Source organism: Eurytemora carolleeae, unplaced genomic scaffold (genome assembly GCF_000591075.1).
Source record: "Eurytemora carolleeae unplaced genomic scaffold, Eaff_2.0 scaffold706, whole genome shotgun sequence".
Taxonomy (NCBI): Eukaryota; Metazoa; Arthropoda; class Copepoda; order Calanoida; family Temoridae; genus Eurytemora; species Eurytemora carolleeae.
The window spans coordinates 1-103796 of record NW_019396771.1 but is presented as its reverse complement, the minus strand read 5'-3'; the positions used below and the strand labels follow the sequence as shown (position 1 = coordinate 103796).

General features: G+C 32.3%; 8 protein-coding genes across 18 annotated transcripts in view; 3 read left to right on the top strand and 5 right to left on the bottom strand.

The window, feature by feature from the left end:
- The window catches only part of LOC111708482 (C-terminal-binding protein), a 14727-nt gene extending 1074 nt beyond the window's left edge, over window positions 1-13653 (top strand). The window contains exons 2-17 of one of the 4 annotated variants that reach the window (XM_023481871.1): window positions 4082-4131; window positions 4201-4262; window positions 4455-4612; window positions 4954-5007; window positions 5743-5817; window positions 6246-6302; window positions 6677-6884; window positions 9686-9810; window positions 10171-10270; window positions 10430-10561; window positions 10665-10700; window positions 11136-11203; window positions 11913-11969; window positions 12484-12555; window positions 12621-12764; window positions 12993-13653. In XM_023481871.1, coding sequence (XP_023337639.1) covers window positions 4097-4131; window positions 4201-4262; window positions 4455-4612; window positions 4954-5007; window positions 5743-5817; window positions 6246-6302; window positions 6677-6884; window positions 9686-9810; window positions 10171-10270; window positions 10430-10561; window positions 10665-10700; window positions 11136-11203; window positions 11913-11969; window positions 12484-12555; window positions 12621-12764; window positions 12993-13046 — 1437 coding nt within the window. In that variant the 5' untranslated portion in view covers window positions 4082-4096 and the 3' untranslated portion in view covers window positions 13047-13653. Of the gene's footprint in view, window positions 1-4081; window positions 4132-4200; window positions 4263-4454; window positions 4613-4953; window positions 5008-5742; window positions 5818-6245; window positions 6303-6676; window positions 6885-9685; window positions 9811-10170; window positions 10271-10429; window positions 10562-10664; window positions 10701-11135; window positions 11204-11912; window positions 11970-12483; window positions 12556-12620; window positions 12765-12952 lie in introns of all 4 variants that reach the window. The other 3 variants (XM_023481870.1, XM_023481874.1, XM_023481873.1) reach the window with 3 other exon arrangements.
- Window positions 13654-26963: 13310 nt separating this feature from the next.
- Window positions 26964-35061, bottom strand: LOC111708483 (zinc finger protein 853). 4 transcript variants are annotated; one of them, XM_023481875.1, is made up of 7 exons: window positions 34906-35061; window positions 32586-32660; window positions 30495-30566; window positions 30213-30389; window positions 29123-29191; window positions 27483-27814; window positions 26964-27061 (listed from the first exon to the last, which is right to left on the bottom strand). In XM_023481875.1, exons 1-7 carry the CDS (start codon window positions 34960-34962, stop codon window positions 26998-27000), a joined length of 846 nt encoding a protein of 281 aa, XP_023337643.1. In that variant the 5' UTR covers window positions 34963-35061; the 3' UTR covers window positions 26964-26997. The 4 variants fall into 4 exon arrangements, with proteins under 4 accessions (XP_023337643.1, XP_023337644.1, XP_023337646.1 ...); XM_023481876.1 differs by lacking the exon at window positions 32586-32660 and having other exon boundaries at window positions 34906-35060; XM_023481878.1 differs by lacking the exon at window positions 34906-35061 and having other exon boundaries at window positions 32564-32588.
- A 3465-nt stretch (window positions 35062-38526) lies between these two features.
- LOC111708492 (uncharacterized) lies at window positions 38527-52845 on the bottom strand. Of its 3 annotated transcripts, XR_002766677.1 has the most exons (11): window positions 52543-52845; window positions 51806-51888; window positions 51664-51725; window positions 43891-43953; window positions 43704-43764; window positions 43296-43623; window positions 42367-42404; window positions 41686-41748; window positions 40421-41161; window positions 39785-39826; window positions 38527-39137 (listed from the first exon to the last, which is right to left on the bottom strand). XR_002766677.1 is itself a non-coding variant. In XM_023481891.1 (9 exons), the coding sequence occupies exons 1-9, from the start codon at window positions 52609-52611 to the stop codon at window positions 41011-41013; spliced, it is 918 nt and encodes a 305-aa protein (XP_023337659.1). In that variant the 5' UTR covers window positions 52612-52845; the 3' UTR covers window positions 39664-41010. The 3 variants fall into 3 exon arrangements, 1 of the variants encoding a protein (XP_023337659.1); XR_002766678.1 differs by lacking the exon at window positions 38527-39137 and having other exon boundaries at window positions 39664-39826; XM_023481891.1 differs by lacking the exon at window positions 38527-39137 and having other exon boundaries at window positions 39664-41161.
- LOC111708491 (uncharacterized) lies at window positions 43958-48493 on the top strand. The gene is made up of 4 exons (XM_023481890.1): window positions 43958-45620; window positions 45866-45979; window positions 46130-46245; window positions 46317-48493. Exon 4 carries the CDS (start codon window positions 46618-46620, stop codon window positions 48427-48429), a length of 1812 nt encoding a protein of 603 aa, XP_023337658.1. The 5' UTR covers window positions 43958-45620; window positions 45866-45979; window positions 46130-46245; window positions 46317-46617; the 3' UTR covers window positions 48430-48493.
- A 9148-nt stretch (window positions 52846-61993) lies between the features above and the next one.
- On the bottom strand, window positions 61994-66890 carry LOC111708490 (uncharacterized). Its single transcript, XM_023481889.1, has 7 exons — window positions 66803-66890; window positions 66268-66303; window positions 65748-65861; window positions 64834-64919; window positions 63488-63547; window positions 63156-63222; window positions 61994-62779 (listed from the first exon to the last, which is right to left on the bottom strand). Exons 1-7 carry the CDS (start codon window positions 66827-66829, stop codon window positions 62120-62122), a joined length of 1050 nt encoding a protein of 349 aa, XP_023337657.1. The 5' UTR covers window positions 66830-66890; the 3' UTR covers window positions 61994-62119.
- A 1875-nt stretch (window positions 66891-68765) lies between these two features.
- LOC111708488 (peroxidase) lies at window positions 68766-76581 on the top strand. Of its 2 annotated transcripts, none has more exons than XM_023481884.1 (17): window positions 68766-68912; window positions 70752-70853; window positions 71266-71346; window positions 71992-72049; window positions 72931-73001; window positions 73057-73118; window positions 73276-73474; window positions 73594-73990; window positions 74052-74090; window positions 74156-74310; window positions 74362-74567; window positions 74654-74795; window positions 74848-75526; window positions 75604-75665; window positions 75770-75862; window positions 76111-76185; window positions 76432-76581. In XM_023481884.1, exons 2-17 carry the CDS (start codon window positions 70753-70755, stop codon window positions 76490-76492), a joined length of 2481 nt encoding a protein of 826 aa, XP_023337652.1. In that variant the 5' UTR covers window positions 68766-68912; window position 70752; the 3' UTR covers window positions 76493-76581. The 2 variants fall into 2 exon arrangements, with proteins under 2 accessions (XP_023337652.1, XP_023337651.1); XM_023481883.1 differs by lacking the exon at window positions 68766-68912 and adding an exon at window positions 68978-69417.
- Window positions 76582-76699: 118 nt separating this feature from the next.
- Window positions 76700-95273, bottom strand: LOC111708487 (telomere-associated protein RIF1; the record flags this gene model as incomplete). The annotated part of the gene is given in 25 exon segments (XM_023481882.1): window positions 76700-76925; window positions 77473-77540; window positions 77877-78371; window positions 78821-78940; window positions 79869-79943; window positions 80314-80463; window positions 81858-81952; window positions 82656-82762; window positions 83098-83176; window positions 84109-84241; window positions 84538-84625; window positions 84955-85265; window positions 86446-86596; window positions 86802-87278; window positions 87796-87884; window positions 89143-89237; window positions 89410-89551; window positions 89843-89932; window positions 90308-90410; window positions 90867-90933; window positions 91150-91253; window positions 91663-91749; window positions 91871-92047; window positions 94282-94370; window positions 95193-95273. Coding segments are annotated over 24 exon segments (3582 nt in total). The 3' UTR covers window positions 76700-76714.
- Window positions 95274-95326: 53 nt separating this feature from the next.
- On the bottom strand, window positions 95327-102427 carry LOC111708489 (uncharacterized). Of its 2 annotated transcripts, none has more exons than XM_023481888.1 (8): window positions 102333-102421; window positions 100735-100869; window positions 99679-99790; window positions 99258-99329; window positions 98656-98764; window positions 98324-98441; window positions 96023-96104; window positions 95327-95419 (listed from the first exon to the last, which is right to left on the bottom strand). In XM_023481888.1, the coding sequence occupies exons 3-8, from the start codon at window positions 99688-99690 to the stop codon at window positions 95342-95344; spliced, it is 471 nt and encodes a 156-aa protein (XP_023337656.1). In that variant the 5' UTR covers window positions 99691-99790; window positions 100735-100869; window positions 102333-102421; the 3' UTR covers window positions 95327-95341. The 2 variants fall into 2 exon arrangements, with proteins under 2 accessions (XP_023337656.1, XP_023337655.1); XM_023481887.1 differs by having other exon boundaries at window positions 95344-95492; window positions 102333-102427.
- Between the last annotated feature and the right edge of the window lie 1369 nt (window positions 102428-103796).

Here is a 103796-nt window from a genome sequence, read left to right as displayed (position 1 = left end):
TAAAGTTTAAAAACTGAAATATTTATTTGTATATATATATATATATATATATATATATATATATGTATCATCTAAAATGTGATGGTCAGAGGGCGATGTGATCGCTTTGCTCTGAATGTCAATAAAAAAAGGGCTGTCTGCAAGCCCGGGTAAACGTTGGAAGTTGACCTGCGCTCGGTCAGCCATTCTTGGAATAAAGATTTCTATCAAGCGGCTTTAGATGGAATTATTACCAAAGGTTCATTTCTGCAGTAGACTGTCATTTTTGACATTATAAATATTAAATTATAATTTTGGTTTTGAAAAAAAAAGATAAAATATCTAAAAATATCCATCCCTGGATTGGTTTCATATAAAAAGTCAGAAGAACTTTGAAACTTTGAGAACTCTCATTAAAAAGTTTTAGAAAGTTTAATTTACTTCTTCAAAGTTTAAATTAATTTCAAATTACCAATGCAACATTTTTTCTCCCAACTTGGGTCAAACAAAAGATTTATAGTATAGTATAGTATTGCCTTAATGCAGGAAACCTTTTTCAAGTTTAGTGCTTTTAAGAATTAAAAAAAAAAATTAATTAATATAACCTAGTAAGTTTTGTTTCATGTATTTCCCCAAAAGTCTTCATTTTACAATTAAAAACTCTTGAAATGGTATAAATGGAAATTATGATAACATTGAATATATTTCTGACATTTTAATTTTTATAAACTAAGAATTTCCAAAGACATGTGCCGATCAGATATCGGTATTTAATCGAAAAATAAGATTTTTTTGCGTCTTTTTTGTTGAACACCTTATACTTGGTGGTATAAACTTGTTAACATTATTCCGTGCTTGTTTTCCTGTAACTAAACATGGAGAAAACTTTTCACAGAGCGGTTGTACTTTGTAACTCTTGTTGTTGTGGCGTACGGCCATAAAATACCCCTACACTTCGGCTAAAATTAATCAAATTCTTTGCTTTTGTCAGCTGTCAAAAAAAAAACTAAAATCTTTCTAATGTCATTGGGGAAGAGACTTATTTGCATAAAACAAACAGGAAAGGAGGACGGGGGGGGGGGGTGTTCCCTTATCTTCTAATACATATTACCGTATTACGGCGTTTACCTGACAATTATTAAATATGAACGTGTGGGGGAAAATAAATCTAAATATAGGTATCTTGTAAANGGGGGGGGGGGGTTTTCCCTTATCTTCTAATACATATTACCGTATTACGGCGTTTACCTGACAATTATTAAATATGAACGTGTGGGGGAAAATAAATCTAAATATAGGTATCTTGTAAAAATGTACTAGTAGGGGTAAGATATTGAATTAGGATTTATGTTGATTAAAATTTTAATTATTATTTAGATTAAAATAAAAAAATCAGCTGAGTTTTGTTTTCCAGTGGGTAGGGTAGCACAGTAGCTTAGAATTATTTTTTTTATATGGTGGGATGTTTAACTTATTTAAATTAATATCTTCTTATTTTTATTGATTTATAAACCTTTTATAGAGCTTACCATATTTAGTCATTATATATTTCTAAGTCTGCTTAAACCATTTTTTTTACATTTTCTTTAGTAAAGTCAGGTATGTCCTTTTAGCTAAAAGTTACACCGCTGTGCTTTGGTCCCTTTTACCTTAATTTGATCTGTGCCTTGGTCCCTATTTGCTTAAATTTAAACCACTATGCTTTGCGTGTCTATGGCATAATTTTAAACCGCTTTGATTCGGGTTACCTGTTTTCCTTGATTTAAACCGTGGTGCGTTGGTCCTTTTTTTACTTTATTTTAAACTGTGCTTGGGACTTTGTTCCCTATTTACTTAAATGAAAACTGGTATGCTTTAATGCCTTTTACTTGAATTTTAACCACTGTGATTTGGGTACCTTTCCCCGTTGATTTAAACCACTGTGCGTTGAGTTGTTGACCAGTAGTAGATGTGATGAAGAGACTGAGTTTAAGGTTTAGATATTTAAATAATGAGGGGGTGAGGGGAGGGGTCGAAAGAGAGGATGAGGTGGTATCCCCCCCCCCCTCTTATCTACAGGAAACCCGACGTATAACTTCTCAGATGGATAATTTCGATATATTTTGTCTGTTTTCAAGCATTAAATGGAGGGGAGGGATTACCCTAACATCGTCTAAGGTACGACTAAATCTCATAGAATAATCGATCCCGTTTTCTCCATTCAAGCAACTCCCAAAACCAGTTTTTTTCTCTCTTCTGTGTGCGCTTTCTTGTATCATAATTTCGCGCTTTCGAGTTGGCAAACTAGTGCGCCCGGGTTACGTGCACACATCACGAGATCTGTCAGCTTCGCGCGCACAAGAGCTAGAGGGAACTGATAATATTGTGCGAAATTCCCCCACCCTCCCAACCCTTCACCCTCAAACACTTGATATCGGTGTAAGCAATTACTTAAATATATAAGAAATGGAAAGACATGATTTTTAACGAAGATAATGAAAGGTTAAGTCAGAATAGTTCAGTTTACAGGTGTCTGGGAAATATTTTGTAGTAAAATTGATTTTGCTATAGAATTTTGTCTGAAATGATCTTTTTCTCCCAAAAAAATTTTAATTTAAAAAATGCTTAGCATTACAAAGACTTTTAGGGCGATTCGCGCTCATCTATTTCAATTATGAACTTGTTCTCATTGTAACATTGAAAAACAAAGAAAAAAAATTCGCGGATTTTTCAAATATATATGAAAGTTGTATATATTTGTTTGTATTCCCAAACTTAGGAAAGATTTAAAAGAATTATAGCGAAATCTCGCACAAGTTTTGATCGAGCAAAACCCTGAAGGATAAATGCATTCCAGCCAAAAATGAAAAATGGATTTTAATTTTTAAGGAAAAATAATTTGTTTTCGGAAGTATAGTTTTTATAGTTTTTTTATCACACTTTTGCGCTAAAACTCGACTTTTAGTTTAGAAAATGCGTGAATTTAGCTTTGTATAAATTAAGGATTAAAAATTAGTATCCCTGTAGTCGTGGATGTATTCACCCCTGTATTACAAGTTAAAACTACTTTGTTCAAAACTTTCAGAAAACTTTCTTCAAATAAATTTGTTCTAAAACTTTTCTCAGGCTTTTACATTTTATATTAAACTTTGTATTTTCGGGGTGGAATTTTCTCCCATTCTGTAGATTTTAGAATTTTACATTTTATATTAAACTTTGTATTTTCGGGGTGGAATTTTCTCCCATTCTGTAGATTTTAGAATTTTACATTTTATATTAAACTTTGTATTTTCGGGGTGGAATTTTCTCCCATTCTGTAGATTTTAGAATTTTAAAATTGTAATTTTGACCTTAGGTAGATTTTAGATCTTTTTTGATGATTAAAAACAATGCTTTATGCGTTTTATGCGTTTTATGCGAAGTTCCGTAGATTTAATATTTTCTCATCAAAGTATTGCTTTTATACTGCGCACAGTATTTCATAGTTATCAAATTTTATTAAATGATAGAACGAAACAAAAATCTGAAGTACGGAGATTTACGCCCTAGACCAAAAATAGGAAAATATTTTGAAATTGCCATTAAATAATAAGAGATTAGGCATTTTTGTTAAGCTGTTATACCACTGACGAGGCCTACTTTTACTCATGTAGGGATTGATGAACTTGCTTTTTAAAAAATCAAAAGGAAAAAATTTTATTAAAATTTCTCGACTTGTTTTTAATTTAAAACATTCTTTTCGAAAATGATTTTTCTGGCGCTGGTCTGTTGGAATGCATTTCTTTTTGCATCTATGCATTTATTTTAAATGCATATGCTTTAAAACTGCAATTTCTTTAGAAGTGCTCACGGTTCAATTGCTCCATGATAGCTTGAGAGCTAACCCCGTTTTATTTTTTACTTTTTTCTAAAATCGTTCATTTCCCATCCTTGAAATCCTTCGGCGATCGACGAAAAATAAATTTAACCATCGCCCACTTAATTGCTTTTCCTTGTAGGTTTATTATTAATATTTTTTCAAATGATTTTTATTCAGTATTTTCCTGTAAAATTTTTCTCTTTTAAATATGTTTTGACTTTGAACGTTTTTTAGACATTTTTCACAATTTCTTTACTTTTTTAGGTTTGCAAACAGTTGATGTTTCAACCAGTCAATTCTCCTTTCTCCTCCAGGTTTTAGTTTTCATTGATCGCCTAATTTTTATTTCGTTTTTGTGAAAATTTTATAATGCTTTTTTTTAGTCTTATGGATAAGCGCAAAGTCAGCATGATGCAACCAGGGAAAAGAACCAGAATGGATTCAGGTAATATTTTTTGAAAATTTTGTAATTAAGGGGGGGGGGTAGCTTTATCACATATATTCATTATTTTATCCTGTGTACGTGAGTTTACAGATTTCTCTCTTATTTCTCATTAAGCTAAATTTAGACTTTTTGAAAATCATTTATCCGATAATAAATTCCGAAGAAAAGCTCATTATTTTATTTTTTCTAAAGGATCTATCAGAGGACCTATCCCTAACGGACCAATGCATTCCCGACCCTTGGTCGCCCTACTTGATGGTCGTGACTGTTCTGTCGAGATGCCCATACTCAAGGATGTCGCTACTGTCGCCTTCTGTGACGCTCAGACAACAACAGAAATCCACGAAAAGGTAATATTAGAGATTCGGAAAAACGTGACAAATTATTATTTTATTTGGTAATTGGAACCAATAATTCTATGTTTTCTATTAAAAAAAAACCCGCCGACTTAATAAGTTTGTAGAATTTTTGCACCAGTTTTTAACATTATATTAATCTTTATGAATTTATATGAATATTTTTGTAAGAAATAACAATAATGATAATGAAATTAATGCTGCAACGTAATGTAAGGGTCTAAGAACACTTAATTCCAAGTGGAGGCGTTTAACTTAAACCTATTAGGGCTGAATATTCGATAAAAAAAAAGAAACCAAAAAATAAAAAGAAATGCATGTTTAATAATATCTAGGTTTTGAATGAAGCAGTTGGGGCGCTAATGTGGCACACAATACAGCTAAACAAGGTACTTCATATAAAAACAATTAAATAATTTTAAAAAATTATTACTCGTCCTTCATATATTTTTGTAAAATAACTTTTTTGTATTAAAGGGAGTGTTCGCGAAAAATGAAAGGGGGTATAGGCTTAATTCGATAAAAAACCGCTTTTGATCGCTACTAATCTTACTTCTATCTGTTGCGTCTATAAGGAGAAACTTGTTAAAGACGTCTCATACCGAATAACTTACCGTCCATGCAAATTCAGAAAATTGCAACATACGACTTAGACCGTAAAAAAATCAATCTAATTTCAAACAAATCATTCAGAAATTATAATTTGATTATTTCTCTTGGCGCTTGCACAACTATCTAAGAATGCCGCGGACCACTCACATTTTTCGAAATCCGTTGAAACGTTTTCTAAAAAAATAAAATATTATAATTTATAAACAATATAGAAATGTGGCGAAAGATAATCGATGACTATAGTTTGTAATATCTGAATGATTTGTTTGAAATTATATGGATTTTTTACGGTCTAAGTCGTATGTTGCAATTTTCTGAATTTGTATGGGCGCTAAGTTATTCGGTGTGAGACGTCTTTAACAAGTTTCTCCTTATAGACGCAACAGATAGAAGTAAGATTAGGTGCAATCAAAAGCGCTTTTTTATCGCATTAAGCCTATACCCCCTTTCATTTTTCGCGAACACTCCCTTTAAATATTAACTTTAAAGTTAACCCAATCAATAAATCCTAGGAGGATTTGGAGAAATTCCGAGCACTACGGATTGTTGTCCGAATTGGAAGTGGGTTCGACAATATTGATGTTAAGGTAGGATTATTGTTAAATAATCGGGGCTTGGACTTTATTTATGTGTTAATGAATTGTTTCTAACGTTTTACTGTATTTTGTAAAAGTTTGCATCATTGCATATTATGAATGTATGATATTCAATTGAAGTTTTATTCATTTTTCATTTAAAATTGCAAAGAAAAAAAATTTAAAATTTTGACCGATTGTTTAAAATAATAATAAATATAATTATTATTGATTATCGAATGATGGGTTGTCTTTTACAAATAATAATAATAGTCAGAACTAAATGTATTTAATTGAATTAATGAGAGATTTTATGATATTTAAGAACTTTTTTATGTTTGCGTATTTGGTTTATTAAAAAATATTTTGGATGAATTTACGAAGGTTCGATTCATTGGTTGGTTGATTGATTGATTGATTGATTGATTGATTATATCTAGTCTGCCGGTGAGATGGGTATTGCTGTGTGTAATGTACCAGGATATGGTGTAGAGGAGGTGAGTCAAACACGATTTCTTTAAATTAAAATTATTTTACATATTTTCATTTCTCGCTGATGGAGGAAGAGGGGGGCTACTTGATCCCCTTTTGTGCAACCTCAAAATCAGCAATTGAAGGATACTTCAGCTACATTGAACCAACATTAAGATTTCTGAACTGAGCACCTTGATTCCAGTCATTATCATATATATTTATACAAAAAAAAGGTTTGAAAAAAAAATCAAAAACTATAAGAAAAGTTATCTTTTTTGTATTGATGTGACATCTTTTTGTATTTGTATGACATGCTTGAAGGGGGCTATGAAGTTTTACGAACGATCAGGGGCCAGAGAGAATCCAGCAAATTACTAGAACTATTTGTTTTTTCTAGGTTGCAGACACAACCTTGTGTCTGATCCTGAACTTATATCGTCGGACCTACTGGCTCGCTAACATGGTGAAAGAAGGGAAGAAGATAACTGGACCAGAGCAACTAAAAGACGCGGCATTTGGGTGCGCGAGGATTCGCGGAGATACGCTCGGAATAGTTGGACTAGGTCAGTTTACTTTAAACCAAACACTCGGAATAGTTGGACTAGGTCAGTTTACTTTAAACCAAACAGTTTTCACTGAACAAGCTGTCTGCGCAATTTAAGTGACTCTCTTGTTAAAGACGAAATGAAATCCTCTTTTTTTATATAAAAATAGATTTTTCTATTTGTGGTTTCTTGTTAACTTACGGATATGCACAGAGGATTTAAAACGTATATTACAGAAATCAACACTTCTTTACGTGGAAAATCGGCGATAGTTTTTTCCTTGGTAGCCAGTAAAGGGCGTAAATGGCACCGATATGAAAAGGGTCACTTGAAATTACGCCTACAATCGCTTTGAAAAGCGCTATTTTTAAAGTCATTTATCATAGAATTGAAATAGTTCTTAAACTGGTCGATTTTAAATGATAAAACTACCGCTGTCAGTTTTGCCTCAGCCCCCCCCTCTTCTCGTATTTTTTTAGCTGGTTTTCAGCCATCTTACTTTCGAGGAAATTCAGAGTTTATCGATTTTTGGATGAATTCTAATTTTAATAATGTTAAAATGATTTCTAACGAAATCAAGAGAAAGGAAAAAAGATATAAGAGAACATTTTCTTTGTAATCTCAATTTTTCAAGATTTTTCTTAAATTCAAAGATTTAATTAAAATTGAAACTAAAAATCTTAAATTTTAAGTTAACCGATCTTGATATATATGTAATTAAGTTAACTTGGCTATTTGTTGTCTAGTATCTACCAAATTAGTTTAATATTGAATTGAATTATGTAAAGTAGCTAATCCCTATCCCAACCATATTTATATTTATTTATTATTGCAAAACTAAAAAGAGATCGCACCATGAACTTATTTTTCTTATTGTCTTCAATACTCGTTTAAATAATTTGGAACTTCAGGAGGAATTTATTCAAAATGAATTTTAAAGTCAAATTTTAAATAAAATCTAAATATCCTCAAGTGTGTAGACTGGCTCATTGGCTGAATGTGTCTCCCAAACTTAAAGATGGCATATTGTTAATTATTGATATCCAAATCCTTTGAAGGGTTTATTTATATCGGAATAGTACTATTATCTGACAAGTGACCACAAAACTCAAACAATTATGAAGATGTAGCTTAAAGACAAAACAAGAACGTTTTTTGTTGTTTTGGTAAAGTGAATATAAACTGAAGAAAAAATAGATTTTTTGTTATATGGGTAAATTAAATCATTAATGTTTTAGAAACGAAAGAAGAAGAAAATTTGTATTGTTATTTTGATAAATTAAATCAATTAAATCAAATGTTTTAGAAACGAAAGAAAATGATTTTTGTTATTTTGGTAAGTTGAATCATAAATTGAAACTGAAAAAAAATGAATTTTGGAATAGCCACGCATAGCACACTCCCCTTGCTGGCCCCCCTTCTAGTAGATGTCATGTTAGAATTGAATATCTGTGTTTAAAGTTAGTTTGGTCTGAGTTAGATTGGGTTCTTGATTACTTGAGGAGTTCTTACTTCTTATATAATATATAATATATCATGAATTCAATCTCAACACAAATACACGGAACTAGGTATCCGGGGAGCTTCACGCCACTCTTCCCTCTAATAATTTTAGCTTCTTTATTTTACTTTAACTTCAGTGATTTTGTCTTCATGCATATTCAAATTTAAATCAGTAATTTTTCTTTTTTAAATGGTAAATATCCTAAGAAGAACTTAACTAATTTCGACCCGCCTTAAACAAGAGGGTCGGGTCCGCTAACCTATCTAACAGATATACAGACACACAGTTAGGCAAGCCAAATTACTGTTTATTTAGATATCATGATATTTTTAGTATTTGAATATCAATGGGGATGATCCTAGTTTTTCAAAGCTTTGAAGGGAAACTGAAAATGGGACTTAAAATTACAAACTTTTGGTTCCTTTGGGTTTTGAGACACTCTTAAAAAATATGATTAAAATTTTTTCCTTGTGAATTTACTGGTGTCCTTTTTTTCATTCTTCCTATATGTTTTATTCATCTTATCTTCATTTCCTTGAGTAACTAATTTTTACTAATTAACAAAATCATCTTTCCTTATTACTTTCTTTCTATTTAGTTTCCTTTTTATGTTCTAGTAACTAATCTAACTTCGTATCTGACTCATATCAAAGTTGGGAGAGGGTTAAGCTTGACGGTTTCTAGTTCCTTTACTGATTTGTCATATTCATTCATTTTATCATTATTTACGTGGATTTTTGTCGGTTTAAAGTGACTGTGTAATTTCAATTGAGCCTCCAATTAAAGAGGACAATGCCCGATTCACAACAGTATCCCCTTTATCTGATTTATAATAATGAGATATTGTCGTTTTTCTAGGTTCACAAGTGTTTAATTCTGATTATTCCTTCATGTATTTCTGTAGTAGAAATTTAGTCACTTAAGCCACAAATAAAAATAATCAGTTCTGCAAATTATTAAGAATGGTATGTAATTCATAGTTCATCAATCAGACAAAGCTGTTAAGGGATCAGTTGTAAATTGGACACTCCCTTTAATATTGAAATATATTTAAATATATTGCGGTTTTCTGACGTATTTATAAAGGATACTCTAAACTCTGATGACGTCAATAGAGAAGTCAGTTACTTAAATCATATCTAATGTATACACAATCAGTAGAATTACATTTTAAGTTTACTTTTGTAAATTCGTACATTGCAATGAATTCATTCATTCCTCTATTGCATTAACCTATTACCTATTACCNCACATTTCGACGTCAAAAAAAGTATTATAAAATGTCAACATTATATATCACTATTTTTATATCTATTTTTGTCTTTTTTTATATTGATTTTAACAAGTTGATATTCAGGACGGATTGGTTCAGCTGTGGCGCTTCGTGCCAAGGCCTTCGGGTTCAACGTAATTTTCTACGACCCCTACCTCTCCGACGGTATCGAGAAGTCCCTGGGCCTTGAACGAGTTTACACACTACAGGTAAACATTTTTCTCGCGGCTAACAAATGATTAAAGGGACTGTGACGTAATTTCACTTGACCCTACATTTAAAGAGGGATATTCCTGATGTAGATTTTAGTCTTTTTCTGTCTTAAAGTTAAAGCTGGTGTAAGCAGGGAACTGACAGCAGCGGTATAACTTTTCAATGATTTCAATGGGAATGATTCCCTGGGGAAAATTGTAAATTGTCTCTTCATCCTAATCAATACTAACCTTAAAATTCGTTGATTTTCTCCAATTCGCACAAACCTAACATGGGGGGGGATTATTTTCAAAGAGGAAGGGGGGGGGGATTTTTTATGAAAATACATATTTCTGACCTACTTAACTATTTCTTAGGATTTGTTGTTTAAAAGTGATTGTGTATCTCTGCACTGCTCCTTGAACGAACATAATCATCATCTTATTAACGAGTATACAATCAAACAAATGAGACCAGGTATAGAGTTCAACCCAGGGGTATATATTAACAAGAAATAAATCCGATTTTTTTTTGTACCGAGAGGGGGGGGAGAATAAGACTTGAATGTAAAATGTTTCATTTAATTAACGAAAATTCAACAAAATTTGAAAATTGTAAAAATAAACTTTTTTTCAGGAGCTTTCCTCGTAAATACTGCTCGCGGAGGTTTAGTGGAAGAGTCTGCGCTTGGTTCCGCGCTGAAGGACAACAGAATTCGCGCAGCAGCTATTGATGTGCACGAACATGAGCCTTACAACATATTCTCAGGTAAGCGCGATCAAAATGGAAAGTTAAAAAGCTTAATCAACGAATAATCTTTTCATCAAAATTTAGCTTTATTTGCTTGACATTAATGGAAATATATTTTTAGGAGCTTCACCACTGAAAGATGCTCCCAATCTTATTGGTAAGTTTCATCATCAATGAATTACTTGAATTACGATTTTCACTCAGCACAATTGACAGTAGATTCAAGAAGAAAGTTCGTTACATTGAATTATAACTGTTTGTCGTTTTGGTTCGTTTTTTTAAACCATAAGTTTGCTCTTAAACATCTTTGCAATATTTTTTTTTAAAAAAATTGTTTAATAACGATCATTAAACCACGTTCTTTTTTGGTTTGTTTTTGTATATTTTCGACAGATTTGGCATAAAAGATAATGTTTCCTTAATTATGGACGACTATATTTTTTTACTCAAACAATTTGGGATTTTAGACTTGACGGTTTTTTATTCCACTAAACGGGAATATAAAAGATCTTTATGAAACTTGATGAAAAAATGGGCCAAAAAACAAAATATATTTTTTTTTTCAAAAAGTCATTGATTGTTTGATTTTTAGTGACCCCTCATGCCGCATTCTACAGTGAAGCGGCGGCCATAGAACTACGGGAGATGGCGGCAAGCGAGGTATTATTATTTTCTTAAATATTTCTTATTTTTTGTTCAAAATTATCATGGATCGTTTAAATCTTGATTGACTGGTTTTTACTTTGGGTGCATATTTTTTTTAATCACCCCCCCCCCCTTTTTTAAAGGTGTTATTCGCTGAAGTGGAAAAGTGAAATAGACGAAAATAAATTTACAAGAGTGGTTGAGCAAAAGATGCAAAAGATTGAAAATTACTTCGTTTTCAAACCTGATGAGAGATCAGAGAATTTATCGATCTCGAGACAATTTTTGAAGAAATTTTTTTTTTTTTTAAATCTAGATATTTATTTACGTATCATTATAGTTTATTGTTAATATGAATTTAACACAAAACTTTCTTACGACATTTTCTATGTAAATACAATTATAAATCTATAAGTTCGAGATTTAATTTTAACAGATACATTTATTTTCGTTTTTTCATGTCTGGATTGCTGGTAAGTTTATATTTAAGTATTGGTAAAGCAGCAGTTCGAGAGAAAAAACTACATTATATATTAAGGGTAGCGTTCTTTTGTAAAATCTGACTGTGAGATACTACATACACAGTGTGTGCTATCTCTTATTAGAAAAATTGAAAATCGTTGCTGGTTACCATGAGTTACGTTGTAAAGTTTGTGGTGTTTAAGTGCAGGATAGATGTAAAGTAGAAATATTATATTTTACATTAAAATTGTTTTGTTTTCAGGTCCGGCGCGCTATCGTTGGTCGAATCCCTGATACCCTCCGTAACTGTATTAACAAGGTGAATTATGTTATTTTACGAAAACAATTTTATTATATTCAAATGCGGAACTATAAATTGGACTTATAAACCAAAAAAAAATATCATCTTTTTTCTTTTCTGTTCGCAAATGGTTTTCTTCTTGATACTGCTATAAGTTATAACCCGTCCAAGCTTCATTCTCTCGCAATTATGTCTTAAATGTATCCTAAAGTTGTTGTAGACAAAACAATTCAAAAGAACTCATTGCAATTTTAGAGGATTTTTACTTTAAGGAGGGGAATATCAAAAGGAAAATATCGTCGTTTTCTGGCCCATAAAATGTTTGATTTTGATAATTTCCTCCATTATTTCTAAAGCAGACATGCATAAGTCACTTAATAGAGAATTCACAATAATAATATTCAAAGCTTTTAAGTGTACCATTGTGAATTAAGCATACCAGTTACCACTCTTTAAATGAAAGGTCATCTGATTATAACAACAGATTCACTAATTTTTACCTTTACAGTCCCTTTTAGAATAAATATTTTAGGAATACTTCACGACCACAAGTACACTACCTGAGGGTATGAATGGATCAGGATACTACACAAGCCTACCGCCGGTACAGTACAATTTTTAAAATAACAATTACAGAAAGGAATATTTCATTAAAATTTTATTTTTTAGGTTCAACAAGCACATTCCACTACACCTCATGACACCCCTCATAGTGTTAGTGTGACAGGTGCCCCTCCAGGCCCTCTTCCACCAGTATCTATGCCCCCTGGCCTACCTATTGTTAGAACTGATCTCCAGGCCGGATTACAGAAGGTAATTTTTCCAGCGCCATTTTTTCCCCTGTTTCCCGCCATTTTTATTTTTGTCAAATTTTCCCGCCATTGTGTTTGAATTGACAATAAGTCAGGTGTCTTTTCATTTAAAACGAAATCACTGAAATCACTTTTTGCGAAAATGTTTTGACCTTGACTATTATTTTAATCCTCTCCTCTACTCCCTAGTCTGTTGATATGAGAGTTTTTGAAGAGAGAAATGTTACAGGAGGTAACTCAGCATGATCAGACACTCAAATCCGACCCTCATCATCCAGATTAGAAGACCCCGACACTCAAATCCGACCCTCATTAACCCGTCTAGAAGATTCAACACAACTCTCTACACCCCGATTCGGAGATTTGACACTCTCATCGGAAAAGTTTCTGTAAAGGACTAATCAAATATAAGTGTCGGTCGCTTGTTTGTTACAAAATATAGGTGTGCACGTGCATTAGCTTAAACTGATGTACATGTTTCACTTACATACGTGCATGTACAACAATGGACATGATGTGTGATTGTGCGTTGTACATAAATTAGTCCTTTTTGTGACTTTCTAAGTACAAATATTCTATTGAGAAAAAAAAGCTTATTTATCAAATAGTATATTCTCATTTTTTGAAACTAAATATTTGAAAAATTTGTTCCTCTGAAAAGTTGAGCTGAAAGTCCCAGACACTGTTAAAAGCTTTGATTCGATACAGGTTTTAAAACCCCCCCCAATCAGGCCTGTAAATGGCCATTTATAGAGTAGTGCGGAGAAAACAGCTTTTTGTAAGAACCAAAGTTTCTCTGCATCCTTTCTAAAGCCAAATAAGTGGTATTTTTATCTTATTTCGACACCTCCCCCCTCATGTTAATTTTGAGATCAATTAAATGTTTTAAAACAATTTCTGTCTTTAAAAAAACTTTTTTTTATACTTAATTCCTGGAGAGAGAATAATTAAGTATAAAGTTTGTGTATATTTTTGTACCTTTTTGGTTCATGTACTATTGTACTGTCCTCAATAAATGTATTAAACTGTTTAAAACCTTTTTTATTTATCACAGATTTCTTCCCAATTGAACTTATTTTGTGGGCAAAATTTATCGAAATGAACCAATAGAATGAGATTACTTTTGAAATTACATTTCCCCCAACTCACGCTTCGCCCAAACTACACTCAAGAGTTTCACCCCCCCCCCCCCAAAAAAAAAAAAAATGTCTTGCCAATTTTATTTTGAAATTATAAAATTCCATAATCTTTAAAGGGACTGTAAACGTAAATCCGAGTGACAGTGATATGCCAAAGGGGGGGGGGGGTCTACAAATTTTCACGCCTAGCAAAGATAAAAATGTAATTTAAAATTGAGTATTTTACATTAATATTATTATCAACTATATTTAGGGTTAACAAAGGTTCGACAATTAACCTGGTGAAAGTTTTAGCGACCCCCTCCAAACTTTTTGTGAATTTCAAATTTGCAATGAAACCAGAGGCAGCTTGAAATGAGAAAGTAGAATGTTCTTCTCCCCCCCCCCCTGGAAAATTTGGGGGTACATCACTCGCCTTTTTCAGTTTTCATTTAAATTAAATTTTTAATACATTTTTTAAGGGAATTAAAAAAAATTTCCCCTCCAGTGACGATGTTAGGATTTTGACTTAAAATCAACAAAATCAAACAATATCGGGGNAAATTTATTTGCGGGAAATTTTACAATCCCCCCCCCCTTCCCATATCGTAAGCCGCCCATGAATGGAGCTCCCTTAAAACTTTAAAACTGATAATCCTAATCCATGACTTGTGTATAAAAAAGTTTGTTGAAAGCTAAAATATAACTTTGTTTTGTATTATTTCAAACTTATGGCAGGAAGATGCATAAAAACTTTAATGCAGAGAAGTTTTCCTTCTATATTCCTGAAATGAAATTATTTTTATGTTTTAAGCACGAGCACGACTGAGCCGAATAAGTGTTAAGGGTAGTTGATGACATTTCTCTGATGAGAATTAAAGGGATTGTAAGCGTAGTTTCAAGTAGCCCTTCTTGCTAAGAGGTCAGTGTCCGATTATAAACGGTACCCTTTATAGCTGTGTCTGATCAAGTATGAATTGGATAGCAATCTTAATAATTTCCTAAACGGATTATTGTCAAATATAAGTTGACTTGCGCATTTCTAGTGCAGGAAAGCATATGGGAATTGTCGAAATAAATCCATTTTAACCCTAGAAAAACGACGATATCTTCCGCAATATTGATCAGACAAAGGTACCATTGTGAATCGGGGATTCACTCTGTAAATGGAATGTCACTCGAATTTACGTTTACAGTCCCTTTAAAGATTATTGAATTTTATAATTTCAAAATAAAATTGTTAAGAATTTTTTTTGGGGGGGGGTGAAACTCTTCAGTAAGAGTAGTTTGGGCTCATTGGAATTTAACACTTCTAAATCCAGAAAAAAAAACACTATCTTCTACATTCTTGATCAATTTAGGAATTTAAGGGTACCGTTGTTAATTGGACACGCCCCTTGAAAAGTAAGTGTCATACTGGACCGAAGGTGTCACAGGAGTTACAGTGTACTAAAGAAACTAACTCATGATTAAAAAGTATTGCAAAAAAAATCAGCTACAGTGGTAGGCGATTTTATCAATATAATGAAGACGACCTTATATTTTAATTTTGATTTATATCAAGCTTTTGAACAGCATGGATACATCAAAAACATGGAAATAGAGAAAAGTTGTCAATCAAAAAAAGCGTCTTTAATTGCTTGTAAACTTGTAATTCGAAGAAAGCTTGTTAACGACTAAAACATAATCGCCTACCACCGTAGGTAACTATGAAAATAGTTTTTTGTATTGCGAATTCTTTATTCGATTCATTAAACATTTTCTAGCTGGGATTTAGCTGCGATTTCCCAGCCGAGGAAGTCCCAGCTAGAAAATGTCTAACGAATCATTTAAATAATGCATACGCATATAAAACTAGTAAAACCATAGAATGTCGATTTGAATATATTTTTTTGCTTCACAGTTTGAGTTGAAGCGAAAATTAAGACCAAAAATCATCATCATTGAAATGCTGAGACCCTCTTTCTTCGGAGATCCCCATATCCATCTCAACGGAGACCCCTAGGATATCATTAGAGACCTCAATCTTTTCAAATATTATGCATCCGTGCAAAGATGGCAATTGGCCCGATTTCCAAGAAAATCCTTTAAAGCAATTTTCTTTGGGGCGACCATGCTTTTCTTTGGAAAGTCCAAGCTTTTCATCAGAGACCCCATCCCATGAGAAGTTTGGAATCTCCAATGATGATGATTTCTTCCTAGACTCTAATTAGTGAGCCCCTGAACAAATAGGGAGGCTTTCGAAATGTCATTAACAAATTTAAAAATGAGGAGGAGGATAAGCATGATATGAGAATTGTTGGACATGTATAAAAGTTACTGAAACTGAACTTGTTAACAAATAAGTTTTATGGTTCAAATTCACTACTTATAGACCTTCTATCAATTTTGCACATGACCATTAATTTTAAGTTATTTTGTATTATTTTAGGTTTAGGTTGGGTTAAGACAATTTCTGGGCCGAGCGCTGTGGCTAGGACAGGCTATGGGGCCGAGCGCTGCGGCCAGGACGGGCCTTCAATTTCAACAATTTTCAACATAATTCGTATAAATTTAGGGTTAGGTTAGGTTAAGACACTTTTTGGGGCTAGGGGGCCAAGCGTTGCGTTTAGAGGGCCAAGCGCCGCGGCTAGGACAGGCTAGGGGGTCGAGTGCCGCGGCTAGGAAATTACCAAATTTTGTTTTCTCTGCCCTGTTCTCTGGAAAAAGGATTTATGGAGTTTTGTAACTTTATAATTGGGTTTAATTGAATTGAAATTTAGTAAACAGTCTCTTAAAATCTAATATTTTTTGTTGTTATAATGAATGATACGAATTTAAATTAATATCGTATTACTTCCCAATCAAAAGAGGAGCGTGGAGGTTTATCTGATTTCTCCGGAATATTTCCTTCATGTTTCCACAGAAAATGGTCTACAATATTGATTAGAAACAGGGGTGAGCCTTGGAGCGACCGCTCACCCCTGGAAAATTGCTTACCCCTGAAACTAAACTACTCACCCCTGAAACTAAATTGCTTAACCCTGAAACTAAATTGCTCACCCCTGAAACTAAATTGTTCCTCTGAAACTAAATTGCTCACTCCTGAAACTAAATTGCTCACCCCTGAAACTAAATTGCTCACCCCTGAAACTAAATTGCTCACCCCTGAAACTAAATTGTTCCTCTGAAACTAAATTGCTCACTCTTGAAACTAAATTGCTCACTCCTGAAACTAAATTGCTCACTCCTGAAACTAAATTGCTCACCCCCTGAAACTAAATTGCTCACCCCTGGAACTAAATTGCTCACTCCTGAAACTAAATTGCTCACTCCTGAAACTAAATTGCTCACCCCTGAAACTAAATTGCTCACCCCTGGAACTAAATTGCTCACCCCTGAAACTAAATTGTTCCTCTGAAACTAAATTGCTCACTCCTGAAACTAAATTGCTCACCCCTGAAACTAAATTGCTCACCCCTGAAACTAAATTGCTCACCCCTGAAACTAAATTGCTCACTCCTGAAACTAAATTGCTCACCCATGAAACTAAATTGCTCACCCCTGGAACTAAATTGCTCACTCCTGAAACTAAATTGCTCACCCCTGAAACTAAATTGCATCCCCGGAGGTGATGCATTAAGGATGACCTAAGGAAAATAGAGTGAAAATTATGAGTTTCCAAAATCCAAATTCTTTTTGGTTAAAATAAAAGACTAAAGAGAGTTATAATATAGTTATATGTTTGGTTTGAATTTCGCGCTAAATCGGCATAGTGCGACTTTATGTGAGTGTAAGTCCACAGCAAAAAAATAGTAGAAAGGGGTGATACAGAAAACTGTTAAATTTAGAGGGGGAACATGATATAAATATTACTAATATGAGGTCAAAATCAAGGTGTTGACTTTAAAAGTCACTATAATAAAACAAAGAGATCTGAAATGGATATTTCTTAACATTTATTTAAAAAAACGATATTGTTTTGAAATATTTGCATATGACAGGGTTAAAATTGGTTGGTTTAGAAATTAACAAAGGAATTAATGATGAATATTTGTGGGCACTTCATGGGAGTGTTGTAGAGCTTCATGTTGGTGGAGCAGATCAACAGGAACTGGAACAACAGGGCTTATCAAACATAGTAGGTAGAGATCGCGGCTTTATCATGCTGGCTTTGAGCGATTATGTTGTCTCTGGAATGCATGATGAACTGGGAACCCTCGGGTATAAGCACGCCTGCTGCTAGCTGAGTATCTGTGGAAAAGGATTCATACGTCTTCAAAACAAGCAACGGGCAACGGCATCGGAGTCGGTAAAATCGTCTTCCTTATATTTCGAATTTGTGTAAACACAAGGATAATATTCTCTATAGTGTTCTCTTGGTCCCCCCTTGTCCCTGAACAAGAAAAACAAAAAAAATTTGCGCTACGCGCATTTACAGTTTCGCTCACCCCTAAGAATTTCTATATCTGCCCCTGATTAGAAAGAATACAATAGGCAATATAGCGTATACAGGATTTAATGTAGAAGGGGCCGGGAGCACAAAGAAACAATAAAAACATAATTATGGAAGACAAATTAAAAAATTAATAAGTTCAGTTCTCTATGGATGATGGATGTAATGATCTCCTGAAACGTATTTTTGATGCTTAAAAAACTAAATTTCCCCACATTGCACTATATTGGTATATCGAAGTAGTAAAGCAACACTACAGCATTAATTAGAGATGTTTGGAAACATTAAGCTTGGTAGATGTGAAAGATGTGAAAAGAAAAAAATATTAAAACAAATTCCCAAGAACTGAAGTAATGATTTCTCCCTATATTTATTTTATCAATAAGAAGGCAAAAGTTGTTTTGAATCTAAAGTTAAAGGGGGTGTTCGGAAAAAAATAAAAGGTATGTTAGAATGAAACCTGATAAAATATGGATTCGATCTCTATCGGCCTTTAAAGTATACATCATATCTTTAAAAAAATTTTAAAGTTTTAAATTTTATTGAATTATTTACACTTCTCAACCATTTTCTGGTTGCATAGACGTAACAGATAGTTTAGTCAAATTAGTAGTGATAGAATTTGATAAGAAATTCAGTCTAAACCGCTTTTCATTATTTTGGGAACACTCCCTTTAAAAAAAATCAAATCCAATAAAAAACATAGTGAACCCAAATTGTAACTAATTTTTACTTTTATTAGCCCTTTTAAGAATCAGTGGGTTTCAATAGCTCAGTTTATTTAAAATGTTGCATTAGCTATTTTTTGTGTTTGATATGTTGCGTATTTAGATGCTGTAGATTTTAATATGTTTTATGTTTGAAATAGTTTGTATTATACATTTTGACGTTTGATATGTTTATTAGAAAGTTGATGATATATTAGTTTTATCGGGATATTTTTTGTGATGATGTGCTCCATTTTGGTGTTCAAACGATTTGCCCGATTTTTGTTTTGGGCCCCTAATTTGCGGAAGAGAAAAATGTTGCATAACATGTTTGTACTTTGTTAGCTTGGTTAGCTTTTCAACTTTTTTAAGACTTTTGTATGCTATAAGAGGTTCTACAAAAAATCAGATAAGTTTAAGAAGTTTAAGAAGTTTAAGAAGTTTAAGAAGTTTATTTAGAAGTTTTATTAGTTTATTTAGAAGTTTTTTTATAACTTTATTTTGAAGTTTATTCTAATCATTTGCATTTCTTATGCAATGCCAAATTTGAACCTGAGAGAAAATATCTGCAAAACATGAACGCAATTATATTTTCTCTTAAAATAGAAATATTGCAAAGTTTGATCAAAGCAAACTTTTACAGAATACAGTTTTGAAATGCTGAAATTTCACGGTATTATGTGAGGTGCCTTTTAGAAGTCCAAAAGACTCAAAAATGAACCAAACTAAGTACACTCACCTCAATATGTGTATGTATGAGAATAAAAATATAAAAACACTTTGTAAGTCATGTATATTGTAACCATACACCAAGCTCTGAACCCAAATCCAACATTTTTCACGGGGATTTAATTTCGCGAATTGATATATTTCATTCACTTTTCGCTAACCTACAACTTAAAAAAAATTATATTACATTTTTTTATCCATGAGAAAAAATTAAAAGGTTAATTTTTACAGTGAAAATGTATATCAATGAAAGTAAATTCGCAAAATTAAGTGTCTCTGAAATATCTTGTTCCGTGTTCCTATTCTTTAGAATTTGTTGAGAGTCTGAGCAGCTTCATTTTGCTTTCTCTCATACTCTCTATCTCCTCCTTCTCCTCCTCCAACTCCTCCTCCTCCAACTCCTCCTCCTCCAATTTCTCCTCCTCCAACCTTGGATAAAAATTATTTCTCTGTAATGCCGTTATAACATTCAAAATTAGTTGTGCATCCCATTTGCAGACTCGAGAAACTAAAAAACTAGACAAACTAGACAAACTGGACAAACTAGAAAAACTAGAAAAACTAGAAAAACTAGACAAACTAGACACACTAGACAAACTAGACAAACTAGACAAACTAGACAAACTAGGCAAATCAGACAAACTAGAGAAATTGTTTTGAATGCATAAATGTCCCTAAAGAAACTTTATGTTGTAGTTGTGCATCCCAATATTGGTAAAAGTTATTGAAAAAAAGTCTGATATTGGCCTAAGTCTGAGTTATTATAGGCGTAGGTATGGGTTTGTAAAAACCTAGGGTTTCCAGCGAACGAAACGTTTTGTGAAAAAATGCGAAAATTTTCGGTCGCATTTCGTAAACTTTTTTGCGAAATTTCGCATTTTTTCGCGAAAATAAATAAAGCGAAAGCAAAGCGAAACATTCAATAAATTCGAATCTGTCCGGACACAATTCTCAATATCTCCGTTAATTTTACAGAATTGTATAAATGTTAGACCACATTTTGGAAATCCCGAGACAAGTCAGTTTTTGTTTTAGATATTTTAACTGGAATACTTTTCAAATTGTGGATGTTCAATTATGCCGCGTGGAGCAAAGACGATAAAGAATCACTTTAATTCCTAGTTATATTGGGTCATTATTGTATTAATATAGTCGCCAACCATTTTACTAGCTTAGAAACCTGTAGCTTTGTCTGTATACTTTTCTATAAAATTCAACCCACTCAACTTGGAATTTTTTTACACAATTATTTGTAAATGTTGTCGTCATCATAAATTTAAATATCTCAGTTCAACCTATATTTGATAATTAACAAATAATATCGACGAATAACGGTCTTTTTTACCGAATTACTGTTAATCTGAAGCTTATGAATCTATATATTTCTGCACTTAAGACTCGATTAAAAGTCAAGGGCAACTTATAGTTGGTTCCACAATCCTAAAATAAGAGTATTAAGGGTTTATTTTCATATTATTATCTCAACAGGTTGTTGTAAAGAACTAACTGACCCACGGTAAACCTATCTTAGGTCTCTTAGGTAAATAAATTAAGTGAGATCAAATTACAATCAAACTCAGAACTGTTTTTAGAATTAGCTTCAGGATGTTTATTTTTTTCATGTGGATTTTAAGCACAATATTTGGTTTCTACAAATTATAAACATAAATTCTAAATGTTGATGCAAACAAACCAAAAATCCTAAGTTTGGGAGATTTCTGTGAAAGACGACTTAAATATCGTTTTCTCTTTGAACAAAATCTATTCGTTTTAGGATACAAAATATTATAATGATAATGATATTATATATATGGTTAAATTTAACCACTTGGTAATGATATTATACAGAGCGTCCCATATCATATTAGATTATCTCCAATCTTTAACACCAAAATAAACCCTTAATACTCGAAAAACTAATAATTTTCAACAAGAAAATTCTTATATAAGCCTTATGTTATTTTTCAAAATGATTCATTCTAATGAAATTTTCTAATTAGTCCCGAAAATCGTAATTTAGACCCGTTCTCGGTCTAATATGATGTGGGACACCCTGTATATATGGTTAAATTTAACCACTTGGTTCCAAAAATATGTCGTCTTCATTCGTTTTATCATGGTTAGAATCCGATTTAACCATGATTAAAAGGTCATCAGGTTTCGGTCTTAGGACTCGATCAAGATCATCAGGGGGCATCTTTGGTTCCAAAAGTAAGAGTATCAAATGTTTATTTTCACAAATCATAATTTCATATTAAAACATTGATCCTTTCAGGTTTTATCTAGAGGCCGAAACTTAAGACATTTAATCATGGTTAAATCAGATTCTAACCATAGTAATCTGATCGACGACGACAGATTTTAGTAACAACTATCTTTTTTAACTACGGCAGAAATTGAACCTTGGTAGAAGATCTCTTAAATGTCGGCTTCAGGGGTTGAAGAAGTTTGGGAAATTTTTGTTGAAGACGACTTTACTATCGTCTTCTCTTTACAAAGAATCTATTCATAACTCTTGTTTTGGGATACAAGGCTACCCACGTAGAATGAGACTTTAACGATTTTGATTCAGTTTTAATCAAAATGTATACGATTAAAAACTTTACAAAAGATAGTAAATACAGTAAGAATCAGATAACTATGTATTAGGAAGACGACATTAACACGATACTAATTTGTATTTAAAGGTCGTCGATAATCTTTGCGGCACGGCATTGATTCTTCAATTAACTTTTACATCTATTATTCTTGAAACAATATACCAAAAAGTAACCTAGTTCTGACAATTCCAAAAAGCCATTTTTGGGGCTTTGAATATTACCGGAGATATAAGAAATTACTTTCCGATTTCAATAATTATTAAACAAAACAAAACTTGTCAAAATCTAAACGAAAGGCACAATAAACCGGGCCACATTTTTGCCATGTCAAGACTAGGGTTTTTTTTTATTGATTATTACTTTAAGAATTTAACTTTCAAAATCGGTGTCCGAATTATATCAATTAGACGACCTTCAAGTCTTCTGTCAATAGTCATGTTTCGGTGGACACCCTGTAGTGTTACTAGCAAATTATCAAATCAGTTATCAAGTTTAATAGGTCTAATTACATTGCAGAAATGTTCTTTGAACCCTCAAGCACGACTGTGCGGAATTTATGCAGACTGTAGACTGTTTCCATTTATTCATAATGTCCTGCAATTGTAAACTTGTTTCTATCTGGGTCAAATCATTAAATAAGCTGCTTTCAAGGACTATCTTCAAGGAAGAAGATTTAATTCAACCTTGAGATTGTCATATTAAAATAGTGCAAGGTCGTCTTTGCAGTGTCATACTTTGTTTATAACCCTGTAAATAAAACATTGTTTCTCTCTTTTTCTTAAAATTTGGACTTGCTTTTAAATACAACATCTACAAAATATGATTGTGATTTTGACATTTGTAATAGAAGTCGTCAAATCCCCGAATTGTTAATCAAAGTTCGCAATTTTATCATGTCGTCACAAAATTACATTGTGAGACGTCGCTTTGCACTGCAGGACCAATCAATTTAAGTTTTAAGTCCTTTAAATAAGTTTTTACTTATCCAGTTTTATTGAATACGCCCTTATATATATTTTCTGAACTAAAATAATTTGTAACATTTCTCTCATTTTATAATTAAACAATTAAATTTAAAAAATAAAACTTCCAAGTGAAAAATAAGTAGAACAGTTGTTAAAATACGCAATTGTACAAATTCAAAGATTAGAATAACGTCAGTATAACACTCGATGTTTTTTCTTTTTGTTTAAATATTTTTCAGACAGTGGTAGGCGATTATATCAATACAATGAAGATTTTATTTAAGATTTAATTGTTAACAAGCTTTTTTCGAATTACAAGATTGCAAGTAATCAAAGAGAAGCTTTTCTAATTGAAAGCTTCTCTTGACTTCTATGTTTATGTACATCTTTGCTGTTTAAGAGCTTTATATTATGATATATAAAGATTTAAGTCGAAAGTCTTCTTTATTGTTTTGATATAATCGCCTACCACTATAGAACTTACACTGTATTCTTCTAAACATGAAAACTTATTTTCGGTTAAATCCTTATATAGCGGAATAGTGGCAAGGCCCTAACTATCAAATCCAACTATAAGGTCACGTGATAAGTTCTATATATATCTATCATAGGCCCCAATAAACAATATCCATATACATATATTAAATAATAAGCCGCGAAACCTATTACAGACAATCACACATTTTGTTCACATTTAACTGCTATGCAAATACAATCTGCTCATATTAACTATATTGTGGATTAGGTAAGATTGGGATTGTACAGGGTGTCCCACGAAACATGACATTTAATAAATCGTTATTTTTAGTCAAAAAATCTTTTGCTTCATTATCTTTTACTTTGAAATCAAGTTTAATATAACATGACTTTCATTTAATATTTTTATTGATCTTTGGTATCAAACAACTTGACAAATTATGGAAAAAGACATTCTAAACTATTCACCAACTGTCATGTTTCGTGGGACACCCTGTATTCGGGCCGAGAGAGAGGCCATTAAGTTGGGCCGAGCGCTGCGGCTAGGATAGGCTAGGGGGCCGAGCGCTGCGGCTATATTAAATTCACTTTGTTGTTAAATTTTGCTAAAATTTTTAGGATCATTACTTCAGGATTAGTCTTTGTTCCCCAAATACAATCTGCATGCATTTTTTTGCATGCATCTTTTTGCATGCATATGTGTTATATGCATATGTATGTATGCATATATAGCTGGTCAAATGGCTGGACCGAATGGGGGGGAAACCCATGTGTGCTCGGGGAGGAACATTGGCAAAATAAATTAGACCTTTTTTGTAAATCAAAAACTTTTTGTTTTAAAATCTAAATTTTTTCTTTAATTTTTTTTTATTCCACGGGCAACGCCAGGATCTTCAGCTAGTAATATATATATATATATGCACATTAGTATATATATATTTTTATGTCTGCTTATAGTTGACCAAACGTCTAGACCGACTGGGCTGACATTTTTTTAGGAAAACCATTCCAGGTGGAACGTTGGGGACTCCAGCTAGCATGTAATAAAGTAACAATAAAAGATAATAAAATCTTTATTTTCAGTAAATAAATGATTTCTTAAAAATTTTCCTAAATAATTGATAATGTTTAGTATCCTGAATATAGGATAATGTTTAGTGTCCTGAATATAGGATAATGTTTAGTATCCTGAATATAGGATAAAGTTGTGCTTATGGTAGCGATGTACATCACTTTAAATAAATATTATTTCATGAATATTTTTGATTTCCATTGCTTCACGGTTAATAGTATTTAATCAGTAAAAAAAATTTGTTGGAAGAATTTTCATGATCAATGATTAATTTGTGTACAATATATTTTAAATAAAAATGTTTTAATCAGATAATGGAAGCTCCAAAAATGTTAGCTGTACGATATGCGGCCACGCTTTGTAGGAAAATTGTTGAAAAATGTTATGCCAAGAAAGCTTTCAAAAAGTTGAAGATTTAATGATTAAAATTGGAAAGGAAAGTAAGTTTGAGGTAAAAAGTTTACAATTAATGTCATGTAATATATTCATAATTAAAAAATATTATCTAAAAATGAATTTTTTCAGTTAAATACATTTATATAAATAAATATTTACAGTGGTCGTCAAAAATATACAGAGATAACACTCAAGAATGATCGTCGTCTTCACTTTTTCTTTTTTTCTTTTACTCTTTTATTTTGTAGGACTGTTATACAGGGTGTCCTACATCGTTAATGACTTTTTAAATTACGATTTTCGGGACTAATCAGAAAATTTAAGAAGAGTGAATCATTTTGAAAAATTGTTTAAAGATTTGCAGAAAAACAAGGTTTTTCGAGTTTTATGCATTTTCATTCATTTACAAACATTTACATTGTCCAGTGTCCGAATTTAATGAATTTGAGCCGCGTCTCAAATCCGCCAAATACCGGGTTCAATTGAGCGCCGGCTTAAATCTTGAAACTTTAAATACAAATTTAAGCCGCGGTTCAAATTCAATCAATTCGGCATCAGAGCATATTTGCAAACAACTACTTATAACTTTTTCCAAGCTAAAAGAATAAGCAAAGACAATTTAATCGTTTCGTTTTGTTATTTAAACTTTTGAATTATTTTGAAGACCACTGTATGGTATTTTATGTACATTTTTTACATTGAGCTTTGAAATAAAAGAGACGTTTATAAATCTTTAAAAATAGATTAATTTTAGCTTATGCAACACTCAGACTTATTAATTTAAATAAAAATATTTAAAATTACAATTAAAATAGATATTGCTTTCCTTCATGCACTGTACACAAATCAGTGTTAAATAGTTAAATAATGCCCCAAAATGCGTATACTGGACAGCCGCCATAAAAGGAGTTTTATTAATCATCGAAATGTATTTAATAATTTGTGTTTTTGTGTGTGATAATTTTACTCCGAATAAAACTGTTGCCATGGAAACCTATCTTTATCTAAAAACTCCAGGTCATCATGTTAAAATGTACACGGTAAAAAAATATCTGGTTTTGCTAATTTTGCACAAAGTTACAGAGTACACTCTAGCTACGTATGTACAACAGTATGCATAATTATGTACTGTGAACGTACATGTAAGAATATTTTTGAAAATAAGTAAGGAAACGGAAAAATTCAAAAATATTATTTAAAACATTTGATTTTTCTTATTTCTCCTGTATCGATGGTTCTTGGTTCTCATATATATATTTACTTTTAAGTACAGTAAGTACAGTACGGTAAGTACAGTACAGTACAGTAAGTACAGTACAGTAAGTACAGTACAGTAAGTACAGTACAGTACAGTACAGTACAGTACAGTACAGTACAGTACACTACAGTACAGTACAGTACAGTGCAGTACACTACACTACAGTACAGTACAGTACATTACAGTACAGTACAGTACAGTACAGTACAGTACAGTACAGTGCAGTACAGTACAGTACAGTACAGTACAGTACAGTACAGTACAGTACAATACAGTACAGTACAGTATAGTACAGTACAGTACAGTTCAGTACAGTTCAGTACAGTACAGTACAGTACTGTACAGTACAGTATAGTATAGTACAGTATAGTATAGTACAGTATAGTATAGTACAGCACAGTATAGTACAGTTCCATACAGTTCAGTACAGTTCAGTATAGTACAATTCAAATATAAATTGAATATCTCTAGTACTAACTAGGTCCACATGTAGCATTTCTGCATCGGTATCAAATCAGGACGCTTCAAAATACCACTTCTTCTAAAATAAAATTTCATTTCAAAAATACAAATTTTTGATTATTAACTTTCATAATAAAAATACATGTATTCAAAATAAATATAATTTTCAAAATCCTTAAAAATTCAATTTTAAAATCTAAAAGAAACTTTCAACGTAATTTTTATGTGATCCTTTTATTTGAAAACTTGGAAGCCTGATTCCCAAGAAAACGATTCCTAATCCTTGTTTTTCTATCTGAAAATTTATTATTTCCAATTATAGTTTTCTGTGAAGGATTTATATAGCACAGACACCGAAGGATGTTGTGAGAATTCTAATCTTCTCGGTTGACAGAAAGACGACGTTTTTTTACTTTTAATTTAACTGTTAATGGACAACTTTTGGAATAAGCTAAACAACGCATGTAACTAAATATATTTTTTTAAGTTTAAAGACATACCCAACGGCTGCAGGCATACAACAACCAGCTGTCAGAGGCTTAGCTTTCTCTTGCAGCTCCACAGTCAGTTGTTGCTCTATTATCAGCTGTTGTTGATGCGCATACTGCTGTTCTAACAGCTGTTGATAATACTGCTCCTGTTGCGTAAACTGCTCAGCTGTTATTTGCTGCTGCTGAAGAAATGCCAGGAAATATTTTTGCTGCTCCTCATGCTGTTGCTGGAGCTGCTGTTGTTGAATCTGCTGCTCCAGAAGCTGTTGTGAATTGCTGTTAGGAACAGCTGTGTGTGCTGCCATACTTGATAAATAAACTGGGTCACTTCGTTTAGTGTCCTAAATAATTGATAATGTTTAGTATCCTGAATATAGGATAATGTTTAGTGTCCTGAATATAGGATAATGTTTAGTATCCTGAATATAGGATAATGATAATGTTTAGTATTCTGAATATAATAAGATGATAAATTCTTTAAATAATAAGATTTTTAGATTAATAAATAGAACAAAGATTGAGAGTGTGGTCTCCAGAAAATATGAGAAGGAAAACTATATTTGTAAGTGTATACACGAAAAAAGAATAACGTTTAGCAAGAAAAATAGGTTAAATATTAACGGGGGTAAAAGAAAATTTTAACTAAGAAAAGACAGGAAAAGAGGATAAATTGTACAAGGAAAAGGAGTAAATTGTACAGGGGAAAAGAGGATAAATTGTACAAGGAAAAGGAGTAAATTGTACAGGGGAAAGGAGGAAATTGTTCAAGGGAAAGGAGTAAATTGTACAGGGGAAAGGAGTAAATTGTACAGAGCAAAGGAGTAAATTGTACAAGGGAAAGCAGTAAATTGTACAGAGGAAAGGAGTAAATTGTACAAGGGAAAGGAGACAGGGGAAAGGAGTAAATTGTACAGGGGAAAGAAGTAAATTGTACAGAGGAAAGGAGTAAATTGTACATGGGAAAGGAGTAAATTGTACAAGGGAAAGGAGTAAATTGTACAGAGGAAAGGAGTAAATTGTACAAGGGAAAGTAGTAAATTGTACAGGGGAAAGGAGTAAATTGTACAGAGGAAAGTAGTAAATTGTACAGAGGAAAGGAGTAAATTGTACAAGTGAAAGGAGTAAATTGTACAGGGGAAAGGAGTAAATTGTACAGAGCAAAGGAGTAAATTGTACAAGGGAAAGTAGTAAATTGTACAGAGGAAAGGAGTAGATTGTACAGGGGAAAGTAGTAAATTGTACAGGGGAAAGGAGTAAATTGTACAAGGGAAAGGAGTAAATTGTACAAGGGAAAGTAGTAAATTGTACAGGGGAAAGGAGTATATTGTACAGAGGAAAGGAGTAAATTGTACAGGGGAAAGTAGTAAATTGTACAAGTAAAAGGAGTAAATTGTACAAGTGAAAGGAGTAAATTGTACAGAGGAAAGGAGTAAATTGTACAAAGGAAAGTAGTAAATTGTACAAGGGAAAGTAGTAAATTGTACAAGTGAAAGGAGTAAATTGTACAAGTGAAAGGAGTAAATTGTACAAGGAAAAGGAGTAACTTGTACAAGGGAAAGGAGTAAATTTTACCAGGAAAAGGAAAATTAAGATTGAGGTTTATACTAAATTAAATAAATTTTGTTACATTTATCAAACTATCAACGTACCTGGGAAAATGGGTTTTCTACTTCAGTTCTCTCTTGAATATACTGTGTGTAAGCTTGGTTCACGGGAGCCTAAACGAAATTTAAAAAATAATATTATTATTTTCAATGTTATCTCAGAAAACATATTTTTAATATGTTTTGTAAGAACATGTGTTCATACTATTTAAAGAAAAAAGATAACAACATGAAATTAATAATGCAAAATTTACATTCCTTTATAAAAAGCGGGTTTTTTGGTATGCAACAATTTTCATTTAATCCCGCCGGGATATTTTCATTAAAAGATACTTTGAAAATCTACAAAGGCAAAAAAATCCGCAAAATCCGCAAGCCCTCGGGTTTATCATTGAATCCCCTCTTTAAAAAGGAATGTCATTTACTCTCAGACAAATTAGAATCAATGGAAATTTACGCCCTCGGGTTTATCAATGAATCCCTCGGGGGTTTAAATTTCCATTGATTCTAATTTGTCTGAGAGTAAATGATACATTTTCAAAAAATCCGTTATCTTTATATATAAATTAGTAATCACTGTTTGACTGTATGTCTGATCAGAACTCTGTCACCCCTTGACCGATTTGCCTCAAATTTTGATTGGCCGGAACTTGGTAGAACCACTTGAATGTTTTTAGCTTGGTTTGGAAATTCTAAATTGAATACGTTGACTTTAGATCACTTTATATCTTAATATGGAGAGAACATTGTTGAAAGGCTTCTCAGATTCAAAACTTGATTGAAGCCAAAAAAAGTGGATTTAGGGGAAACGTTGTCCATATTTTTAGAGCAAATGCTTTACGCTGTAAAAGGGGGGGGGGTATGGAAAGGAACTGAGTTTTTGCCACAAACTCAAATTTCCTCATCTCAATATTTATAAAACCTGATGGTGGAAATCTTTTTTTTCAAACTTAGATTATTTGATCTTACCGAATTCATAGTTCGGAGGTCACCGGCATTGGGTTTTAAAGATAAAGGGATTAGAAAATCAAAGTTTGTGGCAAGCACTCATTTCCTTTGAAGGGAGCATGGAAAATGTGCATATTTGCCACCCCCCCCCTCTTGATAAATAACTGTTAAATGTTAAATCATTTACCTCCATCTCATCATCATCCATCATCATATCTGTCATAGCACCAGCCAGCTGGTCAAGCTGGAGCTGAAGCTGCTGCCCATTGATTTTATAGCCTCCGCCACCACCAACCATTCGTCCGCCTTGAACACGTAGTGGGGCGGAGGTAAACAGATTGTTGTCTGTAGAAATAGATACACCCTGGACAATAAGTAATAATTAGTAAATTTGTACCTGTACCTGTACCTGTACCTGTACCTGTACCTGTACCTGTACCTGTACCTGTACCTGTACCTGTACCTGTACCTGTAAGTCCATCCTACTCAAGCTATCCATCATATTGAATTCTCTGTCCCGCATACACTGCATCTCGTAAGCCTGAATAAATTACACGTGTTACAGCTTACTTAGCTTACACATGTTTTTATATTTGTTCTAAGCAAGCTCAGTTTTATGAAAATAATAATAATAATAATAATTATAATAATGATAATAATAATAATAATAATAATAATAATAATAATAATTATACTGTAATTTTTCTGATCGAATTTAAGTTTTTTTACCACAATTTGAATTAAAATTCGAATATTTTTTAATTTCTTTTTAATCTACAGCAATTTAGTCTTTGCCAGAAATTCAGATTTTTAAATCCCTATATCTTTGCAGTTTATGGTGTAAAGCTTTGATATTTCAAACTTAGATTATTTGATCTAATAGATATTATAGTTTGAAAAATCTAAGGTCTACGATATTGTGTTGAAAAGATTTAGAAATTAAAAAATCAGAGTTTGTTTCTAAGAAAGATAATACAAAGAGATAGCAGAGGTTTATTATTTCCCCCCCCCCCCTCACTAGACTTCAGCATGGTCATGATTGTGGTCCATCTTTTATCCAATTTTGCCAATTAAGATAAAAAATCCAAAAATTTTCTAATAATTTCTAATACTATTACTATTTTCACGTTTTTGACTTTAAAAAAGTTAGTCATTCTTAATTTATCCTGCCAGGAACGATAATTTACTACTTAGGACTACACACTACACAGATCTACGATTAATGGACTAATTAGTGGACCAATATGACTAGTGGATGAATTACAAAAAAACTGCTGCAGGCTGTAGTGGACTTTATATAAATAGTGAATATGACTATAAGCCAGGGACAGACACTAAGAAATAAATGAAAAGACACTAGAACAAATTTTTTTTGGTGGCGCTTCGCGCACATGTTAATAATTTGCTCATGTCGTTCATTTTAAAGCTGTTTAAAGAAGTAAAATTTTTTAAACACAAGAACAAGCTATAATTATTAAGAATTTGGTATAATAACGAGCACAGAGCCAACCCTTCAACGATTAAAAAATGCTATTTTTTTACTTTAAATTCTGAAAACACCGCTTTTTTAGAAAAAATTTTCGCCAACCTCAAGATCAAATTTCGTCCCCCCCCCCCTCACTAAAGTACTAGTTGCGCCACTGATTATGAACACAATTGACATAAAAAGAAATATTCTGTCATTTCTCTGCACTTTCTTGTTTTTTTACATAAATGCTGCAAATAATTTAAAGAAATATAACTGGAAAGATTTTATATTTGAAACCGGTTTTCAGCAATGCTTTTATCTGAACAAAACAGAATAAACTATTAGCTAATGTAAAAATGTGCAATGTTTTAAACAAAAACATTGCAAATCTAGATTTATAAACTTAAATATATTTAATTAACAATCGTCGATTTCCCCATTCGCAATTAGCCAATTTTTGACATATTTTCATGTTTTTTAATTTTCTTAATTCAAACAATAAAAAAATTACACTATTAACTTGCTATATATGGTTGACTGAAGAAAAAAAAAATTTGCATTCAATTAGTTTTTTACTTTGTGGCCCAATCCCATCTTCTCTCATTAAGTATAGTTTAAAGACCTGTATCCCAGACCTTCGGCTGTCTATTTAATTCTCTGTTTTTCTGCTTATTTCTCTGCGATCTGTTAGTTTCCCTGTTTATTTCTCTTTTTGTCTGCTTATTTCTCTATTTGCCTGTCTATTTGTCTGTTTGTTGATTTCACTTTTTGTCTGTTTATTTCACTGTTAGTCTGTTTTTTTCTCTGTTAGTCAGTCTGATAAAATATAGGAAGAGCTTTGAAGGTCAATGCTAAAATACTGTTATAATGAATATCAAGACGTAGATATATAGATAGATAGATTGATAGATAGATAGATAGATAGATAGATAGAGAGATTGATAGTTATATAGATACATATAGATAGATAGATAAATAAATCTACACTTGCAGTTCTTCTGATATAATATTGTTTGTTTTTTTATTTCCTTTTCTCTTTTTTATGCTAATTTTAATAACTTTATTCTTACTTTTATTCTTATGAACCTAAACCTTTATATTTTCTGTGAAATACCACAAATTACTCCCCCTCCCCCTCTCCTCTCCGTTAGCCTCCCTAGCTACAGCCTGCAAAATATCTAAGTCAGCAATAGTGCGTAAAAGAGGCCTGGGTGTACTCTTTGCGTTATATAATGCGTAAATGCCTAAACACGCAATAAATGAGGCTGGATTGTGTAATTTTAGAGATAAATTATATTTCAAAGATTCAGATTTACACAAAATAAATTTTTTGATTCAGTTTGGAAAAAAAACTGAGAAATGAATTTAACACAATTTTTTATATAAAGTATTTTTTGTCTCCAATATTTTGGGTTGAAAACAAACTTTTTAATGCTTAGTAGGTTTCTCTTATTTGAACTTTAAATCAATGGTAAACAAGTTTTGAAGTACAAAAAACTGTGTAATGTTTTATCAGGTTCCCTGAATACAATCTTGTTAAAAATATTAAAATACTCTTTCCTAGATAAGAAAATATTGATAAGAACATTTCAAACACTTCACATATTTAAAAAAACATATTTCATTTTTACTGCTCAAGTTTTTTTAAGATGCCATGTGATTTTGAAAGCTTTATTTATTCTATATTCCCTTTTCTGCTTTTAACATTATCCCATTGTCTTCGTTTTTTGAAAATCCCAATCCATCCCCCCTCTCTTCTTCTTGTTTCACAAAAATGTTGGCATCTTAAGTTATTTATGTGCCCCCCCCGCTCTCCATCTTTAAAGATCTGACATTTATCTTGAGGAAAACTAGCTGTTTCTAGGAATAATTATTATTTAGTTCTTGAATGTTTCTGGTTGAGAAGTTTCTTTGTTTGACTAAAATATGCTTATAGTTGGTTTCATGCTTAAAGGGTTAGGTACAGTTGGGGAGGGGGGGGCTGGATGAAGAGGGGCGTAGGCCAAGGGAGGGAGAGATGAATGCATTATAAAAAATAATTTTTTGGTTTTTTTTTAAGAAATAAAAAGTAGGATTCAATGGCGGGATTTTTCTTTTGAATGAGTTTGAACTTCGGGGAAAGGTTATTTTCAGTCGATATTATTTTTTAAGAATAAGGTTGTTCCTTGGAGCGAGGTTACTCAGTCCAGGTTGTTTATAATACTTTGAGGCTGATGGAGGTCAGCACTAGGATCAGCCTCCGTCCTCTACTCTAGTTTTCAGGGTCAAGGACACATAAACAGAGGACACATTAGGATGGACGGGGAAAGGTGGAGGAAGGAGATAGAGGGGTAAAAAGATAATTAGTGTCGAGTGGGGAGGATGGAAGAACGGGGGGTAAGAGGGTGTAATAAAGTGACGGAATGACACAAACTTTGTTCTTTTGACATCTTCATTCTGGCAGGGACATACATAAAGGTAAGGACCCCCCGGGGGGGGGGTATGGTAGCTGAGCCCCCTTTAGATATTAGATTTAATTCCCATGTATTTACAATGTGTTTAACAAGTCCGCCTTCTCATGTGTAAACTATATCTACAAAGGATTAGACTTCAGAGACTTCAGTCAGTTTTCTTGCATTCAGGGTTCCTTGTAGGCCAAACCTGGCATATTTCTGTGTTTTATCATAACCATAAATATACTCAATTAAATGCAGAAAACATACAAATAAATAATAATAATAAAAAGTTATAACATTGCTAATTATTTATTGCTAAATAATTGTAAAAAAATATTTTAACATAGTAATTATTTCTTTCTAAATAATAATTATAAACATTTTTTTACATGCTTATTATTTGTTTAAAACGAATTTAACACTATAAAATAAGTCAAACATTTTATTATTTATATTGGCAAATTATTACAAGATTTTTTTTGATTTTCTTTAAACACTTGACTTTGAAGGTTTTTACGTTAGATATACATACACATAAATATATAGTTTCTAATAATTCATTATCTAATAATTCTGATAACAATTTTTGCAATTAAAACCGTACATAAATATTTCCATGGAAAATATGCAGCATTTTTTTATCATAAAAATTTAACAATATTTTTTTGTTTTTAAACATTTTTCTCATGAACAAAAGTGTACAAAAATTATAATAAAATTAGTTAGTAAAAATATCAAAATAAAACTTTTTAATTAAAAAATTGAAAACTGCGTTTTTGTTTATCAACATTTTATTTACTTTACAAAATGTATAATAATTAATCACAGTTGTCATAAAATAAGAAAAATATTTAAAGAAAACTTATTAACATTTTGAAAAATGTAATATCAATTTTCTTAGATGCTTAAACGTTTTTTTTCATTTTATAAAAATAATTTTGTCACTAAGTACAGAGTTTATTTTTTCATGTCATCACCTTGTTTAGAAGTGATCCCTGTACCCTATCCCTAGAAGCTACCCTATCCCTGTCCATCAACAATTGTGTCACACAAAGTACAGAGTACACAGTAACCTTGAATCCTAGAACAGTTCTAGTTCACTATTTTGACGTTACTGCGACTCACCCAGAAATCCTCGAATCTTTGTTGAACCAGCTGACAGACTGGCACTTTGTGACGTAATAGACAATCAGCTGAGCAGATAAACAACTGAGNTATGTCCTAAAACTTATGAAAGTTTCAATGAATCATTCCTATTTCAAAGAACCAAAAGGTATTTTCAAAACCCTCAATGGATTTTCAATGGGCGATAATTCTGCAGCGCGTGGGAGCGAAATAATTTTAAGAATTCACGAACTTGATTTTTTTAGAAACATAAATCACAAAAAACTGGAAAACACTCTCACAAGATACCTAAGATTCAGGGATGACGTTTCAGTGCATGTAGTGGGGGAAATAGATAAAATGCTGGAAGTGATGAAAATGATCACAAATGGATATCCAAAATGTATCCAGTTTAATGTTGAAACAAAACTCATATATGGGAAATTCTTAAATATAAAAATATTCAACATGCCCGGTGAAAACAAACCAACAACGACAGTTTTAAGAAAACCAAACTCAAAATTTGACATTATATGCAACATATGTCTTGTTTTATTATATAGATTATAAAAATAAGATAGATAATACAAAAAAAAAAAAATAAAGATAATAGTATCTTGGAAAGTGGAAACCCTAATAGGTAGTAGGTGCTGAAATCAGAAATACCTAGTATTCTAATTTTACCTTAAATTACATTTAAATTAAATGATAAGCAAGTCACCCAATCTTTAAAATTTAGTTTCCTTTTGAATTATTTGTAATTAAAACAAATATATTTTTTGGCAGCAGGAGCATTTGTTCTTTACTTTTACTTAATTCTATATCCTGCTTTTATAAGTACTTTTTTTCTCTTTCTATCTATTATACTTTTTTCCTTTTTTTTCTTTGTTTTCATTCGCCATTTATTTTCCTTTTCTTTATTTTCTGTATGGTATGGTATGGTATGGTAATGGCGCAAATTGAATAATTTTTTTATTTCACACAGTATTGCTAATTACAGAGAGGCAAAATATTCAATGGAGTCCACAACTATAGGGCGTTAAAATGAGTGTTCGCGAAAAATTAAAGGGGGTATGGGCAAATATCGAATTGAATTTGATATTGATGCTGCTAATTGTACTTTTATCTGTTGCCTCTATAAGAAGAAAATAGTTAAAAACGCCTTAAACTCAAGAACCATGTAAAATCACAGAGTTGCATTATTGCATTCAGATATCAAATAATTCCATTCAATTGAAAACTAATCAGTCAGATATTACAACCTATAAATGTCGAATTCAATTCAAATAAATTTATACAAATAATTTATATTTTATATTTTATTTTATATTTTACTTTAGAAAATATTCATTCCTGAAATTTCGAAGATTTTTGATAACGAAGATGACATTTCATATTTTCCAAAAATGTTCGAAAATCCAGCGCCAGCCCATTGAAAACAAGTTTTAACAAATGTTAATTTAAAAACAAATTGTATGGACAGTGGACAGTGGTGCAACTAGCCACCTCGTAGAAAAATTTATCAAAAAAGCGAGGTTTTCAGGATTTCAAGCATTTATTAATTGTTGAAGGGTTGGCTTATATACTTTCAACAGATTTACAATGAATGACATGAGTAAATTAATTAAACATGTGCGCGAAGCGGCAAAATATTTCTGTTCTTTTAGTGTCTTTTTTAGAATTAAAAATGACTGCCTTTCTTTAATTAGAAAACGAGAAAAAATTAGGAAATTCGATTAGTAATGACGGGCGAAGAATTAAAGAAAAATACTTGCATTTTTTTTAATTGACAAAATTGAGGGGGGGGGGGGGGGAGCAAGAGGGGGATGAAAAACTCAAAGGGGGGGGCAAAACTTGGTAAGCCCCCCCTTCCCTAGTCGCGCCACTTTTCATGGAAATATCACATCACATCACTCTAAAAGATGCATGATCCAAGCCGTTTCAACATGTACTGTAATGCACTTACTTGTACGGTCCAGTCTGGACTACATAGTAAAAAGTCGATCCAGCATGCTTTATGCAACCATTGTAGCCCGGCCCGGCAAGACCACAGTGAAATAAATACAACTCTATTTGAAGGGGAAATGACAAACATATCTCTTGTTAATTGCTGTTAAAAAAACATTTCTTCAAATTCTAAGCATGCATTATTTTATATTTGAGGAAGATAATTTTGTTCTACCTTAAGACACATTAATATTCATTTTAAATATTTTAAAATTTTTGGTAACAAGTTAATGTTAACTAATATATAATATTCGAAAAGTTTGCGGACCATCTTTATTTTTAAGCCCTTGAGAGTAGGACTGGGGGAGTCCTTCCTAGTAAAGGATTGTTCTTTCACAGAAACAAGAATAATTATCAAGAAAAAGAACGCAGACATAAAAAGCTTTCTTAAAAATATTGAAACTATCTAAAAATTAAAAATGTGGATGGACGAGTAATTGGTTGAAAAGAAAGTGTTCATGTTAAAAGCGTTCTAAATCTAAATGGTCTAATATTAAATTATTTGATTGAAAATGAGGAATAAACGATTTTCAATAAAAAGGAATATGTCCAGCTTATTTTCCGAATAACTTTTCTTAGCTCAGAACAAAATTTGTATTTTACCATCAATTTTAAAGAACATTTGACGATTATAAGGAGTCAAAATAGACCAAAAAAATAACTACATTTTCAACAATCATTTATGTAGTAAGTTGTGTAAGATAAAAAACCTTAATCTTAATATAATTCCAAGGATAAAATTAATTATCCAATTTGTGCTCTTTTACTCTACATTAAATAGTTTTCAAATTATCAAATTGTATGTCTTTTGATATATATATTTAATATTGATACTACAAATGCAATTAATTACATGGTTACAATAATTTTTTGATATTCTTAAACGAATAAATAATTCTTTAATATTTACACATAAATATAAATTTTTAATTAAAAAAAAATCAAATTTTCAGATAGAATGTTCCTTTACACCGTCTTAACGTGAATTGATAACAATAAATATATTTTTCTGCAGGTCATCGTCAAAGGTTATTGCTGCAGATTTATCTAGGCTTGTTAAAACAAAATAATAGTTTGAATTGGTAAACTTTAGGTCACTTATCTTATCAGAATGAAACATTCTTTATGATGTAAATGTATGATTTGAGTGTTTATCAAGTTTATTTCAGTCTAATTGCTTAGTGTTATAATTAATTAACTTTTTTGGTCAGAGAAATGAAAAAATCTGTCTTTAAAAAATGTCAAAAAAAAGTAGAATTGTCTTTGAAAATTTTAAATCCCCAAGAGCTTTACTTATTTTCCTCGGTTTTTAATTGTATTGTACATTTTATTGTAGTGTATAATTAAACTGTTCAGGTTTACATGTGAATAAAATTAAACTATTCAGGTTTACATGTGAATAAAATTAAAAATAAATTTTCCAATTGAAACTTATGTAAGCATATAAATAATAAAATCAATGATGAATTTGAGGATACAAAGATATAAAAATAAATCCAAAAAATGTGGAAGAGTATACTTATGCAAAAATAGGCATGAAGCTTCAACTTTAAAAGATTTGAACAGAATTGGTGAACTTAAGGCATAGCTTTTGCATTAAGGTGTTCAAGTTTTTTCACCTTTCATGAATATATTGTTCAAGGATATATTGTTACAAACAATGAAATCACATTAATTTACAATTAACTACATTTTTTACATGTCATTGACAGCCTTTGCTCTCTCCCTGACCTTTGCTGAACATGTGTACAGTCTGTATGCTTTAACCCTAAGCTGAACATGTGTACAGTCTGTATATTTAACCCTAAGCTGAACATGTGTACAATCTGTATATTTAACCCTAAGCTAAACATGTGTAAAGTCTGCATACTTTAACCCTAAGCTGAATATGTGTACAATCTGTATATTTAACCCTAGGCTTACCATGTGTAAAGTCTACATACTCTATCCCTAAGCTGAATATGTGTTTAATCTGTATGCTTTAAACCTAGGCTGAACATGTGTACAATCTGTATGCTTTGATCCTCAGTTCATTATCTGAGATGGCAAGCAGAATAGGTTTTAGTGATCTTGACACCATAAAAACAGACATGCACACCTAGACATCATGTTATTAATCATCAAGATGATCATTGAACACTTTTTGTCGCTTTAGAATTTCAAAAGCAGAAAAAAATTTGTTCTATTCTTAAACAACATATTTGTCAAGGGTCAAATTAGTGTTTGGCACTTTTTGGGGTTTTCTGGTTTTTGAAGAGCTCTACATAAATCTAAGTGAGCCCTGCAAATATTTAGTTTTCGACAAACTGATGTCAAACATATCCAGAATTAGTTACACAACATCTTTCCCATCAGCATGACTTAAAGAGTGGGTTAAAATATTTCCTGGGAGATCGTAACTATCTGAAAGAAGGTATGAGCAAAAATGAACAATAACCTATTACTTTGTTAGCGTTAAAAAGGGTTGTTTATTTTTTATTTTCATTTTCATTAATTTTTTATTATGTAAAACTTTGCAAATTTTAATGAAACCATTTAAAAGTTCAAAGCTCATAATTTTTAAAATTAAGCAAATAATTATACCCATGTTATGAATTTTTTTAACGCAATTATATTAACTATTTAAGTAAAAGAAAATTTCCATTGTATTTAATTAATGTTTTTTTTAGAAAATATACCATGCTTCCACTAAATCAAAATCTGTTGAAAATTTTAATTGCAAGATTTTTAGGCACAAAAATTTACCTTCCAAGCAATGGCATATTCTTCCACGTCCTCATTTGTATTCTAAAAATAAAACACCTTTGATATTTTATATAGAGACCTTACAGTAATGATTGATTGGTTTGAATCTCAGTTACCAATTACTTAACACTATTCTGGATCAATTTGGATTGTTAAAGGACTATAAAACCTATTCTGAAGCTGTTGATAACCTATTAAAATCTTTTGTGAATTAAAGGTAGACCCACAGTAAAGAGAAAAGTGTGATATGCTAAAAAACGTTTAAGAGAAGATAATCCCGGATCAATTCAACTTAGATTAATCCTTCTAAGATTTTAGGCGTTTTTGATGGCTTCACAAGAATCTGGGATGCAAATCCTATTTCTAAATTGCGTGCTGGACAAGTTTGCTTTTATTGCTTTTATTTTCAGAAGTTTTTACTGGTTTTTCATTGGCGCCTTTACAGAAACAAATTGAATCTTTGCCGCAAACTCAAATTTTCTAATCACTTTGCATCCTAATCGTATAAACCCTTGATATTTAAAAAAATCTGAGTTTATAACAATCTTTTTTAGTATAGTTTCAATCTTAAGATAAAAATTAATTATGAATTTGATTTTAATAGTTCAAATGAAACCTCTAATAGATGTGTTTTACCGTATAAAAGAGTGTAGGAAGGAACAAACAGAGTAGAGTGACCAGTAAAAGGATGAAAATCTGGATCATCTTCAAACATGCCTTTAAATAAAAATTATTATCTCTTTTGGTAACAAAAGGTCAAAATCACAATATTACTCTTTTAGATGTAATTGTTTTCCCTGCAATTATGTTTACAGGTTCAACAAACCCCCAAAACAGTAAATTGCACTATAAATTCTTTTATTTACCTTGATCATTGATGAGATCTGAGACTGAAAATAAAAATTAATTATTTCATAGCTATAAACTTATTCAATTTTTAATTTTGTTTAATGAATGATTTTTACCTGAATATTTCCCTGGTTCAAGTTTATGACCTAAGATAATCAGAGTATTAGTTTTTTAATGCTTGGGATAAATGAAATAAGAGCTGGACATTTTGGGAAAGAAGAAAAGTCAACTTTTGTGTTTTTACTCCTTAAGTCTAGCTTTTCAGCTACTTTTTTTAAAATGCCACTCAATATATCAACTTAAAATACAAACAAAACCCCATACTCAAAAAAATAAGATCTGTTAACTACCAAAGATGCAATCCCTTCTTATCAAAGCTAAAAACAACATAACAAACAATATTCTCTAGTTGCCTGTGAGTGGTGTCTTCTAAGAAACTGAACTGGAGGTCTTGGAGGTCTTTGCCTTTGAGGCTGAATCTGAACTGGAAGTGTGACTGGAACTGATATCAGAGTTTCATCACTTAACCTAAAAGTGATTTTAGAGTAAGAATAACCAAGATTCATTTACAGTTTTCGGATGACAAATAAAAGAGTAGATTCTTTAAAGATGCGATTGCCTTTGTGTTTGCCTCCTACCCTAAGCTACCAATGTTTTTATCCTTATAAGATATTATTTTCCCTTGCCTTATCCATGGTAAATGGTGGTTTTATAGATGCTACTTAAAGTTTTATTTTTGTTTTTGAGACTGTTTGGCCTAGTCATACCTAAATTTAGAGACAAGTTGCTGAGGCCCTTTCTGACATTTGAGGCTGTTTGTCCTTTTTCTACTTGAAGTTCAAGAAAGGTTGTAAAAATTCTGCCTGGAGTTTAGGCTGGTTTCCAAAGTCTTACCTAAAGTTCAAGACTGGTTGCCAATGGTTGCCTAGGCCCTTTCCAGGTCAACCTGGTCTTACTTGAAGTTGAAGACTAGGTTCCAAGGTTCTATTTAAAGTTTCAGATGAGATGGTCAGCACATACCTTAAGTGTGAGGCTGGTAGCTAAGTTCCTACCTAAAGTTTGAGGCTGGCTGTCCTGCTTCTACTGCCTCTAAATCTGTAAAGTCAACTGCTCCACTACAAAATTTAGAAATGTTTGGAAAACTTCAAGAATACAGTGAATCAAGTTTTATATTTGAGATTTGTTTGGATTTTCAGGGGCCTCACAAATATCTACAATATCTGAAAAAATGCAAAATCTTCTTCTCTACAAGTTTGCGTATGTCAAATTATGCTATTACAATTTACAAACTGTTTATTGCAGACTGTTAGTGTCTCATATCTTCTGAAAGAATCAAATATATTGCATAATTTGACAAATGGAAACTTGTAGTGAACATTATTTAGTAATTTATAAATTGGCAATTTCATAGGTATCATAGGTATTTGAGGGTCCCCCGAAAACTGAAAAAACTAAATATTTAAGATAATAAAAAGCACAGGTTGCCCAGGCCTATCCAAGAACAGATGAAACCACTCCTCTTGTTCAAGTTTATCTTTGAGACACAAGAAAACTAATTTAGTTGTGACAATTTCAAATGCTTTTCTCGTATTAAAAAATTCTCACCGAGGTAATTCAACCTTGTGGAGATGAATTTGCTACTGCAAAATCAAAATAAATCCTGCCTTTGATTTTTATATTATGGCAGATATCTTTTGACATAGCTTTTCCTGATTTATTTTTAGTATACTTACTTATTATTAGCGCAGCTAGGATTTCCCAACCGAAATGCCTAAACAATATAAGCTTGATAAAAAAGAAAGCAAAATATAATAAACGTAGAACTATAGAACTTTTTAAAGATAACAATATGAAGTGGGTCCAATAAGTTTTGCAAAAATCTTTTTAGAGGTACTTCTAGATGTCTCAGCTCTTAAAAAAAAATTTCAAAGCTCACTGTATCCAATCGGGTTGTCTTCTACCAATGAATTTTATTGGTCCAACTTTTTATTTCCATGTAATTTGCATTTTCCTGAATGTTGTTTAGCTCTGTTGTCACAGCAAAGGAATGTTTTGATACCAAAGAAGACACTTGGAATGCCCAACACACAAAAATTTGGGCCTAAAAATTTCTAAATACAAAGCAGACACCTTTGATATCTAAAATGCATCAGAGAAGAATAATATGGACAAGGCAGCAGTCTACACGTGAACTTAAAGGAGAAAAGTGTAATGGAAAGTGTTGGCAGAAAGAGGAAATGTCTGAGCAGGAAAAATCCACAAACACCCCACAAATAGTCCAAAAAATTTAAAGTTTCTCAAACCAATTTCACAAGGCTTCTTAGTTGATGAAGTTTTATGAGTTTGGCATCTGAAATAATGCATACAAAGTTGTAAAGAAAGATTTAAAAAATGGCAAAGATTTTGACAACGTTTGGTTGAAAGAGGTCTTAGGAAAAGATATTATTTTGTTTGCTGAAACATAGTTTTCAACTATAAAAACCCTCAAGTACCCTTTCTACAATACAGGCTTACCCTCTTTTGACTTTTAAGTCAACACAACCTTTAAAACACACATAAATGGGTATATTTTGAGTCTATAGATAAAATATTCAGGCTGTGACAAGCAATGTCTAACATAAAGCTGATTGCGTCTAACATATATTACCTTGTCATGTATTACCTTGTCATATCTCATGATGTAGTAGACTGGTTTATCAAAGCTGGTCATTGTTGAAGTAGATGGAGCTCGAGATGGGGAAGGAAGTGTTGAACGGATAGATCTCACATTAGGAACGGTCATAGGAGCTGGAAAGGATGATGATGATTGACAAGATGGCGCAGTATGGAAGGATGTTGAGATGGATGCTGGAGTTGGAAAGGATACAGGATTTGGGTGAGATGTTGATGGAATTGGAAATGATGCAACTGTTGACTGGGATGGAGGAGTTGAGTCCGAGTGATGGCACGGGGGATTGGCCGCAGTTCCATCCTCTTCCTCATGGTTTCCACTACATTTTATTAGTTTTATTTGTGCATAACTACATTGTTTAATAATTGCAAATAGAAATAAACTGTTTAGCGAAATAACCTGACTTGCAGTTCTAGGGGAACAATCTGTTTGATCTGTTTGTGCTTTCCCACAACAACAACTAGAGTATAAGTTTATCAGAATGTTTAATATCAGTCATTGTTTTGTAAAGGAAGTTGTTTTCAGTAAATTCACAAACCAAAAAGAAACAAATAAATTTCTATTTCAAAAAGCCATGAAGGTTTACCGATTACATGGAGTGAGAAGTAGGTAGCTGTGAGTAGGCAAATCAGGTAGGGCAACACCATGCCTATAAAACATAATATTCTGAAAATTTTACTGTTAATGAAAAGGTTATCTTAGAGGGACTGTCATTTAAATTTTGAGTGAGTGTCCATTTAAAAAGTGCATGGACGTTTCACAGTGGTACCCCTGAAACCTTGATCTAATTAATAATTGGAAGATAGAGTCATTTACTTAGATTGAAAAGTGTTTAGTTTTGATAACAAATGTCAAATGCCCAATTAACTTTCGTATAGAAACCAGAAATGAAAATAATCAGTTATTGAAATCTAATTCATACTTAATTAAAGAAAGCTTTTAAGGGTAGTGTTTTTAATCCGATATACCACCTTCAATGGAGGGTCACTTGAATAAGTGTTACTGACCTTTAATGGTATTTGTCAACATAAATAAAGAGTGTCATTTATAGGGTCATTTACTGTCATGAAAGCCAAGCAAAAATGAGTTAATTTTCCATTATATCCCTTAAAAGATCTCTTTATTTATTACGTTTCAATTTCTACTTTTAACTTTTAAGTTTTGATTTTCGATTCATTCTTTAATTAATTTTTATAAACTGGAAATGTTTCAGGAACTGAATTGGAGACAAATGGAACATGTCAGTTGTTGGATAAATGTTCTTGAAGGACTTTCAGCATTCATTTTTACTTCTTTTTTTCACTTTTTATCTTTTCTCTATTTATGTTTTATTGTAATAACCCTGTTTCTAAAACAAAAATGTGTTCTGGCTTTTAATTATTAAAAAACCCAAAATGTTAATATGTAAACCAAAAAGCACACACAACTCAAGGATGATCATTCTAGGTAAAAACATGGAAAAAGCTTACTCCAGCAGAAACCAGTTCCAAGCGTTAAAAACATTATATAATTAAAAGGGTTTTTTTTGGAAAAATTATTATCTTTTACAAGGTTATAAAATTAAATGCTGAAGAGTTCTGTGGAATGATAAGAGGTGTTTCAGTCTACCGTAACATCCAGAGATGATTTCAAGGATGCTCGAGGGGAGGAAAACTTAAGCTGCCTTATTTTCCAGAAGAAATTCTGAGTTGAAGCATTTTTCGAAATGTCTTCTTTAGATAAATAATATACTAAGGCTTAAGTGGGACCAATCCAAGTGGTGCGGAAAACCGTCACATCTCTGTCAAAACACAGAACGTTTAAGGAAAAATGATAAAACATCATATAAAACCAATTACACAAAGATGATAAAAGTGATATATAAATTAAACAGAAAACAGGACGGTTGTCAAGGGGAAAATGCTTTCAAAATAGAAATTCGAGCAAGAAGACTTTAAACATGGAGAAAATATAAAAGAAAATGAAAATAAAACCAGAAACCAAAGAAAAACTTAATTCAGCGAACACAGAAAACGATGGATGAAGAAAATGTTGGGAAAAGTGTTATAAATTAAATGCTTAAGATAAATTGTGATATGAAATATAGTTGCAACTGATATTTGTAAATAACATAATGCAAGGAAATAATGAATAATTTTTTCAGATAATGGGGAAACCTTGCAAATTCTTTTTACAAGGTTTGTGCAAAAATGGACGTAATTGTCAGTTCTTCCATCAAGAGGTCCGCAGGGACAGTTATGGTATGCTAACTAAAACAATCCCAACCGATCAAGAGAGGGAAAACATACCATATAGATACAAGGAAGCAAGTTCTAGGTAATGAATTATAGAGCAATATAATTATAATCCAACCAAAGAAAGTAAATCAACAACGGGAATCAAACTGTTGTTAATTTTTCATATATGATTCTAAAATTGGATTTTTAAAACAGTTAAAATGACGGTAAAATACCAAATTGGAAATTCGGAAGCATAATCAATCAAACGAAGAAAATTCTAAGTAATTTAAATTAACACATTAAATCATTTAATGATAAATAAAATTGTCTTAATGTTATCAGGCCGGATACAACTAGCTATGGATACGGAAACAACACGAGGGAAAGGGAATCCTGGAAACCGAGGGACGGATCGGGGGAACAGAGTAACACTATTGGAGACAGAAGATCTCAGAGGTATTATATATATATATAAAAAGGGTTTTTCGGAAAGAATGCGTCATATACTTAAAACTGTGTGAAGGGAAAAAACTGCAAGAACAGTATAAAATTATCTAAAGAGTAAAGTAATGTAAGGCCAAGTAACTAAAATAAGACTCTATCTAGGATAAAAAGAGACACATGGATAACAAGAGAGGAATCAACAAGAAGTAAAGGATCAATCAAAGATTCACAGAGATACATTCAGTTTAAATCATTATTAAATGATGGCAATTAAAAAGGTTAAACTTATGATGCAAAACTAAAATCAAATCATAAAATGAAATATTAAACTCTAAATTGCTCGTTTTAGGAAAACGGACGATGAATGGAGCAAATCCTCAAGGTACTCAAAAGAGTATAAAGACCATTCTAGGAGTTCTTCAAACAATCGGGAAGAAACCTTGAGCTCAAAGAACGATCGCAACGATCAAGAAGATTGGAAAAAAAGCGTAACAAGAAAGAATACTGGAGGAGAAACCTGGATCCCAAAGAATGATGGCAACGATCAAGAAGATCGGAAAAGGTGCGTAATTAAAAAGAATGCTGGAGGAGAAACTGAAGTATACCGAACAAATCTTAAAAGATCAGGAGAGAAAGAAAAACGATCACCAATGGAATCGCCAGAGATCTTAGAAATAAAGGAGAATGAGAACCAGGAAGAACAAAAGAAGATAACTTGGAAAGATCAAAACCAAGAGAAGAAAACGATAGAAAAGAAGGGAAACAAGAAAGGAAATGGAAGTAGCATAGTAGAAAGAGCAACAGAAACAATGCTGGAAAAAACTATAAAAACAGATAGATTTTCCTCTTCTGGTTCCGATACGCAAGAAAACGAGAAGAGAAACAAGGGAACTATAAATTGTATCTGCCTGTACCAAACCTACGACCCGGACATGGTTAAATGTATCAGCTGCGGAGAATTCTCTCATGGGACATGTTATAGAGCTAAAGTTAGTGATAAATTTGAATGCGCTGGATGCTCAATAAAACAAGGGAGAGAGTGTGGAACACACGAGATCGATTCCTACTATAAAAAGAAACACCGATCCCATAAAGACAAACATGATTTTGTATTTCAATTGAATAGAAGAAGAGTGCTGAAATCAATCCTGAACCAGGAATTTATCAACTGCCAACCAGGAAAAGAACCATCAACGGAGTTCATGAAAATTCGATTTGGTTTCTCAAGCTCATATGCAGCAAAAATAACTCTCGACCTTGTAAAGTGTGGATTAATAAACATTTTTGGAGGATTTAGTTTTGACGGAGGTAAAATTATTGAGGAACTCGGATTACATGATGATCTTAGTGAAGATCTAAGTGAAGGTGAAATACAGAGAGAAACTGATAATCTATCATTTGAAGTCGGAGCATTGTTCAATACAGAAATTATTCAAGAACTGGAAAAATTAAACCCATCAACTAAAAGAGCAAGGAGTAAATCTCCTTCAGATGTACAGTATGGGAAAAAGTCAAAGATAGAAAAACCCAAGAATACCATGAATAAACCGGTTGGAACAAACAGTGTCCAAGAAGAAAGAAATCAAACCCTAGTGATCAATACTGATATTTCAATTATTAGCTCCCCCAGTAACTCAGATATGGAAAATGAGAAGGAGGAAAGACCGGAGAAGAAGAATGAGAAAAGAGAGAACAGTAAAGATTCACAGATATCTCAAGATTATCAAGAAGAGGGGGAAAAAGATGAAAATTCCAAGGTTGATCAAAAGATAAGAAAAGATCGGGAAAACAGGAAATATAAAATTAAATATTCTTGGCCAACAAGATTTATAAACAATGAATCTAGAGATGCTGGAAAAGATATTCCAGTAAGTGTTGCTACTCTAGGGAAGAGAACATCTAAACCTGTGTACGGACAAATCACGGACATTACAGAACCCAGACAGAATACAAACGATCCTAGTAAATGGAATCTTCATTTTATCCTAGGAATGGATGGTCAGTTGACGCAATGTTGGATCTTTGGTACTGAAACCGAAATCAAAGAAATGAGCAAAGGTTTGGAGGTAGAAGAGTACTATCTATTCTGGGGAGATTTTACTATAAAAGATAAATACTCCTCAAAATTTAAACACACGAATGACTGGGCAATGTACATTCAAGGAGCAAGTAATAAATTCGGGAGAATAAAAAGAACAAGAGTGTATCTAGAATCAGAAGACTCAAAATCGGAAGAAAGAGAAAAGTTTGCTGAAAAGTTTCAACCCGCACCAAGAAAAGGGAAGGTTCTAAAGAAGAAAAAAGAACACGATGCACGGATGAAAGAAAAATTGGAAACAAATCAGCGAAAGATTACAGCATTCGGTGTCACTACACGATCAAGATCGAGAAATTCGGGAACATCAGAAGAAGATATCAGGAGATCTCCAAAAAGTGATGAAAAAGAGGAACGTGACGACTGAAAAGCTCAGTTTTTTATATACATTTTTTAAACGGAAAAAACAAAAAATTCCATATTACCGTGCAAGTTACTGTTAAATACGGGAAAAGGAAAAACAAAAAAATTTAAAAAGTGTTGGTGTAAAAATTGACAAAAAAAGTATATAAAAAAAATGTTAAAGATATATGTTTGTTCAAAAGTTATTAAAACGTGCCTGTAAAGTTTATGAATTCTTGGCTTATAATGGATATTTACAATGCTATGGTTTGTGGTAAGAAAAGGTTTTGAAAAATTAAAATCTTCGTTGAAACATAGAACCTAAAACGATTGTTATCTATTATCTGTTATTAAACGCATCGAGGAAAATGTTATATATTTTTTTACCATATCAAGTTAAATAAATAAACTTTTTAAACCAATCCTAAATGATTATTTTTTCAGAAATAATGAATCCAATATTAAGATGTTTATGGCTGTTATCAGCAACACTGAACAAGGTAACCATCGAAATTGGAAAAACGATTAAAAAAACAGGCGAGAAAATATCCAAAATGTTGTTTAACATCGAAAAAACTGCTAAAAAACTAATCATTGGTTCAGATAAAATTGTAATTTCATCGGGTGAAAACTTTGCAAAAGACTGGGTTAAATTTAAAGCTGAAATAGTTAAAATGCTCAGGGAAATAAACGTGAATAGGTCTGTTCAAAGAATAATTCAAAACGGTAATAATGAAATGGGAAAAGAATTTCTACATGGCAATTTTTCAAGAATCATGATACCAACCAATAATACTCTTAAACAAAAAGTACATGACATGATGAAATACATGGCTAAAACAGAACTAGACCTTATTCTAGAAAATTTAACAGGAGAAAATTTCTTTAACTTATCCGAGTCCCCTATAGATGTAAATGTTATTAAAAACCTAAAATTAGGGAAAAAGTTTACTCCATTTTGTAAATTCAACATCAAGAAAGAACTGAGTATTTTTGAAAACCAAATTAGCATCATGTTAGACAGAGTTTGCGGAAAACACTACACTGTAGGAACAAAAATTCCATTATTTATTAAAATGAGGAAAATGAAGAGATTTAACAACTTAAAAAAGAATCCCGATTTATATAAGTTATTACAGTCAATAGAAGAAAATTGCAAAATCCAAAGGAAACATTTTACCAAATACATGGAAAAACAACAGCAGAATTTAAAAAACCTACCAACTGAGCAAAATCTCAACACTTTATTTCAATTAAACCAAAACCAAATTTTAGTAGCAGCCGATAAGAATGTAGGCTACGTATGTATGGATAAAGGAGATCTTTTAATGCAGTATGATGAAATTAACAAGAAACAGCATTTTGGGGAAGCAAAAATTAAAGAAGACTGGTATTTAAAAAACATAAAGGATCTTTTAACAACAGCATCAAAAAATATCCCATTTGAACTTAAAGAAATAATTAAAGAAAATGACTTTATATGGAAAGGAAAAAAGCAAGAAATTGGTACTTTAAGATTAATGCCTAAGATATTAAAAATGAAGACGATTTCCAAATCTAATATATCCAACTTAACTTGTCGGGGAATTAAAAGCTCTATGCACGATCCTATTAAACTAGTGCAAAAAATTCTAGACAATATTTATAGCCATTTATTATTTTACATAGAAAATGAATTTGTAAGACTGTATGGAAAACTTTCCCCTTCAGTAACGGGAATAGATGAAGCGATAACTAGAGTTAAAAAATCAAAGACAGGTGAATGGGGTAATTCAATTGAAATGGAAGGGGACTTTGGGGACCTCTACTCAAATTGTAACAAAGAACTGTTAGAAAAGTGCATAATAAAAGCTGGGAGAATTGCTAACCTTCAACCACAATCAATTGACTATGTCCTAAAACTTATGAAAGTTTCAATGAATCATTCCTATTTCAAAGAACCAAAAGGTATTTTCAAAACCCTAAATGGATTTTCAATGGGCGATAATTCTGCAGCACGAGGGAGTGAAATAATTTTAAGAATTCATGAACTTGATATTTTCCGAAACATAACTCACAAAAAACTGGAAAACACTCTCACACGATACCTAAGATTCAGAGATGACGTTTCAGTTCATGTAATGGGGGAAATAGATAAAATGCTGGAAGTAGTGAAAATGATCACAAATGGATATCCAAAATGTATCCAGTTTAATGTTGAAACCAAACTCATTTATGGGAAATTCTTAAATATAAAAATATTCAACATGCCTGGTGAAAACAAACCAACAACAACAGTTTTAAGAAAACCAAACTCAAAATTTGACATTATACCTTTTAACTCCAATGTAAGCTTAAAATATAAAAAAATGGCAGGTCTGGGATACTTTAGAACTATCAAAACACACACATGTTCAGTAATAGAAGAAATACAACAGAAAAACATAGTTAAAATGATCCTAAAGGAAAAAGGGTTTCCCAAAAACCTAATAAAAAAGTTAGAAAACCAACAATATGAGAAAACAAAAGGAGAAAATGCTAAAAAATCTTAGGAATAACAGTGTTTGACAATGTAAGCAAACGACACAAGTTTGTAAGAAATGTTTTTAAACACTCGATAATAGACGAGGAAAAATATTATCTTCCAGCAGACGTCCCCGGAAGGAAATTTGAGCAATATATTTTCACTATAAAGAAGATGAAAGAAAAGCTTCAGTTTTAAACTTTGTACTTTTCATAGAACAATGAAAATGCGTGAATTAAACGTTAGGAATACATATTAACATTTATATTATTTAACTAAAACAGGAGACACAAAGCAAAGTACTTCTGAATAATTTTTGGTTTATTTGATTTTTTAAACATTAATAGAGAGATCTTGAAAGAGAAAAGGCGCTTGACATAAAATGACTTCTCGGCATGGGTCCGGTGTTCAAGGAGCACCGGACCCATGCTTTTGCCAGCCCATGTAATTAGGGCTGGTATACTTTGCATAGTGCCGGTGCTCCTGAAAGCCAGGTCACATTTATAGGGTCATTTACTGTCATGAAAGCCAAGCAAAAATGAGTTAATTTTCCATTATATCCCTTAAAAGATCTCTTTATTTATTACGTTTCATTTTTCCAGAAGAAATTCTGAGTTGAAGCATTTTTCGAAATGTCTTCTTTAGATAAAAAATATTTCACTCCAAAAAAAAATCTTTTACAAAGATCATGAGGTCATTATTTCAATGGGGAAAAGAAAAAAATGCATATGATTCATTATTGAAAAAGACACTTACCAAATTTAAAAGCATTGGTTTGGATGAAGAAGAAGTATGATTCAAGATGGCATCCCTTGCACCTAGGAATTCATTTGATTAATTTAAAATACAAATAGCATTAATCCAAAAACATTTTTTTTTAAATTGAAACGTGACTTACTTTGTAAGTCCCGCAAAGTAGAAAAGTGATGATGTAAAGAGAGAGAAGAACCATGACACTACAGAACTTGACAGCGCATTCTCCTACATTCAATAAGAGGGTTAATTTTTTCTTGCCTTCTCTCTCTCTCTCTCTCTCTCTCTCTCTCTCTCTCTCTCTCTCTCTTTCTATATATATATAGAGAGAGAGAGAGAAAGAGATAAATATATATGTATCTCTTCCGGTTCTGAGAGAAGGATAGAATTCTTTAAAGCGCACAATTAAAACAAATCATCAGCGTCATTTTGAAAAAAAAACTTCTAAACGATTATTGTGCGTTTTAAGATTCTTTATGCGGATCGTTTTGTTTAAAAACAAAAAGATAGTTTTGTATTTTTCAAAATTTAAATTTTAAAATTTTTTGTTAAAAAAAATTACTTTTATCTTCGAAACGAAAAACAAAGAATTTTTTTTGCTTTTAAATCTAAAACAGTAAATTTAAACTAACAGACATTTTCCTAAATAATTATGCCTATCTAAAAAATATGCATTACCGGAATTCAGACTAAGAAAACTTTTGATAGATGATAGTAGGGCTGAATTAAGCTCCATTAAAAAGAAGGTTTCTTAAAATTTACAGAAAATTCCATGAAAAATGGAAAAAGACATTCAGATATTTTGGTTATTTTATTCAATTTACGGAGGGGCCCACCTCAATTTCGGGGGGGGGGGGGCAACTATTCTTTTTATGATCTAACCTGGGTTAAGTAAACTTGATGGAAGAATGGGAACACCACGGCAATATAACAGTCCAGAATCCTTAACATATTTTTGGTTCAAAAAGAAAAACAAAGTGACTCTAGGTATGTATAGACCTTTATTATAGTCTGGCATAGAACCCCTTGAACCTTTGTCTTTGTCTCTTTAAAAATTGGCTGTTTTTAATCATGGATTTGTCACTTTAAATTACGACAGGAACCCTTCTACAAGAACAAATGTATTAGTTTTGATTGAAATTTTCTCTTACAATAAAAAATATTTTGAAAGATTGCAAGCTTATAAAATCGGTGTTTTATAAAAATCTATTTAATGATTTTTTGACAATTAATAGGATTTTAATTAACTATTTATAACACTGTTATTTTGGTTATCAGGTTATAAAGAAATTTTCTCTTTACCGAGAAAGTTCAAGTCTTTTTAGATTTAATTTTGTCCTGAGCTTAGCGAGGAATAAAATATAATCTAAAAAGGCGAGAACCTTCGAGATATAGAGAAATTTTAAGTCCAAAATTTTCATAACACGTCGTGCCAAAATAATAGTGATATAGGTAATTTTATGAAACGTTTGTGTGTTTGTCTTATTTCAATGGATATTTCTAGATCATTCAAGCTTTTAAACAAAGCAAAAGTCAGAATATAAAGTTGATTTCAATTTTATTTTCATTTCAATTGAAAAAAACATATTTTGGAAATATCCTAAATTTTTTGGAGAAAATCCGGGAACCAATCAAAACTTTACAGCACACGTGCTATAATGTAGAGCTAATTTAACATTATAGCACGATGATTACTTTATAGTACATTCATTATGAAATTCACGATGAAATGAGGAAGAATGATAACCTGGGGGTCGCGGGGTGCAATTATACACAGGCCTACCTCCTCACGTACGTAAACCTGGGGGTCGCGGGGTGCAATTATACACAGGTTCAAGCTTCCATATACTCTACCCTCCTCAGATACGTACGTAAACCTGGGGGTCGCGGGGTGCAATTGAAACCCCCAGTTTCATAACAGTTATTTTTGCAACTGTTCGTAAGTATATTGTATAGAATCTTCATGCTTTTCTTCTATAATCTTTATTCTATTTCACCTTGACCACCTTCAAATATAAACTAATAACAGATGGTTCAGGGAACATAATGTACTGCGTATATTATAAGAATATTTAAAAGAAATGTTCAATTTGACTCTTATCTAGGCTCAAAGGGGCTGGAAAGATATTCGGTTTTTTCTCGAAGGCATTTTCCTCAGTGTATTTTCATAATTGGCAACTTCCCAAATGTGCAGTAACTTCCCAAGTCTATTCTGAGCTGAAAACTTTAGAATGGGATATCCTTAATCCCGATCGGTTAATTAATCTGGAGATTAATTACAAGAGGATAACATGCATTATTTAATCTTGAGATTAAGAAAAAGAGGAGATCAAGCATTGATCTCGATATCCACCATTCTAAAGTTTTCAGCTCTGCCTCCCAAGCCCATCCTATCCTAGCCGCAGTGCATTTAAAAAGTTGCCGCTTGGGAAATGGCACATTTGGGAAGTCGTCACTTGGGAAGTCGCACTTAGAAAAATATCTAACACTGGTATAAATACTCTAAATACACAAACCGAGGGAAATTCTTATTTTTGCTCTAAATATTTTCTACTCTGGGGTTTTACCTCATGAACTCTGTTAAGAGATTGAGCTGTAGACAGAAGAAAACCAGGGTTAGGACCAGAGTACCTAGAAACAGAAGAAAACCAGGGTTAGGACCAGGGTACCTAGAAACATAAGAAAACCAGGGTTAGGACCAGGGTACCTAGAAACAGAAGAAACCCAGGGTAAGGTCCAGGGTACTTAGAAACAGAAATAAACCAGGGTTAGGACCAGGGTACCTAGAAACAGAAGAAAACCAGGGTTAGGACCAGGGTATCTAGAAACAGAAGAAAACCAGGGTTAGGACCAGGGTACCTAGAAACAGAAGAAACCCAGAGTAAGGTCCAGGGTACTTAGAAACGGAAATAAACCAGGGTTAGGACCAGGGTACATAGAAACAGAAGAAACCCAGGGTTAGGACCAGGGTACCTAGAAACATAACCATCAAAATCAATTTTTATAAATGTTAAAAAATCAGAAGATAAACAAAGAAAATTATCTAAACAAACAAGAAGTTGGTAATTTTTTGTTTGTTTGCTTTTAAGCATTCAATGATGGAATCGCTGCAGGGGCGTATACAATACAGGGTGGGGCTACGGCGCTAAACCCCCCCTGGACAAGCTAATTTCAGGATTTCAAGGAATTTTAGAGAATGAAAAATGACTGTATGTGCCTCAGTCGTTCACTTTTGTTAATTAAATCAAATGATTTTTCAAAAAATAAAGCAAATCCTTTTTAAGATATTATAAATATGAATAAAAATTACTCAAGAGCATTCTAAAATAATTTTTTTTAAATGTCTATGCTCACAATTCTAAAGAAACTAGAAAAACGCTACACTCAAAACGCTACCTAGATGAAACGCTACACTCGCATACGCTATCTGGTAGCGTTTTACGATGTAGCGTTTTATTAGTGTAGCGTTTTTTAGAATGAACAAATCTTCAGAATTGTGATACATTTGATATTTCGAACTGTAAATTATGTTCGTTCAAATTCTTCAAATATTCTACATATGTTTGAAATATCAAAGGTTTGAAATTATGAAACTAGATTTTGTGGTGAGCTTTCAGTTGCTTCAGGTAAATTTTACTTAGTAATGATAATACTCTAAGATGTAAATGAAATTACAAGTTACCCTTTTTTATAAACAGGCATGTCCGATTAATAATGGTACCCTTTAAATCTTTATCTGAGTCACAATGATGAAGAAATCAGTGTTGATTTCAGTTATTTCCCTTCAGTTTTTTCTCTAAAGTCACTTTTTTTCAGAGAGCCCACACTTGAAAATAATCAAGTTTTAGCCAGACAGATTAGAATATCTAAATATCTCATTTATCCTTAATCAGACAAAGGTTTAAAGAATGTGTAGGTTTTACTTAAAATTATGTCTAGTCCTTATAACAAGAGTAAAATAATAAAAAACCTACATTTAACTGGAGGGTTTGAGTTCCAGTAGAGAGATATGAATAGTGTTCCAAAGGTCATCAGAGCCAAGGCATTTGCTACAAGCACATTTGCCTGGTATATGTACCTAGAATATATACAGGGTTAACCACAGAGGATCAGGCTTCAATGACGACCTAAAACTCATTATAGGAATAGCTCACATTGTTTGTTAAACTACTCATCAAATTAACATTTTTGGAATTCGAAATATAGCATACTAGCCATATAGGGCGCTTCGCGCCCATCTTCTAAATTAATTGTGAACATATTCTCTTTGTGTACATCGAAAAACAACACAAAAATAATTCGCGAATTTTCACAAAAAAATTTCGTGGATTTTCAAAATTTTCAAAAATTTAATGAAGATCGATTTTGATGGAAACAAATATTTAAAATTTTGATCATTCATAAACCTTCCCTGTGGTGACGTGAGGTCCCACAAAAAATTTGGGCCCGATCGGTTCAGCCGTTTTGACGTTTATTGGATACAAACAAACAAACAAACAGACAGACAAGCCAAATTTATATATAGATATATTATATACTAGCCTTAGAGGGCGCTTCGCGCCCATCTTCTAAATTAATTGTGAACATGTTCTCTTTGTGTACATCGTATAACAAAACAAAAATAATTCGCGGATTTTCACAAAAAATTTCGTGGATTTTCAAAATTTTCTAAAATTTAATGAAGATTGAATTTTGATGGAGACAAATATTTGGAATTTTGATCATTCATAAACCTTCCCTGGGGTCCCTAGATGTCCCACAAAAAATTTGGGCCCGATCGGTTCAGCCGTTTTGACGTTTATTGGATACAAACAAACAGACAGACAAACAAACAAACAAACAGACAGACAAGCCAAATTTATATATAGATAGTCTATCTCGCCACTCAAAAATGTTTCTGGGACAAAGAGTAATCAGTAATCACAACTTTTCGCAAAATAGGTTTATTTCGAAATAAAGATATTATATGTGTTTATTAAAATATAGCGATTGTAAAATGTAACAAATTAAAGATAAACTAGATAGTTTGGCAAACAATTATACAAGTTTGCGGTTGCAAGGAACTATGAATGAAGAAAAAACTGGATATATTGGTCCCTGAAGTATATTTGGCCTCTTTGGTCTAATGTTTGCCAGATCAAAGGTAATAGAAAATTTGGCTACATCAATTATTCAAAAAAAAGATTTTCAAGTCTTCCAAATTTAGAAAAACAATGCCAAATTTTAGCCTTATTTCTATGTTTGTGACATTTTAGGGCTGACGTTTAGGATACAATTGTCAAACGTTTTGAGTTGTTAACAGTAGTCTGACTCAGTGTGCTATAACACTGCAAACAAGTCAGTAGGAGAAGGTAGAATCTATGGTACGACTTTGTGACCTTGTAGCTCATCTAATTTTGATTTCTGCACAAATATGACAAAATAAAATTTATTTGGTTCCATATTAGAAATAAAAAACAGTTTTGTTCATAGCTCTTCATTTAATGGAGATTTTATAACACTATCTATAAGTTCTCAGCTTTTGATTAAATATTATTTTTTAACATATTTATCTTTTTTATAATTCTAATTTTAACAAAATTCTATGAATAATCAGATGCTAGCAGCTGCTTGTATTTTGCAATCTTTGTTTTTTTAAATCTCCATTTTATGTTCTTGTCTGTGTTTTTATTCTTGTTTGGGGTTTTGTTCTTGTTTGTGTTTATAACTTTATGTTTGGTTGATTTCGAAAAAGTAGGTGGCAGATTACCTAGTCTCGTAGAGCTCCTGGAACCAGAGGATGACGAAGAACACGAGTAAGCTGATGAGAGTACCGAACAGGCTGATGCAGAAGATAATGATGGTGGTCGCCAAGGAGATCTGGAGAATAGACGGGGGTTGATAACACAAATATTTATTCAAAACTTCACCAGAAAAAAAATAAATGCCCCATAGTTTTCAGGATGTAATAGTATATTACTATGTATACTGAATAGTCTATTTTTTTGTTAAAACAAAGAAACTTTATTAGTTTTGAATTATTTTAAGCTTTTTGTTTTATGACTCAAAAATATGCACTAAGAAATAAGAGTTAAAGGGATCGACTGTAATCATAATTTTAGGTTATTCTCCTTTTAAAGATGACATTGCCCGATTCAAAATGGTACCGTCGTTGAAACATATCTGATCAAAATGTGGAAGACATTTTCGTTTTTCTAGGTTTAAAAGTGTTTTTTTTCTGATAATTCCCATACATTTTCTGCAGTAGAAATGCGCAAGTCACTTCAGTAAAGAAGCCACAATTGAAAATAATCAGTTTTAAAATTTATAAACATTGATATCTAATGAAAGCTTGATCAGACAAAGCTTTTAATGGTACCGTTGTGAATAAAACATTGACATCTTCGTAAATTGTGTCACTTGAGTTTGTGCTTACAGTCCCTTTAAAATCAAAAAATATTCTGAACCTGAACCAAGTTGTCCTCAGTGTTGCAGAGAGTTCCATTTAGAAATATTTCAACCATTTTGAACAATTCTAAATTCAACTTTGAAAAACATCTAAATTTTTGTTTCTAATGAAAATATTTTCTAATCCCTATATCCTTACAACCTGATGGTGAAAACTTTTGATATTTTAAACCTATAAGACGAATAAATAGTTTGAAAAATGACAGGTATAAGAATTAACAATTTTTTCATGTTAAAATCCCGTTTTATGATGTATAACTCTTGATCAAATAATTAAACTTCTTTTAAGTTGAAACTGAAAGCTCTCTCTTCTTTCATCTTTTTAATATTCGGCTTTTTGGTTCGTTTTGTAAAAGTTTTAAGGATTTGGGGCTTTCAAAAAGCTCCGATAAAACCTTAATTTTTGTATAATTTTAAATTATTTTACATTATTTTAACTCTTCAGTTTCTTTACTCCGTCAGAAAATATACGCACGTATTTAGATTATTGTGAACTATTTTTCAAAAATGTTTTATATCATTATCTTATTCATATAACATGGGTCTTTGTAAAGGTTACAATTTTTCTGAGATTACGTCACATTACAATAATGTAAAAAGCTGCCATTATGTAGCTTTTTTATGCAATTTCACAAAAAGTTGTTTTAGGGTTTACCACAGAGACAGTTATATAATGAACCGAAGAGAAGCTTCCACGAAAACTTTAGAAGGTTAGACTTAAATGCAATCAATTCAAGAAAAGAAAAAAGAAATTAGAGAAAATTAGGTTAATTGTTGATTTAATCAATATTATTTCTCCATTTTCTGTATAAAAAAGTTTTTGACTATCGGGATTCAAGTCATACAATGAAAATTGTCAAATGTCGAAAAAAGGGCATTTTTAATTTTTAATTTAGACTTTTTTGCAAAGTTTTTTCCTTTACAGTTATTGTCAGGTTGGACGGAATAATACTTCTGAAGTGATCTCCTTCTCTCTCCTTCTCTGTTCCATCCTTCCTTCTCCTTGATCTCTGCCTCCTTTACCATGGTTACCTAGTTCTCGTAAATAAACACGGGGGCCAGCAGGAAGGGGGGATTAAGTTAGGGGGGGGGGGTCTCTGAATTATAGTATTCTTCAAAATGAGTGTTTTTGAGTTAATTTCATGTCCAATTCACACCGGTTCCCTTAAAAGCTTGATCATATATGAATGAATAAGAAATTTCAGACTATGAATTCTGATAGACGAGGGAGGGAACCCCCATACGACATGAGCCTCCGCCAAGCAGAAATGAGCCTCCCTAATTTGCTAGGCAGACCGAGCCTCTGCCATGCAGTGAGAGCCTCCGCTTTGCTTTACATGTGTTATAGAATTTTTTCATTTTTTTCAACATAGCACGGGACAAAAATGTTACTTAAGATTAATGTTGTTTTTTGGATTGTAATGATTTGTTACTTAAATTGATTCATAAAGTGGTTTACAAGATTTATGTTTAACAAAAAAGTATTTCTTACACAGTAAGTACCAGGCAGGCAATGTGGAAATTCATTTCTGAATTGAACTTAATCTATTTTGTTTTAATTTTTGATTTAAGCAAAACCTTTTTTGTGACATTTTTTTAGATTCAGAATATTTGTCAATGTCAAATTTTTTATTATCTTAATCTGATAACATTCAGAATTTTTTCTCTAAAAGTTAACCTTGTTGCGTAAAAAATGTTTCAAGGTTTATAAACCACTTTACTAGTCATAATTAGTTACTATTTATAATATCTGACAAATACTTCTAATCTTTGATAAACTTTTTATGCCACTATTTCAAAAAAAATACAACATTTTGTTACTACACCATGAATTTTAAGGAACCTGTGCTGTATTGCGGAGGCTCGGTCTGCCCAGCAAATCTAGGAGGCTCGTATCCTTATAGCGGAGGCTTATGGCGTTCAGGGGGTTCCCTCCCTCGATAGACTGGTAGTGGTATAGAATGAAAAATCCAAGGTGTACATCATTAGTTTACAAAGAAAGGGATTAGAAAATTAAAGTTTGTGTAAATATACAATTCCTTTGTAATTAATAGTTTTCTTGGGGTGAGGTGATGCTTCGAATGCAGGGTTACTCACAAAGGATGTGACTGTGAAGACGACCTGAAACTCTTAAAAAAATATGACAATACCAAGGTTTTTATTTTAGTCTTGTCTTATATATTTTCTTTTAATGATTTGACAAAGAAAGGAACAATTTAAGTTACCTGGAAATCATGAATATAATATAATAGATAAAATAACTTTCCGTCCAGTCGTCTCTGAAGTCTTATCCTTTATGGGTAACCCTGTATGTTTCTTTAGATGAAAATATTTATCAATGTTTTCTCCGCATTTAATGTAAATCTAACAGAGCGACAGCGAATTCTATCATTTGGTAATAATCTTCAAATCAAAAAGGGTTTAATTACGCAATCAAACACGATACAGTGTAAAAACAGTAAAAAAAATGTAAAAACTAATTTAAGTTTTCTGAGCTGAAAACTTAAGAATGAGAGATCCTTAATCCCAATTACTTAATCTGAATATCCAATGGACACACTTTTTATTTTCCTCTTAAACCGTTCTTTCAATTGGATATGGTAGAGAAAAATCAAAAACCGTTTATTTATTTAGAGAGTTCCTCCCGTTTCCGTATATAATCTTAAATGGCGCGCAAAATTTCAAATTTATCGGCTTCATTATGCGACTCCGATTGGTTGAATTTTATACACTTTTCAGGATACAAGTACAAGATTTGGTTAATCTCGATATTAAGAGAAAGAGAGGATCAAGCATTAATCTCAATATCCATCAGCTCTGTCTTAAATGTGATCTCTAAAGGCTTATTTGGTTAAGAAATACAGAAGAAAGTCATAAATACGAGGGAACAGATAGTATAGATTCTATATGGTCGTCTCTCAGGTCGCATCCTTTGTGTGTAACCCTGTATAGTGAGTGTAGTCCATACAATCATTCTGAAGTCTCGTCTGTTGTGGGTAACGTGAATTTTTGTTTCAAGAAACAAGTTTAAAAATATCTTTTTTTGAGATCTAGATATTTATTATCTCCGTATCGAGATTATATTAATTGTACAAAATTGTTCACATGTATTTAATACAACTATTTTACGATACTATCGTGTACATATATTCTTAAATTAATTAATAAAAAATCAAACGGATACATTTTATCGTTTTTTCCTGCTACAATTGATGTTACGTTTATATTCAAGTATTGATAAGACTGCATTTCAGGATAAAAAGGAAAAAAAACTACATTATTTATAAAAGGATAGCATTCCATTAGCAGTAGGTTTGAAAATCAATGAAGTAGTGGAACATTTAATGCATAAAATAAGTTGATGTTGACGAGACAGGTTTATGTGGATTGAATAAAATTATTACTATGTAACAACATACAGATTGAGAGCTCTACCAACGAAGTACATTGATGGTTCTTCGTTGGTGTGGCTGCATATTATTTTAACTATGTAATCTTACAGTTATATAACCGACGTAAGGTAAAAAACTATGTAATTAAGGAATATGCTAGCGCATCTAATCTGGTTTTATCTTTAAATCATGATTTTAAGATTTCCACACTTACTCCTAAATATGCCATTAGATTACAATATATCATGCAAAATACTTCCTCTTAAATTCATGTTTTTTTATTAAAGTAGTTCAACTAAGCCCATAGAGTTCAAATACGTCACCAAACTAGCCCTAATAAAATTTCGAATTACTGCTTTCAAAATGATTCATAAGTTTCATCCTCCTATTCTGTACAAAGTGCCTAAGGTATCCCAAATTTATGCTAAATTAAATTTAGCGTCTGGCAATCTGACGATAACAATTTAACTTCCTAATTGGAGAATACTATCTTAATAATGTCAAGTAAAGATTTATTTCATTGATTGATTACAAGATATTAACAATTAACGTAGAAGCATCGTCAAAAAGATATTTTTTTCATAAGGCGACATACTAATGAAGATATTTAAGAATGTTAGTTATGCATCTGGTTTAGTGGCCATGGCAACCGATACTTCAGCCAAGAAGTCTGAGATCTGTTTATGTTTTGCAACAGTTTTCTGCAGGAGGAGTCCTAGCTCAGATTTACTTAGTTGTTGGAGCTGAGCAGAGGAAACCTGGCTCATCACAGTCTCAAGGTCCTCGTTTAGTATAGAGGGAAGAGAAGGTTCGGCCAGGTTTGCTCCGGGTTCGGATATGGTTGTTTCGGGTTCGGATTGTCTTTTTCCGGGTTGGGAACTGTTTGTTCCAAGCTCGGAACATGTAGGTTCGGAATGAGCCAAGTTTCCAGGCTTGAGAATATCCAAAGGTTCATGGTTCCCTTCAACCTCAGGGTTTTCTTTCTCCGGAGTAGGTTGAGGTTCAGTCTCCTTGTCTTTAACCTTCTCTAGAATAGATGTAAAAGGGGAGGAGGAGAACCGCCGGGATAACCGTTCAACCCTGACAGCCAACGGTTCTTCCTCCTTTTCAGGAGTATCAGGCGTTAAACCGGAAACGGAGATAACCTTAGTTCCCGGCTGATCGGCAGGGGTTGCGGAGTTTACTACGATCTTAATAGGAGACATTTCGATCAATCCATTGTCAGTAGGAGAAGGTGATGGACCATTAAACAATGCTTCCTTAATCTTCTCCTCCTCTTCCTAAACAAAAAATTTTTTAAAAAAAAAATTGCTAAAAAATTTGGATAAATTTCAAAGATTATTCGAATTATAAATCAGAAAGATTTTTTATTTATCATTTAATTACAAAGTCGCTAGGGGTGTTTAAAAATTTCAACAGAACAATGACAAATAACACAATCCTTCAGGAGTCAAGGACAAAGGCGACTTTCAATCCACATCTTTCTGATTCTCAGTAAACAGAACACATTGTAATTGTTTTGACATAATCTTGGCGCACCCTAACGATATCCCTGAACAATAAGAGAAGCTTTCTTTTCTGCCTGATTCCAAAAATTTGTGATGATAACTAATTATAGTGATATAATGATAATAATGATGTAATTAAGAACTGCACCTGAGAAGTGATTTCAACGACAGGAGATTTCTTCTTCCAGAATCCCATCCGACCCTCCTTACGTAACCTAGAACAAACATCAAGAATTAATACAATAAAAAAATGTTTGTCAATTAATGTCGAAAGATATAATTACAGATTTCCCTTTTTCTGGTACTAACAAACCTTTGCTAAACAATTTGAATTCGTTCATGCAAAGTCGAGATAAGTTTAAATCGGGAACATTTCATTTCTTGTCCTCTTGGACCCCCTTGGACTATGACCATATATAGAAATATCTACAATGTCTTTTAAAAATGAATAAAAAATCCCTTTAACAAAAGCTGATTTACCTAGCTGTGTAGTTTGCTAGAACATTTTTAACTGTAACGTCTTGAATTGGCTTGAGTCCCCTAAACACAATATATTTATTTGGAAATTATTATAATAATAATGCTTAATAAGATTTATATGTATTACAAGGGTCCATATAATTCCATCCAATATGATCCCAAGTGTTGATTGATTAATATTAGGGGCAGAAATTAACCGTGTAGTTTTTGTTAACAATTATGTCAAGTTGTAAAAAAATCCTTTCTGCAGAATGTATTCTGCAAGGGAGTGTTTATTTTTCTGTATATCATAATTTATCTCTTTCATATTTTATATCTTTTAATTTTCCCAAATGCACTAAATATTTCTGAAGTGTAATACACGTACACTAAAAACTTGCCCAAGTTCACAATGACACAGAAAATGTATATTTACGCCCCTAAATGCACTTTCATACCCGATCCCATTTAGGATAAAAAATGGAATCATGTGGACCACGGTCTGATGTATTTTAATTTAGTGCTTCTATGTTTTCTTATATATCGTGCAATGCATCTTTATGAATGTATGTAAAGTGTATTTTAACTATTGCTAGCAAAACAGATAATGAATAATGATGGATGATGATTATTATAATTATTATTATTATTATCATCAAACTTATTTTTTTTCCATTAGGATTTAAAAGGTATTATTCCAGTAAAATAAACAATTGAATTTATCTAGAAAATAGTTAACATTCTTACAGAAAATACAAGATAAGTATTTGAGGAATTATTTAATTGATTAAAGGTTGCCTTTTTTACAATCAATATTGATATTTGTGATGAAAGAAAAAAATAACACCGGAAAACAGAGCTGAGATATCGTCGTTTTCCTATCTTAAAGGTCAGTCGTTGTCTCGACTGCAAAATAGTGTTGTTAATCGTTTTGGATCGTTTAAAAAAAATATTAAAACTTACAGGGTTTGAAAACTGTTAAGCTTTGATTTGATTATTTTAGTAATATCTTTGACCTAATGAAATAAAAAGTCCAAAACGATCGTTACGACACGTTTGTTTTTGCATCGTTATAGGTCGTTTTTTTAAACATATAACTTCTGCTAGGGCTCAAATTTCAATTATGTGAGAAAAGCTAATATTTAGAATACAAGTTTAATTACATTTGTAATTTTTACACTGTGCTAAATTTTGGCTCTGAAAGAAAATATAAAAAAAAACCCCGGACCCAGAACTAACAACCCGAAGGCACATTACTACTCATAGAGGATCTATTGATAATTTAACAGATGAATAACAAAGATATGTTCAATGTTCATCGTATCAAGGATACCGTTGGAGTCCCTTTATTATGGTAACATAATTACTTTATACTCCTTAGATCAGCTGGTTGCTGAGAGGCTAGATCTCCAACTGTACGGATACTGCACCTCTTCAGTTCTACTTCTAGAACCTAAATCATAATTCTTTAAATAATACTAATCCTTTTTTATTTTGCTGTCTTTTATTAGTTACATTTTTAGTAATACATCCTCTCCATTCTTTACGCATTCATTTGTTACACAAACAAACCTTAACCCATGTACTAGTGCCAACAAGCTGAGAGATCAGTTCAGAAACAGAATTATAGACTAACCTTAACCCATGTACTAGTGCCAATAAGTAGAGAAACTGAATTATAATCTAACCTTAACCCATGTACTAGTGCCAAGTTGAGAAACTGAATTATAATCTAACCTTAACCCATGTACTAGTGCCAACAAGTTGAGAAACTGAATTATAATCTAACCTTAACCCATGTACTAGTGCCAACAAGTTGAGAAACTGAATTATAATCTAACCTTAACCCATGTACTAGTGCCAACAAGTTGAGAAACTGAATTATAATCTAACCTTAACCCATGTACTAGTGCCAACAAGTTGAGAAACTGAATTATAATCTAACCTTAACCCATGTACTAGTGCCAACAAGTTGAGAAACTGAATTATAATCTAACCTTAACCCATGTACTAGTGCCAACAAGTTGAGAAACTGAATTATAATCTAACCTTAACCCATGTACTAGTGCCAACAAGTTGAGAAACTGAATTATAATCTAACCTTAACCCATGTACTAGTGCCAACAAGTTGAGAAACTGAATTATAATCTAACCTTAACCCATGTACTAGTACCAACAAGTTGAGAAATTAGTTGAGAAACTGAATGTTAAACTAACCTTAACCCATGTACTAGTACCAACAAGTTGAGAAATTAGTTGAGAAACTGAATTATAAACTAACCTTAACCCATGTACTAGTGCCAACAAGTTGAGAAATTAGTTCAGAAACTGAAGAATCACATCCAACTAACTCCGGGAAGATACAGTTACGTGATACATCCAAGGGAGGACTCTCCTAAACAAATGTTTGATTAAAATACATAAAAACACAATGAAATGGTGAGTCAACGTAAACTTAAGTTAACTCCCTTTTTAAAGGGACTGTAGACATAATTTACCACTTTATGAAGAGTGACCTGTCTGATTCACCACAATACCCTCCACAGCTTTATCTGTGCAATAATGAGGAAGAAAAAGTATTGCTCTCACCATTTCCTTCATTAAAACGCATGTCCATTTTGCAGCTTAAAAATTATCAAGTTTTTAAACGGTAGAACAAGGATATCTTCCGATATTTTGCTCAAACAAAGCGTAAAGGACACCGTTGTGAATCGAGTATGCAACTTTGAAAATTGGTCTCTTTAAATTACATTAATGAAATTAAAGTCCTTATTAAGTTGAGACTTTTTTTTGCTTGCTACCTGATATATATCGCTTGCTTCGAACCCGGGAATATCCTGAAATAAAATTAAATGAAAAAGAAATTATTTTTATTAGAAACCTTCGACTCGGGGATACAATTGATTCTGGGAAAACTTTTTTAACGTAAAAATAAGGAATTTACAAATTATTTGGAAATAATATTTGATACTTTTTAACATAATTAGGAAGGGAAAATAAGAATTCGCTATTTTATAACAAAACTAATTATTTTTTTTATGTACTCCGAGCAATTAAAATTGCACAAAAATATACATTATCTGATCTGGAATATTTCAATTATTCCCCCTCCCCCCTCTCCCTTGAAGTTAGGTATGTTTGCGGGGAGAACATAAAAAAGATTATGTTTTTTCCCCTGCTTAATTTGGGAAAATAAATGATTTTTTGGGAAAATTATCAAAAAGGATGAAAAAAACTTGCCTTTTAATTTCCAATTTTTAATTTCCCCTTAATTCTTAAAAATAAACACAGCCGTTTTTTTACAAAAATTTGTATTTTTTAAGAATATAAAGAAACCTGGGAGTAATCTCTAGAAATCAACATCTCTGTATCCGTGAGCTTTAATTTCTTCCTAAACAAATATATTTATTATTTATGATTCCGGTGTCCGGATTTATCCAGTTCTCTGGATCCAGATTTAATGGGACCCTACGGTACCTGGGATTGGGCTTTGTTTTCTTTTTCCTAAATAACGTAGTCTCGTTTTAAATAAAAAGAGAGGAGGTAGATTCTTAAGAATGGAAGAAGAAAGTTTAAGATATAACCAGAAATATTAATGGTGATCCCACGTCTAAAAATAAAAAACTATCAAAAAAACCTCTTTTTTATTTTTTTACTTTGACAAAAAAAAGATGTTGACAAAAATTAACCATCGTTTTTTTAGTTAAATATAACCCAACAATATAACCCACACACTTTCTTCCATATACGGATACAGGAGATGAGTATACATCTAAGAGAACCAAGAGCTTGTAGTCATTCATTTCATGGACTAGTATTGGAACCAAAAATATAAAAAATAAACAATGGAGATTTTATTCGTTTGAACTTTTATTTGTAGAAAGTAATTCGATTTAAAGTTAAAAAGTTAATCGATCTTGATTTTTCATATTTGAATAATTTTAAATTAAAACATTGAATTGAAATTTTTAGTAAAATAATTGAAATTTTTAATCTAAATAATAAAATTTTCAATTGAATTATTGAAAGGATTTTCAATTGAATTATTGAAATTTTTAAGTAAATTATTGAAATTTTTAATTGAATTATTTAAGTTATAAATTTAAACTATGAAATTTGAATAATAAATTTCTAATTGAATTATTAAAGTTATTAATTTAATGAAATTAAACTCATAAATTCGGCTTTAAAAACCCCCTACATACTTCAAGCAAATATTGCGGTCTGACTCCGGATATTGACTTCATTAACAATTATACTAAAAGCAACCCAGGCGTGAACTTGTGAAAATTCTAAAGAAAAAAAAATTCATAAAAAAATCAAACAAAATACTGGCTAATGAAACAAATTCATTAAAACTTTATATCACTCCCCCTCCCTCCCTCCAACAAAAACCTGGCTAATGAAACAAATACATTAAAACTTTTCACCCCCTCCAACAAAAACCTGGCTAATGAAAAAAATACATTAAAACTTGATATCACTCCCCCTCCCCCCCCTCAACAAAAACCTGGCTAATGAAACAAATACATTAAAACTTTTTAAACTCCCTCCAACAAAAAAAGGCAACAAAAAAAATGTTGAATGAAATAACTTAAGTAAACAAGAAATATTCTAACCAATCATCTTTTATAAAAACTCAAAGAATCGTCTCTGCAAAACGATCGTACTTTTAACAGATAATCATTAAACATATTTTTCCAAGAGATTTACAATGGGAAAAATTTCCTGACATAATAAGACTTGAAAATGGCTGATCGTATTTTCTAAGAGATGATTAAATTGACTAAAAAGCCGTTACACATAAACAACTTTAAGTGATATTTTTATCGAAAAATGATAAATTATAAAATTATCAAAATTTTAATATCAATAAATTTCTACTAAGTAGAATTAAATTGTTCAAATATGAAAGGTAACAAATCATAACTTTTTAGAGATTAATTTTAAAATAATGCAATGTACCTTATTAGCTTTCTACTCGTGGTTTAAAATATAAATCTTTTAGGGCGCTTCACGGACCTTTTTCGGCTTTCTAAAAATCTTTATATTTTCCTTTTCAAGTTGCCATTTCTCTCTTTACGTAAGTGGCTTTTGAAAATAATTAATGTCGACATTTTTTCACAAGCTAATTTTGCCGTTTGTCACTCTTCCCTTGAGTCATTCGAGTTGTCACAAAAAATTATGGCCAGAACGGTTTAGCGATTTTAACGTTTATTGAATACAAACAGACAGACAGATAGACAAACAAACAATATATATATATATCATTTATTTATAAATGGTGAACTATTTCATCTTTTTGTTTTAAAATGATGACTTCACGCCCCCCCCGCAACGAGCTCCCCCCCTCCTCCAGTATTCACACGGATGTATTCGCTGCCCAGTGCCAAAGAAACCATGGCGGTTAAAACATTTCAGTTCTACCATTAAATACTTCACAAAGGTTCTGTATTTAGGACTGCAGTTAATCAATATAAATAGTAATTATGTACATCTTTCAGGGGCGTATTGGGGGAGGGGGGGGATTGGAGCTAAGCCACCCCCCATGAACCAGTAAAATCTTTTGATTTCAGGGGGTTTTCAGGCCCTAACGGGCGCTGAGCCCCCCTTGGAAAAATTCCTGTATATGCCCCTGATAACTTCAAGATGAGATAACTATATATTATTCATGTTTCTCAATATTTTCTGTGGTGGTGGTGGTGGTGGGGGGGTTACATCTCTAATTCTCAATATTTCTATCTATGTGTATCTGTTTCGGCACTTGAGTCTTTATTTGAATCATCTCTATATCTCAGGCAGTATCCGTACCAGCTATCAGCTATCTATTTCTGTGTCATCACTGTCTCGTCATGCCTCTATATGTATATATACATGTCTAAGTATATGTGTATATATATTTCTGTATTTCCAGAATGATATGTTGAAAGCCTTATAAATTTTAATAAAAGGTAATTTTTAAGGGTGCGTTTTTTTCATCGTAGCTTTTTTAGAAAATCAATAAACTATGTATGTTATTGTATCTAACAATTTTACGCTACAATGAAGTAAAAATTATTTTCCAATATTTGAAACCCTCTGCAGTTAATATCAAAAACTACGATCTAAATATTTTTGACGTCTGTCCAATATTCATCAAATTTTCCTCCTTTCGCTCGAATTTCCCAAAAGTCGACATTCTACGCAAAAAAACTTAAGTGTGAAAATTAAATATTCAAAAAAAGTTTACCTTTCGACTTTCTCAACTCTGTAAACATTTTTTTTCCAAAAAAAAAAAAAATTCAAGTGAATTACTTGCTTATAAATCACATCTTTTATAACTAGTAGAAGCCCAAGAAAAATTGATAGAAATCATTAAATAATTCGATAAATGAATTTAAAAGTAATTCTATCGCAAACCAATATTTAGCCTGAGGATTCAGCCTACTTCTTGATTTTACAGTTATATACTAGACAGACAATAAACAGTATAATTGCAATAGTAAACAATGGAACCAGGATGTTCAAGAATACATTAAATATTGAAGGACTGTAGACGTAATTTGAGAATATCCTATGCCCGATTCACAAAAAAGGGTCGCGTTTTATAATTTGTTGACAACCCCTTTAATACAAATATTTATGTTTATATAATCATACCACAATTTTAATTATTTTCTCAAATATTGTAGATTTAGAATAAATCTTCAGAACAAAGCCCTCAAATTCTAGTCAAAGAGCAAGGATGGAATTCGCTTTAAAATTCGTTATTAAACATTTTAAATTCGATTTTCTGTAAGTAAGGGTTTATTAATAAAATTGTTCTGACAATCTTTTATGAACGATTTATCAGTTAAATAAGACATTTTGCAAAATGCTCTGACGCAGATTTTTTTCTGGAATTATATAGCGAAAGACTTCCAATTCCTTTACATCCTTGAAATCAATGGTTTTGCAAAAACGCTACTACTACTAATTTATCGAGCATACAATTTTAAAATAAGAAAACCATCTCAAATTCTTGAGGACTGTGGAGCCTTTTTAAAATGAAACCGGTCCTTATTTAAGAGACTTTATCACTCATTTTTTTCTAATTATAGCTAACAGTTTTTGATCTATAACCATAGATCAATGATGTTAAATAATACAAGCCACAGAATAGTTTTTACCCTAATTTCGTTATGAAATGATCATTGAAGATATTTTGACACTTGAACCCGGAGATAGTAATACTTAGCCCTTCACACGCCACCCAAAAAGTGTACTTAAAGATATGTTTTAATGAATTTAGTAGTTTTTGTATTAGAATGTGGAAATTTCTTACTTCTGTTCTTTTCCTCAATGTTTACGGAATACAGGGGCAATTATTGCAAGGAAGACAACTACCCTTTCCTGGGATTCAAAATAGGTAATTGGATATTTCTTATAATATATATATTCATTTATTTAGAACATTCTTTAAAGAAATTTTCATGTTCAAACCAAGCTAAGAATATTCCCATAATTCGACCCGGTTCCCAAATCAAAATTTGAGGCAAATCGGTTCAATGCTTCCTGAGTTATGATCGGACAATAATTTCTACTAGCTTGAAACCCAGTTTTGCCTTTAAAAGTCAACTTTTAATCTTTGAACCAAGCAAAGAACATTCTTCCGAGTTCCCCGATCAATATTTGAGACAAATCGGGAGAAGGGCATATAACTTATGATCACACAGCCAAACAAACAAGCATATAGATTATAGATCTTTGAAAATGGCATCTTTTTAATTTACTGGTAAACCTGTTAATTACTTTCGAGCTAGAGAAGTTCCTAATTTCAGGTTTGGATTTCAAAGTTTAAATCCGTTCCTGCCAATCCTATCCAACCGAGGGGTTGGAGTGGTCCAGGCCCAAATACAAAGGTAATCAACCCAAAAAGAATGTTTTCCGGAGTTTGCTTTTCGGAATAAAACTTTTTTTCTTCAAATTTCATTTTTTTTGCGATTTATGAAACAATGTTTGCTGTTGTTAATTTCTATGATTTATGAAACAATGTTTGCTGTTGTTAATTTCTATGATTTATGAAACAATGTTTGCTGTTGTTAATTTCTATGATTTATAAAACAATGTTTGCTGTTGTTAATTTCTATGATTCACCTATTTTTCTCGAGGAGTATTGAATGACTGGGAAAGGATTGACTAGTTTATGGGCGTATGCAGTGGGGGAAGGGGGTATGGGGGGGGGGAGGGGTTAGAAAGAAAAACATTTTTACGTAATATGATGATAGTAAATTAATGAAGAAGAACAAAAACTTAGTTTCGAGTTTATCTTGTAAACCACAAAGCACTCAAAAATTAACTAAACCAAGCTAAGAACTCAAAATTTGAGGCAAATAAGTTGACGGGTTACTCAGATATGATCGGAAAACACAAACAAACAAACAGAAATGACTTCTTTATAAATAGCATAGTATAAAACCCCAAACAGCTGTACTTTTTACGTGTCATTGTCTAAATCTAAACAACCTACAACTAAAAAGTTTAATTAAAAAATAAAATATCATTAGGACAGTTCCCTTCCAGAGGGACAGTTCTTTGGGAGGAGTTTTGGTCAGTAACAAACAGGTAAATAAATATTAAAGCGATGAAAAAATACCGACTTAAAGGGACTGTAAGCGTAATTTCAAGAGACTCTTAATGAAAAGATGGCAATGCCCGATTTACAATGAGAACCATGAAACCTACTCTTGATCAAAAAAATTGGAAGATAAATTTATATTTTTTTTGACTTGAAGTGTTTTTTTTCTGTGAATTGCTCCATTTTTTCTTATAAGAAGAAATGCAGTCTCCGAGAGTCACTTTGGCAAAGAAACTGCAAATAAAAATATACAGTTTGATTTTAGTAAAACATGGAATATCTATTTCATACTTAATCAGACAACGCCTTTAAAGGCTACTGTTGTAAATCGGGCATTAACAGCTATGCGTGAAAGGTCAATTGAACTTCTGCATTTAGTCCCTTTAATACAAATAATATAAACTTATTTCACATTCTCTACAGTTCATCATTCATCATACATCATTCTTCATTCATCATTCTACATTCTTCATTCATCATCCCCGGAGTCAACCCCCCTCCCTAGCCGGCGTCCTCAAGTTGTGTCTGCGTGTAGCCATTAAGTAAAGAATGAATGAATGACACACTCTTATTTTCTGATCCCTATGCAAAACAATACGTCGTAAACCCCTTAAGAACTTTGAATTCTACTAAATTAAATAATCTAAATTTTGAATATGAAGGATTTACACCATCAGGTTGCAAAGATGTAGGGATTAGGAAATTTGAGTTTGTGGGAAAGACTTAACAAAAGTGTTGTCAGTTTTTTACCATTATACCACCTATTTCAACGGTCATGATTAGAATAAAAATGCAAGTTTTCACAATTTGTAAATCTTTGATCATAAAAATATCTAGAATTTTCTATCTGATAATCCTTGATAATCAGGTTGCAGGACCAGAATGTTCCGCAAGAAATGGAGTTTTAGGAGACTGTAGAACTCTTATTAGATGTGTCAGGTATCAGATTCATGATATTCTAATCCCTATATACGAACAAATTGTAAACTTTCAGATTTGTTTTTGAGATAGATCTTCTCCTATCTGCCCCTTGTATATTACCTCACGGAGAAAGGGGTAAGTAGATGAAACCTTTAAAAATAAATTATTCAAGATCTGTGAATTTCTTAGTCTCCGTGTAAACATATCCTGCAGGTGCAGTCCCAACACTTTCTTATCTAAATAAAGTCTGAACTGAAACAATTTTAGAATATAAATCTAAATTATGATTAAGGAGTTTGCTGTCCTCATACTCTTATAGTGCACACTCCAAAACAAACATCTAACATTATTCAACCTCCCGAGGAGCCCTTTGTTGTAATCCCCAATATCAGAGCATCAGATATAAGTGCTGCTGTCGATATTGCTTTTAAAAACATCAATAAGAGAGAAAAGGTTGCAGAGTCTCTTTTCAACAAACAGATTTTTGCACAGTAAGTATCAACTTAGATAATAAAAATTCATGAGTAGATTTTCTAAGAAAAATATCAAAAGTTGTATTTTTTTCACACATCTGACCTGAGCTTTTCATTTATAATAAATAATAATGTAGACGTGGAACTGCAGCCTTCAGTGCTCAGAGGTTTAAATCAACCAACAGGCAATCAGTAGCGGAAGGAAAAAAAGCAGCACTAGGACTTGAAACTTCAGTTCAACTGTCTGCAAGGTTTAATCTGTCTGAAGCACAAGGAACCTTTGCTCTTCCTCAATTCAGTCTCAAGGGCAGTAGGATAGAAGATACCTGCCCTACTCCCCCTCTCAACTGTCCAGATTCTCTCTACAGAAAGATCGATGGAAGTTGCAACAACAAAAATCAGACATTGTGGGGAAGGGCAAATACTCCTCTTCAAAGACTATTACCATCAAAGTATGAAGATGGACTAGACAAGCCTCGCATAAGTAATCTTCCTTCACCTAGAGCAGTTAGTAGCTCTACAACTAGTTCGCAGGTACAAATAACTTTATAAATACCACTTTACAAAAATGCATATTTCACACTTCTATTTTTAGGACCAACCTCATGGAAAATATACTTTGATGTTGATGCAGGTTAATTCTTTTTTATTCTAAAAATTGATAATTGAAATCATAAATAAAACATAAAATTATTTTAGTGGGGACAATTTGTCGACCATGATGTTACCCATACACCTACAGTGAAAGGAGCTAATGAAGTTGGGATTATTTGCTGTGGTTCTGATGGAAGTCTTTTACCAAAAAATAACTTACACAGAGAATGCCTTCCCATTGAAATTCCAGAAAATGACAGGTATACTTGGTAAATTAAAAGACAAATTTCAAATATTTATTTATTGTTTAGGTTTTATTCAAAGTTTGGACAAAGGTGTATGGAGTTTGTTAGATCAATGCCTGCCCCAAGAACCTCTTGTAATTTTGGTCCAAGAGAACAAGTAAACCAAATAACAGCATGGATTGATGGATCGAATGTTTATGGATCAGAAGACGAAGAAGCTCGTAAACTTAGACTACTTGCTGGTGGCAGACTAAGAGTTACCAAGGTTCAAGGTATACTTTTAGCATCAAATCATTAAAAAAATAGATTGAAATCAAATTAGAAAATTTCTTAACTTGTCTCTTTCTATTTAAAAAAGGAAGAGATTTACTCCCTCTGAATCCAAATGATTGTGAAAATGAGAAGCAACATCGTTACTGCTTTGCAGCAGGAGATTTAAGATGCAATGAGCAATTGGATTTAACAGTTACCCATACTGTGTGGATGAGAGAACATAACAGGTTTATTTATAGAATAAATACTGAGATTGATTACTTAAAGAATTTCTTTCAGAATTGCTAAAGAGTTGCAGAGATTAAATAACAATTGGGATGATGAAAAATTATACCAAGAAGCACGGAGAATTGTAATAGCACAGCTGCAACACATAACATACAATGAATGGTTACCCATAATTTTGGGAAATAAATATATGGATAAGTGGAACATGCACCCTAAAGATTCTGGGTATTCAGAAAACTATGATCCTTCAGTGAACCCAACTATTACCAATGTATTTGGAACAGCAGCATTTAGATTTGGACATTCATTGATTCAGGGACAGATTGAAAGCTTTAATACATTTGGAACCAATGTTAAAACAATATCATTGACAAAGACACAGTTTGCACCGTATGATCTGTATGATAACTTAACCTTGGAAACTTTTGTTCGAGGCCTGACAACACAAAAATCCCAGTCCCTTGACACTGCATTTTCTGAAGAGATTGTGGGCCATCTGTTTGAACAAGATAATGAAGGGTTTGGAATGGATCTAGTTGCATTGAACATCCAAAGAGGAAGAGATCATGGACTCCCACCATATATGGATTGGAGAGAGTTGTGTAACCTGGATACATTTGACTCATGGAAGGATTTAGCTACAATCTTCCCATCCATGGAGGTGGCCAGACTTCAAGCCTTATATCAAACAGTGAATGATATTGATTTGTTTGTAGGTGCATTATTAGAGGTAAATGTGTGATGAGTAAAAGTTAAAAAAATTATATATTTATTTATTTATTTACTTATCTATTTATATTTATTTAGAGCAGTGAAGAAGGAATTCTTGGGCCAACATTTCAGTGCTTGCTTGGAGATCAATTTGCCAGGTATAACATGAGATAATATCAACTGAGAACCATCAGTTTAATAAACAAAATTATCTTGTTGATGTCAAATTTCCTATACCAAAGCATCACAACTTTTTTATCAGATTGAAAACTGGAGACAGATTTTGGTACGAAAACAAAGAAAATGGTTTCACTTCCGACCAACTGATGGAGTTAAGACACTCAAGCCTAGCTAGGTAAGACAAATTTAACATATAGAAAAAAATTTGAATGTACAGCTTAAACTAAAACATTTTCTTTAATTATTAAGCAGCTTAAATGCACATCCTTAAAAATCCAGAATCCTTTAAGCTTCCTATTTATCCAGAAACAGTTACATCTTTTAGCGGGAAGATTTGTGTTCATAGTTCCCCCAAAAAAACGTAAATTGGGTATGGGTTGGCAATAGTGTTTTGTCAAACAAAAATGATAATATATTTTCAAGGGTGCTCTGTGAAAATGTAGAGGATATAGGGTCTATACAACCATTAGTGTTTCTCCAGCCAGATGTAAATAATAGGTACTGTTTGATTTTCATTTAACAATGTTTCCATTTTATAATAAATATATTTAAAAAACTTTTGTCTGAGAAATGCGAAAACAAATCCTCATACAAAGAAAACATCCTACGTATCCAGAAAATGTTGACAAACATTTCAAAATTGTGCAAAGTATTCCAGGATTTAACAAGAATATCTAGCAAAGCAAGTTTTCAAACCTTTAGATCCGGTATCAAAAATTTAATAAATGAAATACGTCTATTAAGGAGAGCTGGCTGTGAATCAGAGATGATACCAAGAATTAATCTCAGTAAATGGAGAGAATAGAATAAAATAAGTTTGGTTTCTATCAGAAAGAAATAGCAATCTTAAATATCTTTTAATCAATAAATTAAATAAAAGAAAACTTTCTTTAATTACTTCTTGTGAATAATAAAGTTAGAAAGTCTGTAATGCCGGTTCTAAGAAAAAGCTAAAAGTACAAAAAATAGTATTTCTTACCATGTTGTAATAATCTAATTGGCAAAACAACAAGACCATGCCGGACCATCACACACAAAACAAAAAAAGATTAAAAAAAATTATTCTTCCTACCTCAGTTGAAGAGGGTGTGTCACATTTCCTCTTAAGGATACCAGCTGAGGGAGAGGCGTGACTGGGCGAGGGAGAATATTTAGCCCAAGGAGTGGCGGAAAATTTTGGGGAGGCCATAGATGGAGAAACTGCCATAGTAGCAGGTCTGTTTTCCATTGCCTTCCGCCTTAAATTCGTTTTTAGTTAAGTGATTTTTAATTGAAAACAATTAGAAAAAAAGGACTGAAAACATGTAATGTGTAAAAATAAAAATAATATGATAAAAGATTAGAGGAAAGAATAAGAACTAGTGAAAAAATAAAGAAATAAAGAAAATGACTCCTCCCTATTGTTAATCATGAAGGGGAATTGGAAAACCACTCTTCGTATGAAGGGCCAACGTAATTTTGCCTTCAACTAGTTTTGCTTTTAGTTGGTTTGTTTTTGGGTCGTATTTTTACTAGATTTTCTTTCAGGATCAAAATTTGGCAAATTGAAACAGAAACAAATTTTTAAATTTAAACATTGGCTTTTCTTAAGTTATGTGAACGTTGGACCCTGGAAGAAGATACATGAAAAAAACGAACCAAAAACATCCCAAAACTATCTAAAAATAAACATGATATAACTATCGTTTTTGGATCATTAAAATTTTAATTTTTTTGGGGGGTTCAATCTGAAATAATCCGCAATAAAAAAAAAAACACGAAAAGTGAGTGAGAGAAGGTGTATACCTGGATAGATTGAGAAGCATTGCCCCCCTTGATTTTCCTGCGCCAAGATTTTTCTTCTCATTTTTCTCCTATGAATTGTTTGTTGATAATTTGGTTGGACAAATTACGTTTTAAATAAAAGAAAATCTAAAATATTTGCTTGAAGCTTATCAAAATATCAAATATCAAATATTTGGTCAAATAAAAATCTGATAAAATCAAATTTCATGATTTTAACAAACAATTGCTTTAAAATACGATAAAATGATTTTAATAATAAAAACACAAATTTTTCACCGTATTTTTTTTACAATAATGAATGAATTTACTCTTCTATTATTTTTTAAATTATACACCAAACCCAACCAACCCATACTCTTAAGGTCTTAAAGTAAATATCCTATATCAAGAATGTTAGGTCTTACCTGGAGAGTATTTATAGATCGCTTCTTAATCTCTACTTCAGGTTCAGGTTCACTCACAGGATTCGGGTTCAGGTTCTGGTTCTCCTTGTTACTTTCAGGAGAGGTTCCAGCACCAGTTTCTCCAGGTGGAACCTTGGAAACAGACACTGATGCTCCGGACACATCTTTAGATCCAGCTGCTATTTCTCCAGGCACATCTTTAGATCCATTTGCTACTTCTCCAGACACATTTTTAGTTATGGTTTCATGAGGAGTTATTCCTGACATATCACTATCTGTAGAACTGTTGAGATCCTTGATTTTGTCTAACAGAGTATCTTCATCAGCCCCGAAATCCGTCTCAGCACGCTCTGCTGCCTCAGCACTATCTTTCAATCCAGGAGCAACGTTTTCAAGATCTTTCCGGCTTTCAATTTTCTCTTTGATACTCTCAGGCCCTGTGGGATGGTGTTCAATCCCCTTGTCCTTGATATATTCTGTGCTGTCCTCAGTGTCCTTAATAAATAAGGAAATGTCAAAACTATTATAAACGTTTCTTCCCGAGAAATAATGATTAAGACATGGTTAGATAATCAGACAACATTTGTAGACCAATTCTAAGGAAAATAATAATTCACAGGAAACCTCTAATTCCGATGCATTATATCTGCGTACGGCTGAAGGGGGAAACCCTAGAAAACTAAAACCCAACCATGTCGTTAAAAAGAAGGGGCACCGGTTTACAAGTGATCATAAGTAAAGCTCGTTAAATAAATATAAAAAAACACAATTCTAAAAGGGATAATAGTAATATGTAAAATACTTTTTATTTATATATACTCTGATACACGAACATAATCGAATAACTTGACTATATTGAAGATACGATTACTGATCTTATTGTAAACTTTAAGTACACTTGATATAGGCCATTCCTATTGTACCTTCCTTGCCAAGAGGCTAACCTGCGAGGTGTCCATCCAATCTGGTTTTATGAGATGAGAATGTTTGTTTTTAAGATGATATGAGAGTTGGTATCTATCCATGTACACTACTGTACAGCCCTCCTCTGTACAACGGTACTCCTACAACAAACAATCATGGCTTCTATAAGATGAAATTTTGCCTCTCCTTTATAGATTACTAAGACTAAAAGTCTATGAGAATTGGTCATTAAAGGGACTGTAAGCGTAATGTTAAGCGACCCATCATGAAGAGATGGCAAAGCCTGATGGAAAACCTTAATCTGATCAAAAATGTAAAGATACCATCGTTTCCGACTTGAAACTTGTTTATTGCTTCTTCTAAGCAAGAAAGGTCCAAGCCACTAAAGCAGAGAAACCGCAAATGAAAATAAACAGCTTCAAGAAACAAAAACATTGATATCTAATTTATACTTGATCAGACAAAGATTTTAAGAGTAAAGTTGTAAATAGGGCATTGCAATCTTTGTATTGGGGGGGGGGGGGGGGGGGAGGTTACGCTTACAGTCCCTTTAAGCGCTTGTTAGATATGTTTTATATAACAATATATCTATTTGCAATTAACAAATGGGTTCTGAGCTTAATTAATTGTAAATTTTTCAAGAAATAAAAAAAATGTGAAAGATAAACTATTAAAATATTTTGGAGCACGGTATTAAGGTTGATTAAGCGAATATGAATGATAAAAGTATACTGTTTCTACATAATGCATAAAAACACTTAGACAATCTACCTACACACTTCAGTTAGGCTATTTCCTTAACTTAAAAACATCATTTAAAAAAATATAACTTAAGTAATATTAAAAAGTGAGACTTGTAAACAACTGTATGCTGTGTGTTTTCAAGCAGCCTAAAATCCGCTTTCGTGCACATATTTAGCTAATCGTCATTCTTATCAGGTCTTTTCTGATCATAATTGAAAAGATGTCATGCTCGAATTTTTAACGCTCTGAATGAAAAGAAAACCATCACATATTTTTCTAGTTATTTTTAATAAAAAGTCCCGAACTACAAGTAGAATAACTAACCGAGTGTTCAGATTGTGATTGTAGGTCAACATCCATATCTGCAATTAGACTACCAGCTGCTGGATCATTTACTTCCTGAAGAATAAACCTTTCATCTGTTCATTTAATTTTTTCGTATTTCATTCACTGGATGGGACGGTCTGGTGTACATGAGGCGGGGGGAGTGGGAACAAATCGATAGTGATTTAAACTCTAATTTTGAACCTACCCCCCCCCCCCCCCCTATTTACAAAGAAGTAAAAATGGATTTTAAGATTATGGATCGAATATTCAGATAATTGCACATCATTTTTTGATTCAAATGCAGCTTTCACTTAAGTTTGTTTTATTGGAACTGTAGTACACGCAGGTTTAGAGTTTCCATGGTTGTGCCTTCCATGATTTTGACAAAGTAACAATACAAATAATACTAATGTAAGGTTAAGAAGAATAAAGATGGGTGAACCTGACTATCAGGAATACTAGTAGGCTCCTCCTCGACGTTCTTTTCCTCTGTCTTGAAAGATATCTCCTCAGCTATATCAAGCTGCTCTTCAGCGTTATCCGTAGCAGCCTCGGGTGAAGTAGTTTGTATATCTTGAGCTGCTTTTAACTTCTAAACAAGTCAATTACTTTAACCAAGTCCCAAAATTATCCATTAAGTGAAAGGATACAAATTGGAAATTTGTTTTAAAAAAATAACAAATTAATTTTAAAGATTGGAAAGTTTTCTTTAAAACCGATGACCCCTTTTACATGTAATATTTCCCCACTAGGTTCTTAAACTATTTACATTTATCTTCTATTTAACACTTGATCGTTTTCAATAGGGATTCTCTAGTAAAGTGACCCGCAGGGGAAATAAAGATTAAAGAAGATTGGAAGTAGTGTTTGCAAATCAAAAAAAACGAAATTATCTTTTGCATGAATCCTTCAATAAAATATTTAAGGGACTGTAAACTTAATTTTAAGTAAGCCTCCATGCAAAGATGGCAACGCCCGATTTAAAATGGTACACTTCTTAATCTGATCAAAAAATGAGTATTGGTGAGATACCGTCGTTATTTTGACTCGGTAAGTGTTTACAAATAAACGGTTTTAAAGTAAGTGTTCGCGAAAAGTGAAAGGGGGTATAGGCTTAATGCGATAAAAAAGCGCTTTTGATCGCCACAAATCTTACTTCTATCTGTTGCGTCTATAAGGAAAACATTGTTAAAACCGACTACTACCGAAGAAGGTAGTGTCCATACAAATTCAGTAAGAACATTCAACTCTGATCGTAAACAAATCAATTTAATTCCAAAGAAATCATTCAGATATTACTGACATTAGTCATCGATTATTTTTCGACGCATTCGCAAATAGTTGTTCTTTCATATTATTTTGTATTTTTCATGATCTGAGAGTTACTTTGAAAACATTTATTCCTGTTTCGAAGATTTTTGATAATGCAGACGACATTTTCATATTTTCCAGGAATGTTCAAATCCAGTACCAGAGAAAATCATTTTAAAAAAATCAAAAATATTAAGAAATATTAACTAAATACGAATGCGTCGAAAAATAATCGATGACTACTGTTTGTATTATCTAAATGATTTGTTTGGAATTTAATTGATTTGTTTACGATCCTAGTTGAATGTTGCATCTTTCCGAATTTGTATGGACGCTGCGTTCTTCGGGATGAGTCGTTTTTAACAATTTTCTCCTTATAGACGTAACAGATAGAAGTAAGATTAGTAGCGATCAAAAGCGCTTTTTTATCGCATTAAGCCTATACCCCCTTTCATTTTTCGTGAACACTCCCTTTAAGAAACAAAAACATTGATAAGTAATTCATACTTGATCAGACAACGCTTTTAAAGGTACCGTCCTAAATCAGTCATTGTCATCTTCGCATAAAGGTCAATTGAAACTAGTTTAACAGTCCCTTAAACAGGTACTGCTGTGGTATACAGAGATACCGCTTTATAAATAAAATTACTTCTATATTCCATTTAAGGGAAATACCTGCTCTGGTGTAATGTAATCTTCAAGTATATCCAGTATCTCCTTATTTCCAGCTGCAAGCTGAATACAACTCAACCCATGCAGAGTTTTCATATCTAACACAAGATTTTATAATTGTTTATATAGTTAGTTAATATTTATCTGGTCATAGATTTTTTTTCTTCATCTTTCTAGGTCCCTACAGTTAAAATAACAATAACAATAACAATAACAATAACAATAACAATAACAATAACAATAACAATAACAATAACAATAACAATAACAATAACAATAACAATAACAACAATAATAATAATGATAATAATAATAATAATATCATATCATAATATGAATATTATAATTATAATAATTATCATAATTATCATAATATTTCTTAATGGAAACATTAAGTTCAAATTTATTTTTAATTCTCTCGGTTATTTGATTAAAATTCAAAACAAGTATTGATTTCTATAATAGTTACAGTAATCTTTATACACTTCGCTAGTTTATCTTTCTGTCTGTATTCAATAAACTGAACCGATTAAACCGATATGAACCGATATGGTAGCTCATTATGTCATCAATTATAATGTAGTTGGACATTACTAGTTCAAAATAAATCATACTATTCCATTTTACAATACTGCACTTTTTTAACTCAAGTTACACCTGTTAAAATCTTCATAAAAACTTTTAAAAATTTCTATTTTTCTACTTTTTTCATTTGATTTGGTACTTTTTAATGTTTCCCCCAATTACATAACTTAATCATATCATTGGCTGTTTTCATGTTTTTGTTTGCGTGCAAACTACCTGTTTTAGCACCAGCCTGCAGAAGAGCTAAAGCCTGCTTGGTGTTTCCAATAGATATTGCTTCGTGGAGGGGAGTTAATCCATCTTTGGTGCAGTCTACTCTACACCTTAATAGATGGCTAAGAATAAAAAAATTCCTTTCAATTATTAAGAAAACAGCTTGTAAGTTAAATCACGTTGTTTACTCCCCACCTCTGCCCAAAAAAGCTTTGAATCTATTTTACGTCATAGAAAGTTGCATTAAAAAGAAAAGTATGAAAACAAAAAAAATCCTGGTAAAAGCCTTATACTGTAAGCGCACAAAAATTAATGAATAAGTACACAAAGATAAAAATAAAGACAAACTATCTAGAAAAAGAATTACAAAAAAATCAGAAAAAAAGAACTAAAAACTACAAGATATACAATATACATTTATACAGAAATAGATTCAAATGCTTACCCAGCATCTATCAGAAGTTTCATAATCTTCACAGCATCTTTCTTCTTAGAGATTGATAGCTCATGAAGCGGATACCAACCTAAAAATTTTACATTGAAAGTTATTCAATTGTAACCCTCATGTCAGAACTTTCTATTCCTAATTTTCCCAGCAATTTCAGCATAATCCAGGATCATTGGAATATTGGAGTGAGTTCCTACCTGAACTATATATAACCTTGGAATATAATTTCCCCAGCAGTTTCAGCATGTTGGAGGAGCATTTTCCAGGACCATTGGAATACTGGAGTGAGTTCCTACCTGAACTATATCTAACCTTAGAATATAATTTCCCTAGTAGTTTCAGCATGTTTGAGGAGTGGAATACTGGAGTGAGTTCTTACCTGAACTATATCTAACCTTAGGATATAATTTCCCTAGTAGTTTCAGCATGTTGGAGGAGTATTTACCAGGACCATTGGAATACTGGAGTGAGTTCCTACCTGAACTATATCTAACCTTAGGATATAATTTCCCTAGTAGTTTCAGCATGTTGGAGGAGCATTTTCCAGGACCATTGGAATACTGGAGTGAGTTCCTACCTTAATTATATCTAACCTTAGGATATAATTGGCATGACCTCCTACTTGAGAAGTCCTTGACCTATATATAGGCTTGACATCCTACCTGCATTGCATTATCATTGATCTATTATCCTGGACACATGGGCTACATTAATCTAATGCATAAATATTGACATATGGATCGAATTGAACTCCTTCCAGCATTATCATTGGTCAATGGAAAAAATAATCCTCCTCGAAATATTGTTCTTGACCTATGGAATGGATTAACCTCCTACAAGCCTTATCATTGGCCAGTGGAAATAACAGTATATACTCCGATCCTTCACCTATGGAAAGAATTGAACTCCTACCAGCATTATTATTTGCCAGTAGATATAACTTACCCTCTAGGTGCATATTATGCTTTACGTATTGACCTCCTTTCTCCATTATCCTTATCCTCCTACCTGCATTATCCTTGACATCAGGATTAGCTCCTTGACTGAGAAGAACCTTAACCCTGGGAACATCTCCACGTTTAGAAGCTTGATGTAGCTGGGTCTCACCAAACTTGTTCCTCTTATTATCCACCTCAGAAATCTACAAACAATATTTATAGAAGTTTTTTTCATCTGAGATTTAATTTTTTGTTTTCCTTAATTCATTTTTCAAAAAACTAATTTTCCTTTCGTCTGTAACTTTTCTTCAAATAGTACTAAAGGTTTTTTGGTGCAACTAAGATAATGCTAATGGTAACTGTTAGGACTTAGGTATACATCAAAGTTCATGAATATAAGGCAATACTGACAAATGCTAAATAAAGACTGAAATCATGATCCCAAGTGAGACTACCCAAAGTTATTCAATTGTAACCCTCANCCCCGGCCTCCTTCTACCTTCTCTTCAGTATCAGCAGGTTCTGCAGGAACTACGGAAATAGTTGTTTTCTTGATACCACTGCGTCGAGATCTTCGGCTAGGTGTCCTGGAATATAAATTTTCCTAAAGAGATGATATTTCTCAATCCATTTAAATTGCCTGGTCTAAAGATACCAATAAAAGCTTTGTTTGTTCGAGCCCAAAAAGGGGAAATCCATGATTACGGTGGTGTCTATGTTCCTCTAGCATGGGATTCCGGTTTTCTTCTCAAAAACACCAATACAACCAACTCAGAACATTCACGAGATTCAATCGAATGACTCAATTAAAATTTGAGAATATAGGTCTAGGAGTTTATTGGCTATGATTGGGCATACAACCATCCAACCAATCAACAAACGATAACTATTTATATCTGTACAACTAAAATCTTACCGATTATCTTCAATAAAGCTTTCTTGTGAACTTCCAATCAGTTCATCTTCCTCTTGACTGTCCTCAGGATTATCAGGTTTCTTCACATTATCTTCTACTTTCTCCAGAATCTCATCTGCATTCTTTTCCTCAGGAGTTAGCTTTTCGATGGTTTTATCCTTATCTATAGTCTGAACTTCGGTTACTGAAGTTGAACTGGAAGCAGTTGATGATGATATCTCAATCACTGAAGCAGAATCGGTAGAAGACTTACCAGCGGTTGCTTCAGCACAGCTTTCAGCAGAGGAGATGTCGATAGTCGAGGGAATATCCTGGAAAAATTAGTTCGTTAAATTGTTAAAATTTTAATGAATACCGGTTCACAGAGCTTAGAGATGAATAAATGATATTGAACAATGAATGGCTTGATGCATCAAAAATTAAAGTCATGCATGAAACAAAACATATTAGTTAGTTGAGATTTGAGAATATACCAAATAATTTCATTCATTATAAACAAAATACATATCTCGCCTTTAAATATCAAACAAAAAGGATTATTCACAGCATTTTAATATGACGCCTTTATTTTTAATATCGAGGAAAAATCTCATCTTATCCTAATCTTAAATTTCTTTTAACAGCTAAGGTGTAAGCGTAAATTCAGAGACCTACGGTTCCTTTTAAAGAGGTGCATGTCCGAATTACAAGGATATCCTTTAAACCTTTTTGAAAGATAAAGTCGACATTTTTATTTACATAGTGGTAAATCAAGTCTCAAGAAACCGCGCGAGTGTACACTAGCAAGGAATGTACAGTGTTCACTGTGACCTCGAGTCTCCCGGTGTCATGCAGCGAACTCTAGCATGGGGCGGACTTCCCCGAAGGTTTTAACAATTTCAACACTGTTAGAATAAAAAGCAATGTTACGAAATTTTCCAATATATATTTCTGTACTTTGATTTTGAAAACACATTAAAAATTTCTATGTCTCGATTAAATATTAATTGTATGAAAGAAAGACGACATTCAAGAGAAAAAACTTTTTTTTGCCTTTACCCCCATCAACATAAATTAATAGCTAAATGCGTATTCAATATATATCAACTAATAATCTTTAATGTTTTACACTTGCTTTTAATGTTCAACATTGTGGTAAAATGGTTAAAACTTAAGGGTTCGAGTCCGTCCCACTCAAAAGTCTGTTTCATGCAGGACACTGGCACTCAATCTTCAGCTAAATAAATGAGAATATCTACCTCATTGTTGTCGTACACCTGTAAATCTGATATGCATCTACTCAACAAAATGGAAGGGCAGTTGAAGTTAAGCTTACAATCTCTTCAAAGGGACTAGATACGTAATTATTGCAAAAATTCATTTAACAAAAGACGAATGTTTTTAAACGAAGACCATTTTTAAATCAAGTTTTATCTGTTAAATAAATTGAATTATTAATCGACACGAAGTTTTTTGAGTTATCTTTTTTAAACCCCTTTTAGCATCACAAACCTTATGCACGGGAGTAATAACTTCTACGGAACTAGATTCAGATTTAGCTTCCTCTGTCTCCTTGATCTTTTCCTCTTTCTCATCGGTTTCACTTTGGCTGCTTTGCGAGTCACCAAATATTTCTCGTTGCAGTTCTCTTCTTGTTTTCTTCCTACAGAAGAATATGAAGTGGGCGAAAACAAATATTTTAGAAAAAAGTGAGTAAAATTAAAATAAAATTTCATTTCTTAAATTTTATCTCCATTTTTTTTCACATCTTGCAAACGATTTTTGGCTATTTTAACTTTAGAAAAATATATCATTGCCCCCCCCCCCCACCCAATTTCTGGTAGTAACTAGAGGATTAAATAACCTACCTAGCGGGGTTAATGGGGGATGTTTCCGGAAGACTTGTTCGCTTCCGTTTTCCTTTTCCTACTTCGGGTTCAAATCTTTTATTCTTTCTAGACTTCAGACTAGCTTTAGCGTCGGACAGAAGAGACTGACTGGGACTCATCTCCGTTTTTTCTTCCACTGGGCTTACTTCTGATATTGCGTATTTTGTATCTTTGTCTGCTTTTGCGGATTTTGCATATTCGTCGGTTTCAGCTTTTTCGGTATTTGCATCAATATCGGTTGTGGATTTTACATCATCGTTAAGTAAGGCATCATTTTCAACAATTTTTGCATCATTATTAGTATATGCGTTGTCAGCGACAATATTTTCACTTTTTTCCATCTCTGCCGATTTTTTAGCAAGAAATCTTGTGACTCCGTCACTAGTACAGCTTACACTATCATCAAAAGAAGGTTGTGAGAGGAACTGACTTGGTAGCTGGATAAAAGAATCATCCCTAGAAACAATAAATGATTGAAACGTGGAATTATTCAACAATGTAGTTGATTTGACTGACATAAATTTAGAGGAATGTTCATCATAAGTTTATTTAACAAAAAAAATACAAAAACTAATCTTAGACTACAAGTTAAATTACCATATTCAAGAAAAAAAAATTATTTTCCAAAGATAAAAAACCTTAATATTTCTACAGCAAAGAAAAAGTATACCCCTGAAAAAAACTGAGATTTATTTACTTAAATCTTATAATCATAACTTGTTTATATCAATTTATTTAAGTAGAAAAGACATAAAATAGTAAGTGTTTTATAATAAAACAGAAGACTCCTTAAAATTTCTCAACGATTTTTAATTTCGCCACGAGTCATGCTAGGAATATAGATTTTTTTAAAAGGTTTTTATTGATGATTAGGAAAAAACATATTCTGATTATATCAGAAATGAAAAAAAAATGAAAAAATGCCAAATTAATTGAACTTTTTAAAGATATTTGCCCCTGAAAAAAATTGTACCTGGATAGTTCACTGTATAGAGCTGGAATATCATCATGTCGAGCTGTTAAAACTTCCTTCTGGTGCTCGGTTAACTTACGTCTTCCCGCCTGAACAGTGAATAAGTTAAAAAGGAGAATTAACAAAAATTTTATTCTTAATCCGCGCATAACACGCTCAGTGTAATACCTTCCCCTGAGCAGTCTAACTTAAGACGTCAGACAACCCTTGATTGCTTTACTGTTGTAGGTTGCTAACTGTATGAATATATATCCCCGGATTTAAACTTAAATCCTTCAGCTTAAAAGGTTACTTAATAAATATTGAACTCCGTCTATGAAAGCTATCGCAACAAAAAAATGTTAGCCTCATAGTTCACTACAAATTAGACAGAAGGCGAAGGTAACATAGCAAAATCACCGGTAAGGCTTTATGACCTCATAGCTCCTTTAGTTTTAATTTGACGCACAAGAAGGAGAAAAGCAAATTTATTACATTATATAACACAAATCCATAACATTTCTCTTAATACCTCTTTAAGAACAGAATTTACAATTAAACATATTTAAGATTTCAATCTTATGTGCAAATAGCTTTAGTTTGATCATTGATGAGAGTTGAAGTCCAAAAATTGGATTAAGAAAAATGTGAATTTGTTCTCACTGAAAGGGACTGTTACCGTAATTTTAGTAACCCATCATTAAAAGAGTGGCATGCTCAATTCACAACTCTACACTTAAAAGATTTGTCTGATCAAGTAAGTATTAGATACACATGATCTTGTTTTTAAAAACTGCTTATTTTCATCTGTGGTTTCTCTACAGAAGTGACTTGCGCAATGCACATTTCTTGCTTCATAATTAATAGACATTTACAGGGTACCCTTGTGAATCGGAAATGCCTCTCTTAATTATAGTGTCACTTAATAATAGTGCTCAGGATTCGGATCCGTTGAATCCACAAGATTTTGGCGTCCTGGATCCGGATCCGCAAAAATATGCGTATCCAAAAAAATGTTTATTGTCAAAACCCAAATCTGAACTATTGAAAAAAGAGAGATCAGAAAATTTTCCTGATTTCTAAATTGTTCATCAAGTTTCAGCATACAAATCAGCGAACAAAATAATAAACTTAAATTATGCTTAAAAAAATGAAGTTTAAAAAAAATAACCTGGATCCGGATCCAATTTTTTCCAGTGCGGATCCAGGATCCGGATCCACATCAAAATTAAATGGATCCCAAGCATTGCTTAACAATATGATAACACTCCATTTATGATCATATTAGAGCTTATTTTAGTGTACTAGTAAGAAAAATATGATGTAATTAACACTTATCCGGAATTTGAAATCAGGGTTAGATCATACCTTAGCTTTGGGTTTTATAGGAACAAAATTGCAGGAATCATCATCTTCAATACTTCGAGACACACCCTTCCCCGTACTCCAAGGGGCTTTCATGCCTTAAACCAAACCTGATGTCAGGGAGGGGAAGGGGGGTCTAACGTCCCACCGCGGGAGTTCTTGGGAAGGGTGAAAAAACGACAATATTAAAATAAATAAACAGGGGCAAGAGGTGGGAGTTCTTCAACATATATATATCTCGTGAATATATCTTCTGACATTAATGTTTTCCTGGAGAATTTCTTGCAGATTCCCTAGCGGAGAATATCGAAGGTTTGACTGGGGATTTAGTTGTGAGATCTGTTCCCTTGTAGGGGGAATTCCGGGACACCAGGAGGGAATTCTTCAAGGGGGTTCCAGGCTTTCCAGTAACCTGAACACAAGACATTATAATCAATCAAATAAATGTGTATAATTCGTCGGTTGAAACGCAAAATAAATATCCTGTATGAACTACCTACATTGAAGGGGGGATTGTTATATTTACAAGTTTTTATTTCTCTCCCATCCCCAATTTTTTAAAATATATTCTCTCCTTTAAAGAAAACTGAAGAAAGATTTTTTAAGGAAAACGTGTTTTTTTTGGGGAGGGGGGGGGGGCACGGGGCGTGGCATATTATGAGTTAGGGCTTTCCAAACCAATCCCATATTCTTGTATTACTACCTGTATATTTGCCTCTATCCCTGGTTCAGTTGTATCCACAAACTCTGATGAGCTAGGGAAGGTATTTATTTCGCTGGAACCGCTGGAAACCTAGACAATAAGAGTTATAATTGTATCGTTCTGTTTTCCATTTATTACAAATTTATTGAAAACCTTTCCAAAATTCAAACAAATTTGCTCTAACATTATTCCAGCACGTTGTTTGGCGGGTCTTGACATTAGTCTATATTCTGTATCTGTGCATAGTGAAGGCCTTTAATATTTCAAATTTAGATTATTTGATCTAACATAGGTAATAGAATTACATATAACAGGTCTACGGAATTGGGTTACAAAGCTATGGGGATTTAAAATCAAAGTCTATGGCACAGACTCAATTCCATCTCGATTTAGCTCTGAGTTAACTTCTTTCCCTGCCGAGTGCTGACCCATCTGTTATCTTGGCCATAGAGTATGTTAATTTACCTGGGATTTGACGCCTGGAGAAGAAAACTTCTTGAGAGCAGCCTTGATACTCTTTGGTAGATCCTCCGAGGACAAACTTGAGAACGTTATCGTCCAAACCTCACTGGAGGATCAGATATATTAAACATAATGGTAAATAACGTTTTAATTTGACAAAAGGGATTTTTTTATTTCACCCGTCTGACAAACAGTCAAGTGTAAGGGACTGTTTTCATATGATTTCAAGTGCCCGTCTATTCCTTCTCAAGATATCCATGTTTTTCTTAATTTCCTGGCTTCTATTTAACAAATACTGAAGGATTTTTCTTCCAAAAAATGTAAGAAATTGTCAAAACTTAATGATGATGATCAGATAAAGGTTTACATGTCGAGTATAGATTGTCATGATTCTCCTTAATTGGAGGGTCACTTATTTTAAGTACAGTCCTTTTATGTATAATAAGAAAAATCTGCAAATTCAATACAATTTTATTTATAATCATAATGAAGAAGGAGCTCTCCAAGAGTTATCTTATTTGGTTTGGATTTCTATTCAGGGATAGTATGTAAATATATTTTCCTAATTTTATTTTTTATTTTTGATCTTGAAGACTGAAAAGATTGAATCAATAGTTCCTCCATATCTCCTTTAAATTATTTCGTTCAACCATTTTATCATATTTAATTTCGTTTCATCAAAAGAAAGATCTATAGCTAGGTTAAGCTAGATTTAAAAATATCAAAATAAATAAAATCTTAAAAATGTAATGCATAGAACATGTATATTTCATTTTCATTTATATTTTAATTAAAATTGCGTTGATAATTTCATAAATGATAATAAATGAGAGAACAGAACATTCCTAATAGATCAGTATCTTTAGTATGGCTGAACTTGTTTTCAAGCAGCGCACCAAGAAGATCTAACATCTTAGTATACTCATCATGAAGACCCAGTGAATCCAACCTGAACAGTTAAAATCAATTCTGGTTTTTCGCGGATTTGAACAAAGACAACGACAACAAAATCCATGAATATTTTATTTTTAATTCTTAGTGCTTAGGTTTAGAATCCAGATCTGTTGGATACGCAACATTTTGGCTTCCTAAATCCGGATCCGGATCCGCAAAAATATGCGGATTCACGTATCCGGATCCAAGGGGGAACATATCAATTTTTTCCAGGGCCGATCCGGATCCGCATCAGAATGATCCTAAGCACTGATTAAATTCTATTTCATTATTGATTAATTCTATGTTTCAATTCTATAGAAATATTAAATAGCGAATAGAGAATTATATTAATTTATAGCAATTTAAATTCGTTTAATCTTAAAACCCTAAACGTTTTTTTACGAAAACTCTCTTATAGTTACCTTTTCAGACTGTTTTCTCCTAGAAGATTCGTGATCTTAGGAAGAATAAGCTGCAAGAGAGGTTTTAAGAGATCCAAATTATCTACCCTATAATCATCAGTTATTATCGTCATCATTGTCATCATTGGCATCATGATCTTCATGGTCATCAATGTTATTGCTGTCATTATTGTCGTCGTCGTCATTGTCATCATGATCACGTTTATACCTGGAGAGCAGTGTCGAGTATGTGCTGAGTACAAGCTCTGATAGTTCTGAATCGTCTGTCTCTAATGAAAGTTGTGCAAGATGGTTCAGATGTTGAATAGTTCTTGTCACGGGTCCGATAGGGTTTACATGCTCACGCCGGAATCCTGCTAGAGGATCGGCCTTCTGCTTAAGTTCCCTGACAAAATAATAAATTCATACAGAGTGTCTGAAAAAACCCGCTCGTTTAGACATTGAATGTCTTATTGACATGGTTATTGTCAATTAGACATATGTAGTAAGAACAGTTTGAAATTTGACATTTTGGGCAGTTAATATTGTTATTGTGTTAAGTTAAAAATTATCCTTCTGATTAAATTTTATTTTTTTAGTATTTTATAACTACACAATACAAGAAGGAATATTGAAAAATTATAATTGATTTAAAAGCAGTATGGCTTGCATCGTGAAATTGGCGCCCAAACTCTAAGACCGGGCATTAAGTTATGGTAGCCCTTTCTTTGTAGTGCTCATCAGCAAGGAAATTTCTTTTTTGTATTTAATCTAAGGTCTTGCCATTCTTCAAGAATAATTGGGCATTATCTAGATATGTTTAGAAGATTAACATTTTTAAGATACTTATAAAATTCCATAATACGGTCAAATTCATGAGCTCAACCAAAATGTTAATTTTGAATTGTACTTAATTTGTGTACTATATACCTCTTATTAATATCAATCGGTCCAAAATATTCAAAATTTTAAAAATTGAACCATTAGTGTTTTAAAGTCTAAAAGCGTGTTTTTTTTTGACAACCTGTGTATTAATAAAATTCATTCTTATCTTTGAAAAATCTAACACTTCAACCATTTGGTTATTAAAACTTCTTAATTTTAATTTTCTCAATCCCCTATATTACTATTCTGTCTATTCATCTCTATTACAAAATACATAAATAAAACATACTTTTTTACTGGTTTCAGGCACCAAAAGTCTCTAGCTCAATAAAAATACCATGACAAAAATAAATCTTTGACCATGTCAAAATATAAATATTTTTTAACATAAATTCAATTCAAATCAAAAGTGAAGGCCTAATAAAAACTAATAAAATAATCTAATAACTTATTAAAGTTACAGGGTGGCCAAAACTTGTTTGAAAAAATCCGTACATTTTCAGAGGAAATCCGTACAATCTGTACGATTTTCGAAAAAAAATCCGTACAATCAGTACAATTTTTGAAAAAAAAATCCGTACAATCCGTACATGTTTTTGAACAAATCCGTACATTTTTAAAAAAATCCGTACAATTTTCGAAAAAATCCGTAAAATCAGTACAATTTTCGAAAAAAAATCCCTGCAATCCGTACATTTAAGAAAAATAAAACCATTTTTGAAAATATTATTCAACACTGTCTCACACCCTCCCATTCCCCACCACCTCTTNTACTGTTATCAATAAGAGAGAACTAGAGAACTAATGAACTAGATAAAAGAGAACTAGAGAACTAGAGAACTAGAGAACTAGAGAACTAGAGAACTAGAGAACCTGAGAATCAGAAAACCAGAGAACCAGAGAACCAGAGAACTAGAGAACCAGAGAACCAGAGAACTAGAGAGCGTTGATTCTAATTTTTAAAACTGTTTAGATCAGTGTGTAGGCCATTTAACAACCAAACAATTAAGTTATAATTAGAAAGAAAGAAGTGTAGATTTAGGATCTAATATAATTAAAAATAGCGTGGTACAGGGGTTGCACACTCAATTAAAAGAAAGTTAATATTTAACTAAAAATGAAAAGATTTACAGATAAACGGAAGAAACCTGAGATGATGTTCTCAGATCTGATAGAGACAGATAGATAGATAAATAAACAGACAGACAGATAGATAGACAGAGAAACAGATAGACACATACACATTTAGATAAACAGAGAGACAGATAGGATTTATAAACAGATAAATAAAAAGATAGATAAAATGGCATGCAGATAGATAGACAGATAGATAGACAGATAGATAGACAGTTAGCTAGACAGTTAGCTAGACAGATAGCTAGACAGATAGACAGATAGATAAACACATTCTCAAATGAACACTTCTGGAACATATTCTCAAATGAACACTTCTGGGATCTCGAAAATTATGAATGAATTTTGATTGTCAATTGAAACGTTAATCAATCTAATATTATTTAGAATGCAGAAAATAAGTTAAAACTAACTTCATTTTGACGAGATTTTTTTTTGAAATTTTCATGAAAAACTTGCTGAAATGAGTGAAAATTAAAAAAAACCGGTGTTTTTCCGGGATAAAAATCAGTACAATCCGTACAATTTGAAAAGAAATCCGTACATTCCGTACAATTTTAGGGTTACAAAATAAAAAATCCGTACAATCCGTACATTTTGGCCACCTTGTTAAACTAATACCTGGAAATTGCTGAAAAAATAATGTTCTCTACTAGAACTTGAATACATCTTCCCTGGTTTACTAACATCCAACCTTTTAACTCATTCTCCTGAGATAGAGTAAATTAATGCCAGAGGCGGTGAATATTTACATGAAAAATCATTTCCACCCTTCTGAAAATCATTTTTCACTCCAGAAGTATGTTTTAGGCTTTCGATGAAGTTAAGTATTAAATTTTAAGATGTTTTTATTCATCTTTAGAATGACGTCACTGGATCGCTAAAAATCGCAATTTGAATACAACAAATTTACCATTTATCAAGGTACTAATGCAAGAGGTGTACGGCATTTTTGTACTGCAGTGTTCTGTCTTTGGGCGGAAAAGTAAACACAAGACGGATGTCACAGCCTGACATGGAATCCAATTCACAAATATAATCTATGAAATATTCTGGTCATAGAAAACTATTGTGAATTTTCAAAATTATCAAAATTAAATGCTTTTAACCTCCTCGAATACTAAACGAATACTGATGCGTCTATTCTTGTTTACAAATTCCGCCAAGAGAGAACTGGTTTCAATATGTACTGTACGAGTATACACGACCGCAATTAACTTTCCTTGCACCTTGCCATTTATAAAGAAATAATTGCCGGAGAACAAAAATCTTGTGGCATGGAAGGTTGTGACTCATGGCTGCCAGAAAGGCAAAAAAGCTAATATGTAGCATGGAAGGAAAAACGGTTGTGGCTTATGGCCGCATGCCTTCCCCCGCACTTCACACCGCTTTCATGACCATTACCAAAATTGAAAGAATAAATTTGAAATTTAAGGAAAATTGAAGAACTTAGATAAATTTAAAATTTATCTCCACAAGAGGAGGATTTATAAAATATTTTCTTCAAAACTTTACTATGAATTAAAACCCACCTGGGATTTGAAAATAGTAATTAATATTTCTGTAACTTCAGAACAGATCTGTCCACTCTCGTATCCAATCGTTACTTCACCCTAAAATAGTAATTAATATTTCTGTAACTTCAGAACAGATCTGTCCACTCTCGTATCCAATCGTTACTTCACCCTAAAATAGTAATTAATATTTCTGTAACTTCAGAACAGATCTGTCCACTCTCGTATCCAATCGTTACTTCACCCTAAAATAGTAATTAATATTTCTGTAACTTCAGAACAGATCTGTCCACTCTCGTATCCAATCGTTACTTCACCCTAAAATATAAAAGTCAATAGTTAAGCAGAAGATTTTCTAAGCACCCACTCTGTGCCCGGGAAAAAATCTGACATCTAAAGGCAAGATTTTCACCCTTGTTGGTACTTTCTAAAATTTAGGTTGCCCCCCAAATATCATTCTCCTAAATTCAGCAAATAAACCCCTAAAAATTATACCTACCATGGGAAGAAAACAATAAATAAATTGGGAGAAGGGGGGGGGGGAAAATTTTTTAAGATAACATATGCACCCTAACATTTATTGTAATCATTCAAACTCTTCAAGCTATTTTACCAAATCAGAATACTTGAGAATGGACAGAAAATATTTAGTTAAGTGAATGCATCATGGACACTGTAAAACTGGGAAGATTTCCCCTGTTTTTTTTTTTTACTTATTACACAAAATTTCTTTTATACCCAAGTCCGCTAAAACCTACAAAAGAATACATTTCTTAAATAATGAGAAAATAAATATTTCTGAAGAGGGAAAAGAAACAATATCCCCCATGCTTTAAAGTGCAGTATACCTGGTTACTAAGAGCTGAGTAAAGGTTTGCCCAATCCCTCCAAAACCTTGTATCCTTGTCCCCAAGGAACTGTACAGGATATCTTAAAATAATAGAAATTTTAAAACAAATTTTAAATGACTTAAGTTTTGATTTCATTGATCTATGATAATGAAAATTACTATTTTGCTCTACAAATCTGTATCGCTGTACAGCTAGACGGGCAAATCAAATCAAATCAAATCAAATCGCTAGGTATTTTCCAACAGCTTCTTGATCTGGCCGGATTATGCTATCACAATCCCTTCCATATTAAGGCTTTTCACTGTAAGGGGGTTCGATTTTCTCAACTCAACTAATTGGAATTGGAGGAGATTTGGATATACAAGCAGCATTTAGAGGAGACGGTTAAAAAAATAAATCAAAATTTCCATGCGAAACCCGGTTTTTGAAAGTCAGTAAATTCAGTTTTTAGCTCTAGATCAAACAATTTAAGATATCGATACGAAAACAAATGGGCAGTAATCAGCTGCTTCTTACGCATCTTAATTAAATAACCAAATCGACATATTTTTTTATTACAATTTTAATTTTACAAAAAAATCTTTCTAAAAGTTGTTCAGATTGACAATATCCATCCAATACCAACTGACAATACAATATTTATATTTTAAAAATTATGTAAAAATCGACTTTCCTTACTTTTAAGCCTGACTTGGTTAAAGTCTACCGTCGGAATCACGGCTATATTTGACCCACGATACCGGTCTGAATACTATACCACGACATCCACATTTCTACAGAACCATTTAACGCTACTTTTTGCAACTTCTCATCGCTAATAAAATCAATTAAGATCTCTCAATTCTGAAACCGTTAAAATCGTCTAGAGCTAGCATTATTTGAAATGCTGAGTCCATCACCAATGTTTGGGAAAATAAACCTGAGAAACAGCAGTACACTACCAATGTTTACTGTAGTTTCTCAGGTATATTTGTAAACATTGGTAGTGTACTGTAGTTTCTCAGGTTATATTTGTAAACATTGGTAGTGTACTGTAGTTTCTCAGGTATATTTGTAAACATTGGTAGTGTACTGTAGTTTCTCAGGTATATTTGTAAACATTGGTAGTGTACTGCAATTCATCAGGTTATATTTTCCTAAACATTGGTAGTATACTACAGTTTCTCAGGGATATTTGTAAACATTGGTAGTGAACTGCCATCATCAGGTATATTTGTAAGTATTAGGAGTGTACTGCAATTCATTTGGTATATTTGTAAACATTGGTAGTGTACTGTAGTTTCTCAGGTATATTTGTACACTACAAATGTTGACAAATATACCCAATAAACTGCAGTAAACGACCAGTGTTTACAATTGTACCTGATGAATTGCAGTACACTACCAATGTTTACAAATATACCAAATGAATTGCAGTACACTCCTAATACTTACAAATATACCTGATGATGGCAGTTCACTACCAATGTTTACAAATATCCCTGAGAAACTGTAGTATACTACCAATGTTTAGGAAAATATAACCTGATGAATTGCAGTACACTACCAATGTTTACAAATATACCTGAAAAACAGCAGTCCACTACCAATGTTTACAAATATACCCGAGAAACTGCAGTACACTAAAAATGTTTACAAATATACCCAATTAACTGCAGTACTCTACCAATGTTTACGAATATACCTGAGAAACTGCAGTACAGTACCAATGTTTACGAATATACCTGAGAAACTGCAGTACACTACCAATGTTTACGAATATACCTGAGAAACTACAGTACACTACCTACGTTCAAAAATATACCTGAGAAACAGCAGTACACCACCAATGTTTCAAAATATACCCGATAAATTAACTATCAACGTTTACAAATATACCTGAGGAACAGCAGTACACTAACAATGTTAATTAATAAACACGATAAACTTAAGTACACCTTCACTGTTTGAACTCTGGTTTAAAAGAGTTAATCAAGTATCTGTGAGAAACTCCAGACAATCAGATGATAAAACCAGACTGACTAAACAGAGAACCAACACCACCATCAGAAGTAATTTCTTTACCCAAAGAGTCATTGATGATTGGAACCAGTTACCCCACCACAATTAGAGAGTTCCAACATATCAAGATGTTTAAAAGAAATCTAGATGAATATCTATCTTTTTCTGAGATTAACTAATCCTGAGAGAATGATTAGTTTCCCAGAAGAAGACTGGATGGAAAAGATGTTACTAAATGCCCCTAGCGGGGGCTACACCAACTACTTTCTAAGTATACAATTAAGTATAAACAAATACCTGATGAATTGCAGTACACTACCAAATGAGTATTGAGTCCCTTTATTTTCTCCCAAAACTTCCCATTCAGAGATACAACGAGCCAGAAGCTGCCAAACTGTAGACATGTTATCTAATCCTAAATATCAATCAATCAATCAATCAATCACCAAAACAAATTAATCAAAGAGTCAATCAAAATTAAGTCCTTCAATTAATCAAGCAATCCATCCCTGAATCAATCAACTAACCAATAAATAAATCCGTCAATTAGTGAATTAACAAACATTTTTCTTTTAATTCCCCGGGGGAGGGGGGAAACATAAATATTACACAAAACTATATTTAACTACCTATGAAGGAAAGGTTTGGAGTGACTAACTCCATCCTCTGCAAGACCTCAACTAGATCTCCCGGAGATCTAACCTTGCTCAACCAAACCTCCAGGATACTATGCAGCTCCTACAATTCAAGTTGGCCATTATTATTTTCAGTTTTTAAATATTCAGGATTTTTAGACTCTCATGAGACTCCACAAAAATCTTTGAAAATAAATAAATTTCATAATTGTTATCTCTAGAAGTATACTCTATTGCACTCAACTTGACTCTCGCAGAAGATGTAAGCATTAAGCCTGCACGATTATTCAACGAACTAATGATTTGCTTTGTTTAGGCTCAAACCTTCTGTCCGAGTGAAAATTTTGCACAATTTATTTCAAAAAATAAATATAAAAATTTATTGCTAATAATTGAATTATGTGAAAATTTGAATAATTTTTTGAAGCCGTCTAAAATGCAAAAAATTCTAGAATATCTTAAAAACGGGTAATGACGACTTTGGTTAAAAGATGGAAAAGGATGAAAAAAAAAAATAGTTTTACTAAGAATTATTATGATTTTTCTTAATTTTAAAATGAATAATAAGGTTTCAGTAAAAGTATAAGTAAAAACACCTTAGTTTCTTCCTTAGAGTTCAGAATATTTTCATTCAGAAGAATCTTGAGAACCAGTAGAAGCGGAGATATCTATTTTTTATATCAAATTATCATTTAACAGTTTAAGCAAGCTTTCATCAATCAAGGTATTTAACAGATTTCAATCTTTTACTCATTCAACAACTTGTAAAAAATAATGAACATATGAAATCAATCCAATGGTTTAAATCAAAATATGTCAACTAATCCATCCGTCAATACATCAACCAGCAAATCCATCAATACAACATTTCATAATTGGCCAATTCCATCATATTTTAACCCCTTTTTTGGATTCATTGACCCGACTATGTATCAACCAACACTACCGATCAACACTATTCAGTCGTAAAAAATCAACTAGAAAAATTAATATAAGTATATTTGTTTTGATCAATTCCTTTTTCTCCATACTATTGAGAGAGTAGATGTGGCTGAGTAGAATTGAATCTGGAAACTTGATAACAGTTCCAAGAATCTCAAAGAGGATACTGTGCAGTTTCTCTTGTCTCCTACAATATATCAGGGTAAGGGAAGGCCTATAAAAAATTTGCACCAAATTCTGTAATCGTTGGGTGTACGAATGTATAATAGTTATAATGGATTTGCACCAAAACATGAATTTGAAAACAAAATTCAACTCACCAATATATGTGTAAATTATCGTTACGACATATACCCATTTTAATTAACTGTAAACAGAGCTGGGAACTATTGTATTTGAATATCGAGATCAATGTTTGATCTCGATCATTCGTTAATTCGCAGATTAATCTAATCTTTATTCGATATCCCGCATAGAAATCGTACCCTGGAGGAATAATTGAAATGAAGAGATATATCCTCAAATGAAAAGTGCCCACAATGGAAACGAAGATCAAGCCAACAGAATTATGAGTTCAAACAAAAAAATTTCCAGCTCAGACAACTTGACCAGTTTATACCCACCAGAATTTGAAAACAAATTCTCTAAAGGGCCCACCCTTGCAAGATATGATATGATTAGTAGTATACGATTTTTAGTTTTACCACTTAACCTACCATCAATGCATCTGGATGAACTAACCAGGTCATCAAGTAATTGTATAAAAATAAACGAACAAATCGGACAAAAAATGTAAAGATTCTGCTTTATTAAAAAAAAATCAGTAAATCTTAAAGAAATGACCTGGATCCAGTGCGGTTCCAGAATCCAGATGCGGATCCGCATAAAAATCATATGGATCCTGATCCCTGGTCAACTAACTAACTCGTTTCTGATATCCTTTATTAACCAATCTAATTAGTAATATGTGGCTTTTCTCAACTAACTACCCTGTTAAGTAAGATATTTTCTTAAACTAACCTGATGATATGTGATATGCAATCTTTCTAAACTAACTGATAAGTGATAAGTAGTCTTCATAAACTAACTAACCTGTTAAGTGATATGTCGTCTTCCTTCAAACAAACTGACCTGAGTTTATTAGAAACCCTGTAGACAGATCTGAGGTAGTTAAGAACCGGTTCTAGATGGTTTGGTAGGCTGGTGAGCTGCACAGCTAGGTCTCCTACTCCAGACCAGATTACACCAATCTTCAGATTCTCAGATCTAAGTTCATATGACTACGTTAGTATCACGTGTATATAGGATTAACAACTAAGGATAAGACTGCAGAGACGATGGGTCGATATGTTAATCAGTCTTTTTCATGAATTCTTGGTCCACTGCAATTAGTTCCTAACAAGAATTTGCAAAAAAAATTTCGCCTTTTACCCCACATTTCGTTCGCTTGCGAAAAAACAAGAAAGTTTTCACTTTTTTCGCAAAATTTCGCTTCAATCTGATTCGTGAAGAAATGCGAAATTTTCGCGGAACAGAAAATTAAAAAATTCTGCGAAAAAATGTGAAATTTGAAAAATTCATTATTTTTGCGCGAATTCATCAAAAAGACAAAATACAGAATCCCGAAATTTGTTTTCGAGAAATTTCGCTTCTTTTCGCATTTTTCGCCTTATTCATTTTCGCGAAATTTCGCGAAAAAGTTGGCGATATGCGAACAAAATTTTCGCATTTTTTCCCCGAAACGTCTCGTTCGCTGCAAACCCTATTACTAACCAATAAATACAGCCTACTGTAAAAAGATCGTATTCTTAGCAGACATCCAAATTCAACCCCCTCAGATTTGTAATATTTACATGTCAGTCATTATTCTCATATTTTTTAGGATCAAAGTCAATTTTAGAACCAAGCTTGAGGTGCAGTTAGGAAGGTTGGTCAAAACTATTTCAACCCTCTGGAAGGTTCACGCGTCCTTTTTTGCAAAAGAAAAGTCACAAGTAAGACCGACTATATAATAGATATATTGATTTATGGCCAACTGTTCAATACAAAACCAGTTACTATATATCAAAAAACTAAACTGTGGACAGTACAGTGGCTTGAGACACATCTTTTGATACCTAAATCAATATATTTTAAATAGTTGTTATCAACTTTGCCAACTGAACTGCAAATGAAAAGTTAAGTTAATCGACCAACTCTAATATTTTCTATAAAACCCTGCATTATTAATATAATATTGCAAGACAAAACAAACCCTCTTTATTTACAAAATCAAGTAAAGAAATGCTCCCAAATTTTTCACTCCTTCGATCATAACTCGGGAACCCCTGGACTGATTTGCCTCAAATTTTGATTAGAGAATTCGGGAGAATGTTTTTAAGTTTGGTTTTAAGATTCAAAGTTAAGAGGGTTGACTTTAATAGCAAAAACTTGGTTTCCAGGTAAAATCGTTCAAGTGCGGGTAACCGGCAGCCGTAACTATGAAAAACCTGGGCAGCGCTGGGTTCCCAAGCTTATATTGTATAATGGTGGTGATAAGGGGTTCCAAATATAGTTTTTTTGTTCAGTGTATACTGTATAACCCACTTGCATTAAATTTGCATTATTTTACTAATGGAAAAATAACTAGAAACTTCTAAAGCAGATTTTATAATGTTAACCACTGTTAAGATGTCCTTGAAGTCCAAAAACTAAACCCCTTCAAATTAGTAACGATATCTGTTTTTCACCTGTTAGAATATTTGATATTTTCTGTAATCTCCTCCAGAGCATTCAGGATAATCTCAGACAATTCTCCAAACTAAACATTTAATAAATACAGGGTGAGTCAAAAAAAGTGTGATTTGTGGCGCATGGTGCAAAATTGTAGTTTTTTTTGTGCAATTCTCCTGTATGGTGTTTTTTCAATATTTTTTGAAAATTTGTTATTTTTTTGGTACTCCAATAGCCCAAAAGAAAATTCACGAATCTTTTTTCTCTCAAAATCAAAAGTTCAGAAAAGCAAAAATGTGCATTCATATTATTTCTCTCTAAATCTAAAATTTTATAAAGATTGAATCACAGAATCACAGAAAATTGGCAAAATTGTAATAACAAATTCGCAATTTTCAGTTCTGGGCTAATTTTTGAGGAAAAGTTATTTAAATTCTCTAGTTCCTTTCTTTTTAGAATATTCTAAAGCATTTAATATACGCTGTTCAGTTAAAATCTTAAGAACCATTGAAAAACAATTTTCTGTAAAAATTATACCAGAACTGAAAATTGCGAATTTTCTAATTACAATTTTGCAAATTATCTGAGATTCTGTGATTCAATCTTTTTAAAATTTTAGATTTCGATAGAAACAATTTACTTACACATTTTTGTTTTTCTGAACTTTTGATTTTGAAAGAAAAAAGGTTCGCGGATTTTTTTTTTGGCCATTGAAGCACCAAAAACATACACATTTTCAAAAAATATTAAAAACACCATACAGATGAGTTGCACAAAAAAAGTTACACTTTTGCACCAGGCGCCGCAAATCACACTTTTTTTGACTCACCCTGTAAGTGTTTACAGGTTGTCTTAAAAATAACTTGAGTTGAGATCACTAAACTAATTTGCGGTATTCACTCGTCAACCTAATTTTACAAATACAATAATTTAATTATTTTTTTTAAAATACCAAGGAAGTCAAAGAACAAAAATATATAAAAAAAGATTTTTTTTGTATTATCCCCGGACACTCCCCCCCCCCCCCTTTTTGATGACATTTTTTCCCAGATATTGGGTAAGTTTGCGCGCATGGCAATAGTTGTTTTGGGATTGTGGAGTTTGGTATATTAAATGATTTTGAGCAGAAAACAGTCAAGGAAAAAACGATATAAAAAACTTTTCTTTTCATGTTTAATTTTCCATTTTTTCCGAGCATCGAAAACCATTTCCCCGGGACTGAATGCCATATATAATAAATAAGTTTGATATTCAAGCAGTTTCTCAACTGTCATGTTCCAGGGCACATTGTTTTTCATTTCATGGCTACACTGAATTAATTGTTTTGTTTTTTTAATGCCAGTCACCAATAACTACTATTTAATTAACATAAGCTGTGCAGTGTGCATTAGCCTATGTCAAAATCAGTCAACTTTTGGTACAGATAAGAGTGGTCGCTCATGTGGTGCCCAAGGACAGGTTTGTTAAACAAAATATTTTTA

Bases quoted from the DNA above. Each gene is read 5' to 3' on its own strand.
- LOC111708490 (XM_023481889.1), bottom strand. From the start codon at position 66,829: ATGTTGATTTCTAGAGATTACTCCCAG. The intron at 64,920-65,747 runs GTTAGTTTATAA...ATTATGATTTAG, and splicing joins GCACTAGTACATGGGTTAAG to GTTCTAGAAGTAGAACTGAA. The intron at 63,548-64,833 runs GTAATTATGTTA...TATTGTGTTTAG, and splicing joins GCTGATCTAAGGAGTATAAA to GGGACTCAAGCCAATTCAAG.
- LOC111708483 (XM_023481875.1), bottom strand. From the start codon at position 34,962: ATGGACAGGGATAGGGTAGCTTCTAGGGATAGGGTACAGGGATCACTT. The intron at 32,661-34,905 runs GTGATGACATGA...GATATTTTGCAG, and splicing joins AGGGATCACTTCTAAACAAG to GCTGTAGCTAGGGAGGCTAA. The intron at 27,815-29,122 runs GTACGTTGATAG...TCAATTATTTAG, and splicing joins TAGAAAACCCATTTTCCCAG to GACACTAAACGAAGTGACCC.
- LOC111708492 (XM_023481891.1), bottom strand. From the start codon at position 52,611: ATGTTAAGGATTCTGGACTGTTATATTGCCGTGGTGTTCCCATTCTTC. The intron at 43,765-43,890 runs GTAAACCTTCAT...CTTATACTCTAG, and splicing joins CTTCTCACTCCATGTAATCG to TTGTTGTTGTGGGAAAGCAC. The intron at 41,162-41,685 runs GTAGGAACTTAG...AATCACTTTTAG, and splicing joins CAGCCAGCCTCAAACTTTAG to GTTAAGTGATGAAACTCTGA.
- LOC111708488 (XM_023481884.1), top strand. From the start codon at position 70,753: ATGTGGAAATTTCTTACTTCTGTTCTTTTCCTCAATGTTTACGGAATA. The intron at 73,002-73,056 runs GTATCAGATTCA...GTAAACTTTCAG, and splicing joins ACTCTTATTAGATGTGTCAG to ATTTGTTTTTGAGATAGATC. The intron at 74,311-74,361 runs GTATACTTGGTA...TTTATTGTTTAG, and splicing joins GAAATTCCAGAAAATGACAG to GTTTTATTCAAAGTTTGGAC.
- LOC111708489 (XM_023481887.1), bottom strand. The intron at 98,765-99,257 runs GTGTTTTTACTT...CTTGAATTGTAG, and splicing joins ACTCTAAGGAAGAAACTAAG to GAGCTGCATAGTATCCTGGA. The intron at 96,105-98,323 runs GTATTTGTTTAT...TATTATTTTAAG, and splicing joins AGTGTACTGCAATTCATCAG to ATATCCTGTACAGTTCCTTG.
- LOC111708491 (XM_023481890.1), top strand. From the start codon at position 46,618: ATGGAATCGCCAGAGATCTTAGAAATAAAGGAGAATGAGAACCAGGAA.